The 144,179-nt window shown below is 35.1% G+C and overlaps 1 pseudogene; it reads right to left on the reverse strand.

Annotated features, from left to right (window-relative positions):
* Positions 1-102,967: 102,967 nt before the first annotated feature.
* On the reverse strand, positions 102,968-105,792 carry LOC117023193 (histone deacetylase complex subunit SAP18-like; annotated as a pseudogene).
* Between the last annotated feature and the right edge of the window lie 38,387 nt (positions 105,793-144,179).

Consider the following 144,179-nt stretch of genomic DNA (forward strand, 5'->3'; position numbering starts at 1 on the left):
TGATGTGTCTTGGTGTGGGCCTCTTTGGGTTCATCTTGTGTGGGACTCTGCCCTTCCTGGGCTTGTATGTCTGCTTCTTTCACCAGGTTAGGAAAATTTTCAGTCATCAGTTCTTCAAATAGTTCTTAAATTCTTCTCTTTCTCACTTCTCCTTCTGGTACCCCTATGATACAAATGTTGGTATGCTCGATGTTGTCCCAGAGGCCCCTTAAATTGTCCTCATATTCTTGTATCTTTTTTGTTTTTCCTTTTTGCGTTCTGATTGAGCGTTTTATGTTACCTTATCGTCCAAATCCTTGATTCAACCCTCTGCTTCATCTAAACAACTGTTGGTTCCCTCCAATGTATTCTTCACTTCAGTTATTGTATTCTTCATTTTTGACCGGTTCTTTTTAATGTTTTCTGTTTCCATTTTTATGTTTCCTATCTCTTTGTTGAAGTTCTCACTCAGGTCTCTGAGCATCGTTATAATAAGTGTTTTGACCTCTGCATCTGGTAGTTTGCTTGTCTCCATTTTGTTTAGCTTTTTTTTTTTTTTTTTTTTTTTTCTGTTCTTCATTTGGGACATGTTTCTTTGTCTCCTCATTTTGGCTGCCTCCTGTGTCTGTTTCTATGTGTTAGATAGAGTTGCTATGTCTCCTGGTCTTGGTAGAATGGCCTTATGTAGTAGGTGTCCTGTGAGGCCCAGTGGCACAATCTCTCTGGGCACCTGAGCTGGGTGCTCCAGGTATTTCCCTTATATGGATTATGTGTGCCCTCCTATTGTAGTTGAGCCTTGATTGCTCTTGGCAAGTCAATGGGAGGGATTGACCCTGGGGCTCAATGGTTGTGAGGATTGGCCATGACTACAGTGGATGAGCTGTTGTACAGGGGCTGACATTCTGGTGCCTATCAAGTCTGCCCTTTGGGTGTGTTATTTGTGGAGGTAGTTGGGTGGTGCTGTTGTGTGATCTGAAGCCGACCACTGGGTATGTTTGTTTTGGAGCCTCTTGGGAGGGGTTCTGGTGCATTCCCAGGTCAGTTGCTGCCTGTGCCTTGCCCAGCGCCACCTGGAATGAGCTAAAAAGTTATCTGCAGATGGTTATCAGTTGTGCTGGGCTTGGAAGTGCCTGCAAGAGGCTAAATTGCAAACTGAGCCTGGCTGCTGCTAGTGCAAGGCTTGGGGATGCTTAGCAAGAAGTACAGGGCACACTGAGGTCAGATGCTGCTTGTTGTCTTGTGAACTTTTGAGAGATTTTAGGAAAGTTTGCAGCATGATCCAACACAGGCTGTTCATATGGAAAAACTACTGGAAGCAGCTTGGGTGGGCCCACAAGTTGCCTGGGGTAGGGTCATGAATCATAAGGATGGGACGAACAGTGTTAGCCAGGTTGATGGAGACTCAGATATGGCGCCCTCCTGTGTGTGCAGGCTGGGTTGGGGGAGGGCTCAACTAAGGAACAGCACTTGTGTACAGAAGAAATCTGCTCCTCCAATCCTTGCTCTGAAGTCAGAAAATTCAGTTTCTCCCTGTATGTATCTTTCGAGCTCTCACACTAGTGCTAGAGCTCAGAGTGAGTGAGTCCGTCAGTGAGCAAGTCATGCATAGGCCCTTTAAGAGAAACTCCTAGGACTCCAGTAGCCCTCCATCTTACACAGCCACTATTTCCACTGGTTTTCATAGCCAAAAGTTATGGAAACTTCTCTTCCTGGCACTGTAACCCTGGGCTGGGGAGACTGGTGAGGGGCTCGGACTTCCTTGGAGGACACCTCCGCCATCGAGATAGCCCTCCTAATTTTTATCTGCCACACGTGGCTGTGGGAGCAGCTCTTTCCACATCTCTGCCCTTTCTGCCAGCCTCAAGGTGGCTTATTCTGTATGTCCTTAGTTACAGGACATTTGTTCAGCTGGACTTCAGGTGATTTTTCACTAATGGTTGTTCTGTAGTTTAGCTGTAAATTTGAGGTGGTCATGGGAGGAGGTGAGCACAGCATTTAAATACTCTGCCATCTTGACTGGAAGCTCTCATCCATTCAGTAGTTTATGTCAGGTATATAGAAAGCAATGTTAATGTTCCATTGTATCTCAACCTTAATTCTTAACAATTGGCCAATTGTCCATAATTCATACCTATATTTCCTTTCTCTTCTTATGACTTTACTCCATTTCATTTGTTTCTGCTTAAGTTAAGCTGAGATTTATCTCTCACCTGAACTTTTACAATAGCCACCTAACTAGTCTTCCTTCATATGCTTCAGTGAGAATGATATCCTCAAAACACAAATCTGGCCATACTACGACTCTGCTTAAACTTCATGAGTTTCAGTCTTTGCAGTTCCTTATATCCCTAGCAACTAATGTAGTGTCAGACACAAAATCAGTGCTCAATAAATAATTTCAATTAATACATAAATGAATCATAAAGTTAGGGGGGGAATATTTTGATGGAAGAGTTTCCTAATATCATAAAATTTTAACCCAACTGAGAGAGACTTTGCTGACCATCCCAGTGGATTTTGATCACACAGAGGCTTCCAGAACTTAGGTAGCTGACAAAATAACATTAATGGATCATAATGAGTCATAAGAATATATACTTATTTTATAAATATCTGAATTTGTAGATATGTCTGCAAGGAAAATATTTTCTATGTAAATATTTATGTAAATTTTCATCCAAAGTCCACCTAGGGAAATAGATTAAAATTATGTCACAAAGAATGTTATTGGTACTGCATTAAAATCTTAACAAAACAAGAAAGAAGTTTTCCTATTTGTAGTGTAGTAGTCATTTAAAGTTTGCCCATTTATTATATAGCACCCCTTTGAATTCCAAAGAGCACCCAGACTTACCTCAGTGAACTACCCTTCTGCTACTTTCAGCCTTTCCTGATTAGATGGTTGTTGACTCCTTTCCAGTTTCTGGAATTAGGCAATGTATTCTGTTGGCCAGAGTAATTGTTTCAGGAAGGGGCGCCTGACACATTGTAATCAGATAGCTACTGGGACTGTAGAACTTGAATTCAGAGGATATTAAGCTGAAACCATTGCATCCATTTTGGCATAATGAAGGAATTCCTATCAAAAATGGAGCCAATACAAAGAACTCAGAGCTAAGTGTTTAAGAGCGATTAGGTCCTAATGATATTATTTGACCCTCAGGATAGAGGCAAGCTTGAACCAGGACTGTTTTGTATGTGAGCTGAAAAGGCCTTCTTGAATAAACTTCTTTGGGTTGGTTTTCTGCCACTGGTAAATAAGCGAGCCCAAACAGACACTTAGAGTATCACATAGCTTCCATATTCCCTGGGTGGCTGGGATGTAACAGTTCATCCCAGGCAACTGGCTTTAGCCTTGAAATGTGATAGAGTGTCTTCTGGCCTGTTACAGGGTTTCTTAATGAGTCAGATAGGCTAAAGAAGTATATGTAGGCTGTCACCACAGACGTGAAACTAGCTTCTGCACTACAGACTATGCAGTAGCACTTATCTAGTTTCGCTGATAATGGACTGCACCTGTTACTAAGAAACATCTCATGGCCAAAGAGACTTCCAAGGTGAGCACCTGCCCAAGATAAAAAAGTGACAGAAAAATCCAAACTGACAGTGCATAATTCTGCTTCACAGAAACTGTCAACTTTATGATGACCTTTATTGAGTAAACACTCAAACTTGGGCCTCTGTGCACATTCAACAACCGTGTAAGAAACAGATGAGTCTTAGAGCAAAGAATTTTAACATTTTATGATGTATATTAGACAAAAATTCAATCCCCTTTTTATTCTCCAATTGATTCTTCTTTTTATTATTTCACCTGTTGAATACTTTCTTTGCTCCTGTAGAGGAAGAGGAACCAGCTGGGGGCAGTCCATACCATGACATGAGGAGCAGAGGAAGGTAAGAAATGGTCAGACAGCTGCTGAGCTAATCCTAGCCAGCTGCCTTTAACACTCAAAATGGTGAAAAGATCAAGCCAGCAGTTATGTCACCATATCTGCCTATAAGTAGTTCTTTATGTGTGAAATGGTGTCTAAAGAGGGCCCATTGATCCGTGGAATTTGGAACCTGCCTGGCTGAGGAAGAAACCTTAGGCTGGTGAAAGAGCAGAAGCCAGAAGCTTGGCTGTTTGTTAACTGCTCCATGCTTTCTTAGAGAAGCTCCTGCCAATCCATCCTCCAAACCGCTATGTGCACGAGCTTTGGAAACTGTATATCTGATTATGTCACTTCTCTACTCAAAATATTGGGAATAAATGAAATGATAGACATTCTTGCTCTCCTTGTGAGTCATAGCCTCAAAAGATAAATGATAATCAAAAATAACGAGCCAAGGCCAAATGAGAAATACAAGATACATGTGCTATAAAATCAGTAAAGTGAGTGCTTCAGTTGGGGAATTTTTCATGAAAGAGATTAGATCTAAACTGCTACTTATGGGAAAGGTAGGGATTAAATACTTGAGGAGAGAGAAAAGGCTTTCTGGTTAAATCCTTGTATAAACAAAGCTCAGGGGAAAACAACTAAAATGTTTGTCAAATGGTGAAGGTAAAGAAAAGAATTTGTGAAACAATACCTCTTATCCAAATCTATAAAATATCTTTTGGAAAGAATTTACATAACTGTTTTTCTGTTATAATTCAATGCCATGGCAGTCATTTCTTGTAAATAAATTACCTGAGGGGAAAATATATGTTTTAATTCACACTTGGACATTTTTAGAAATTAAAAATATATAGAGGTAGCTTATCGTTTTTGATGATCTGTAAAACTTAGCAGACCCAGAGGAATTCCAATTATTCTATTAAATTACTCTATAATTGAACTAACATCTCCACTCTCAGTAAAAAAGGTTCTAATGTCCAAAGCAGTGTGTGAGCTATCGCTGAGTGTCTTAATGGCTTCTATGTTTGCCTACATACTCTCATACTCGTCTCCAACTAATTACTTTGTAAAGCACTTTGGGATAATTTGGTTGTGAATAGGATTGTATAAAGCAAACACATTTCTTTTCCCAAACATTGGCTCATGTTGGGAGCTAAAGAACTGTAAGTATTTTTTCTTTTTTGCCTTAGCAGTAGATGTTTTATGTTAGTCGTGAATGTATTTTCAGGTCTTTTTCTTTTTTTTTTAAGATGATGTGTTTTCAGGTACAGGGCACAAAGACCTTTCTAAGGAAAACAGACAATTTGGGAGAACAAAATATATTAAATAAATGACAAAATTTCCACCTTACATAATCAGTGGACTTATTCCTGCTGACATTGCCATGGCACAAAATAATTATTTTGTGGTAAAGTGTTTCATTAATGAGTATGAAATTTTATAAATATTCCTCACAACATGATTGTCCTTCTACTATCATTACATTTATATGCAGCAGACTTTTAAGGAAAGGAAAAGTCTTCCATCACAAAATAAATATCAATACATTTTCTGGAAATTATTTAAAAATTAATAACTACTGAACTATGTTTCATCGTGTGTTTTCTTCAAAAATCAGTAGAATTATTCCAGATTTATGCCCATCTCTTCATTGATACATCCTCTTTTCCAAGTCCTGGAAGTGGGATTTAGAATGTATGCCTAGAATTCGCTGTTGTACACAGACACAAGGAAATATTTGTGTCCCCACAACTGTCTGGCATCTATGGAACCCGCTCTGGTTCCAAGTCAGTTGTGGTCTGCTCCAATCTTTTCTGCATGACTCTTACCTCCTAGAAACTCGATATGATCCTTTCACCTAGTATTCAGTACTATGACTCTCCTTCAATTTACTGTGGAGAAATGATGATTCATAATTTGCAAGAAATATGTGGAGTGATTCTTTGTCCACCTCTGAAAGTAATCCTAGAGTTTGGGGATGTATTTAACACTCTTAAAATTTTCAGATGTTCTTAAATGCATCAAAATTTATTGATAAAGACTTGGTAATATTATCTTCCAACAAACAAACCCAGGCTTCAAGTACTAAAGAAACAAGAACAGAATGTAAATTATGCTCTTTAAATGAAATGGCCATTAATTATACTCAGTGATCAAAATGCATATACACATACATGTCTTCCTCATCTGGATGACAGATTTGAGAATCCCCATGCCCTGTGAGTACATTTGGAGATGGAATTAACATTTTTGTCCCTTTGATAAACTGCTAACTGCCTTAAATGAGGTTTAATGATCCTTAGTGAGTTATTAGTGGATTGTTCCATGGTGTAATGGTTATATTAGTGAAATCTCATAACAGCATAGTAACTGTATCCAAAGAAATCTGGAAATTGATGCATCTCTGAGAAAGGAAGTGATTTCTTTATTCTTCCCAATGTGTCTCATTATGTTCTTTTCCTTTTTAAATGTCCCTACCATTATTAAGAGAATATGAGAGTATTATTTGAATTTCAAATGGACCACTCCATGTGAATTGTTTCAGGATATGTGCTTATGTTATTCTGGAGAATAATTATATGGCATCCTCAAGTGTCTTGTGTACTTGATGTTAAAACCCCTTAAGATTAAAAATTTTAAATGCAGTTTCATTTTATGAGGTTTTACATTTGTGGAGGTAAGGGAATTTTCCATGATGTTTCTCCTGCAGTGATCTGTTTTTGGGTACATCACAAATATACGATAACAAATATTGAGGGTCATTTATTGACTTCAGATTGCATGCAAACCAACTGCTGATACCAGCTGCTGAGCTGTGTACATGGTTTAGGAAGAAGGTGTCATCATGATCCAGTCAAGTTGCATGTCACCATGAACTGCAGTCAAGGGGCTTCAATTATAATATCTATAGTTATCTTTCAATATCTTGATTTGGAAACGTGAAATTTCAAGGGATATATTTATTGCTACACATTTGGCTATTGATAAATAACAAAACATACTATAAGATAGCGAGTAGAATCAAAATCAATGAATTAAAAGAGAAAGTCCAAGGATTCTCTCCTTCATTCATTATCTAATAGCCTAGAGACTGAACTGCAGTGCTGAGAGGCAAGTTGGGATTTTAACTCAGTATGCCAATATGGCAAATGTCCAGACCGTGATCACAAAACAGCTGTTTTCCTCCATAACTGGGTGAATTATAGTACATAGTGGAGCCAAGAAAACTCTTAGCATTTGTGCAGTAGGTTCTTCTGCCAGTCAGGGAGCAAGAATCAACAAGCATTGGCTTTGGAAGAATTGGCATGTACTTAACTATTTGTCCATGACACAAGTCTTTCCTATGAGAAGTTTTGTTAAGTGGTCCCTTAAGGATTTCAGATGGTGATGAGGAAGACAGCATCATAAGTGAAAACAGGGGTGGTGTTTTCACAAAATGCCTTTGTAAAGCACCACTTTTTTTTTTTTTTTGAGTTCTTATTTATGGGATCTAAATTCAGTTCTGAAAGATAACATCATCAATCCCTGAGCTATTTTATGTACATTAGTATAATCAAATTTGAAAACTAGGAAACCATTAGCGGACATCATCATCAAAGTCAGAAAATCTGGTGACCACATGTTGCTATACATCATCTCTGAGAAGGAGACTTAATGATCTGCATAAAATGTTATGAAGATGCAGAGATCATGCCGATCAAAATCCAGAAACTTAAAAAAAAAAAATCACAAGTCAAATTAAATGAGTTTTGCTTACTATTAGCAGGAAATTTCAAAGTGTGATAAAAATGGAGACACTTAAATGTGAATAAAATATCATTCTGTTTTTAGAAAAATAATGTGAAAGAATGCTAAGACTGTGACCTCAAAATGGGAAGTAATCAAAGGTGAGCACAGTGCCTTTCCTTTTGACAAAGTCTAGACAGACAGCTACTGGAGTGGGGCCAGTGTGTTGCAGTTAACACCCCCAGTCACAGTAACCAGTCTTACTTGCCTTCACTTTCCTACGTACACGTTTCTTTCTCATAACTCTTTTCAATTTATGATGTTGAGATAAAATCCCAAGACAAATACTCCAATGAAGTAAAATCGGCATAATGAACGTTTTTCTTAATAAACTTTGGCTCCTAAACTTGTAATTCTCTGGGCCATTTGTGAAACGTTTCAAAAAATGGTTATGTTGCTTCCCACCCTCTGGGCATTCTAATTCAGAAATTTGAGGGTAGGGTGAGATTTCTTTATTTTAAAAAGGTTCACAGAATTTTGAAAATTATGACATTAAATGATCCCTGCATTGCAAAGATCACACATTTTCCTTTGAGAACTCAATCTCCTTAAGAGTAAGGATTGGTTTTGTGTGCCAAAGGTTCGACCTCTGTAAGAACATGTTGCAACTCCATTGAAGCCAAGCTACACACAGCCAAAACAACTGCAAACAGCCTGTGCTCATTTTATCCCACATTTACCTTTAACCCAAATACTCTTCAAAACCAGTCTTGACTACTCCACTGCATTCTTGCTCTGTTCATCCAACAACAACCTATTGTCTTTAGTCTCTTTGTTCGGTAAACGAGTAATTTGCCTTTCCTGGCTGGTCACTCTGTTTTCCTCTTGTAGTCATAGTACATTTTATCTTTGCTGTTTAGATAATCCTTGGAGCAGTGTCTAGGTAACAGACTCCTTTGTTTAATTTTCTCGGCTGCTTATTAGAACCGAGGCCAAACCTTTTAATCTATTATTCATTACAACACCTAGAACAAATATAAGTGTAGTGACTTAAATAGTGTTCCCCAAAATTTCATGTCCATCTGGAATCTCAGACTGTGACCTTATTTGTAAATAAGATCTCTGAAGATATAATTAATAAAGGACCTCAATATGAAATTATCCTAGATTTAGGGCAGGCTCTAAATCTAATGAGTGGTCTGCTAACAAAAGAGGACAGGACAGACATGGAGGAGAAGACCAGGTGAAGACAACTGCAGAGATTGGGGTGTTATGTCTATAAGCTTACTATACTTTACTTTTCAAACAGTAAGTTGAGAACCATTAGCATGTATTTTTAATGGGTTTTGAGCAGTATTTTAAAATACAATAGAATCAAACATTATATAATTCAGCATAATAGGAAATATCAGTGTGTCACACATTTTTGAGGAAAATATGTGAAATTTTTGTCTGTTATGGTGTGTGTGTACTGTGTTGCAATGTAAAATTTACGTCTTACTTTGGGCTATGATAAAACAAAAATATTTGAAAGCCACTTACCCAGAGACATCTTACTCATGTTTAATGGAGCCGGAAGGGTGTCTTGAATATTGGAATATATAAAATAGATAATTTTTTTCTGTCATAACATTGCAAATTTACTCTGTCTTTATAAATATCAGGAATACATATTGGAAAGGAAAGAGTAAAACTTTTTTTATTTGAGGATGAAATAATCTTGTACATAGGAATAAAGAATCTTTATGAAACTACCAGAAGTAATGAGTTTACAAGATTGCAGGATACAAGGTCAATATACAGAGGTAGATTGTATTTTTATATCCTAGCAACATACAGTTGAGATTTGAATTTTTTTTTAATATCATTTAAAATAACATCCAAAAGCATGAAATGCTGAGGGATAAATCTAGCAAAATATATCAAGACCTATTCATGGAGACCTAAAAACACTGCTAAGAGAAAATTTAAAAGACCTAAATAAATGAAGTGATATATCATGTTCATGAATATATGTTAAGAAATATGTTAAGATGTCCTTATTCCACAATTGATCTATAAATCAATGCAGTCCCCTTCAAAATTCCAGCAGACTTCTTGACAGATATTGACAAGGTGATAGTCTAAAATATATTGAGAGATGCAACAAATTTATAATAGTCAAAATAATTTAGAAAAAGAACAAATTTGAAGGACTCACACTAACTGATTTCATACAGTAACCAGTTCCTCTCAATAATCAAAAGAATGTGGTGTTTGGAGTGAGAGCTTTTACTTTAAATGAGTGTTGAATTTGTCAAATGCTTTTCTATATATATAGTATATTGACATTTTTATGCATTTATCATATATTCTTTTTATGTGAATTGCATTGATTTTTAGAATGTCAAATAAACCTTGTGTTCATAAGGTGTACCCCACATGGATTTAATATACTGTCCTTTTGATAAAATGCCAGATTTAATTGTTAAATTTTTCATAAGGATTTTCACACCTAAGTTAATGAGGGATATTGTTTTGTAGTTTTTCTTTATTATTTTTGTCTGTATTGTTATGAGGGTAAGGTAGTACTCATAAAATTGGTTGAGAAATATTCCCTCCTGTTTTATACAAGTTTTTGTGTAAGATTGGTGTTACCTGCTTCCTTAAATGTTAGAGCCATGTTGATCCAGAGTCTTCTTTGTGGGAAGATTTTAATTATGAATTTAGTTTCTTTAAAAAGTATAGGCAACTATATATGTATTGGTCTGTTTCTAGAATGAATATTCTGTTCAATTTTTCAGTTTTTCCATCTTTCCACTAATACAATAGGTCTTGCTATGGTGCTGTAAATTTTCAGTAGCAATCTTCTTCAGGAATACCTTGTGTACTTGACTATTTGTATTTCCTGTGAATTTTAAAGCCATTTTTTTTTATTTTGCAAAATAAAACTAATGGTATTTTTTTAATTAAGTATTCATTTAATATATACATGATTTTGCATAGATTTTTATTTTAACAGTATTAAGTGTTCAAATTCATAAAAATAGCATACCTCTCCATTTATTCAGGTATTGTTGAGTTTCTCTTAGTAACATTTTCTGTTTTCCAGTGTTGAGGTCTGTTACATCATGTATTTATTTCTAGGTATTTAATATTTTTCAGGATATTATTTTTAAATTTATTTTTTGATTTTTTTTTTTTTATTGCTGGTATACAGTAATGAAAATGGTTTTTGTGTGTTGAACTTGTATTTTCTTATTTTGCAAAATTTATTTTAAAAACTTTTATCCAAAGATTTCTCGGACAGTTTTACTTACTTCTTCCTAGTTTTTATATATTTTTTTCATTTGCCTTAATTGAGCTGGTTAGTACTCCCGGAACAATTTTGAATATAAATGATGAGAGCAGGCGTCTTTTTTTCTCATTCCCAATCTCAGAGGGAATGCTGTCAAAATTTCTCCATTAAGTGTGATATTTGATTATTGCTCAAATAATCTTGCCTATTTACATGTATATAATTTTTATTTTGTTCTAAATGGTACCTATAAAATAACATTGGAAACTGCAGATATCTTCCAAGAGAAAGGCTTACTCCTTTTTTGTCTTTGACAAACAGAAGCATGTCCTGGTCACCTCATTCTGTTCGAGGATTAAGCTGAGAGGGAGTTGTAATACAGTTTGGGTAAGACTGACTCTATATCTGGGTTGCTCCTGTATTTTTGTGTATTTTGATTTTGGAGCTTGGAGGTTCTTTGTCTGCTCAGCTCTAAACAGTAAGTTCAGTCCTGACCATCAGAGTTTTTTAGTTAGCTTTTTATCCTCCCTCTCCATAGGGCTTCATCTTTTGATCAGTATTTTAAAATGAAGACTGACTGTGTGCTTGAGATTCCTGAAGTTGTGAATTGTATCCCTCCATCCTCTGTGAATGCCAAAATGACCGCTGCGTTCCCTTTCCCCAACAATGGCCTCTGATAGTACCAAGCTTGGATTCTTAGCTTCAAATTGCACTGAGGGTTGGAACACACTATAATATGCAAAGAAGGGGCACAGACTCGGGATCAATCAAGCATGCCTTCTAGAGCTTTGACCTCTTGCCTGCTTTGTTTTAGGCCCCTTTCCTCTCACAGTTGTTTCCTCAGGACTCAATTATTGAAGGATATTTCATTCTGCCTTTCAAAAGCTGTCAATAGAGTACTTACCGTGAATGGAGATGGCAGGACTGGAAGTTGCTCTTGATGAGTCAGTGAGTGAGGATGAGTGAATGTGAAGACCTAGGATATTCCTGTACACTGTGGACTTTATAAACACTATCCCACAAGCCCTCACCCTGCTTCCTTATGACAGGGTCAAATATAGAACACTGTAGCTATTAATAATGCTCCATGAACAGGGATGTGGGCTGGATTGATTGGAAATATCGAGGAGAAACTGGCTGAGTAAGGCACATATCAGCATAACACTGACTGCCAGGAGCGAGTGAAAGGTGTCCTAAGGATCAGCAGGAATCAGACATCAAGATGGAGAGATAAAGGAACACAGGGGATTGCCATGGCAATGTGGTTTCAGCTATTGCATGTTGAAGCAGTGGTCAGATTAAGGAACTTTGTGGTATTCATTTTTTAAAAGAGGGTGCTTAACATTTTTAAAAAGAAGGTGGAAGTTCAGGACTCAGTATTTTGACTTTAAAATTTTGTTTTTGTTTCCATTGACCTTATTTGGCACAAAAGACTTTCTCTAGCATTGAACTGATGAAATAAATAAAATGTACCTATGCTTTACATAGTTACAACCAGAAAATATTTCCAAAGTATGGGGACAAGCTGGCTCCACACTGTCACAGAAAGGTTTTACTAAAGTGACAGTGGTACTTAATACCTCTTAACATAGCTTCTGAGGACCTGTGTCTTTGTACAGGGTCATAGCACTTCAACAGAGAATTTGTACCAAAGTATTTTGAAGATCATTAAGCTAGATCTGGGAGAGCTGTAGCACCTTCTGAATATGTAGCACTGGTGGGGACAGGCGCCTCTGTGCTGAAACAGGTCAGTGGCTGACTGATTGGGATATAATCTGCACACTCAAAATTGAGGTGCTGTGAGAGACAGGGAATCTACTGCCAAGCCTCACAGATATTGCTCCCATCAGAGAAAAAAATTTCTCCTGAACCATATATCTGTCCATTTCTTACAGGAAATTCAACTCCATTATAATCTTATGGGAACACCTTAGTATATGTGGTCTGAAATTGACTGAAACTTTATGTGGCACATGAGTGTAACAAAGGTCAGAGTGGACATGGATGAAATAGAGCCTAAAAAGACAATAGAAAACATCAATAAAAAGTAAGCTGATTTTTGAAAAAGACGGACAATCTTTCATCTAGATTAACTGACAAAAAAATGAGAGCAGGCTCAAATGAATAAAACTAAAAATAAAAAAAGAGACATTAAAACTGAAACCGTAGAAATACAAAGGATCATAAGAAATTACTGTAAACAATTATATGATAACTATTTGGATAGCCTAGAAGAAGTGGTTAAGTCCTAAAGCACACAGTCTACCAAGATTGAATCATAAAGAAATAGAAAACCTGAACAGACCAATTACTAATAAGGAGATGGAATCAGTAATCAAAAACATCTCAACAAAGGAAAGTCCGGGAACAGATTGTTTCACTGGTGAATTCCACGATACATTTTAAGAACTAATACCAATCCTTCTCAACCTCCTCCAAAAAGATTTGAAGAGGGAAGACTTCCAAACTTATTTTATGAGGCCAGCATTACCCTGATACCAAAGCCAGACAAGGACATCACAAGAAAAGAAAATTACAGGCCAGTATCTCTGATGAACATAGATTCAAATATCCTCAACAAAATATTAGCAAACTAGAATTTAAAATTAGAATTTAAAAATATGCTTAAAGGATCACACTGCATGATGAAGTGGGATTTATTCCAGGGATGCAAGGATGGTTCAACATACACAAATCAATCAATGTGATACACCATATTAATAAAAGGAAGAATAAAATTAATATTATCATTTCAATAGACCCAGAAAAAGCATTTGAAAAAATTCAACATCCTTTCATGGTAAAACTCTCAACAAACTAGATATAAAGAGAATGAACCTCAACATAATAAAGACCATATATGACAAGTCCACAGCATCATACCACATGGTGAAAAGCTGAAAGCTTTTTGTCTAAGATCAGGAATAATGTTCACACTCGCCACTTTTATTTGTGGCTGGAAGTCCTGGCCAGTGCAATTAGGAAAAAAAAAAAAAAGGGAAAGTCATCCAAATCAGATAGGAAGAACTATAATTGTTTCTATTTGCATCTGACATGATATTATATATAGAAAACACTGAAAACTCCACCAAAAAACTATTAGAACTAATAAATGAATTCAGTAAAGTTGTAGAATACAAAATCATTATACAGAAATCTGTTGCATTCCTATATACTGACCACACAGTATGAGACTGATAAATTAAGAAACAATCCCGTTTACAATATCATCAAAAATAATAAAATACTTAGGAATAAATTTAACCAATGAGATTAAAGATCTGTATGCTGAAAACTGTAAGACATTGGTGAAATAAATTGAAGATGCAAATAAATGGAATGATATCCTGTGCCTATGCATTGGAATAATTAATATTTTTAAATGTCCACAGTACTAGCACTCTACAGATCAGTGATATTTTTGTCAAATTTTCAATGGCATTTTTCAAGGAAATGAAAAAAAACATAACTAAAATTTCTATGGAACCACAGAAGACCACGAGTACCCAAAGCAATCTTGAGAGAGAAGAAAAATTTTGAGGAATCACAATACTTCATTTCAAACTATGTTGCAAAGCTATAGTAATGAAAACAATATGATATTGACATTAAAACAGACAGATAGATCAATGGAGTAGAATAGAGAGTCCAGAAAAAAACCCACCTATATATGCCCAATTAATACAGGACAGTGGAGCCAAGAATATACAGTGGGGAAAGGACAGTCTCTTCACTAAAGATTTTTGGGAAACCTGTATATCCAAATGCAAAGAATGAAACTTGACCTTTATATTATACTAAACCCCAAAAATCAGCTCAAAATGGATTAAAGATTTGAATATAAAACCTGAAACTTTAGAACTCCTAGAAGAAAATATGGAGGTAAGATCCTGACATCAGTCTTGGCAGTGTTTTTGTTTTGTTTTGTTTTGGTTGTTTTTTTTTTTTTTTTTTTTTTTTTTTTTTGCAAAGGCAGCAAAAGCAAAAATAGGCCACCTACAGAAAGGGAGAAAATATTTGCAAATAATGTATCTGATAGAAGTTAATATCTAAAATATATGAAAGTCCTATAACTCCATAGCAAAAAACCAAACATTCTAATTTTAACATGGACAGAGGAACTGAATAGACATTTTTCCAAAGAGGGCATCCATATGTCCAATGGGTACATGAAAAGGTATTCGATGTCAGTGATCATCAGGGAAATGAGGGATAAGTACATTGCTTGGGCCATTTTTGAAAAATACAATATCCCACACAACCAGAGTCCTTTCTCTGACTGTAAAAAAGTACATTTCTGCCAAGTGAAAAATACATTTACCTGCTCTCCCAAGGTCCTTAGGGTTCTCAACCCATTATAGCCTCAAACTTAGGCTCAAGATCTAAGATCTCATTATCTAAATCAAGTGTAGGTGAAGATAAGCCACCTCAGGTGTGGTGTCTTGATTACAGCTTTTAAGTTAGTTCCTTTCTATCTGAAGATGTGGGAACTAAAGAGACAAGTTATCTATTTTATACATACCCAAATACAATGGTGGGGCAAACTTACAATGGTAAAGCAAGCATAACCATTATATACCTTCTCATTAAAAATGGGATAACTCTTGGCTTTGAGCTCTGAGCTCTTGGTTTGGGCCTCTGAGTTTTCCTTCCTTTTCAATAGCAATAGCCTAGTTTCCTCAGCCTACTGTCTATTCATAGAAATTGAGGGACCAAAACTTCATTTTGTAGTATCTGTGCAATTCAGATTAAATTGGTGTTTTCCTCTCATACAATTATCTTTAAAATTGGGTGGTTTTCCCATGAATGCTATTGGGATTCAATTAGATGAAAACTCTACCCACAGCTCTCATTGAGATAAGCCCTTCCTTTAAGTTTGCTGTGGGACCACAACATCTTCAAGATTCTTATATCTTATATCAAGCAACCCCTATTTTTTACTTGTAAACAACTTTATTTGGAGTTTATTTTTCATATTGCATTACTGAGTTTTCCTTCCATACAGAGCATGTGAAAGGAGGCATTCCATCCAAGTTTCAGGTTACAAAATAAAGTAAGGAATTGTGATTAACAATTTATATACTATCAAATTATAAACTTGTACAAATTGCAGAAAACCTGTTTCCCTGCAAATGCATATTTTAAATTACCAAAACGATACATTCTTAAAAAAAAAACAACAACTTTTTATTATGGATAGTCATATAATTCATAAGCCATAAGATTAGAGAGAATAGTATAACAAACTCACATGTACCCATCACATAACTTCAACGATTGATAATGCTTGGGCATAACAAACAGTTGAATGTGTCATGTAGCTGAAAGGTAAAGAAATTCCAGTCAAATTGAGTAGATATAATCTTGTTTTCAAAAAAAATCCACATAATACAAAGTATGTGAAATACAAACAAAACAGAATGCCCGTATTTCCAGTCATTTGTTAATAATCCCTTTAGTAAGGATGCTGTATCATTTGGCGCCTACAAAGACACGGTGGCATAATTTAATGAATGACAGATAAAAATTCGAGTTAAATCCTCTCTGGGTATAGTTCTGACAAATAGTTACTTAGAGAACTCTGATCTTTTCAGATTAATGCCCTTTAGCTGCCGTTCTGTTTTAGATCATCATAATTTGCTTGCTCCTTAATATATGTCAATTACAAATTTTACAAGTTTACATGATAGTTTTTATGGTCACAGAAGAAAATAAAAACATATATAAATAGCAAAATAAATGACTTCAACTGCATTATGGGGTGAGTGTATTCTATTGGTGATAGATTACAAATATAAGAAACAAAAACGTTTATTGTTTCCTCATTAGGTTCAAGGACACCACCTTCTCCCGACTCCTCCATTCCCACCTTATAAAAGAGGCAATCTGTGAGGCATGCTTTTACCATCTTTAGAAGAACTTTTATATGACCGAGTAGTTCTCTGAGACACTGTCTTATGTCTTTCTGTGATCATAACCAAGAATCTTATCTTCTCTTACTGGATTGATTTTCGCTTGGAAACTCCTTCTTAATTTGAGAATCTTGGAGAGGCTGAAAATGAGAAGCAGTTTTACTTTCAAGTCCAATGAGTCTTTGCCCCTTAAATTCACTTATCATCTTCCTCTCACCTTTTGCTGTAGGCAGTGGGAAGGAGTTCAAAAGTATCTCTAACACTACCTTCCCTGGATCATTCAGTTCATTGGGTACGTGTTTCCCATTATCACTTTGCTTCAGGAAAGAGTACTGGTACAATTTTCTCAACTACATAAAAGACCTCATTCTCTCCAGTTTCCGTAATCCTCGCTTTCCTGTAAGCCCTTCCCTACAAGCTTCTTGAAGGCCACTGGGTTTCAACGAGCACTCTCTTCACAGTTGTCCCAACTCACCACCCACTTCTAAAGCCACATGTTCTGAACTTCGTTTTAGTGACATTCTGCTTCTAAGTAGCAGAAATTGTTTCAGCATTTGTTCTACTCATGCATCTACAATTTGGTCAGGATTCAGCAGGGCTGGGCTGAGATAGCTTACCGTATCTCTCACTCAGAGAGAGCTGGGCAGTTTCAAGGCTAGAGTCAGAAGGCTTGCTCATTTGCATGTCTGGTGGTTGATGGCTTTTGGCTGGCACTGTAGCTAGGATAGAATATCCTCATGTGTCCTAGGCTCTTTCATAATATGGTGAATGTGTCTCAATGATAAGCATCTCAAAATGAGGAGACAGAATCAGGCATAAGTTTTATTACCAGTTATGACTGGGTCTTGAAAAGCACATATCATCACTTCTGTTATATTCTATAAATTGAGGCCCCCACGAAGTCCAAGAAATTCAAGTTCACTCCATGTATGATGAGAAAATGGCACATTTATGAAAAAAATACATGGGCCTGGAAATATTGCTGTAGCAATATTGTGTTTGGGAAAATACAATTTGCCACGTACCCGGTATGCCCATTAGTTATCATAGCTCCCTTCCCTATAAAGACAACCACTTTACTAATTTTTTTTGCACTCCTATTTCTTTCTTCTTAGTTTACCAAATATATGTGCTATCTAGAAATGTATTATTTACTTGTTTGAAGTTTTAAATTTTTATATATGTTAAATTATGCTTGATGCATTTTGACACTTGCTTTAGTAATTCAATATTTTTCTTTTGAGAACATTCCAAGTTGATCGTGTAGTTGTAATTTATCCATTTTTACAGCTCTAAGGTGCTCATTTATACCAATAACACAACTTACTGTATTATTAATAAATATTTAGGTAATTTCCAATTTTTTGTTCTTATGAATGACACGCTATGCATATTCTTGTACATATCACCTAGGTACATATGTAAGCATTTTTCTAGCATATAAATCTATGAGTGAAATTTTTGGGTCATACATACATGCCTAAATTTACTAGCTAATCACAACTTATTTTCCTTAGAGTTGGTGTCAATTTATATAACCACCAATAGTATAAGAGTTTTTTCTTTAGATGCATACTTGCCAACAAATGATATTATCATACTCTTAATTTTTGCTAATCTTGTAGATTTGAGTAGTATCTCACAGTAGTTGTATTTTCTTTAATGATGATTTTTTAGTGTCTTTCTATATTTTTTCTTACAGTCTACGTATGCCTGTTTTTTACATGTGTTTCTTATGTATTGTTGATCTTTTTGTAATTGATATATAGTGATTTAAAATATATATTTTGTATATTAATTTTTGGTCAGAGTAAGTGTGACAAATATATTTTGGTTATTGAGCTATCTTTTCTTTACTATGTTCTTGAGAGATGTAATTACATAATTCCAGTTCCAAGTTAGTCTAATTGATCACTCTTTTTTATAGTTTCTGCTTGTTGTGCCTTTTAAAAAATATATATTTCCCTGTCCCAAACAGGGAAATATTGTTACATGTATCTGCTCAAAGTTTTAAAATCTTACTCCTTACATTTACTGATTTACCTGATGGGAACTGATATTTTTAAAAGATGATGTTAGGAAAGTATGGTAGTTAATTTTATGTGTCAACTTGACTAAGCTAAGGGATGCCCAGATAGCTGGTAAAGCATCATTTCTATATGTATGTGTGAAGGTGTTTCTGGAAGCATTTGATTCAGTAGATGAGTAAAGAGATACACCCTCACCAATGTGGGCAGGCATTGCACAGTCTGTTGAGGCTCCAGGTGGAACAAAAAGTCAAAGGAAGGGCAACTTTGCTCTCTCTTTCTGAGCTGGAACATCCGGCTTTTCCAGCCATAGGACATTGGAGATCTTGGTTTTAGGACCTTTGAATTCAGACTGAATTATACCATCGGCTTTTCTGGTCCTCCAGCTTACAGATGGCAACTGTGTGAGCCAATTCCTACAATAAATTCCTTCTTATATACATCTATCTACATCCCATTGGTTCTATTTCTCTGGAAACCATGACTAATGCAGAGAGCATCCATATTTAGTTTTTTTTTAGTTTTTTTTTTGTTTTTTTTCCTCACCCAAGTGTTCTTGAAAAGAATCCATAGAACAGTTTTAGGTACAGTATTTTTCTATACATCCGTTAGATTAAACATGTTAATTTGTATCATTCTAATCATTTATAAATTTACAGGCTACTTGACTGATTAACCTACAAGTATTAATTGCTAAAATAGGTAAAAATGTCTCCCTCTAAAGGTTGATTTCTCATTTTATACTTTTAGTTTGGTTACTTTTTGCTTTATATATTTTGAGTTAGATTATTAGATACAACATTGAATTTGTTATGTATTGTCACCCCAATAAACTTTAAAAAACAATTTTGTTATACCTTTCAAGTTAATTTAGCCTTTCATCTAACTTGTACATACTATGTACTTTTCTCTATGTATAATGTCTTTTTTCTTATCCTAGCTCACGACTATAAATATCACCTCTTTGCAGATGACTCCCTCATCTGTATTCTAAATTCTGACCTCTGCCCAGAGATATGTTGCTGCAGAATTCCAACAACTTGGTAAAAGTTTTTACCAGTTCATTCCATTAGAATTTCAAATAGTCTTTCCCAAAATTAAATAATCATGTTCCTTCTTAAACCTGATCCTCTACTTTGTCTGTTTCTTTTAAGAGTGGCATTTTGTGCAAGATACCCATGCTTACAATATGACTTTTCCACTCTCCCTTGTCTTATATTTGTGTATGCAGTTTAGTTGTGAAGTATTGTTGATTCTACCTCTACAATATAATTGTAATCAGTCAGTACACACTACAACAGCAGTTGCAGGTCCTCAATACTCCCTCTTTGATCATGACAAATCAACCTGATTTCCCCACTTCCAGTATCAACTACATCCTATGTTTTTTGTATATTAGCTTGCAGATCAAACTTTCTGAACAAATAGTCATATTGTATAATGTCTTATTTTTAAAATGATTTAATAACATAATAATTAAAAATACGACTTTGGAACCTGATGATCTTTTTGTACTGGATGTCTTCTGTTTTGTACCCTATCCAAATCCACTTTCATTTTCACCTTGTTTTAGCCTGAAGCAAGAAGCTAAAGTGTCATGAACTACGTTCATATCCCTTTTGCTCTTTAGCTTCTTGTAGATTGTTTACTCACCTTGACATGTCCTTGCAGTTTTGGGCTGGCTGTTTACTGACAAAAGCAATAGCTCCCATCAATATGGTCTTCTGCATGCAGTGCTCTCCTTCAGATTACGCGAAGTTTCTTTCCTGTACTCCTACAGCTTTAAGAGTAGGATTGCACTCCTTCCCCTCCCTGTACTATCCCTGGGGCATTATTCTGTCCCTAGTAATTTTCCTACATGATATCTTAATAGATAATCCCTTCATCAAACTTTCCTGTATTATGCTAACTTTATTGCACCATCTTTTCCTGACTGGAAAATTGTTTTCAAGGCCTCCCTTGTCACTTACAACTGGATAAACTTGGAGAACTTATTTACTGTTGCCAAATCTTATTTTGGTCATCTGAACCGTAGACTAATAATAGCTAGAAATTTAGTTCTGGCATATATAATGATTAACGAATAATACATTACTATTCATAAAATTAATTTGAAACACCTTAGCTTTGAATTAAATGTATGTCAGAGGGAGAGGAAAGGCAAAAAATACTTGCCTTTTCTGTATAAGAGGGAGACAATTCTGGGATACATTCTACACAGATATCCAAAGCTTTTCCAGTGCAATGGAGCCACCGTTGTCCATGATAGAAACAAACTCTGTGAAGGACCCTTGAACTGGCTTTTCCTCCTTGCTTGTTTCACTATTCTGTCCTCCCACTCCTCTCTATATTAGATCACTTCCCCAAACAAATACTTTAGGTCAGAGCCTTTACTTTGGACTCTTTTCTCAAGGGACTCCCAAGCTAACACACAATTACTGAGATTAATTTTGGGGTATTGAGTCAAAAGATTGTTTGGCTGTAGGATAAGATCAAGCTCTAGTCCCTAGCACATCATGTCTGAGAATTGCCGAAGCTAATATTTTAAACTTTTCTGCAAAAAGCATTTCTTGTCCCTTAAGCTTTATCACCAACATTTTATCAACATTTATCACCACCTTTGGCGACCAGGGGAAAATAAAAACTGTATTATGTCCATATGTAGCAGTATTGACTGGTAAAGGTAAGATAGTAAAGATAGAAAACTTGGTGGGTAACTACATTAAGTAAATTATAGAATATTTTGGTATTGGATGTTAATATCAATTTTGTTGATATCAATACAGTTGTTTCATTTGGAGATATGTCATTTGTGGTGATATCAAACCAGTTTTATATGATTGCATTTATTATGTGGTATACATTTTCCATTACTGTATGAATTTTTATGTACACAAAAAAGCAGAGTACTATAAATCATAGCAAAAAAATCCATAGTAAAATTACTCTTCTTAGAATCTGTACCTCATTTTTGCTAGTTTTCACTGGATTACACTCCTATATCCATTCAATGTAATTTGACAAATATTTATGAAGTGACAGTGCAGTGTAACTGCATGCTCATACTTCAACAATTCTTTATCCCTGTACTCAATTGCTCCTTTTTAAAGACTGAGCATATAATTTAAAACAAAACAAAACAAAACAAAAAAAGACAATGTAGGAAAAGCATAAAGCTCTCATAGGCCAAGACACTGTTTTCTTAATGCCTGATGATACAATAAGAGAATATCTTTGCAATACTATGAAAAAAAATATTTTAACGTGTCAGGTAAGCTTCAAGACTTACATATTTCCCTTTCCAAACCTAATGGTATGAAACATTCTGGGATCCTCCAGTGTGAAAAATATTCCATTCTGCACAGATTAATTTCTCACAAAACTATTAATGTACCTCCATAAGCAACTAGACGGGCATTCAGAAGCTATGTTAATGTACTCATTTGTAGCCTTTTCTAGTGTATCTTTTTCACTGCTTGATTGCTGATTCAATAGCAAATCAGAGTGAAAGAAATAAGCAGTATTTCCTGTTCGTCTTCAGAAGGGTGATTAGTTCTGGAGAAGGAGAGATGAAAATATGATGACTGAGGAAAGAGTACTAATTTGGTTTTAAAAATCTGAATTAAATATGTTAAAAGTTAATGTTTAAGCATTTAGCTTTGGGCATATAGGGGTAAACATCAGGATATAAGCTTATTATGTGAGAAATGGATCCCAAAACAGAAACTGAAAACAAGATAGAAGCTTATTTTCATTACACTGCATGATAGTGTAAAGGTAGACAGTTCTGCTTCACAATCTCAAGAGGGAATCTGGCTTCCTTGCATTTTAAGCTCTACCATTCAGATGGGTGTTTGCCTGAATCTCATGGTTAAAGCGGGCACACCAGCAGCACTTCCATTTCTAATCTATGAGTTGGGAACTATAGAGGCAGTGGGAAGCAGGCGATTTTCTTTTAAGGAAATGATGTGGAGATTGTACATATAACTTCTACTCATATTCCATTTGCAAAGACTGAGTTCTTCTCCATATGCAGTACAAGGAGACTATGACATAAAATCTTTAACTGGGTAGCCGTGTGCACTGCTCAAGCTCTGAGAACAGGAGTTGGTTTCTATTACAAAAAGGAAGGAGGTCAGAATAAAATCTAGGGGGAAATTAGTTACAGCCGCACTGCATGTCTATTACGTTATGTGTTCTTATGTTATACATTTCTCTCTGTTTTCCCTATGTTTGAAATTGAACACTTAAAAACAAAATAAAATAATTTGTTAATCACTTAGAGAGCTGCATGAATTTAGTAAGAACAAATTTTGTCATCTAATATACTTGGGAACAGAACTGTGTGTGGGTAAATATCTTTTGGCTATGCCAAAGCTGACTAGACCTCTTCTTATCCAGTGGAGTTTCCTTCATGTCGTTGAGCTTGTCAATAGTTCTGTGCTTCCTTGGGGAACTTGGGAAGGACTCGGAAATGTGTGCCTTCACCTGGTAATAAGCTATATCACCTTCTTATTCAGTTAATTATCTCTAAGTTTCTTTACACTTCCCCTAAAAATGTATATCCTTAAATTATGTCTTCTGGTTTCTTTCCATTATCACATATGTCCCTCTGGATAACCTGAGTCACTCACAGGAAAAGAACTAACAAAATCAATGTAAGACATTTTAAAAGGCCAAGTTTTCTTTGAAAAGACAAGTAAATGTCTGTGAAAGTTTTATGGGAAATAGTAATGTAGTAAATTCCAATTATTCATTTTACCTTGTTCAGTTTAATAGAGTCCAGGGCTGACAATCAGAAGAAATGTGTCCTATCAAAATCAATTTGATCTCTGGAAAATTATTTTAACACCTCTTTGACTCAGTCAAATCATGGTAAGATAGAGATAATTAATAATTGTTGAAATTTTTAATAGAAATCAAGACATTATATGATAGAATTTTTAAAACAGTTTCAGATTGTTCAGAATAACTTAACAGATGTTTTGTGGTTTTGCTTTCTCATTTCACGATGACAAATGTGTAAATAAAACTCCCCCGAATGATGGGATTATTCTATAATTTCATATATTGTTGTAAAAAACAACGTATCTCAAATAATGTATATAAACTAGTCCAGTAAAAGAAAGTTAAGAATAACAGATAATCTTGGACTTTCTCACCTCACAAGCAACACACACACATGCACACATACGCACACACACCGAGCTTGTGACACTTCAAAACTCTGATTGAAATTCAGATTATAATAGTAAACAGTACAGAACAAACCAATGAAATCCATTTAGAGCACAGAAAAACAAACAAAACACCAGTCTCCAGCATTGTCAGAACTGTACTGCTGAGTTAAGAAGTCAAGCAAGAAAATCAATTTTCTCTAACATATGAATTAAATGAATAAAAACTCAATATGAAGATAGAGTAGAAATAATCCAGCACCTAAACCAACTTTAAAATGCCCACATAAAGGGAGGGAGGAACTGTGTTCATCTGCATGTTATTACTTATTAATTCAAGATATTTATTAAGCAACTACTAATGACGAGAAATAGTATTGGGCATTTACAGTACAGAGCTGCCTCTAATATGCAGCTCCTATTTTACTAGAAGTGTAAACATATGAATAAATACAGTGTGACAGAGGTTTTGATGAAGGATAAGGTGCATAGGAAACAATTTTTAGAGGCACCTAATCCAGATTAGGAGGCCTGGGGAAGGATTCTTGAAAGAGGTGACATTTGTGTTAAGCTGTGAAAACTAAGAATGCATTAGTCAGGTGAAGTGGTGTAAGAGCAAAATAACAAGTGCACAGGTCGGAAGTGAGGACCTGGGCTGTCTGTAACACAAAACTGAAATAATTCAATAGAGTTAAAGCCTAGGTTGGAAGCCTAGCGACAAATGAGGTTAAAGGTGCCCATAGATCGTGATGTGTGCCATTCTGAATATTGTGAAGTTGAACTGGAGTCAGGCATTTAAGGATCTTTAGATAAAGCAGTGGTCACCATCTTGGAACAATTGATACTCGTATGAGTATTTTTCAGGTATTGCATGCAAATCTTATTTAGAATAAGAAGAATAGTAAGTAGAGGAGTTGAAAGCTGTATTTTGATACTCTCTACATTTTGATTATATGTGTAGGTATGAAGTTGGAATTCAAGGTCTATGGGTACTGCTAACACAAACTGTGAGGTGATGGAAAATATTACACAATACTTTGAATTGTTCATCCTTTTTTCTAAGCCATCACTGCCAGAAAAATTTGTAATTCCACATGTAAAATTTTGTGAAATCATAACTGCTCTCTTTCAATCTAGAGAAGCAGTAAGATTAATATGATGATTTGATTAGCTAAAAGTCATAAATATACATCTCAGAACTTAAGGGCAACTTGTTTACTGAGATAGATGTAGAATATTGATAACCTTCCAACTGGGTGGATGTTATTAGGTATACAAATATAACCTACTCCTTCTGTCTATTAGGTAGAAGGTCTACTGGTGCCTGTTTGGGGCAAGTGATCTATAATGATAAGGATTTGCAACTGTTGCTTTGGAATCATGAATAAAAATTCCTGACCACTGCATTTGTGACAAGATCTTTGTAGTTAGAGCTAATTACTGAAATTGCATGGACACCTCTAATAATAGAAATTAGGATATATTTAATGCCATTTTTTTAAAGAGCTAAATGACAACAACAGCAAAAGGCAGAAACAAAAGAGTCTGTAAATTCACCTCAGTCTACTGAATTCCTTACAAGACTATATTTTTCTCTCACATCAACACGTTTCCATGTGTCCTTCATGTGTCTGGCCCACTTGTCTTCACCTCCTCTTTCCACACCTGCTTAATTACTCCAGGAAGCTTTGTTTTATCCTCCAAGACACAGTTGGATGCTTTTTTCTTTGTCTCTATCTTCTTATAGGACCTATGTCTCCTCCTTCTTTAGACCATGAGCTTCTAAACAAGTTTGTCTAATGTGAAAGAAAGAATAACTAGAACATGCATGTGCTTAAAAATATTTGTAGACTTGAATTTTATTAAGACATACATCCCTTTATAACCAAGAATTGCCAGCAGTGCTTCTCCTTTCCATGTTATTTGTCAAAGACAAACCACAACTTGTCAATGTCTAAAACACATGATGAGAGACTCAGATCCTATACACTCTAACTACTGTTTCAGTCGTTTTAAGGCATATTTTGTGCTTTGGGAGAAACATGCCAGATGAAATAAATCATAGTTAACCAGAATATTTTAAAAAATGATTTTAATCATTGAAATTTCTAGTTCTTTCACCTGCAAATAACACACACTCCATTTTTGTTTAAAGCACTCTTACAAATATTTTGAAATTGTATCTGCCAACCTTTCTGATCCTGCCGATACAGGATAGAAATCCATAGTGAAACATTTTTTGTCTCTTCATTATCTGGTAGACTTCATGGTCTGTACCTCAGAGACTGGGCTAAATAGCACTGAACCTAAAACACACTGAGTCCTTCCTTTTAGGGAGGGCATTATGGATTCTGTTGCCATTTGTTGGCTTCTTTTAACTTTAGCTGTCACTATTCTCTACATAATTTTGAGTATTAATCTACTGTTTGTAAGCATATTTGTTGCTGCGCTATATAGATTTGCTACGTAAAATAATAGACACATGGCTTGTCTGTCTTTTTAGAAAGAATGTCAAGAAAGTGCAATCGTCAAACTCTAGAATTGCTGATGAAAATCACTTAAAATAAATTGATGGTTTGCTTTCGCAGCTCTCTCAATAGTAAGAGGTGAATCTCCAGTAAATTTAAGAATTGTCTTTTCTTGGTCAGAAGAGGGGTATGTCTAGGAAGGTCTCTTGTGGGATAAAAGAGATTATGCTTCCTCTTGAGGAAGGACCATTTTGGAATCAGCTACCATCCCTTCTCCAGAACTTCTGCCCAGACTGTGCTGACATAGAGAACAGGACATCTGCATAGCTGCTGTGTGAGATTTTCTGGTCCCTCCCACCACCATCATCCTGTAATACTACTGACTCGTGTTTGCAAGCATTTTGGAACAAGTTGGGTACTTTCCGTGGAAATGTAGTTTATTTACAGTCATTGGCATTGGTGTTGTGACATCTCATACTATTTTAAACCCTTGTATGAATATTTGGCCTTACTTTTCATTTCAACCAGTAGGATCCAGATCTTCCTATTGTACTATTACTTTACCATCCCTGCTTACTTAACTTAAAAATGGGTGACAGTAAGTGAAGAAAGTAAGCATTTAGGTCAAATCAAACCAGAGCATCCTGCAATCTTAAAGTCGTATAAAATTACCAATAAGGCTTATGAGGACAAATTATTTATTAATTTTTTTGCACTCAAAGACTGATAGTTTTAAAATGCTCCTAAATAGCGACATCATCCGTGAGTCCCCACCCTTTTGAAAAGATTGTCCTAGTTACTGTAATATGTTGGAACTGGGGGAGTTGATACACAGACAGAATATCCTCTCCTATAGTACTTCTTACATGCACATGTGCTAAATGATGCAGTACCTTATGTCAAAGGATAATAATACAAATTTAGAGCTGAGCAGAGATATAATTTAAATAAGCAATCAAATTTAGTATTTTTTAGGGAAAAGAGAATCATGTGTCTGCCGGAAAACTAGTTCATCATGAAAAATGTGGGCCTTTTTACTTTACTCACATAAACAAATTTTATCATTCATAATAAAATATGCAGAAAATATATGATGAGAGCTGGTCCATTTTGAAAGAGCAATAAATAACCTAACATTGTGCAATAAAAAAATGAGGATAGTTCATCAGGAAGAGGTACTTTTAATGACATATTGTGGGGGAAAGAAAAACAAGCTTGTTTTCTACAGCTACTCCACATGCTACAGACTAATTTATTATTACCTTATTATTTCCCTCTAGAATTTGAAATAGTGTGGTTTAAAAAGATTTTATACTTACTGGGAGTACTAAATTTTTAAATTTTCTGTGCTTTGCATTTTCAATTCTTTATATACTAAGAGGAATAAAATGTTCCAAGCTCTCTTCTTATTTTTATTTCTGTTCAGAGATGCTGCAGGAGCTGTTGCAAAGAGGATTATCCGAACGTGCTGAATTTAAAGCATGTATATGGATAAAGAGATATATGATTCAAGAGAAAAGAACAATACCTCTTGCATGAATGTGTTTTTATCACTATAACTGATTCCATGCAATTATTATTATGCAGATGAGTTGGAATCAACTAAATATTGTGAGCTTCTAGCATAACATAATTAAATAAACACATCGCCCTTTGTGTTTCCAGGAAAGTGGATGTAGAACGGCAGCCTTTGGCAGTTCTCCAGGGCTGGTAGACATCTGTGGCAGGGTCTTTTTGTTCTCTGATGAATGAAAACTACATTTGACAAATGGTCTCATACTCTGAAGTGTGAGGGAGGAAAAGATGATAAGGGTCAGTGCGCATTAGTTCAGATTAGTTTTTTGTTAAGCATTGATATGTTATTCCATATTTTCTGAAATATCCAACTTTGTAATGAAGCACAAGTTTACAATCATCACACCACATCTTGGGATATGGCAAGAACACAGTGCGAGGGTGTGTCCAGTTCAAAATCATTTACTCGTGTCTGAAAATGCAACAATTGGGACAAAGTGTGAAATCAGATTTAAAAAAAAAAAAGAAGATGAAGGCAGGACTGTATTGGAAGTATGAGGAAGGCTGTAATGTGGGGAAAAGTTTATAGGGAGAGAGCAGATTGATTTCCAGAGAGAGAGACCAACAATATGACCAAAAAGTGTGTCAGTGTTCAGACAAGAGGAAAAAGAATATTCTATGTAATGAATGACCAAATATACACATGCACACAAGGTTATTTCTCAGTGCTTTATGTGAGGACACCTAAAATGCAACATAAATCCAATAAGTGTAACCCTGAGTACATGGGAATGGTGAATCCTCCACCTATTTTTCAGTCTTCTCGCAATTGTGGCCACTTGTCCATTATTTAGAACAGAGTTTCTGGACCTTGGTGATAAGCATGATTTGGACCAAATAATTTGTTGTGGGGGCTGCCCTGTGCATTGTAGGATGTTTAGTAGCATCCATGGTGTCTACACACTAGCACACCCAGTAGCACACCCCCTAGTTAGACAACAAACTACATCTGCAGACATTGCTAAATGTTCCTGGAAGACAACTGTACTTTCAGATGTGAGTCTTTATCTTTGAATTTATTAAGTTGGTGCAAAAGTAATTGCGGTTTTTGCAATTTTTAACCTTTCAAACAGCAATTACGTTTACACCAACTTAATAATTGCTTTTGCAGTCTTTCTTAGAATTGACAATTAGTCCTCTTTACATTTATGTAGCACTATTCTAAATTTTTTCTCCCTAAACTTATTTTAGTGGGTGATTGCTTATTGTATTTTTATAATGCTATAATTATTATATATACATAAAGTTTTGAGCACCCTGGCTGAAGATATTTTGTAATTTTATTATTTTATTGCTCAAACATTTGCAAATAACATATTCATAAAGTCTAAAATATGTAAACATGATACAGATTCTAATGCCATTCAGAAAACCACTAGCTAGATCTCAAATATTACACCTTTCCTAGGACAGAAAGGCTGAAGGGATTGTATATCAGCTTTATTGGTTTTAGCATCAAATCATGCTCCCTCATAGTCTTGAGCCTTCATTCAACTTCACAAGAATCAGACTCCCACTTGTGCTTCAATTTTTTTTTTTTTAAGTGGGCTTCTACAGAATCCCTTATGCCTATGTCTCTATATTGTCAGTCTGAAAATTGTTCCACCATACTGATTACTCCCTTACTCTTATCAGGTGTTCTTCTTTCTTTTCAGGAATATATAAATAGTAGCTTTTTTTCTTAGTCCATGTACTCCAATATAATAGTCACCATTTAAATATTCATAATAAATTCAGCCAATAGTTTGGCTTATTTACCTAGGATCCAAAGTAGGACATGTATTTTGTTTCATAGAAATAACTTTGAGCGGAGTTTTATGCTTTCTCTGATAACAAATACGGACAGCTTTGTTGTCAAGGATCCAGTGAAGAATGAGAACATTTACATTTAGCCTGGCCAAGGCAAAGTCACGAGGAACTCAAGCAAAATTTACATTAGGGTGTAAATACTCCCTTTAGAACCAGAAAGAAAGTTATTGAGCTAACTTATTCAGATTAATGTATGGGAAGTAGTTTGTCATATAGTTTCCTTGTGGTAACTCTAGTACTTTTTGTTAGAAGGACTAGTGGGGAACCATACATGTGTTTTCATCATGAGACCTTAACTTTATCATCTGCAGTTATTCGATCTGCCCACTGAATGTACGTCTTCTGAAAGAACACCTGTTGGTCAAAGTGGATTTTTAGAGCATTTGTTGCCTAATTTGAATGAGAACAGGTACAAGAAAAGGTTTGTTACACATGTTTATCGGATTTATAGCTGTTAGTGTAAAATAGTCAATAGGCTTCAAAACAGCCATTGTTATCATCCTATTTCCCATGCTTGTTCTATTCCTGCTTCCCTCTCTACTTTGCCTTCCACTGATGACCAACCTTTGTACTTAATTGAGAAATCAGATATAATAAAACATATGCTGTCTTTACCTTCTCATCATAAAACTCTCAACTCACCGGTACCTATAAGCAATCACCTATACTGTCAGATTTTCCCTTTGTTACTTTGGATGAAGTATTGCTCTTCCAATCAGATTTGTCGGGTGTGCCCCCAAATCCACCTTCTCAAAAAGTGACCTCGGTAATTACCCACCTGTTGCCGATTCCTTTAGGGAAGTAAAGACAGCCTGAACTAAGATTATCTGTGGGATCACAAAGAGGACATACATGACAGATGTGGTGGAGGAACATCAATAGGAATTACTAATTGATCTCATTTGGAAAATAAAAGAGAACGATACATTGAAGATTATAGCACATATTTTCTAAACAAATACAGAGATGCTTTTGATTGGACCTGAGGAAATAAGAGGAGAAACATTAATCTTAGGATCTTTGATTGATTCACATACTCAAAAATTGTTCCTGACTTTCCCAAGTGGGGTCTGGAGAAGCAGTTGTGGTGTTCTATATTCTTAGACGGTTTCTAATACATTCAGAAATTCTCCAATGATGTTACTTCTGGAAGGATCTATTTACCATTTCTATCTTGGCAGAACCTTTTTCATATTCTAGTTAAAACTGTGCTCTGTGCATAACAGTGATACATATATTCACCTTGATAATGGAGCCTCAGTGTTTTTCTCTTTATGATGATGGTGGTTCTATCTCTTGTACTATATTATCATCATAACTGTAGGGGCCTTGGAAGGAGAACTATAAAAAAATCTAAGATAAACACATATGGGTGTAATTAAATTTCAATTGCTCCACTGATTATTAATTCTTTCACTATACAGTTTGATAATATTTTGTTCCCTCCTCATAGGAGTTTATTATATGAAAATAATAGAGGTTTTTTTTTTCTATTTCCCTAGAGCTTTTTTTGTCTGGACAGATTTCATTTATCAATCCATAACATTTATTTAAGAAATTCAAAATGTTATAATTGATTTAATTTACTGGGTTCTTCTCTGAAATTGATAGATAGCCATGGTCTCCATTTTGATTTGAAGCACGTAAGCGGCATTTAAATTGGTTGGTTTCCACCAGTTGTCAGTATCTATTGATTTAACAATCTTTAAGATACAGCATTGCTTCTACACACACAAACACATGTACACCATGGTTATACTTTTTTATAAACTAAGATTGTCACAAAATGATAGAATTTACAAGATAAGTCCCATGAGATCACTTCTTCATAAATATAATGATTTGTGTTTATACACTTATTTTTGTGTCAGCTGTGCATCATGGGCTTGGAAGAGTTCAGTGAAAAGACACCAAGGAAAGGTATCAATGGAGGCAAGCCAATAACTAATATTGTTATGTAAGTTGTGTAAAAATAAATCTTAAAAATTAAGTACCCACTTCTAATTGACTTGTCTTTATGATTGAATGAGCATATATCAATTTCCTGGGGCAGTATTGGTTTCAAATTGTATATGCATTTTTTCCATGAGCACACGTATCAAATTATTGGTTGAAAGTTTGATTTATTCTATCTCAAATGAACTCAAACTCAAATCTCAAAGTTTCTGCATCAAATGTGTTCTGAATCTATATTCTAAAACAATTAGAGGTAATTAAACAATTTAATAAAGTTGCCAAGATGTGTTAAATGCACTGTTTCTTACATTTCCTTATGCTACTAGGTGTGATCAAACAATGGGTGGATGTTTAAATTAAAAAAATAAAAAATTATTGTAGTAAAAAACACATTGCCATTAATACCCCTCAAAATACTCCCCCAAGCTTCAAACACTTATCCCATCATTCTTGCCACTTTCTGAAGCAGTCCTGGAAGTCCTCTTTCATGAGTGTCTTTAGTTGTGCTGTTATGGCTGCCTCAATGTCTTGAATCATTTTGACTTTGGGGAAAAGCCAGAAGTCACACGGTGCCAAATCTGGTGAATAAGGTAGATGAGGACACACCGTAATGTTTTTATTTGACAGAAATTGCCGTATACCAGAAACAATGTGTGACACGGAGCCTTGTCATGATAGAGGATGATTTACCACACACTTTAAAACATACCTACTCTCAACCTAGCTCACACCGTACTAACTGCACTGAACAAGCTGAAACTTGTCACACACTGTCACTAAGTTTCAACGTGCCGCTCCGCATAATGAAGATCCCTGCATTTCCTTTGGATGGCCCTCGGCAGCAGCATTCACCGTATTTTGTGATCACAACGGAAAGACTCCGTGTCACACATTCCTTCTGGTATGGCAAAAAAATTATTACAATAAAAGACACATTGACATGAATCCCCCCTAAAACACTCCCCCTCACTTCAAATACATTTGCCCCATTGTTCTTGCCACTTTCTGAAGCAGTTCTAGAAATCCTCTTTCGTGAGTGTCTTTACTTCATTCTCCATGTGACAGCGCTCTGTGTCACACATTGCTTCTGGTATGACAGTTTCTGTCAAATAAAAACATTACGGTGTGTCCTCATCCACCTTATTCACTGGATCTGGCACCATGCGACTTTTGGATCTTCCCCAAACTCAAAATGACCATGAAAGGTAAACATTTTGAATTGATTTCAGGATATTGAGGCAGCCACAACAGCCCGACTAAAGACATGAAAGAGGGCTTCCAGAACTGCTTCAGAAAATGGCAAGAATGATGGGATAAGTGTTTGAAGTGTGGGGTGGTATTTTGAGGGGGATTAATGGCAATGTGTCTTTTACTGTAATACATTTTTTTATTTAAACATTCACAGTATGTTTTGTTGATCACACCTTGTATAGCATCCACATGTGCTGTTCTCTATCTAAAACCTGGATGTTATCTTTGTAAAAATCATAGAGAAAAGTGAAATGACTTGAGATTATCAAAATGATTAAAGGACTGACGTTAGCTCTTAGGCTTGTCTAGAGTAGAGATTCTCACATCATGGCTAACTAGTTCTTATACTGCGTCTTAATTCTTCCACTAAACTTTTCATTTGTCTCTTACCTGTCTGTATGTTTAGGAGATATATATATATATATATATATATATATATATATATATATATATATATATTCACACTTTTTAAAATTCATTTTAATTTCTCTACTTTGAAATTTTCACAATAACAAAGCAATCACCTGCATCTTTGTAAACTTATATTTTGTCTTAAATTTTGGCTTTTGGTTTGACATAGAAAATTCCTGGAATAAGTCTCTAAAGCATGAATCCCTTGGAAGTTTTGTTAAATGCATTGAATGATAATAATGGTTTCAAATTACACCACAACCTAAAATTTTCCAGTACCAGAGTCTACAGATTTAGTTATAACCACATAAGAGTCTGATGTAATAATATGTTGAAACAATCACATTCTTTATAATTCTATTTATTAAAATAGATTAAATTTAATTTTTCTATTTTCTAACTACTAAGAGGCCTCATGACTGTGGTTCTTTCTTTTTTAATTAAAGTTGTTCGGGGTGACAATTGTTAGTAAAGTTACATATATTTCTGGTGTACAATTCTGTAATACATTATCTATATGTCACATTGTGTGTTCACCACCAAGAGTCAATTCTCTTTCGATCACCATCTATTAGACCCAGTTTACCCTCTTCTAGAGTCCCTCTCCCCCTTTACCCTCTGGTAGCCCCTAAACTATTGTCTGTGTCAAGGAGTTTTTGTTCCTTCATTTGTTTGTCTTGTTCTTTTGTTGTTTTCAGTTATATATACCACATGTCAGTGTGGTTCTTAGTACTGATAGTTATACAGAGTATTTTCTTGCATCCCCGACCCCGTATAGAAAGTATCAAGAAAAGAAATCCTATTCATTTCCATTCTCTCAGTAATCCTCTTAAAACAGCATGAATTGTCCTTACAGTTTTCCAAGCAAGGATTTTCAGGTACATGTATTGGTTTCAGCAAAGGAACAAAAGAGGCGTTACCATGAAGCAGTGATCTGGCAATTAAAAGATAGTATAGATTTTGTTTCTGTCTTTATCACTTGTTCATTTTATCACACGGGCATTACCATTCTCTATGAGCCTGAGCTTTTCTACCCCAAAATTATTTTGTTTAGTACATTTGTATCCAGGGGATCCTCAGGAAATATTAAAAAATGATCAGTGGAAATGGCAAGCCTTCTTTCCTATTGACTTCAGAATATGCTGTGTCATTGAACAAACAAAAGGCCTTGAAATTATAGATGAGGCTCTTTTTTCTTTTTCCTAGAAGTATTCAGTGCATTATTCTCTGTTTATTTATGAGTTGGACATAGAGGAAAATATACTCAGAGACAGTGGACATCTATATCTTCCCTGATGTGCTGTTTAAAGTAGACTTCATTTTCTTCTGCTATGTTTTCTACTGTTCTTACAGGTTTATGAAAAATAGCAAGTACAAAGTAAAATATATTGTAACTTTTCCTGTTATATAAGGTTATTCTAAAGCTGTCTTTCTCTAATAATATTCTTTGAACTTTTGTGTATCTTTTATTTCATTTCTCTCCAGATGTTGCATATATGTTATGAGTAGTTTTATTTATTTACTTATTTATTTTTGCCATTGCTCTTATGGCGTAAAACATCATATTCTAAATGGCTTGCAAAGAAAAATGCATCTTCTCTAAACAAGAACTAAGCTCGCATTTGATGAATATGATTGGCTTTTCCAGAAAAAATAAAATCATTTTACAGGTAAGTAGCTAGGCAAGCCATTAAACTTAGCACTTCTCTGAAATTCAACTCACATTTTAAAGTAAATCTATTGACTTCAAAATGTGAAAAGATTTAAATCTCTATTAAGATCATCAGCTATAGATTTTTTAAAAAAATAACTGTTATTTTGCTGTTTTATGTGAAGCAGTTCTTTCAGGGTTACTTTATACTCTCTAGTTATCAAGATCATGTGTTTCATTTTTTAAATTTATTTCAATTCTTGCTTTTTAAAAGGAATTTATTATTTTCACAATAGTAGGGGAGACCCATTCTTTACCAAAATGCAACTGTCTGATATTTATTGATATAAACATTTATTTCTAATCTTGTTTCTTAGTACCTACAAAAAATAATTATTATCACTCTATGCATCTGTCTTTTCATTTTTGTTTGTGTTTAATTGTGCTAAATTTTGACTTTGGCATATAGTATGTGTTCTCGTTTTTAGATCCATTTTGATGTTTCCTTATTGACTGCTTATACTTATAAACAGAAATGGCACTTTGCAAGAATATTCAGCAGATAGTGAAAAGATCTGAAAATCTTCCTTGAAAAGTCAATAGTTGGAACTCAAAAATAGTTATATCCTGCATATAACAAGCATTTTTCCTATTTCCACTATACCTGAGACTAGATTTCATTGTATATGCATAGGACAAAGTATATTGTATGCATTAAAGCAACTTTATGACAACAGGGATCTTTGTGGGCCTGAAAAATCAATAAAATATTTATAAGAAAAAATAGCTACTGAGAACATGCAGTCCCTGGTTATTATGCCAAGTTATAGATGATGGCTTCAGCCATCTTCAAGTTTCAAAATACAATTTATTACTATAAAATCTTCCTCATCAAAAAACTGAGCTCTTTCCAAATTTATACAGGTTATTGCCCTGCAAGGAGGTAATGCCCATCTCCACTCAGAGCTTAAACAGTTAATGTTCAGCACTTGGGACCAATTTGGCCCACATGAAAGAGCCCCTGGAGTGGTAATGGCTCTTTGCTGGTGATCTGTATATCACTGCACTAACGTTCTAGAGTGCTTGGAGTGCTTCAAATGTGAATTTATTGTGTTATTGATCTTAATGCACCCAGTTGAATATTTAGATGAATCACTTTTCTGTCAAACAAATTTGTCTTTTGAATATAAAACACTTAAAAGTAATGCTGATAAATAGGCAATGGGTAGAACTGTGTTCTGCTTGATCAGAGCTTTTATTTTTTTCCACTTATCCTGAAACCACCAAGATTTGAATAATTCTTCAAATCCATGTTGGACTGGTACAGATATAGTTAGATATGAAATATATAGACAAGATGGACAAATTGACCTTGATTTAAATGGCCGGGTTTACATGATTGTCATGTCAGGTCATGCAGTCAGGCACAGCCTAACTTTAAGGAGCACTGGTCTCTTCTAGGCTTTGCGAAGGATACCCCTGTGTCTGGATAGCGCACAACTGGTTCAACAGTACACAGAGGCAGTGGGACAGATAAATAAGGAGCAAGTAAGGAGTTTGATTAAATAGTCATTCTAAAATTGTTTGTCAAATGAGAATATCAGACCCTTGCCAGCTTTGAATTGCCTTCTTTTTTTAATGCCGTGTGTCCCCGAAAATGAGACCTAACCGGACCATCATCTCTACTGCATCTTTTGGAGCAAAAATTTGTCTTTTGAATATAAGACCGGGTCTTATATTATATTATACCCAGTATTATATTATTTATATTATATTATATTGTATTATATTATATTATATAGACCTGGTTTTTTGTTAAAATAAAACCGGGTCTTATATTAATTTTTGCTCCAAAAGACGCATTAGAGCTGACGGTCCAGCTAGGTCTTATTTTCGGGGAAATACGATGGTGTCTGATCTTGGACTACAAGAGCCAGAATTGACCTAAGAGTTCCTCTAATTCAAACTCCTTACTATATAGGAGTAAACTAAATCTCCTACTCATCAAGTAGCTGGACTAAGCCATAGAGCTTGTTCATGGTTGTCAAAGCTAGATCTAAAACCCAAGTCTATAGACTTCCTTTCCAGTGATATGTCCTCAAAACTCTACGCTAACTCTCATTAGTTTATTAATGAGTTGACAGCCACCTCTCACCTGAAGATTATAAGAGACATCGCAGGGAAGTGACCTTACAATGGTAGAGTCATGGTTTTAGTCTCTCTTCAAGTCCATCCTGCTATAGGGATTCCACAGTTTTGATCTTGGCTTGTTAACCTCATTAGCATTGCTCCTCAACACCTGTGCCTGTGGTTAGTTGGGGACCTATGGTGTGTGACTTCTTTGTTCCAGAGCCCACCACCAGTACTCATTTTTCTCATGACCTACTAGAATATGAAGAGCCAGAAATAATTAATCTGGAATGAGGTATAGATGTTGAACAAATTATAATGATTTTGTATACATATATATTTTATAATATTTCATGCAACAGAGGTTTTGGGTAATAGGTGAAGGAATGGCAAATGGAGTTGATTTCTTTCTTTTTCTTGTTTTCCTAGTGAGGTTGATGGGGTTTTGTTTGCTTTCCGAATGAGATGCTGATATACATGTCTTAGGGAAACACTTACTCTGTGCCCTCTGTGCATGGTTTCAGACTTGCAGACCTGAATCAGAGTCCAGAGCAGATGTCTGCAACTGGGCAAATCTTTTTGCCATTGCTCTTCCTTGGAATGATAATCCACATGCTGGGATTTCAAATGAGTTTAATACACATTTTTTTGATTAATGGAAAATGGCAGAGTGTAGGAGACTGAAACAGTCCGTGCTTTGCTTGATTAATTAATAAGGGACTCTCTCTTCCCAGCTTCGACTCATTATGTTAATGAAGTGTCATCAATTAAGGCTTTCCCTTGATTATTGAATCTGTCAGGTAGCACTCAGTGAAAATGCTGCATTCCTTTGCTGTCTGGGTGGAATTGCCATTATCCCTTTTTATGAACTGCTCCTTCCATTAGCTGCTGTTTGTTCTGTTTTCTCATTATTGTGTCTTTTTCTTGACCTTAAGAGGGGTGACTATGGAAAGCTTAGAATAAACTGGAAAATGTTATTTCTGAGAATATAGGTCAAGAAAATGTGTTACCAGAAAGACACATGCCATTCTTCATTCAGAACACATTTGTAATTATAAGTGATATAGTAAAAAATGAATCAAAACAAGAATATGTTGAACTTTCTGAAGTAGATCCTTGCCGTTGTCATTAGATTAGATAAGCAGATAAGAAAAAGATTAGATAAGAAATAATCATTAACTATTTCTCACCCTACTATTCAAATTATGTTCTAAGAGAGTTTTTCCTCAGGGAAATACCATGAGAACAAAGAGTTCATATTTAAATGTTTTATTCTCTTCAGATAAAGCTCTAATTTGTTTATAAATATTTCTTGGATTTGGATCTACTTAAAGGTGGCAAAAATGTAGAAAGAATAGAATATAATCAAGTACAGCTACTAGGTTAGGTTTAGGAAACAAACATTTTTTGTGTGTGTTTTAGTAATTCTGCTCCTCAGCACTGAAGATGAGACTCTTGGTTTGGATCAGTTTTTGTCTACTCATATTGCCTAATCCACTCATTAGAGAACACCTTACTTTAAGATTCGGTGGTACCCATTAATGAGGGCTATTCAGCCATTTATAAAGGTTGTGAGTAAAAGACCTGAGTGAGGTACTCTTTTAACACCCATCTCATTCCCATTTTGGTAAATCTGGTGAATTTGATAGTGATAATGAATTTGTTTAATTTCCTCACTTCACCTAAAGTAAAAAATAGTTTTATGGTACATCTCTGGCCTTAGAAAAAACCTTTTAGTTTTTTAACTAGAGGTATTTAACTAGCATTCAATCCATCAATGTCTAGTTTTCTAACTGTACAATGAGGAGGTCATATTTATTCATAGCCACTTTTCTGGAAAATTTGGATATAAAGTAAGTGGAGAAGAAAATGGGATACTCTACTACTTCCTTTTAGGGAACACAATTATATTCTGGTGCTGTAAGTTTTAAAATTAGAGGAAGACATCTGATAGAACTCGTTGCTGAGTATATTGATGTTTAGTTACCTGTATCAGTTATACTAAAATTTATTTCTCTTTTCAGAGAATACTCTTCTTCTAGGAATAATGTTCCAATTCAGTGGAACACTAGACATGTTGTGTCTTCAGGTCACATCTATAACTCTTTATCAGTGTCCCAAACCTGTAATAGCACTGAAGGAAGACTGGATCCGTAAAGAGAGCTAAGTATGCTGCTGAGCGAAGGCAGTACCGACTTCCTCAACATGGAACACTTGTATTATGTTCTCAGAAGGGTCTTGGTGAGAAAAATATCTAAATCTAAGGATGGATAAGTTGGGCTTTGCTAATCACCAGATTTTAGGCCTGACTTTGGAGTAATGCTACTCCTTTAGGATTTAAGCAGCAGATTCTCCGCATGTGACCCTGCACAGGAGCAATACAGTCAGCCCTCATAGCCCGTATTCTATTTCATAGTCATACTTGTATTTGCAACATATGGTGTGGAGAAATGGTAAAATAACCTTGTAAAACAGAAAGTAGTGAAAGATCAAATTACCCAGGTAAAGACAAATTGGTTTAAGTCGTACAAACTGTGATGCATGCATTCACCGTCATCATTTTAATCTTCTATTTGTTTTGTTTTGTTTTGATATCAAAGTGATTATAACTAGGTAGGATGAGATCAGCTGAAATATTTCTTTTAGAATCAAATTACTCTCCATCAGTTTCTTCTTTTCAACAATAAAACTTTCATTGTAGAAAACAAGTTATTTTCAATTTTTCAACGAAGTGTACATGCTCTTGAAGTCATTAAATTTGAAGTTATAGGACTTATATTTATAACACTGCAGTGTTGGCTGAGTGAGAGAAATAGATGAGTATCATAGGTTTGAGGATATGAGATATGATTCTGTCATTCATAACTGAAGTCATGCTGGGTGTATGACATAATCTCGTTGTGTCTTACCTAGTTTCAAATACAGAATAAATGTGTGTAAGAAGGAATGCTATTTTTATACAATTGATTAATTTTAATTATTTCCAGCAAAATAACTTCAGGGTCTGAACATATATGAAATGTGCATATCAACAGATATATAAAAGGTAATTTTCAGATGGATAATGTTAATGTGTTTAGTTAGTAACCAACAGTTAAACAAAAGGAAATAGTATATAATCAGTTTAACGGACATGTATTGCAAGCCAACACTTTGTCCTGTTTGATGTCAGCAGGTCACTTATTCCTCTAATAAACTTCCTACTTAAGCATGATGTGAGACACAGCATAGAGAAGTAGTTAAATACACAGATCCTGGAGCCAACCAGCCGGGGTATGAATCCTACCTAGCCCTCTTACTTACTGGCTTTTCAAACATGAGCAATCTATTTAACCTTTCCATGCTTCATTTTCCTCTTCCATAATAAAAGTAACACCTGACCCATTCAGTTGTTGTGATGATTAAATAAATTAAGAGATATAAGGCTCCTAGAAGCATGTTAGCGATGTTTAAATGTTATAAAAATGTTTGCTATTATAATATAGGGTGATATATTATATTGGCAATTTTTACTGAATGTTAGGATCAAATAGAGAGTTGTTCATATTCTATCTCCATGGATACCTTTATTATTTTTTATTTTTGTGTTTGGATCTTGGGTAAGTAATGGGATTTTTGAGCCTCAATTTTCTTATCTGTAAAACAGGCATAATGATAGGATATACCTTATGTTTTATAAAGATTACATAAGTTAATTTCTGATATATAATAAATGCATAGTAAATATAATCATCTTTAGTTTTTATTTACAAATGGAACACCATTGCCACGCTAATATAATTTATTGTTCTTGACCAACTTTAGGATATAATAAAATTCCCTTGTTACAGATGTATAGGCAATATATTTCAGATTCAGTATTAAAAATTAATTGTTGAACATCTGTTTTGCAGTCCAGTGTTCTTCCTTGCCACAACAAAATCCTGAATTATACCAGAAAAATAAATATGACAGCCTTAATAGAAATTAATTATGTACAAACAGGAAATCCATCCTGTTAAAAGATATTGGTTTTCTTATGAAGGAAAGTAATATTGCCTTTTGACTGACATAATTATACCTAAATCACAGACTGATCAAAAATTAGGACTTTACTGAAACTTGAAAGTTTACTCCATTATCTGCCTGATTTTTAATCACCATCCTCAAAACATGTATAAGCAGAGGGACAATGACTAGGGAAATACATATATTCATCCAAGGAACTGATAGAAGAAGTCTTTCCTCTCAATTTATGAAACGCGAATTGTGAAAATGACTGTAAATTCAATAGTTATTGTTGCTCTCTCCTTCGAACATATTTTACTTTTAGTTTTCCCTTGCATAGTTTTATATTCTCATGTACACTTGGTTCCTCATGAGTTGTACAACCACTTTTGAGAAATTCAGAAGTGAGGTAGAGACCACCACCTGTCCACCTGCCTTTTTTTTTTCTCCTGAGGGCAAAACTAAGATGATATCCTTAACTTCCCCTGAAGATTGGTGTGACCATGTCATCACACATTCTCTGGTGGAATGTGAGAGAAGGTGATGTGTATGTTTCTGGGTCCATCCTATAAAAATCACCCCAGAGCAGTCCTTTATATTTTCTTTCCCCCTTCCTTCATCCCTAAATAGGAACTCCTGGAATGCCCCTGCCCTACCCCCATGCTTGGCCATTGACCTGGAATGTTCCTAGACAGTTGTATGACAATGATTCTGTCTTAAACCATTACTTGTTCAGTTCCATTCTTTATAGCCCAGCTCACCCTAAGTAGTAGGAAAATGATATTGAAATGGATTGCTACTGTAAAAAAAAATATGTTATAACATAAATTGTTGTTCTAACAACAACAAAAACAAAAACAATGGAAGTCATGTAGTAGATGGTGAGAAAAATATATACAGCAAGTGGCAAAGTGGAGATTTGGGTATGTAATGACAAAACACTTTGCACTCTACCTGCAGTTCTCTGTGAGTTAGAACAAATGCGTACTAGATCTGTAGCTCTAGGGGAAGTAATGAGAAAAAGGCATAATGTTAATAAATGTGTGACTGTGACTGTTATTTGCTGCACTGAGTCATGAATTATGAGAAAGAGCTGAGCTCAGGCAAGAATTAGCTGGTTTTAAACAGAGATTGGAGGGAATAGAGAAAGCCAGGTTTAAAGAACCACAGGATTGGAAACCTAAATGCTCTGAATCCTGAACAGTGAGAGATACAACTGAAAAAGGCTCTGAGGACCAAAGGCATATTAAGATAGTATATTTAGACCGTTTCAACTTGTGCAAAAATCGACTTGAGAGGGGTTGTCGTCTCATTCACTCCTGTTGTTTTAAGTAGCCTTAAAGGGATATCAGAGAGGGAGGAGAGGGGGAGAGGGATCAAAGAGGGAGAGGGAGAAAGGAATATATGGGGAGGAAGAGGAAGAACAAATAGAGCAAACTTAATAGAACTGACAAAAACCCTGCTAGGAAAAAACTTTGGCAGCATTTACAGGAACACGGAAATGACTGCAACATGGAACCTATCAGAAACATATACATTTTTAATTGAATTGTATTTCCTCAGACACCACAAGCTTATAAAATTATTAACAATTGAGGAATTTCAATGATATGGATATAGGGATTCTAGCATTATTCTTGTAACTTTTCTGTAAGCCTGATATTGTATTAAAATAAACAGTTAAAAAGAAACCCTCATCTCCCACCAATGAGAGAGAGAGAGAGACAGAGAGACAGAGAATGAGAATATGTGATCATCAAACAACCAATGGATGCTAGGAATTTCACCAACCGGAAAATAGCTATTCAAACTGAACTTTCTAAATAAGGTATCCTCCACCCCACCCACTTCAGATGCAGCCATTGAAGACAATCAAAAGGGAGAGACTTCTCAGCCATAGAAAAAGAAGACAATCTCGTCATTTGCAACAACACGAATGAACCTAGAGTATATTATGCTAAGTGAAAGAAGTCAGCCAGAAAAGACAAATATTGTACAATTTCACTTATATGTGGACTCTAAAAAAGCAACAAATGAACAAATAAAACAAAACAACTCTGATACAGAGAACAAACTGATGATTGCCAGAGAGGAGGGGGTTAGGTGGATGGATGAAAAGGGTGAAGGAGAATAAGAGGTATAAACCTCCGATTATAAATAAATAAATAATGAAGTCAATCACAAGAATGTAATGTACAGCATAGGGAAAACAATCAACAATAGCGTAATAACTATGTATGGTGACATATGGTTGCTAGACTTACTGTAGTGATCACTTCATAAGGAATATGAATGTTCAATCATTATTATTGTCCACCTGAAATTAATGTTTTGTGTAAACTATACTTTAATAATAACAAAAGTATATGCAGTACAAATAAACCTCATAAAATAAGCAGTCTCCCTACCCGCCAAAAGGAGAGACTTATCAAAGGCCAGAGCCACACAATCCACCAAAGAAGGGGATACCTCCCCCCATCACCCGCCCAGAGCAGACTCTGGGTATAATCAGAAACTTTCTCCAGATCCCTGGGAAGGGGCTTTTTTTAATAGTGCCTACCTTGCACTATTTTGTCCTGCCATGAGTTAGGGACTGTATCGTGTTTCTCATTTTTCCTTTTCTTAAATAGGAGTTTTCATACAAACATCCTTCCCTTTGTCTGAATGTTGAGTGTGGAGAGACAGTATCCATAACTTTTCTTTCATTTATAGGTTATTAGTACACGAAGAACCAAATTCAAATCTGGCAGACTGAGTAGACTTCTGCAACTGGAGGGTCATTAGATTGCCCCACTTGGGAAGGAGTATGTTCTTTATGGGAAAAGTGGTATACTGGACACAGGTGGAGGGACTAGCGTGTGGTGCCTATTTGCAGTCCTCTAAAAATGCATTCTTTTTCCTGGGTTATAGTTTCCAACTTCACTTTCACAAAGATATGTGCATGTGACTATTCTCTTCTGTGAAACATGAACCTCCACCCCTCACACCCTCCCAGTCTCCTAAAGGTATTCGTCCGTGCTCATTTCCGATTCTGACTGACTCGGGATATTCTCCCCAGGGCAACCTTGGAAACTGCATACTGAAGTTAGAGAAGTTGCCCTCAGTTTTGATTTTCAAATGATTTGGGGAAGGAGACACACCCCATATTCTATAAACTTGGAAATTCCATGGACTACAGGAGCAAGAAATAACTTTTCATTGTGCTGATTTCTTACATACCTGGGTCTAATTTTCTCAGCCTATCCTGCACTAAGTAATACAAAGAATACAATCTATAAAATCTAATTGGAAGTGTAAATATCTTAGAAATATAGTAATCTAAATTTATCAAAACTGGTTTAGAAATTAATTTTAAAACCTCAGATTACCTCCAAAATGTTTAAAAGTTATATGGTAAATGCCTTTAAAAATGCTAAGTTGTCTATATCTCCTAACACTCACTCTTAACACTTAAATCTTGAGCTTGTCTTCATCCTAATTTTGAAAAAAGAAAGTAAAAGCTGAAAATTATCCCCAAATTTATTTTGACTATATCTAGAAGGAGCAGAAACTATTAGTACTACTTGTCACCTTGTTACTACTGTATTCAAGGCTACTGTTAGGAAGAAGTCTATTACCAATGCCATTTGAAAATAAAAAATTTTCACTGTTCAATCTTCATTTCCTGGAAGCAGAATTTTGTTACTGTGACTTAGAATATATATTAGCAAAAATATTTTTTCTTTTTTTTGCAAACCAAAAGGAAAAAAAAAAATTTAGTACAGAGTTTAGCATTCATAATTGTTCCAGCTAGAAACACTTTATCTTATTAACCTCATTGTAGAAAATCAATAACGTGGAGAAGAGGTGTGCCCAACTATTCAATACTATTCCAATATAGAAATATAAAAAAATATATTTAAAATTACTAGTTTTATGTCAGCAGAATATACCTTTTTAATTGAAATTTCTGATACGTTCAAATTGTCTTTGTTTTCATGGAAACTCTTTTTAGATTTCTCATTGTATTTTTAGGTGATCGAAACTGGAGTCTCAGTTGCCAGTTTGGGTTTTTTTGAACTCATTTTATTTTTCTTCATACATCCAGGAAATTGAAAAGTAAAATAGGAAACATAATGTTCTGATAAAAAAACAACAGGGCTTCTTGTGCTGAGGTAAGTGCAAGCAGTAACTCTGCTTTGCAGTTATTACAGAATCAGTAAGTATAGAACTAGAAAACAAATGTATCTCGCTGGAGGTTTAATCAACTAGCAATCTCGGGTAGTGTCCTTCTGTGAAATAGTGTCATTTTTATGAAGAATTATTTAACTTACATTTTGTTTTTGAATCAGTGCTTGTGAGAGCAGTGCCATTATTTAATAGTTATATTCTGCTAATTTCTATATAGATCGTGTTCTAAAAGGTACATCCAAGAATTAGAGGACAAAAATGGAGAGTCAGATTTCCCTCAAATAAAGTATTTATTAAATTTTAGAACTAGAGCTATTACTCTTTTAAACAATAAAAATGTGATATATTTTATGTAATAAAATGCATGTCCTAGAGGTTTACTTGTCCTTTTTAAAAATAATAACACTAATACATGTTCATCCTAAGAGAGTAAAAAGAAGAAAATGAATTTTACCCATAATTCTAGCAAGGAATAATCACTTTTCTGTCTAACTTCTTTCGATCGATTGATCGATCTATCTATCCTTTTATACTTTCAAAGCTTATGTGTGTATGCATGTGATATGTGTGTTTCTTTGTTTTTCTTTATTTTTATCAAATTGGATTATGCAATTTGTGCAATTTTATTTTCTCCTTTATTCACTTCACATAACTGGGATAATTCTTTTGCATATCATTAAATATTCTTATAAAATAGAATTTTAGATAGCTTCATGGAATCCCTTACATAGATATGCTATGTATTCATCAATTTACCACTAATCAAACTTTCGCTATTTCCAGTTTTGTTTCTTACTAGTATCTTTTCTATAAACATCTTTTTCCACACTTCTGTGACTCAGTATTTACTATTTTATTATTATAGACTCTTAAATATGAAATTCCTTAGTCACAAAGGAGTTGCTTCTTTTAAGCCTCTTGTTATTTCAGCCTCTTGTTATTCTGCCAAAATTATTTCAGACTAGATGTAGTAATTTAATTTCAACTTACAGTGCCTAAGAGAACCTGTTCATGGTTCACTAACCAACATTAAGTATTATTCTCATTATTAAAATATTTGATGATTGATCAATTAAACTGTACTTATTGCTATTTAATTAGAATTTTAAGTCAGAGATTATGTTCATTAATATGTTTATCTGTCATTTATATTTCTTCTTTACAATTTACATTAATGATATAAACCAGAATGATGTTTAGAAATAGAAATCATACTAGACATTTTATCCCTTTGTTTAGTAACTTTTTATAGTTTTAGCATTCATAAATTTGATGAAAATCATTTTGAATCCAGTTTAATTTCCTGCTACTGCCACTTCTTGGAACAAATAGTTCTTTAAGTTTATTAGTCAGTATAAATAAGGGCTTCCTGATCTCTATTCTAAGATAACTTTTTCCAATTTCAGTGTTTTACCTCTTATCACCTATATCAGAGTTAGGCAAATAAATACATTGGTAATTTATCTATTCATTTCTACATAGATTTTGATCCTATTTATTTTATACTTCACCTTTTCAAATTAAAAGATTATAACCATGTGAAGGTATTATATCATTGTACATAATGTTCTAAAAGCATGTTGTTTTATATTGATTCAGGACAATGTATTTTGGTTTGTTTCTGCTACTGTAATTAAAATGTAAAATAGTTCATTAAATATTTTGGACATTCCAGCATGACAAAAATAGCCTGGGGATGGAAGAAGGATGGTAAGCAACAAAAAGAGTAATAGCAACAAAATCTATTACTATCTCTCTTTTTTCAGCGTTACAGAATTTGAATTTTGTATTTTTATAATCTTTTTTTTAACTTGCTTACTCTAGATTTTGGCTTCTACTTTTCTACTTATTTTCACTTAACTGTGCGATCTTATAATTTATTTCACCAGGATCTTCACTTACCAAAAAATTTTGATGTTATCCAGCAGCTTTAAGATGTCAAATCTTAGAGAATTTGTGGGTTGAAAAGATTATGATACACCCTGATCTCCATATGCAATCCAAAGTGAAAGCAATAGAAAAATGTTAAATAGCTCTGCCAAAGCTCAAATTTCTTCTGATTTTTTCACAATCATTCCGTAATTTTGATCTTACACAATGTATTTGAAAGACTTTTGAAAGAATTTTTGTAAAAAAAAAAATAAAATAAGTGTAATTGGATTACATTGACCGCTTTTCCTGTGATTATTCCTTCCCTCTAATAACTATAATAAATTACTCCAACACAGTTTATGCAGATCAGGCCAAGGACTAAATAGGTTGCTTTTTGTCCGATCCCATAAATACTTCTAAAACTCATCTGTGTCTGGTTGTCGTCTTTCCCTGGGCACATTCCCAACCCCTGTTGGAGTTAGGTACCAACAAGTGATTCATTATGTTCAAGACATTTTGGGGTTCATGTTTTGCTTGCATCTTGACGTTACCTCTAATTTTGAATTATTGGTAAATTTTGATACTGGGTAAGATCTCTGATATTTAGTCTCGCTTCACTGTCCTTTCCATTGTGTCATCTCAGGTAAAAACCGGACAGTTGAACTCCATGGTGTAAGAGTATTGGTATGTTCAGCTTTAGTGGAAAAACCCCAAACAATTTTCCAAATTGATTTCATCAGCGCACAGTCCTACCAGCAGTCCAAAACAGTTCCACTTTCTCTACATTCGCAACATTGCTTGGTTTGGTCAGTTAAAAAAAGTCAGCCATTTTAGTGAATTTCCAGTGGTGTGGCATTTTGGTTATATTTACATTGTTGTAAGCTTGTCTGTGTGTTGGATACCCTCTTTTGGCACAGAGGTTGTCAAAACAAAAAGGTGAAAGAAATGTGGACCCTTCATCTTGACAGGGAGTAAAAATTAACCAACATTGTACTATTTCTGACATCTGAATTTGTCATTTCTTGAGACAATACATCTCTTATTGCTTAAGACATTTGAATTAGAATTTCTGTACCTTGCAACTGATATCATTCTAATTGGTACAGCAAGTGTTAAAGAGTTGTTTTAGCTTTATATTTATCTTCAGTGTCTAGCCTAGAATCTAACATCAAAAGGTGTTCAATAAATGCATTTAAATTAACTAATAAATGAAATATTTTCACTACTGAACCTAAGCAATCACTCTGTTTTATTAATAGATATATGAAAGAGGACTTTTTATGTTTTTGTTCCTAGGAACACTAAATAATCCATAGGGGAAAGAATAGGGTGACTTACTGTATTTACTGTCTCTAAGATTAAATACTTTTCTAGTATAAAGGTGATTGAAAAATCATCTCTACATGATCCCCAATACAGGTGAAGCCCCAATGTAAAAACTTGATAAAGATATTGTAAATTTAAGATTATACAAAGAAATAGAGGGCAGCAACCAAAGCAAATTCTATTTGGTAATAGAAAAACCAAATACCAAATTCTATTTGGTAATAGAAGCAACCAAAAATCTTCTATTACAAAAATACTAACTAATATCCAATTTTACTAAAAATGTTCTTCTATTTCTTGTGACATGCTTAAAATTATATTTTAAACCTCCTGACATTCAGTATATAAAAATATCAGTGAAAGAAAACTGAGAATTTTGATAACCCAATAAAAAGTACTAATTATTTGTGATCTTAGTTCTGCTGTTTTAAGTGAGCATTGAACATTTGCCACTCTCTGATCTTAAGAAAAAAAGCCAAAAGGTATATAAACCAATTACCATACGATGTTATTATTTTTGTGTTTTAAAGTGTATAATCAGGCACCACTTATCTAGCAGTTAAATTGCTGATCATCTTGACCATTCAGAGAATTACTTCCAACATGAAATTTGTGAAAAGTCTTTCTAGCAGGACAGGACCATATAATGTAGTTAAGGAATATTAAGGAAAGCTGTGTAGAATGCCATCTTCATGGTGTGTTAATTGGTGTTATAGCATAAGACTAGTTTATTTTATGTTATTTAATAAATATGTTGAGTATCTACTATATTCTATGAAGAAGTACGGGAATGATTGGTTAAAAACAATGAAATTGATATGTTTATTAAGACATATATGCTGTTGTGCATTGTGAATCACCAAGAAAAGGGGTAAGATATGCAACTAAGGGCGATATACATGTGGTTGTGCCGTTTTTCATTGCACAGAATTGGCCAACTAAGTTTGGAAATGGGTACTGAAATCCAGTTGTGCTCTACTCAGCAATCCAGAACAGTTCTCTTTTGTTCTTTTTCTAATTAGTTCAAAGTTGCCGGCTTTGCCTGCCTATAGTGTTGACATTTTTTCTAGTTAGTTAATTTAGAATATTTTTTCCAGTTTTATTAAAATGTAATTGACATATAACCTTGTATTAATTTAAAGTGTACACGATTTTATATATGTATATAGAGCAAAATCATTACCATAATAAGTTTAGTTAACATCCATTACCTCACATAGTTACAAATTGTTTTTCTTGTGATGAAATCTTTTAAGATCTACTCTCTTCACAACTTGCAAATACACAATACAGTTTTGTTAACTGTAGTATGCATGCTTATATTACTTCCTCAGAACTTATTTATTTTATACAGGTGCACCAGTTTTTAATCCTCACCAACACTTACCTCTTGTCTTTTTTATGATAGCCATTTTAACAGGTGTGAGGTGATATCGTGTGGTGTTGATTGACATTTCCCTCATGATTAGTGATGTTGAACACCCTTTCATGTACCTGCTGGCCATTTGTATGTCTTCTTTGGAAAACATCTATTAAGTTCCTCTGCCCAATTTTGAATCTGGTTGTTTCTTTGCTATCGAATTGTATGAGTTCTATATAAATTGTGGATATTAACCCCTAATCTGATACATGGGTTGCAGATATCTTCTCCCATTCCATATGTTGCTTTTTCATTTTTTGCTAGTTTTCTTTGTTGTCCAGAAGTATTTTAGTTTGATGTAGTCCCACTTGTTTATTTTAGCTTTTGTTGTCCATAGTGTTTTATTTTTAAATGAATGTTTGTTAAATATGATTTTCATCTGTCAATGGATACTTAGGTTGTTTTCATATTTTGGCTATTGTGAATAATGCTGCAATGAACATGGGGGTGCAAATATCTCTTTGAGATAGTGATTTAATTTCCTTTGGATATATACCCAGGACTAAGATTGCTAGATCATCTAGCAGTATATTTTTTAACTTAATGAGAAACCTCCGTACTGTTTCTACAGTGGCTGTACCAGTTTATGTTCCCACCAATATGTACCAGGACTCCATTTTCTCTACATCCTCGCCAACTCTTGTTATCTCTTGTCTTTTTATAATAGCAAAATAACAGATGTGAAGTGATATTTTCTTTTGGTTTGATTTGCATTTCCCTGATGGCCTCCATAAAAATGAAGGGAAAACGTTATATATTATTGCATGCTTTTTGCCAGACTTACAGCTATAGACAATATAAACAAAAGACATTGCATCTACCCTTGAGGAGTTACATTCTATGTGTCTGTTGTCTTAGAATAAAACTTAAGGTTGTTGAGCATTAATATATAAAACAAATTATAGATATTTTGAATGAAGGAATAAATCCTAAAAATATTAAGTGAATGGATTTCACCTGAAGAGAAGTTGCATTTTCTTTTTCTTTCTTTGTCTGAATCATGTAGAAATTCACCCAGCATTTGCAGAGTTAGAAAGTGTAATGGACATAGAACCAATCCATGATGAGGTGCTTTCACCCACGGGAGTGTAATCATTCTCTCTTCTCTCATTGAATTATACTATATAACTATAGAGTGGAGTGAATAGAAGAGAGAGATATTATTCGTAGTAAAGAAGAAAAGATGTGTGGAAAATTTCTTTTTCTGAAGCATTGTCAGATTTATGATTACACTGATTATCTTGTCTTCAGCTGCAACGTTTTCTTCTGTGGGTGTGAATTTCCATCATTTTATTATAGCCCAATCATCATCTTATTGAGAAACTGATATAATGTGCCTGTATGTTTCTTAAAGTTATCTTGAAGACTGAATAGTCTTGTAATCACAAAATTATCTGGTGTTATTTAAGTCTGTATATTGTTGTCGATTTTCATGGTGGTTGCAATTTAACTTATTGATCCTTCTGAATTGGTTTACATAGTAAGAGGTTACATATACTTATTATTTAAATAAGCAATTTTCATTTTTCTCTTGTTTTCTATAAAACATGTTTTTGATGAGGACACATCTTTATTAGCGCTCCCTTTTCATTCCTTTCATTTTCAAACTGCCATTTTTTTTTCATTTTTCATTTTAAAATGTATGAATAATTAAAGTTGGACTTTTAATTTTCTGTGCTGGGCATGATTCCATTGTTTTATGAATACTCATAATGGCAAATATGGGCAAAAAATCCCTAGAGTTTAAAAATTAAAGTCAGACAAATCCTGTCCATCTTGTGCTTTAATCAAATATCGAGCTCTGGCAATTTGCTCCCTCCATGTAGCAGCCTGCTGTTGTCAGGTGTGTTATAAATTTGTTCTCTCCCTTTTCAACTTTAATAACTCTGTGTTTCGACAGATAACCAACCTGTGTGTCTATGTTTTCAGCAACTGATGTATTCTTCATGGGAGCCACTCAAAGATGACAGTGTTGGGTCACATGATAATAATTTCTACCTAACATGTAAAGTCAAACCATTTGATTCTATATAAAACTATTAAAAATACTCCAAATGAAATAGTATTCCGTTTGAACTCACCAAAATGTTTTAAATACTACTGTTGAATATGAAAATTGATTTTCACTCTTTGTACTTATTAATAACAGATGAAGTAAATTTAAATGCAGTTGAAAGGTCACAACATTATCTGCTGTGATATCTATACATGAAAATTAATGTGTGCCTCCAATGTGGCAACGAAATACTGAATACCATTGGATACTCAGGGGAAACTAATAATCTGATCTGAATTTGAAACAATTGTAAAGATATGGAACATTCTCAGAGGTAGTAAGCAGATGGTTTGAGTGATAAATCATATATAAAATACAACCTTTAACAATCATTTACTGCCATCTTAGCATCAAAATTCTTTAATTATATACAATGGTCTGAAATAATTACTAGGCTTGATTTTGTTCCTTTCTAATAGACTTTCTTTTCTAATAGATTTTTTTTCACTCTTGATATTTTACATTCTATTAGTTTTAACAAATGTATAATAAAACATATCTACCATTATAGTATCATACAGAATAGTTTCTCTGCCCTAAAAATCCTGTGTGCTCTGCCTGTTCATCCCCTCTTCCCTCCTAACCCCTGGAAACCACTGATTTTTACTGTCTCTGTAGTTTTGCCTTTTTCCAAGTGTCATACACTTAGATTCATTCAATATGTAGCTTTGTCAGATTTGCTTCTTTCACTCAGTAATATGCAATTAATATTCCTTCATGTCTTTTCATGGCTTGAAAACTCATTTCTTGTTATCATTGAATGATACCCATTGTCGGGATGTACCACAAATTATATATCCATTCACTTACTGAAGGACATCTTGGTTTGTCCAAGTTTTGGCAGTTATTAATAAAGCTGCTATAAACATTCTTATGTTAGCTTTTGTGTGAACATAAATTTTTAACTCCGTTAGGTAAATGTCACGGAGCACAATTGTTGAATTGCTTTGCAAGAGTATGTTGAGTTTGTTTTGTTTTGTTTTGTTTTTAAATTAAAGTTTATTGGGGTGACGGTGGTTAGTAAAGTTACATAGGTTTCAGGTGTTGTACAATTCTGTAATACTTGCATTCCAACCAGCAATGAATGAGAGTTTCTGTTGCTCCACACCTTTGCCAGCATTTTGTGTTGTCAGTGTTCTGAATTTTACCCATTCTAATAAGTGTACAGTGGCATGTCACTGTTTTAATTTGCATTTACCTAATGCCGTATGATGTGGAGAACCTTTTCATATACTTATTTGCCATCTCTGTTCTTCTTTGAAGAGATGTCTGTTAAGGTCTGTGTCTCATTTTTTTAATTGAGTATTTTGTTTTATTATTACTGTTAAGTTTTAAGAGTTCATGTGTATTTTGGATAACAGGCCTTTGCCAGCTGTGTTTTCTCTCAGTGTATGGCTTATGTTCTCGTTCTCTTACAGTGCCTTTTGCAAAATAGAAAAGTTTAATTTTAATGATCAACCTCAATTTTAAATGGAAGCATAAGAAAGCTTCAAATTAACAATTCAATACAATTTCATATACTTTTGCTTTATTTCTATGTGTCATTTGAGAATTTTATTGGAAGGAGTGAACCCTCCATTACTTTAATACTATTTTTAATCCTTCCTTAAAATTAATTGTATCTTTTTTAAAATTTTGGTAAAAGGAAAAAGGCATAAAATTAACTGATACCACATATTTATCTTTTAAAAATAAATTGTATTGGTATAGTTTGCATATAATAAGATGCACCCATTTTAACTGTACAGTTCAATCAATGTTAATGTATATGTATATGCCTGTGTAATCACTACTTCAATCAATATTTAGATAAATTCCACCATCCCAGAAAACTTCATCTTGTCCCCAAACTCTATCTCTCACCCCCTTTCCACACTTCCTTTTGCCCTAAAAAAATGGTTTATCTGATTTCTATCACTGTAGATTAGTTTTACCTATTCTAAATACTACATACATAAATGAAATCATAACATTGTGACTTGTGTTAATATTTTGGAGATTCATCTGTGTTTTTTCATACACTAAATGTTTGTTCCTTTTACTTTTTGAATAGTATAAATAGTATAAATATACTGCCATTTGGTTTTCCATGCTTTGCTTCCGTTTCATATAGTTTCTTTTATTTTTCCCTCAACTTCCTCATTTCTCCTTGGTATTTTAAAGTGAGTATCTTAAACTTGATTTCTAAACTTTCCGAAATTTCAAAAATTTGTATCCAATTTCTCATGCCAAAATATTTTAATTTCTTTTTGACTTTTCTTGCTCTTTCACTCTTCTGATAAATTACCAAGTGTATAGATGAAATCCCTTTAGTCTGTCCTCAATATCTGCTTTATTTCTCCATATCCGCTGCCAATTCTAACTTGAACTACCAGCATTTCTTGCCTAAGATTTTGTAACTTTTGCATAACCAGTCTCCTCAAATATAGTGTTGGGTCTCTAATCAATGCTTTCTCCACCTCATGGTGTATGTTTTTAAACATAAAATCCTTCCCTGCATACATTTCAATTACGTCTTTAGATACATGACTCTTGATTACATCGGTGGCATAGTGAACTCTCATCCTTCTTCACTAAGCTTTATCTCCAACACCTTCCTTCAGTACCCTCCTGCTTCAGGGCTTTTGAAAAAGTTCCCTGCCCTGTTCCTATGCATAATTCCTACCCACATTTCAAATTTCAGCCAACAATTATTTCATCAGGGAGAATTTTCTGGGTTTACTGGTTAGACAGAGGAACCTCTTTTATTAATGGTCACATAGCATTCTACATCGTGCTATTTTTACATTCTCCTTTCACCATTATTCAATTATTAATGCATTTACTTAATGTCAGTACATTTATACAAATGTCTTTATCTCTGAGGGAAGACGCCATGTTCATTTTATTCATTTTTGTATTTATAGCACTTATTAAGTACTGGAATATTTTAGGATCTTAACAACTGTTTGTTGAATGAACTGTGATGGAAATAAGTATTTTTTTTCAATTGGATTTATCAGTGAACTGGATTGAGAGATCATGGGGAAAGAGAAAGAAAGTAAGACCTGAGGAAATATGGGGAGAAATACAGAGAAAATGGAATTTGTGGAGGTGGAGAAGAAAATGTTTTTCTGTCTTTAAATAAATAGCCACACTCATTTGTTACTACAGTTAGAGGAAGAGATGCTCCAAAGCAATTATGTCAAAGCACCCCAAAAATCCTTGTCCTAGTAAAAGTAAAATAATACTTTTTATATATTTAAAGAACAATGATATAGGCTTTCATAATTAGAAAAAATATGAAATAATAATCCATTTCCTAAATAAAACAGACTTTATCCTATTTTGAACAGTAAAATTAAAGAGAACAAACATATGGGCTATTTTTTAACTGTATTTCTGATAAAGATCTAAGGTTTTACACTGGTGCTTATTGACTATATTATCTAGGACACTTATTTAAACTTCTCCCCGCCTCAGTTTCCAGATTTGTTTAAGATAGTATTTATTTAATAGATTACTATGAGGATTAGATGAAGTAATATATATCATCATTAAGCCCACACCATTGAGATTTTTGCACGTGTGCTTGGAAATTCAAGGCTATTAATATTGCTATTGTATCATTGTAGATGTTCTTATTATGTCATCATAACTGCCATTTTCAGAAGAACATTTGGCTAAGGGAAAGGAAATTGTGTCCTTTCTCAATAATGGAAAGGTGAGTCTTTGGGCAAATGCATTAATTTCAAATTCAATGTTATTAAAAAAAAAGGGGGGGGATAAATGGTATTCGCCTTGTCAACAGATAAGGTCCTTGTGAGACCCAAATGGGTAAATGAATGTGAAGACAATTTGAATATTGTAAATTACTATTGTCAAGATTAGGTCAGATTACAGAACTGTACACTTGAAACCTATGTAACTTTGCTAACCATCGTCACCCCAATAAACTTTAATTAAAATAAAATAAAAAGATTAGGTCATAACTTGGAAACACTAATTTGAAGCAAACTTCTAATGAGAACAAGTTTATACATTTGATCCCTTTGTGCAAATTTTTGTTCAATGGTCTGGAAGGGTGTTACTGGGGACTAGCCAGTGTTCATACGTTTTCTCTAGATTATAGAGCAAAGGTGATCATTTAAAAATGCATGGTTTGATCAGCCAAATATACAATAATTTTGAACAAAAACAATATTCTAATTAAAGGTCTGAAAGTATTTAGTCTCCTTGGCTTTAATGTACTAATTTGATCATTTACATTATTTTAGGTGAATTTTCTTGTGTTACCCTCTCTATTCATTCTGTAAGGGGATCTTTAGTGTTTGCTGTTCACATTTGGTCCATAATCACTGCCTGGTCACCTTTCTGATGGATACCTTTGAAAATGTGTCAACAGCTGTTGTGTTTTACATTTCAATATACTGCTCGATATAGTATAACATTGAGGCTCCTTGTATCTAGAGTTTTCTTCTCCCAGAAAAGAAAAAAAAACAAAAAAAAACAAAAAAAACAACTCTGGTTTAGTTAAGACCCTTGCAGAATTTAGTCAGTTTCACACAGAATCTCTTTACTTATTCAGGAAAAACAATACAATGTGGTAGATGAACATGGACCTTGAAGTCGTTGAAACCTAGATTTGAGTACTAGCTCTGTCACTTAATGGTTTTGTGACCTTGAGTAAATCATTTATGCTTTTTAAGTTTCTGATGCTTTTTCTGTAGTATCAGAATAACAATAGGCACCTTACACATGGATATTGTGGAAATAAATGAGGTAACATGAGACACTCAAACATTAGTGCTGCACAGGAACTAAGACTACTCACAGAATGAGAGAATTGGATTTCATTTTATCTTTTATCCTAGTTAAACGCATGCAGAAGGGAATGGTGGACCTAATTTCACACCCCACCCACCATTTGCTTATAGAGCAGTGAAATGCAAGCACAGTGGGGACTGACTGTTTCGTTCTGGGGATAAGGGAATGATATATCACTTCCCAGGGCACAGCTGAATCACAGTGCAGGGAGAGAGAAGAGGTGTTAACTGTGGTGCACACCAGTTACCTGAATGTAAGCCAGACAATTGGGCTGCTTGATCTATGTAAATTAATTTTCATATGGACACTGCAAGTAGGCAAGTGGGGTCTTAGAGTTTGAGTGCAATTTAAAAGATATTGTCAACTGACTGCTTGCTTCTAAATGGGAAGGGTCTAATCATTTCTAGAGCAGTACCCTATTGTTGTGACAAGACCTGCCTGCTCGTTGTAGTTATACAGACGTTAAGAATGTACCTGCCTACTGTGAAGGGAGAAGTGAAAAGAAACCCATTCTGCAAATTTGTGTAGGTCAGGGTCAGGGCTATAGACACTTTTGGAGGATATATTTAAAAAAAAAACAACAACAACAACAACTTCATATGTGGTGATGAGTTTACCTCCTGCCCCAGAAGACTTCTGGGCATAAGTGTATCAATATGCACACTGTTTATTTATGAAGCATTAATATGTGCCAGGGGCTGTGCTAAATATATCCCATGAATTTTATGATTTATAAAACTTATGAGGCATTATTATATAATTTTTACAGAAGTATAAAGTGGAGCTTAGTTCAGTTCAATAATTTACCCAAAATTAACATAGTGAAAAATTACTGGAGGCAAAATTTGACTCCAAGACTCCAAGACTCCTTATATGAGATTCCTTTCTCTTGTGCAAAGCTGGAAAGGAAGGACTCAAACGTCTGTGAAAGGGAATTCACCGTAAGGAAGAATAAAAGTGGACTGGGGTCAACATCAGGACTTAGCTGTTTCTGGACACATCTTAAATGACAATTTAAATAAATTAGGAAATATTGACATAATAGAATAACGTACCAACTTTTTATGTATTGATATGGATCAATACATAAACTATGTTTTTCAACAACAGAAAAATGTACAAGATATAGTTTCCTGTTAAAATTGCTCCAAAGCAGAGAACATTTCTAGAAGTTCATACATGAATCTGATGTGGAGCAATACTGGGTAGGGGACACTGACTTTTCTCAGATTATTTTTTATTTTAAAATAGTTTAGCTTCAAATAGTTTAGCCACGAAAACTGTATCTGAAGATTGAGAGCACTTTAAACCTTATCTCAAAGTGCTCTACATTTTTTTCAAAAAATTTGTGTTTAATGTCTGAAAGAAGATTAGAAATTCAGGTAGAAGCAGTATTGATTTATGCATACTGCTCTCTCCTTAGTATTCGAGATAATCTCCCGGTTTATTTTATCTTTGTCAGCAGAAAGTATGATTAGCATTTAGTCAAGGTATTATTTTTCACCTAGAAATTGAAAATGTGAATCTTTAAAAAAGGAAAGGACAGAGTATGCTCTTATTCTACTCAAATAATTCACACTTTCAAGCTGGTGAAGAAGCCAGATTGATAACTGAGCTGGTCCATCAAAATAATTACGCTTTAATCTCCTATTCAAAGCCTTCGGTGGAGGGGTCACAAGGAATCAAGAAAACTTTTTCTTTTTAATCAGTCTTGGATGGTTAGTGAGTGAGTTTGTTTGTGGAAAGATCATTGCCGAAGTACAGCGATGCAGGATCAGAGTAAAAATAGGGGGGACAGATTAAGGAGTTTAATTTACTTGCCATGTTCTAACTATATTTATTAAAACACTAAGAATTTCAGCAAAACTTTATCATTTGTTAATATTACCTTGGTCTCAATGGGGGGTTATATTGAGAAAGCAATCGTCTAGACATAAAGGTCACTGCCAAACTCTATTATACATACATATGTATACTTTCTTATGAAATAACCCCCTGGGTACTTAAAATGAAATCTATGTCTTTGTTGGAATGTGCATCTTCCCCCTCCCGCAAGAAGCTTTCTACCTCTGGTTTATTATTGCAATTTTGTTCAAATAGAAAGACAGGTTCCAAATACTGCTATTTTAATCAGCATGCCTTATCCATCAGGAATAGGATAAAGGGGGCCGAATATTATTGCTCAATGAATGTTTTCTTTGTATAATGCCACACTTAGGATTCTCCTTCTGATTTTATCATGAAATTAATTGAATTAAGGAATTAGAAGGAGAAACTGTATCAAATGCAGAAAATTTGTGTCAAATAAAAAGAAAAAAAATATCTTTACCCAAAATGTAATTGAAGCTTTTATAAAGAGATCAATGATTTTAGCTTACTGGGTCTTATCACTTTTGCCTCTTTTAGTAGTCAGAGCTGTCTTTTTCAGAATCAATAGGTAAGGTTTTGTTTCCAAGCATGACAGAAAGTTGGTTTCCATAGGGTTGATACTCATATATGCAAAATAAATACCAAAAAAATATAGGCAGTTTTCCTGGAATTTCTCATGACAGTGGGATATTATTTAATAGTACATTATGATGGAGACCATTTTTGCTGTGAGAAAAATGGTATTATATTTAGGTAGGGTTTTCTGAGAGTTTAAAGAACAAAAAATATACTGAAAAAGTTGGACAAAGACATATGCTATGCTTCCAAATAGTAGCTTGTCTTACCAGCCTGTTCTTGAGAGTTATGTTCTGTGGGATAGGATCCATAACGTTTTTCCTATATTGAGATTTTCATTCATGTATAAAGTCTTTTAGTGGATTAACTACTGCTTGTTAGATCTTTCATAATTCCCCAACTACCTACATGGACTACTTTATGGACTGCAAAAAAGCATGCAACATAAACTGACAAAAATAAGACTAAGATATGGATGTATGAGGAATGTTGCTTAAACTCTCTTTTTACTTTATTTACAAGATTCATAAGTAACTGTCATTTGGGGACTAACAGATCCAGAATTCAACTTTACATAGACAAAAAATGGTTTATTTTCATGTATGATGAATATAGTGGAAAGATTATATAAATTACTCAACTCACATCATTAAATAAGATCAATTTAGTATATACCATCTATCATCTTAACTCATTGTCATTCTTTTTTTTAATTAAAGTTTATTGGGGTTAATAAAGTTACATAGATTTCCAGCGTACAATTTTGTAATACGTCATCTATATATCACATTGTGTGTTCACCATCCAGTTATACATACATTTATAAACTGTTACCACTACATTACTCATTTTTATGAAACAATAGATATACACACTTAAAAATTCAATCATGGCTGATGGGGTAAATATAGAATTCTCCCGATAATACCTTCTCAGGGATAACCATTTTTCCTTTTTAATTTCTTGATTACCTCAGTATCTCTAAATATTATAGTTATATTACTGTTTCTCTTTCTAAATCAAATATAAACATCTGTTGACTCATTATTATACTATTTCCTCAGTAGTTTTCCAACTTTCCAATTCTGTCATTGATTATGTTTAATAATTTAAGTAACATATTTTTTAATTTTCCTGTTAATGTCTAGTTTTTATTTACAAAATTTAAATTTATGTACGGTAAAATTCACTTTATTTTTAGGTATACAGTTCTATGATTTTTGACAAATGCATGGAGTTGTGTTCTGTAATTTTGACAGTGATCGAAACATGGGGAAATTCCATCCCTCAGAATATTCCCCAGTGCTGCCCCTTTGTAATCCATCCCTTGCCCCGTCCTCAAAACCTGGTATCTACCATCTGCTCTCACTCTCTATAGTTCTGCTTTCTCCACTATGTCATACAAATGGAATCATGAAGCACATAACCTTTTGAACCTGGCTTCTTTCCCTTATAATGCATTTGAAATACATACATATTGTTGGTTGTATCAATGATTTGTTTCTTCTTATTGCTGAGTAATACTACATTGTATGCATTCACCACAGTCTATTTATCCTTTCATTAGCTGGAGGGCATTTCCGTTGTTTCCAATTTTGGGAGCATATGAATAAAACTGTTATAATCATCCATGTACAGGATTTTGATGAGCATAAATTTTATTTCTCTTGGGTAAATGCATAGGAGGGAGATTGTTGAGTCACACAATAAGTATATATTTAATTGTATAAGAAAATTCCAAACTTTTGATTACATAATTTTTGCATTGCTACCAGCAAAGTATGAAACGTATGGTTTCTCTGCATACTTGCCAACATATGTGGCTTAATCAAGTTGTTGTTTACCAGTCTAATACATGTGCAGTTTTATGTCTTTATGGTTTTAATTCACATTACCGTCAATGACTAATGATATTGAACATCTTTTGAAATACTTATTTGCCACTGTCTATGTTCTTTGATGAAGTGTTTTGTTTTGTTTTTCCAAATATTTTCCTCATTTTCCTTTCAGTTTTCTTATTTTTGACTTCTGAGAATTTTTTATATTCTATGAATCCAAATTTCTTGTAAGACATCACCTTTGCAAATATTTTCCCCAAGTCTGTCATTTGTCTTTGAATTCTTTTAACAGTGTTATTCAAAGAAAAATTATTTTTATTGATATCATTGCTAAGAACATTTTGCCTACTTTAAGTCACCAAAATGATCTCCTGTTTTCCTTTGAAGTTTTAGAGTTTTACATTTAGGTTTATGATCTGTTTTGAGTTAATTATCACCTAAGATGAGAGGTCTGGTCAAAGCTTTATTTTATTTTTTGAAGTGGATATGAAAATGTTTCAATAGCTTTCCTTAAAAGGCTTTTTTTTCCCCCATTGATTTGCCTTTGTGTGTTCGACAAAAATCAATGATCATAATTTTGTTTCTCTATTTGGATATTCTGTTCTGTCCAATTGACTTATGTGTCTAGCCTTTCATTGATACCACACTTTTTATTACTGCAGCTTTATATAAGATAGCATGAGTCTTCCAACTTTGCTGTTCTTTTCAAAACTGTTTTTATTTTAATTTCTTTTCCTTTTTATGTACAGCTTAGAATCGTTTTTGTCAGTAATTACAGTAATCCTGTTGTGGTATTACTATAGATTATATTAAATTCATTGATCAATTTGAAAAAAAGATAATATCTTAAGAATATTGAATTTTCTAATCCATGAACATGGTGTAGCTCTTTTATTTAGATCTTCTTTGCTTTCTTTATTGATGTTTTATAGTTTTCAATATACTGATCCTGTACATATTTTGTTAAATTTATACCTAACTATATTATTTTTGGTGCTATTTTAAATGGTATTTTAAAAAAACTTGACTACTACTATTTGTACATAGAAACACAATTGATTTCTGTGTATTTACTTTGTATGTAGTAATATTGCTATACTTGCTTATTATTTCTAAAAACTTCTATTGTATAATTTGAAGGATTTATGGCATAGCCAGATGAGAGTCTAATCCTGACTCCACCACACTCAGAGTAAAGGGAAAGCACAATGTTTATGCTACAGAATTTTATTGTATTCTGGCCTTGGCTTGCTGTTTTTCCCATTTATGTTTTCTTTTTTGAATGATAATCTAGAGGGGAGAAACTTCTTTATGATCACTCTTGTTAACGGATCCTCCCTTTCATCTTGATGACTTGTTATACTAAGCAGAGTTCTTGGTTAAAAACCAAGGAAACTGACTCCTGTTAACTTAAGCTTGAGTTGAAATAATGGGCAATTATACCTCACCTAATTAACTGAATGACCAGTAACTCATAGTCTGAAGCTATGCAAGAAACAAAAGGAACCAAACAGCTGAAAACACAGCCAATGTCACTAGAATCATTGGTTGGAGAGCTACCGGTCCAGCCACCGTTGGACAACATGTATCACTAATGATATTACTGCTACTGACATTGGACACCATATCACGACCAGGGGAATGACTTGGAGAGTTGTTGTTTTGTTACTACATTCCCCCAAGAGTAACACTAACACATTTCCCAAATGAAATAGAAGGTTTCGATGCTGCAAGAGAAAAAAAAAAAAAAAGATGGACAAAAGTACACCAAATCTTTTCTATGTATCGTCTGTTATTCTTCCAAATTTAGACTGATTTCTTTGTAAGCTGCACTGTTATCCCCCTAGAATTCTTTGTAGTATATTTATGGATTATGCCTGATCTGTCATTGATATTATAATATACACATTCTTTGGTTACTTTTAATATTTGGCTGAGATACACCTTTAAATATTTCTTATAGTATACATGGCAGATTCTGGTTTCCTCTAGTTTGCTGTAGGTCGGTTTCCAAAAATTGTTTCTCTTTTGCTTGAAAGGGCTAACTCTCAGCATTTCCTTTAACATCATGAGGATTGGGAGCAAAAAGAAAAGCCAACTTTCACTCTCGTTTCAAAAATAAATAACATTTAATTAAAATAAAAAGTGGAAAAATTCTGGCATGTTAGAATCTCAAGTCCTCCCTAATAGATTGTTCAATTTCTTTAGAGGGAAGTTCTTTAGTTTCAGCCTGAGATTAATCAGTATTTGTCAATGCAGGGCTGGCATATGCACAGTGGGAGAGGCCTAGTCTTGCAATTGCACAGAAAGACTTTAAATTATTAAAATTACTCTCCCATTCAGATTCCCAAACCACTGTCACTGGGATTGTATCCTGGTTGAATCTCTTGATTTCCACCGAAGAGCCTTGTTCCCTTATCTGTTGTTGTCTTCACTTGCTCCTTTTGGTGGACTGTGTCTTTCTTCACTCTGTTTAATCTGTGATTAAGATCCTATCTACTGGTTTTCTTATTCACAATGCTTGTACATGTTTGTTTTATTTAAAAAAAAAAGAAAATAAATATATATATATATCAGCTTTTTCAGTGGACTTTTCAGAAGGAGGAGGAAAAAACATATGTGCCAAGTTCACTATCTTAAACCAGAAACACACAGAGCAATTCTGCTATGGAATTATAACCAATTCCTTAATAAGGAATTGGTGAAAATTGTCGGGCAAGTTTGGCAAATAAATCATCTCTGGTGACTGGACTTTCCTCTACGTTTATGTTATATTAATTTTCTTTTTTTTGTCTCCATTTTTCAGACTTCCCATTTATGAACATTCATTTCTCCTATCAGGATTCCTTTTACTAATTGCATAAACATTTAATAATTTTTCTAGTTATCATTTCTTAATGCTCTCATTTCAAATAACAAATTTTCTTGTTAATTATCTCAAAATATCCCCATGTATATGGAATGGAACAGTGACAGTCAAACTTCTTGGGGCAGACAATTAACTTGAGACAGAGAGATAAAGTTGGAGCTTGCATTATTAATCATTATTGCAAATAGTTTTTCTTTAAATTGTTTTAATGTTGTTGTTTTTTAATTAAAGTTTATTGGGGTGACAATTGTTGGTAAAGTTACATAGATTTCAGGTGTACAATTCTGTAATACATCATCTATATCTCACATTATGTGTTCACCACCCAGAGTCAGTTCTCCTTCTATCACCATGTACTTGACCCCATTTACCCTCCTCTAGAACTTCCCTTCCCCCTTACCCTCCGGTAACCACTAAACTATTGTCTATGTCTATGAGTTTTTGTTTCTTTATTTGTTTGTCTTGTTCTTTTGTTGTTTTCAGTTTTATATAAGATCTCAGTGAAATCATATGGTTCTCTACTTTCTCTGTCTGACTTATTTCACTTAGCATCATAATCTGAAGATCCATCCATGTTGTTGCAGATGGTACTATTTCATCTTTTCTTATGGCAGAATAGTATTCCATTCTGTATATATACCACATCTTCTTTATCCATTCATCTATCAAAGGACATTTCGGTTGTTTCCACATCTTGGCCACTGTAAATAAAGCTGCAATGAACATTGGAGCACATGTGTCTTTATGGATAAATCTTTTCAGATTTTTTGCATAGATACCCAGGAGAGGAATTGCTGTGTCATATGGTAATTCTATTAATTTTTTGAGGAACCTCCACACTGCCTTCCATAGCAGCTGCACCAGTCTGCATTCCCACAAACAGTGTATAAGGGTTCCTTTTTCTCCACAGCCTCTCCAACACTTGTTACTATTTGTCTTGTTGATGATAGCCATTCTGACTGGGGTGAGGTGATATCTCATTGTGGTTTTCATTTGCATTTCTCTGATGATTAGTGGTGATGAGCATTTTTTCATATGTCTATTGGCCATTTGTATGTTGTATTTGGAGAAATGTCTCTTCAGGTCCTCTGCCCATTTTTAAATTGGATTGTTTGTTTTTTTGTTGTTGAATTGGATGAGTTCTTTATATATTTTGGATATTAGCCCCTTATCAGAGGCATTGTCTGCAAAAATCTTCTCCCATTCGGATGGTTGCCTCTTTATTTTGTCAATGGTTTCTTTTGCTGTACAGAAGCTTTTTAGTTTGATACAGTCCCATTCATTTATGTTATTTTAGCTTTTACTTCCCTTGCCTTTGGAGTCATCATAAAATGCTCTTTGAGCCTAAGGTCCATAAGTTTAGTACCTATGTTTTCTTATATGCAGTTTATTGTTTCATGTCTTATGTTTGGGTCCTTGATCCATTTTGAATTAATTTTGGTACATGGTGACAGATAGCAGTCCAGTTTCATTCTTATGCACGTGGTTTTCCAATTCTGCCAGCACCATTTATTGAAGAGGCTGCCTTTTCTCCATTGTATGTTTTTTGCTTCTTTGTCAAAAATTATCTGTCCATATTATGTGGGTTTATTTCTGGGTTCTCAATTCTATTCCATTGGTCGATGTGTCTGTTTTTTCTGCCAATACCATACTGTTTTGATTATTGTTGCTCTGTAGTACAAGCTGAAGTCAGGGAGTGTGATACCTCCAGCATTGTCCTTTTTTCTTAGGATTGCTTTGGCTATTTGGGGTCTTTTGTGGTTCCATACAAATCTGATGATTTTTTGTTCTATTTCTTTAAAAAAAAGCCATTGGAATTTTGAAGGGGATTGCACATTTTAATGTTTTAAAAGTTAATTTTTCTGCCACATTGCCTGCCTTAATAATCAGATAATAGTTTAAGGACAGGGATGACACACTTCAATCTGTAGACTCCTATATTTCCAGAACTGAAAAGAACAAGACTGAAGCTCTCACACAGCCTCAATGTTTCATATATGCAAATAATAAATAATAAATAAATAAATAAAACAAAGAGGATAAATGATAAGTTTGATGTGGTTAAGCTCAATAAGTAGAAAAACTATAACTAAGTCTCCAGTTTTCTCATTCTCATACTCATTGTTTTCCTGAAGTTTATATTTGCATCGTCCTTTAGAATACCAACACCACCAAAACAAACAAACAAACAAACAAACAAAAATCCCATGCCCTTTTAGCCTCACCTGACCAATGCTGTATTCTGTATTGATGTACAATGCCTGATTTACTGACTGTCTCAGGGCAGGCAACTAATTTCAGGCCCATATCATATGCATTTTGGCCAGTAGTATATAAAATGCTAATTTATGTTTACATAAAATATTCCTGGTCTAGCTAGTGGTTTTCTGAATGGCATTAGAATCTGTGTCACGTTTACATGTTTTAAACTTTATGAATATGTTATTTGCAAATATTTGAGCAATAAAGTAATAAAACTACAAAACGTCTTCAGCCAGGATGCACAAAGCTTTATATATATATACATATATATATATATATATATATATGTATATATATATATGTATATATATATATACACACACACATATATCCATATATGTGTGTGTATATATATATATATATATATATATATATATATAAAATAATTACAGCAGTATAAAAATATAATAAGCACTCACTACCAAAATACATTTAGGAAGAAAAAGTTCAGAATAGTGTTACATAAATGTAAAGAGGATTAATTGTAAATTCTAAAAAAGACTGCAAATATGATTAAATTCGAAGGTAAACATAAATCAAGCTGAACACATTTGTTTTTGGGAAAGGAATTATATAAATAGTTGGCAGTAAAATGAAACTGCTTGTAAGTCATCTCAAACTAATGATATACCTTGGATGATTTTCCTGGTTTTATAACTTTAAAGCTGTGACCCAGTGCCTTGTATGTGCTTTCTCATAAAGTTATAATCTAATTATGAAGTGACCACATATTAAAGAGCTTCTGTGAATCTGCTGCTGCCTACAAATGTTACCTCTGATGTTGAAACCTCTTCTGATGAAAATTGCATGCACTATCAATAGAAAAAGATTAAATACTATGGTGCAGTGAAGTGAAACAGAGATTGGTTTTTCTCCCTGTGAAGGTTTTGATTGGATTATTGTGAACTGAATATTTGTGCCAAAAGAACATTTCTTTCTTTCTTTAAATATACATTATAATAATTGAATAGATGTGGTTATTCCTGGAAGTTAAGGTGTATTTTGAAACCATTAGAAAAAATTATATATTGTATATTTCCTTCTACTCTAAATGCCCCTTTCCCTCAATCCCAACTGCGTTGTTACTTTATGAAAATACTGTGCAGTACTCCATGGGGAAAGAAACAGATTTCTCAACTCCAGAAACTTATTAGAGAGTTTTCTGATACTCCATTTCTATGTGGGCACATTGGTGTGTGTGTGTGTGTGTGTGTGTGTGTGTGTGTGTGTGTGTGTGTGTGTGTGTGTTTGTGGTGGTTGAGTAATTGGTAAAGGAAGAGGGAAATCTAAGATCTGGTTAACTTATCAAGCCCATTATTATAATTCACAGCCCATAGGAAAGCTGTTTTTTGGTTCTGCATTATGTTTGTCCCATTCATTCTTCTACTTTCTAGCATCCCTTTCCAGAATTCCACACTTTAGTATTCCACTCAGGCCACTTTTTATAGTTTTCCTCTAGGAAATATCTGTCCATACTATAAAATTACACCTTCATCCCATATTTTCCTTTTTATCTCTACAATTCTTATTCCTTAAGTGTACATATCAGTGAGTTTTTAAGAGTTAAAATTCTGACGACCAATTTACACTGCACTGTGAATGTGAAAAATGACTACGTTCTCGTGTTTAGAAATAGCAATCTAATAAAAGTCTACTTACACATTCAAATAAATATATTAGATGATAAAATTTCAGACAAGATGTGTATGGTAGGTGAATTATGGCTCACAGGAAGATTCCACACCTAAATCCCAGAATGTGACTATGTTATTTCACATGTCAAAAGGAACTTTGTAAATGTAATTAAACTTACTAATTAGCTGAACTTTAAACAGGAAGATTACCCTGGTTTATCCAGCAGCAGGGGCCCAGTATAATCACAGGATCCTTTAAAAGCAGAAGCCAAAGCAGAAAGGGAAATTAGGGAAATTCAAAGCACAAGAAGGACTCACTGCTCCTTTGTTTGTTTGAACTTGAAGGGAGCATTGTGTCAAGAAATCAAGGACCTCAGTTCTACAACCAAAAGAAACTAAATTTGTCAACAACCGGTGGTCGTGCAAGCGATTGACATCTTCCCAGCAAGCCCCAGATGAGGTCACAGCCCTGGTAGAAACCCTAATACCTTATCAACACTATTGCATCATCCATCCATTTAAAAATGCTGCTTATTAAAATATTAACCACTTAAAAAATAAGTCAAATGAAGCTCCTGCCCTAAATATAATACTTTCTAGGGGAATGGAAAAGATAAAGTACATGTTAAATTCTATGGAAAGGTAGAAAGATATTTTTTTTTTTCATAAAAGGTATGAATAAATCGCTCTGAGACTTCAGAAAAGAAAATTGTTACTGTAAGTTGGGATACGTTGGAAGGTTTCTTGGAGTAATTGGCATCTAGACGGAGTTGACTCAAATTTCACCATTTTATTTTGATAAGCAATTAAAACTGTTAATTTTTACATCATTTGCTTATCCAAGATCAGCTTTATCCTCGACAGCTGTTTAGTAGCTATATTTATTTTTATTTGTTGCGTATATTGGGCTTCTACTTCTGTCCTAAAATAAGATTCTAAAGTCATTGTTCTTAGTAATGAGTACACATGTTTGAAATAATATAGATAGTAGTAAAGTTTTGGAGGAAAGTGGTGAGGTATATATAGATATATAATATTTTTACCATTGAGTTGGGAAAACAAGACATTTTAATATATTAGAATTCCATATATTTTACACTAAAAATGTTTATGTCAAAAAAGGGGCATCATTAAATAACATTATCAAAAAAGAAAACTGGTTCATGTTATATGAACTGAAAAAGAAAATTGGTTCATTTTATATCCCTAAGATTTTTATGGATGAATCTTCTCTCAAAGGGAGATAGTACAATACAAATTATTACTCAGTAACTGAGATTGAACTGGGTACCGTAATACTGGATTGAAAACATGCACAAAAGACACATTAACAAATTTGTGATTTCTATTCCCCGCCTTTTTTATACAGAGTAAATTTGCACAGCACTTCAGGTCTAACAACAGTCCAATCCAGGTGACTCTCCTGGATGCCCCCATATGTTCTTAACACCCATTTTACCTTCCGAGCAAGATAGGTGTAGATACTTTTGTTTATCTTTTCTTAATTTGTCCCTGTCATGTTTTCATGTGCCTAATTTCATATTTGTGTCTTTTGTTTTTCAATATTATCCTGGCCAGAATGTTTATACAATTCTGTCATGTATAATGAAACACCTAAATGTTGAGCATTTATTTATGCCAGCTCATGATAGCTAATCTATTTATTTTCTAGCATCCTCATGTACACTTTCAGAACTCTGTCACTTTTATATTTAGCTGGAAAGACTTATGAACAAAATCTGAAGAAGACTGATTTTTACAGACCAGAGAGTTCTCATACTACCCATCTTCCTGGCTGCAATTTTTCAAATTTTATGCCTCGTCTGCTAAAATCTATCTCAACACAAACCCCGACTGTGCAGCTGTGTAAATCATGTGTTCCTCTGAGCAGGTGTGCCAAGGATGACTGTGGAGATACCCCTAAGTCATCCTCCCACTAGAAGAGATACTGATAGCGTTAATTTTCAGATGTTGACAGGCTGGCTGGCTTAGGAACCAGATAGTTCAAGATTGCTCCAGAATGTTTTCTTTTGAAGCATGATGTGTTAACAGTATGTTAAGCTTTGGGAACAGTATGAGCACCTTCTCTGTGCTAATAAATACTGGGATGCATTGTCTTTTGCAGACTTCAGGAAACTGAACACATAGGCTGCTTTATCCTGCTAAGATTTTCTTGTTTTCCTTCTGCTGATGCTGAAAATAATAATCCAAATATAGTTTTTGTCTAATAAGCATCAGCTACTCAACATAAGGCAAGGAAGATATTTGTTTGTTTGATTGGTTGATTGATTGGTTGATTGATTGATTTAATGTGGAGCTGCCTTGAAGGCATCAGTCATTATGAAGTTGCATGATTTTTTTTATTTTTTTATTGTTTATTTAGCTTTACAACCTGACACTTGAAAGATAGCTGCCTTGGGTGTACTTATGATTGCCACATTGCAGCAAAGTTCCACTGTCTTACTGCCTCAAGTTGAGAGGACATCACTGGGTTTTATTGTAAAAGGGTGATATATGCTAGTATACTTTTTCAATTAAGATCTATTATGAAAAGTGGTGTTAGAAGAATATTTTAAATCACTGTCACAGATCAGTACATATTAGTCTATCGGTTTGATGTTTAGATATATGTTTGATACATATTTGACTTCCAAAAGAGTTGAGAAGTAATAATGTTTTGTTTTGTTTTTATCCTGGATGTTCCTAGACTGATAATAGCACCCTAAGTCATATCTCTTTTGTAATGTTATTTACTGTGGAGTGCTCAGAAGTTAAAGAGAAATAATGTTTTTCACCAGCAGCTAATCATCTGTTCAAAAATAACTAATTGACACCAACAAATAGTGAAGTGTTCAGCCAGTTAAATAGGGGAAGAAATTTAAAACATTTTGTATTGGTACTGCAAGCTAGAAAATAGATTAGTAAATTAAAAAATTCAATTGCTTGGATTCTGATTTTACTCAGAAAGTCATTGAATTGCAGTGTGACTTTTAACAGCTTTTAAGCAGGAATAATACCTTCTGCTTTCAATTCATATCAGAGACCAATTGTGTGAACTGATGAAAAATTTTCTACCAAGACATTTGGTATATATAAAATCTACTGGATGGATACAAGATAATGCTGTTGTTTGTTGTGAGGTTTGTTTGTGTTTTTTGTTTTTTTTTTCCTTTTTTAATTTCATTGTATTAACTTTCTGTTAAATCCTTTTTTTTTTTTTTTTTTTTTCATAAGTTAGCTACTTGTTGTCTCTTTGACTCCATGGTAACCTAGATTTTTCTCCTATATTTGTTTCTCTTTTTCTCCTACCATCTCTTGTTGAAACAATCCTCACTCTGTAGGCATCAAAGTGTTGCATCTGGAGGCTTAGAAAAACATTTGCCTGCAGTTCTAATACAATGAAAAACACATGGAATTTTAATCATGTCCAAGAATATAGTCTGCAGAAACATACAATTAAACTTGTATTATTAGAAGCTGTGGTGATGTGTGAAGGTATAATCTCTCTTAAGTTTTATTTTGAGAAATAATTCTAGTGTAATAGCTAAGTCTTGTACTTTCTGCTTCATATTTATCAACTTATGTCTTATTTTGCCTGTTTATACTCTTGATGATAATTCATGTTGACAGATAATGACTTTTCCTATTTTAATGTGTTATTCCTATTGTTCATATGCCTAAAAATGGAAATTACAGATCGCTTCCAGATCGGTAACTTAGATTTTGTACATCACAATTATAGTAAGTATGTTAAACAATTTATTGGGGTTTTTTTGTTTGTTTTTTAATTAAAGTTTATTGGGGTGACAATGGTTAGTAACGTCACATAGGTTTCAAGTGTGCAATTTATTGTTTTTTTATATCTGTGTATTTGTCCACTAGTTTTGAGAACTGGCTAGGAGAGTTTACAATTTATTATGTATGTTCTTCTAGTAAACAACTAAGGTAAATCTCATCGGTTCTTTCAAAAATATTTATTATGTGGCTTTTGTGTATAAAAAGTAATATTTGTACTTCTTATAAGGATTTATGGTTTAGTAACCAGATGTCTTGACTGTGGTCCTTTCATTCAAAAGGAGATTGCTTGTCAGGCAGAATATTAAGAAATGTTATTGGTTATGTGGTTTACCACTTAAGCTTATCTCAGAAAGAAATTGTTTATAATTTTCATAAGCCAAGTTTCTCCAGTCTTCTCCTAATTCAGTCTCATCTAACCATAACACTATAGCCACTTGTTTGTAAGGGATGCAGTTATTTTGGAAGTGCTGATGCTGGTGGTGTTTGTTTGGGTGGTGGTGGTGGTGGTGGAGGGTAAGGTTAACAGGAGATACTGAAAAATAACATTGGCTTTCTTGTGAGAGGTTCCTGTGTGTCATTCTATTAATTGAAATGGATGACAAGCATATGGCTTGCTAAACCATGTGATATATTAAAAGGATCATTATCTATATTTTATATAAACATTAAAGGTGATATAATTATATCATCCTTTTGCATTTATTTATCTGACTTAAAAAGCTTATGCTTGTTTGCCTAACATATATTTAATTAGACAAGAATGAAAGAGGCAAATAATTGATACATTCAAAGTTATGCAATGCTAAAGTGCTTATTCTGGAACAAAGCAGCTTATTTGAGTTTTCTGCCTCAATTGATGTACATTATACGTATATACGTAAATATATATATATATATATATATATATATATATATATATATATATATATTTAACACGGACATGGCATAATTAAATATCATGCTTCCTTATCAAAATAAGGATGACAACGACAATGATGGTTTCATAGCACTTAATAGTGCTAAAATTTGGAAGGTACCTTAGAGCTCAGCAATCCCAACCTATCAGCCACTGCTAAACTGTCTCTTTCCACATTTCAGATAGTTTTTTCTTGGCCCCTTTTATAAATAGGAAGCTCTCAATCTGCACAGAAAAAAAATATATTTAAAATACATAGTGTAACAAAATCCATGCCCTTGTATCTTCCCATCATTTTTTAAACATTCTTCCCTTTGGGAAAAATTTACATTTATCATGTATACACAAAAGTGATTAAGCCTAAAAGAACTTAAATTGTTAGGTTAATAATATGTCTGTCTTGTATAGTTTTTATCTTGCGTTAAACACAAAATAAACCATGATTCTGCAGTGATACCACTTTCTTTCTTTTTCAGTTCTCTTTTATATAAGTAACCATAGCATACATCTATATACTAAGTACCAAGGTTATCTTTTACTATGTTCTTCTCTATCTTGGATTGTCTATATTTCATGTTTGTTTTGCTCTTTTCTGTGTAAAGTTCATTTGGAGAAGATGCAAGTAACTTTGTCTTGTTCTTATACTGAAAAAGGCTAAGATATGCCTCTTTTTTTCCTAAGGTTTTACTGGGGAAGGGGAACAGGACTTTATTGGGGAACAGTGTGTACTTCCAGGATTGTTTTCCAACTTGTTGTCCTTTCAATCTGAGTTGTGGAGGGTGCTGTTCAACTTCAAGTTGTTGTCCTTTCAGTCTTAGTTGTGGAGGGTGCAGCTCAGCTCCAGGTCCAGTTGCCGTTGCTAGTTGCAGAGGGCACACAGCCCACCATCCCTTGCAGGACTCGAGAAATTGAACTGGCAACCTTGCGGTTGAGAGGATGGGCTCCAACCAACTGAACCATCTGGAGCTCAGTGGCAGCTCAGCTCAAGGTGCCGTGTTCAATCTTAGTTGCAGGGGGTGGAGCCCACCATTCCTTGCGGGACTCGAAGAGTTGAACCGGCAACCTTGTGGTTGAGAGCCCACTGGCCCATGTGGGAATCGAACTGGCAGCCTTCGGAGTTAGGAGCACGGAGCTCCAACCGCCTGAGCCACCCGGCTGTCCTTAAGATACGCCTTTTGTTGTCCCACCTTTTCAAATACTTGTTGAATAGTTCTGTTAACATAAAAACTCATTCCAGCTTCTGATTTTGTGCCTTGGATGACATAATATAACTTCTGAAATTTTAGATTCCCCTGAAGATGAGCCTGTACCTGGCACCAGGTGTGTAGAGCTACTTTTATTCCTCTTTTCTATCTCTTGTGACATGCATGTATTTTTGAAATTTATTTAAAACTTATTCTTACCTCCAACTGAATATGCCCCAAGCTAACTCTTTACAAAATTATCTTACAATAATTTTAATTCCTTTGTGTAATCACTTTTTTAAAAAAAAATATTAAGTTTGAGTCTTCTGCTTTACCTTTTAAAACTAGACTTTGTTTTTTTAGAGCAGTTTTATATGCACATCAAAACTGAGTGGAAACTATTGAGTATAAATGTATTCCCTGTCCCTATCCTTGATTCCCCCATCCCCATTCCCCACCAGCATAGTACATTTGTTAAAACTGATGAATGACGTTGATATATCATCCAAAGTCCATAGTTTACATTAGGATTCACTATCGGGGTTGTGCATTCTATGGGGTATTAACAAATGTATAATGAAACGTCTCCACCAGAATAGTTTCTCTGCCGTAAAAATTCTATGTGCTCTGTTTATTCATCCCTCTCTCGCTTCTAACCCCTAGAAACCACTAATCCTTTTACTATGTCCAGAGTTTTGCCTTTCCAGAATGTTATATATTTGGAATCCTACAGTACGTAGCCTTTTCAAATTGCCTTCTTTCAAATTGCCTTTTAGTAGTATGCATTTGAGATTCCTCATTTTACATCTTGATAACTCATTTATTTTTAGCACTGAATATTATTCCTTTGTGCATTAACCTACTGAAGGACATTTTGGTTGCCTCTAATTTTGGGCGATTGTGAATAAAGCTATTATAAACAACTGTGTGCAGATTATTGTGTGGGCATCAGCTTTCAGATCATTTGAGTAAATACCAAGGAGTGCAATTCTATTTCCAGTTGTTCATCATTCAGTCTAAGAAGGCTATATATTTCTAAGAACTTGGCTATTTTCTAGGTTATTGAATTTGGTGGCATTTAGTCCTTCATTATATTCTTGTATGAAAATTCCCTCAGCTTCTGTATATCTGGAAAGGTCTTTATTCTTCCTTCATATCTAAAAGATGGCTTTGCTGGATATATTATTCTTGGCTGGTAATTTCTCTCTTTCAATGGTTTCAATATTTGATTCTACTCTATTTTAGCTTGTAGAGTTTCTGCTGAAAAATATGATGAAAATCTGATGGATTTTCCTTTGTTAGGTTATTGTCTTCTTTTTCCTGGCTGCCTTGAGAATTCTTTCTTTGTCATTAATGTTTGACAATCTTAATACAATATACCTTTTAGAAGACCTGTTAGGATTTAGATAATTAGGTGTTCTGATTGCTTCTTGGATTCAAGTATCCAGTTCTTTCCATAGATTTAGGGAGTTCTTGTAGACTATTTGTTTGAATAGGCTTTCTGCACCCTTTCCCTCTCTTTTCCTTCTGGTATGCTCATTATTCTTATGTCACTCTTTCTGATGGAGTCAGATAGTTTTTATAGGGTTCTTTCATTTCTTTTCATTCTCAAGTCTCTCTCTTCTTCTATCTGCATCGTTTCCAGACTTTTGTCTTCGATATCACTAATTCTTTCTTCCGTCTGGTCAGCTCTATTTCATAAGCTTGCTGTTTCATTCTTCTCAATATCTTTTATTGAGTTCTTCTGCTCCAGAATTTCTGTTTGGTTCTTTTTTTAAAAATTTCAATCTCTTTGGTAACATATTTATTTTGTTCATTGATTTTATTTCTGAGTTCATTAAACTGCCTACCTGTGTTTTCTTGCATCTTGTTGAGTTTTTTCAGAACTGCAATCTTGAATTCTCCATCATTCTCCATCACGTATTTCTATGTCTTTCATTTTATTTTCTGGAGGTTTTTCATTTTCTTTCTGAGGTGCCTTGTCATCTTGGTTATTCGTAGTAATTGTGGCTTATTTCTCTTCCTAGGACTCTACGGATGTGAATTCTGCAGCAGGTTGATACCAAGAGGTCTTTCTTTTGTTTTCCAGTAGGTAACACTGAAGTGTTTTAGTTTCTCTTGCCCTGTTCCAGTTTCTCAAGGTAGAAGATTGCCTGGGGAGGTAGTTATCTCCATTGTGACTAGGTCACCTCAGCCTCAGGGTAACAGCTCTGTGAGAGAGTGTGGTAGGCGATAGGATTCTGAGCCCCTGAAATCCCAGGGTAGCCTCTGTAGCCTGATGGAAAGCATATACTTCAGTAGACCTGGGTGCTCCCTCTAGGATCAGTGACAAAAGGTGGGGACAGCGTGAGCTGGGATAAGCTGCTGGTGTGTTTGTGTCTTTGTTCTCCTCCAAGGAATGGCAACTGCCAGACTGCCTCGCCCTTATATCTCCTCCCTTGTCACAGTAATTAGCCACCATGTGTGTCTGCTGCTCAGGAACTGTCTCTCCATTTCTCAGCGCTGTAGTTATTCTGCTCTTTAATTCGACAGTGCTACAGTTTCTTCTGGGGCCTGCTGCCAGTGCTTGGGAGGGTGGGGGAAGGTGGCCTGGTTCTGTGGCTTTGTGTTGTCCCTGGCAATGAGGGCTGTTACACCACAGTTGTAGCACTTCTATGTTCAGTCTTTGCCCTGCAGTCTCTGACCCACTCTCTGGGTTCAGCCATATTATATGCTGAGCACTCAGACAGGATTGTTCAGGGTCACAGAGAGTGTACCTGCAGAGTGCAGTGAGCCCCAGACTGTGTCTGTGGGGCCCCTTCCAGTCTCTGTACTTCTCCCTTCCCTCCTCCTGTTTGTCTCTATTCGCCCTCCTTCAGATGTTTGATGCGCAGATATCTCAGACGCGTTTGTGTGTTGCACAGGGTATCCTTTGTTGAACTATAGCTGTTCAACCTGTAACTTCAAGGGGAGAAATCAAGGGGAATCCCTCACACCACCATATTTCTGACATCATCTATAAGTGTATTTTTTGCAAATGTTTTCTCCCAGCCTGTGGCCTGTCTTCTCATTCTCTTCATAGTGTCTCTCTCAGAGCAGAAGTTGTTTTTTGTTTATCTGTTTGTTTTAATTAAGTCCAACTAATCAGTTATTGATTTTATTGATCATGTTTTAGATGTTATATCTAAAATTTCGTCTCCAATCCCAAGGTCACTTGTATTTTCTCCTACCCTACCTTCTAGGGGTTTTATAGTTTTGCATCTTACATTAAAATTTTTGTTGTGAAAGCTATAAAGTCTGTGTCTAGATTAATTTTTTACCTGTGGATATCTACTTGTTCCAGCACCACTTGTTGAAAAGACTGTATTTTCCCCATTATATTGCTTTTACTTCTTTGTTAAAGATAAGTGTTTCACTTTCAATTATTTCTTTGTATTTGTTCTTTATATCCAAAATATTACTGTGTCCTACATATTTTTCTTACAATTTAAACTTAAGTTCATTATTGCATAAATAGCAATTAGCCAAATAGAAACTATCCTGCTCTTTAGCTCTCTCTCATTCTAAACTCACTGATTAGTTTAGGTTCAATACAACAGCTAATGAAAGGAGAACTTCATGGAGAGGCCAACCATGCCTAAAAGGAGAAGAGTCTGATTTTTTAAAGAAGATTGAAATGTTGGTTAATATCTTAAGTAGCACTTAATATTGCTGAATTGACGCTGTATGCTGTAACCTGAAATGACTGCTGAATGGTTTTCATTCAGAATTGAACTGAAAAATGATGAGGGTTGCTTAATTTTCGTACAGTGGTGGGGGAAGACTCTTCCACTACATGCATTTTAAAGTGGCAGTGGGAAACCAAACACATTTGTATTTTGATATCATCCAATGTGAAATGCTTGTTCAACATTGTACAAGTAAACTAAATGTGGTCATTTCAGTTCAAGTTTAAAAAGTCAAATAAGCTATCAGGAACAGAAAATGACTGAAATTCGATGCATTTCCAAGATTGTTAAAAATAGCAGTAGTGAAAAATGTGGGAAAAAGATTGATCTAGGAGTCAATGGACAGGTTCTAGAACCAGTTCCTCTCATTTAAAGGTATCTGTCTCTTATTTATGTTTTTTTTTCCTTCAACCATAAAATGAGGAATGAATAAAAAGTTATTTTTTTATTCTTCTTCAACTCTAAAATTCTAAGCTGCTAGTACAAGAAAAGTCAAACACAGTTCTGGGTTCATCTGGTTAAAGTTGGTGTCTTTAGAGAATAAATTAAACACGTGTTTACTTAAAATTAAATGCATACTAGTATAAATATACATAAGAAATTTAAACCTTAAACAGACTATAAAAACTGAAATCCCACTGTTAATTTTTTCTTTTAAAGAAATCAGTAGTAAACACACATACAAGAAAGAGATTGCAATGATTTGAATAGTCCTCAAATTTTGTTATTTTATATTCTGCATTTATTTTTGAAATCTAACTCATATACTTTAGAAGTAATAGAGGAATTGTAATCCCAAGTCCATCCCAACCTCAGTAAAGGAAAGAGTAAACTGAGGTTCAGAGAACTTAAATGATTTGCTTAGCATCACACAGCTAATTTATGGCAAAACTGGAAGAGCAAGCTAGATTTCCTGATCCTCAACCCAGTGACCTTTCCACAGTAAGCTTGAAGTCTTTTGCGACTAGTATTACTGCAATAATCCATTGATAAGACATTTAATGTATTATTTGACAAAAATAAGTTGTGACACCCATTAATTTATTTTATCCTTTCAACATCCCTGCAAGGTTATTATTATTCTCATTTTTATATGTGCACTAGCACAGATTAAGTAATATGCTCAAGGTCATATAACTAATAAGGAATGAATGAAGAGTGAGGTTAGAACATCGCTTCTGCCTGATTCCATATCCCAACCTCTTTCGAGGCATTATATTAGCTTATTCAAAATTCCATTGAGCAGTAGTATTATAACTCTTCTGGAGAGCACATTAGTTATGTCTTTGACATTAAGTCTTTATCAGGGCTTAGTAATTACCATCATCCAAATTTATGATCATACTTTTGTTCTGCTCCACATGAGGCTTTCCTTAAAGTGAGGCTCACATTAGGTTCTGTTCAATAATACATGTTTGGGGTGCATGTATAAGTGATCAACTAACCTTTGTATGGTTGAATACTTTAGAAGTGATTCACTCATTTCATACTCTAAACAGGCTTTTATTGTATTTCTGTGTATGCACACATATATGTGAATTGTACTGATCATGTTCTTCTTACCCGTATCAAAATTGCCTTAAATTCTGATCCAAGACCCAATGTATAACTTTCCCAGGAATCTTAGCATCGACTTTCAAAATAAAAAACTGGTCACTGGAGGTTTCTCAGTGCCTATCTACTGCATTTCTGAATTAACAACAAATGCAGATTTCTTTTTGACGGTTCTTTTATAGCTGCATGCAGCTGGAGAAAAAACAACTGCTAAGGGAACTCAATTTTCTTTATCATCAATTTGACATTGGTTAACAGATGGCTTCTGGATACTATGGTACCCTTCTTAATTTGTCTTTATATTATTGCAAACACCCTTGGTTAATTGCCAGATTATTACATTTAATTCTTTGTAAACAATGTCCCTCTTTGTTTTGGAACATATCCTGTGAGATAAGTTATAAAAGACAGATATTTGAGTGCTGAAATACTACCATGCCTTTGAAACATAAAGTGGAACACGTAAAGGCAGGCAAATGTGTTAAAATACCCTGTCTTAAAATCCAGTAGGCTTTCTCTGTAGCATGCCATTTCTCCAGAATACAGTGGACTCTCAACAGTGAATGTTATATAAAAGACAGAAGAAAAAAGGTCTATCAAAAAAAATGGAAATAAACACAGAGACACTTAAAAGTAAAACATCTTTCCAATTGAACATTAACCTAAAGTTAACTGCAACTGAAGTCTATTTTTTCTTTTTTTTAAAATTTAAGTAAGTAGAATTTAAGTATTACACTTGGGAGAGTGAAATATTTTCTTCTGTTTCAAAGAGTGTGTAAAAATAAGCTTACAATTGATTGAATCTTTTGGTATCTCTTAAAATGCAAATATGAACCCTTTCTGTGAGTGCTTTGGCAATCCAAAGAAATGAGAAAAATTTAAAAATATATGCTCATAAAGTTTGAGAGAGCTGATTCAATCAGATAGTATTGCATACCATATTACATATACACACTTACTTGTACATAAATAAAAGGAAGAATGTAATGCAAGATAAGAGAGTTCATTGATCATTGTAAAATCACTGTGTCAACTCTGACAGTGGTGTATTGACTTTCCAAACACATTAATTAAAACAATTATTAATTTTAGTTTTTACTTTTAGTTCTTTTTCATTTATTAATTGTTAAATGGTAAAGCTGTCTCAAAATAATGCAAAATTATACTTGTACTTTTACTTACAATTATACTTTTAACAAAATAAATTATTCCCTTCTTTAAGCAATGTTAACTAGATTTAAAAGATAAACTCAGTGGAATCAGAAAGCCCTTAAAATAGTACTTTACCATTATGATAGAATAATATCTGAACTGATATTGGTAGTAATGAATATTCTATTGAAATTTATGCTGCCATCTATGGGAAATGAAAATTCTTAGTAATTAATCTAAACTGTAGAAATCACTGTTGCCAATTATGAAAGAAAATTGAAACTTCTGTGTGAATTTTATTACTATTTAACTGTCAAAATAAAGATCCTTTTGGAGAAAGCTGTAAGTTCATCAACTGTTCCTTAGAAATCAAAACTTGATAGATGCCCATGGAAATGTAGCCACATAACCCACAAGGCTCATTTCTAAAAATATCTTCAGTGTTAAAATTTTGTATTTGCAATAAAGTAAAAATAAACTGGATTAACTCTATATTTTACAAAACCATATGTAAGTTGATTTAATAATGTTTCTGTCTATTTTCTTCACATTTCTTTCTCTTCACTTCTGCCCTTTTAAAATGTACTTTTTCAAACTGGAGAGCAAATGAGACAATTTTATAGCTTTTAGTTGGCCAATATAGTAATATTAATATACTAAGTGCATATGTGCTTTTAGTTGTTATGTCTCCTTCATGACTCACCTCTTTTTTCTTGGAAAATGTTTCTTTTTTCATTAGTTTTTAATTTTTAATTTCTCTTGTCTTAACATTGTTTTAAGATGAAAAACATTTTTGTCTTAAAATTTATTCAATCTGATATTAATATAACTACTCCAGCTATTTGTTTGTTATTGTTTGCATGTTACATATTATTTCCATTCTTTTATATTCAGTCTCTTTGTGTCTTTATATATAAATTATGTCTCTTATACACAGCACAAATTTGAATTTTTTAAAAAATTCATTCTGCCAATTCCTTCCTTTTGATTGGAATGCGTAATCCATTTTATGTTTAATGTAGTTACAGATAATGTCAGGTTTAGATCTGCCATATTGCTATTTAATTTCTACATGTCTTATTTCTTCTTTGGTCTTCTATTCCTCCATTACTGCCTTCTTTTTTGCTAAATATATATTCTTTCTAGTATACTACATTAATCTCCTTGTTTATTTTACTGTATTTTTGAGATATCTTTCAAAATTGTTGCTCTGGGGATTGCAGAGTAACATCTTAACTTTAAAAAAAAATTAGTTTAATGTCAACCTAATTTTAACAATATATAAAACCTTTGTGTCCAGAAGCTAGATATAGAATTCTTGGTTGACAGCATCTTTTAGCACTTTGAATATATCTCCCCCTGCCTTCTGACCTCCACTATTGTTGATGCAAAGGCAGCTCTTAATTTTATTGAAGATCTCTTGTATATGATGCCTTTATTTTCCTTTTGCTGACTTCAAGATCTCTCTTTGACCTTTTCGAATTTCATTAGGATGTATTTAGGTATGAATATCTTTGAGTTTAACCAATTTGGAGTTAATTGAGTTTCTCAGATATGTAGATTAATATTCTTCATCAAATTTGGAAAGTTTTCAGCCAATATTTGTTCCAATGCTCTTTCTACTACTCTTTTGTCTCTTGCTTGACTACCATTATGCATAGTCTAATATATTTGAAGTTGTCTAGTAGTTCTCTGAGACTTGGTAGTTTTATGCATTCATTTTTCTTACTATTCTAATAAATAATTGAGAAATGTCAATTGACCTGTCTTTAAGCTTGTTGACTCTCTTCTGTCAGCTGAAATCTGATTTTTAGTATTGCTAGTGAATTTTCATTTCAGTAATTTTACTTTTCAACTAAAGAAAGTAGATTTGGTAATTTAAAAATTATTTTTGTCTCTTGATTGATATTCTATATGCAGTGAGATATTGTTCTCATAGTTTCCACTAATTCTTCAGAGACATGGCTCCTTTCTTCCTTTTTTTTTTTTTTTTGAAATGTTTATAATAGCAGATTTAAAAATGTATCTAGTAAGTCCAGCATCCAGTTTTCCAAAAAGATGTTTTTTATTGGCCCCATTGTTTTTCTTTCTTTCTTGTGTATTGGTCATACTTTTTGTATTTTGCTTGTGTCATAATTTTTTGTAGAAATCTGAACATTTTAAATACTATAATCTGGATACTCTGGAAAAGAGATTCCTATTCATCACCAGGTTTTGTTGTTGTTGCTGTTTGTTTGTGTAATGATTTTCTTTGGCTCATTCTGTAAAGTGTATATTCTTTGTCATGTTGGCCACTGAAGTCTGCTTCAATTAACTTAGTGGTCAGCTAATAATTGGACACATATTTAATTAAATGCCTTGAATAAGCACGTCTCTCAACCTTTATAGAGTGTCTCTATGTGTGATGGGGTGTGACTTCAACTCTCCAGGAGTTTACAATTATGCCTTACCCTTCATTTCCAGCTTGTGTAGATCTTGAAGGTCAACTAGAGGTGAGAGATTAGGGAACTCTCAGGTATTCAGGAGCATACACACAAACCCAGGAATATTTTGGAGCCTATCAAAGCCCCATATGGGCATCTCATAATACATATTTTCCTTTTAAGTTTTTTGGCTACCCTCACTCATGATTTTTGGCAATTATCCTTGACTTCAGCAGCTTCAAGATTAAACAGTTGATGCTAATTGCTTTTGACAAACATCCTGGGATAGGGCTGTACCACTGAGCAAGCTCTGAGTTAGGTCAAATAATGAAAAGCCCTGCAAGGGAGCCTTTTTCCAGAGAGCTTCCTGACAGTTCTCTGGGGATGGGACTTATATGGCAGTTCCAAATCTGTTCTTCCCCTTTAGTGGCTATTAGGCTGATGATTTTTAAGACTACCACAGAGCTGGCAAGAGGAAAATATAATAGGGAAAGTTAAAATACCATAAAAATTACTGTCTTACTGAGATTCAGCCATTTTTCTTATGTTTCTTGGATTTTGACAGCTTTTTATTAATTTCCAGAATTCTGAAAAAAATTGATTTTGACAAATTTTTCCTGTGTTCTGATTGCTTTTTACAAAGGAGCAGTTGTTCAGAGGTCCTTAATCTACCATTTTAGAACTTCATGTCTCTCCCTAACCTAATTCTGAAGGAAAGAATTATAAATCTCTCCCTACATGTAGGAATTTGAGATTATCATTCCAGTTGTATGGATAGGAAAGAACTTGGTTGATGATTCAGAGTAAGCCTTATTCCCAGGGTTGGGCAGCAAAACAAACCTATTCATGCACTGGGCTAGTTCAGGAATACTATCATTGCTCTGTGATTTCACAGCTCCACAAATTAAAGAGTACTGCATAAGAACTGCACTGACTATTCAAAGTTTATAAATGATAGCTTTTCTGGTAAGATTTTTAAGCCCACCATTTTAGTGCTACGAAAATTTATACATTGCTTAGAGATCCATAAAGACACTGTTTCCAGGTATTAAAATTATTACTACATTCAGTTGAAATGATCCAGTTAATTTACAAGTTCATCAATAGTAATAGTTGGACTCATTTTACTATTTGAAATATTATGAACATTTAAATATAAATACAGAAAATGACATGCTAAGGAAATTAAATATAAATTAAGAACTATTAAATAGAAATTAAGAAAAATATTTTGGCATCCTCCAAAAAATTTGGTTATTAAAAATATCCTACCTTACATGTAAATTATTATGTTCTGCAATTGAAAGAGACAGAAAACTTTATGGCATTTTGTATTGACATTATGTCTTTTCTACTAAAGTAAGTAGATAATATGGTATCAGAGTTAACATTGCATAGCAAACATATTTCATTTCCCATGCTCATGGGTATAAAAAAGTAGAATTGAGTACATGAAGTGGATGTCATTTAAAGAAAAGCAAAATGGCTCAAAAATTGATGAATTTTATGATTAAGGATCAAGAATGTCTTAGTCAGCTCAGGCTGCTATAACAAAATAACATAGATTGGGGGACTTAAATAATACCCATTTGTTTCTCACAATTCTGGAGACTGGGCAGTCCAAGATCAAACTGTTGACAGATTCAGTTCCTCGTGACTGTCCTCTTCCTTGTTTGCAGATGACTGTCTTCTTGCTATATCCTCACAAGACAGAGAAAAGGGGAGCTCTGGTCTCTTCCGCTTATCAGGACTCTAATTCCATAATAGGGCCCTACCTTCATGACCTGATCTCAACCTAATAACCTCTCCATATACCACCCTAAGGCCCTAAGCCTTCAACATATGAAATTGGGGGGACATATACATTTAGTCCATAACAATGCACAAGGTAAATGAACATTTAGTTTTATAACTGAATGCGGAGGATAATTCTTGAGCCTGAACATTTTACAAGACATTGAGGGAAACAAAAGATAATCAGACAAGCAAATTGACGACATTGGTTTGGTACTTGAGTTTAGTTTCTAGTTGGAAAGGTAGAGCAATTACAAAACACAGTATCGTACACATATCACGATATCAATATTGTGATCCTTATGTGATGGATATACTGGAGCCCATATTGGAAGTTTACCAGTGACATATTGAAGGAATCCTTTCTAACTGCTCTCTACTCTCACACACACACCAGGTCTTAAAAACCAATTCTCAGTTTACAGAACATGTTATCCAAATTGAATTAACAAGTACTTTCCGAATATCAAGACAAAAGAGTCTTTGTAGTCTTGTTTGCAGTCTTAGTTTTTAAATAATTTTAATAACTTCACAAAACTACTTAATTTGACTTTTTATTACTACATCATCCTCATGTTCTCTGGGTACTATCATAAAATACAAAACCATATTGTGTATTAATAAAATATATTCTCCCTGTGTTATTTAACATATGCTTTATTGTTGATCTCTCATGGTATCTCCACGTATTTATGTTTATGAAACTTTAACATAAAGGGAGTTTCTATAAGAACGCTTGGAATATAGACTCTCAGCAAAATTCCTCTTTCATTAACTCCGTTTTGAGGTAATAGAAAACATAATATTTTAAGTAAAGCAGTTTAAAACCTCACATTTTGTTCATTTTAGGATTTGCTTTGATGTGATACCTTTACATTTGTTTTTTTATGTAAATGAATACAATCCAGGGATTGATAATACACCTCTGGGTTTTCTTGGTGTAAATTCATAGAATATTTAAGATATTTAAGACTACACTTGCTGTTCAACTAATTACTGGGCTCGTCTAATGAAACCATGAAATATACTTTGAAACTAAAATATACAAGTGTCTCCAAACTCTGTCTTTCAATACTGAGAAAATCCGAGACATGCGGTGAGAACTTCCATTTCACATGACTGCTTTGAAGTGAGCACTACCAGCTGCTATTAAATAGGATCTGTATAGCAAGAGTACTTTAAAGAACTTTGGTGGGGGGAAGTTATGGAATTCGATACTACTACTTGTTAACGGCTGTGGGTGATGAGTGTGAAACTTAATTTGTGTTACTCAATGTGAGGTGAAAAGAGCACAAATTAATTTGACATGCAGATTTTGTACTTTAGTAATAATGCTAAACATATTCTGGGCCTCCACAAAAACAGCCTATTTATTTCAGAGGTCAGTGGACCAAACTCTGCCTTGCCTGTGGCAACACTGCTCATCTTCTTTAAGGCTGAATTGGGGAAACTCTGTAATCTAGTCCTTTGGTCTCCTTACTAATAAACTGATGAAGCAAAAACTGACTTTTCTCCCCAGAGCCATAATGGCTAAATATGTCATACCATAGTGTGGAGAGGGGGAAGCAACACACTGAATTTTGAGATAAACTTTACAAAAAGTAATTGCACCTTAGCTACTAGTAGTCCTCAAATTAAACAACACCTCGAGCCATTTCTCACTGCTTTCTGAGTCCTTAATGAGAGCAAAGATATCCTTGACTTCTACAGTTCTGTTATTTGCAGATATGACAAGCATGTGATAAAACCGTTGCTTTTCCATCATGAACAGACTGTTACATTAGTAATTATGTGTGTGTATGTGTGTTTCTGTTAAGAAAACTTTATTGTGAATTGTCTTTAGAGAGCTCCAGTGTTTTGAAATCTATCCTACTTTACAAAATGTTGCAGATATTTTATTGATGTCTCTGGCCCAGTTTTCCTTTTCAGAAAAATATAGGGAGCTACAAATAAATTGGGGAGAAAAACAGACCTAACATAATACCTAACATAATACCTGCTCAATTAACAACTATTTACCATAATATCTCTTGAATATTTTTACTGTTTTCAGCACAATCTTTTGTTCCAGTATGATGACTTTTCAGTTAAAGGCACACTAAATTAGTATGCTGTAGAAAGTGATAGTTTGACATTTTAATTTCAGGCAAAGACACACTCAATAATTTACTTGACAAAACAGCTCCAGGAAAAATTATAGAAAAAAATTCAATTTTGTCCCAATGTTTGGATGAACCCAAAATGTTTTTCTTTTGTATGTGTATGCCAAGTAAAAGAAATGAAGAAATAGCATATTCTTTTTTAAATTCTTGCATCTCTTGTGTACATGAGAAATTGCCACATATTTCAACGTACTCTGATGATTGAGTAGCTTTAGTATTTTTCTCTAAATGAATTAAGTAGAGTTTGAGTGCAGGGTGACCATAAGCCTCAGAAAAGGTGAAAGCTTTGTGATGAAGGTGGTGCACCATCTTGGTAAAAGAATGCACCATCAAAAAAAAAAAAAAAAAGATTGCTTCTTGTGTCTTTTCTACCATACTACGGAGTCTTTTCCTTCTTGAAAATAATAAACCTCTATTACATTAATTTTGTGTAAAAACTGTATTCTTATGCAAATTTCTTTCCTTATATAAACATATTTTGTTGTCAATTGACATATTTGTGTGTGTAGATTTGTTTATGTACATAATTTTCACTTAGTGGTGGAATTTCTAGCAATGGATTAATAAGTCTTTTAAGCAAGGAATGGTTTCCAGTGGTCATGGTGGATAATTTTTTATTCCTTTTTATCCAGAATCATACTTTGATTTACAGTCTCAAACACTCCCCCTCCCGTCCCCCCCTCCCTTTATGAAGAATTTGCTAATGTACTTGCATGCTTGCTTTTTTCACATGGAATTATTTAGACATCTTTTTGATTGGCCAAACAGAAGGCAGAATACAATTTTAACGTGTTTTAGATGATGCTTTAAGTCTTTTTTTTTTATTTAGTCAGAGTAGTTTATATGAAGCTAAAGAGGAAGTTTAAAATGAAAATTTGCATTCAGCCATCAAAGTTTCATGCTCATACTTTCTTCTCTTAAGACTAGAACTTGGTGTTTGAATAAGGCAGCCCTTACAGAAGGTGGTTTCAGGAATTAGGACATCATTTTTTTGCATATAACACCCATAAGCATGTTGGAAAAGCCAATGTCAATATGCCATGTTCCATATGGACGAGATACATCAGAGTTTAAAGACACAGAGTCATGTTTGTACTCACCAGTGCTGTAGTACAAAATTTATCTTTATATACAACACACAATTAGTTGGTCCTATCAGTATCATTGCCATGGTGTTTTGCTCCTTGATGAAAATACTAAGAGATAAATTACAATGCTCAATTGTTTGACTTTTAGAGCTAGCACGTTCTTAAACTTACTTGGGATCTTTAATGTCTTGGTAAAATAATATCATTGCATAAAAGGGGATATAGATTACATCACAGTAATTTGAAGATCATTTAAAAATACCTAACATATAATGAGCATTCCTGTATATCAGACACAAGGCTTATGTGCATTATTATCTAATTCTACACTACAAAATGTTATGACAGCGTTATACTTTTAAATGAATGAGAAAATTAAGGCTCACAATGATTAAGTTCATGTACAATGTCCTACTGCTAATGCATTGTGGAGCCAGCACCAAATCCATTGTTTGAAATTTATCCCAGAAGTTTAGCTGTAAACTAATACACCATACTGTCTTTTAAGAAGGAGATACTGCATCCAACTCTGCCATCAGTGTTTCTCATGTAATTCTTTCAGGTGAAGACTTCTTATTTTTGTAAACCCTTTCATCCACTTAATCACTCACACCAAAGTTTAAACACCTATGAAATCTTAATTCCAGCAATTATTCAGATATTCCAAAATAATTATCAAACACTCTTTCTGTGCCAGTAACCACTCCAGGTGGTGGGGATATATCAATAAATGAGAAAAACAAGATGCTAGTCCTCAAGTAGAAAGAAAATACCAAGTATTAATAGGTGCTAAAAACAACACAGTGTGAGATAGGGAAAAACTCTGTGTGAAAGAGAAATTAATTTCTAATCAGACTCTGTTGTTCTTTCTCACCTCTTTATTTCCATCACTTTGATAGCATCAGGATTTTCATTTCCTAGATGTTTTCATTTTCATATAGTCTAGCCCTATACCCTCTCTCCAGTTTCACTTATTTTCTTATCTAGTAGAGTTTCTATAATTCAATATGTCACCCACTTTCTGGCTAACTTTTTTTTTATTAGTTTCAGATGTTCAAAATAATGTTTTAGACATTTATACCCCTCACAAAATGATAACCCCTTTCCCCCAATCTACTACCCTTCTGACATCATATATAGCTGTTACAGTTCCACTGACTCTATTCCTTATGCTGTACTCCACATCCTGTGACCATATATATATATTAAATTATAGTTGGCAATCATTGTTATTCAAGTTCAGCTTCAGATGTACACTGCAGTGGTCAGGCACGTAAAGATTTTATAGGATATCTGATGCACACTTGTCTTATTAGGGAGACCACTTCTGGCTAACTTTTTTATCCCCCTATTATTTTTCTTTCTTTTTTCTTTGCCTTGCTCACTCCCAAGCTTGGGCTAGGGCTAAAACTAGCAACTACTTCTAGAAAAGAATTATACCATGATGATTGAGCTATTAAAATATATTATTTCTGTCTTTAGTTAGGCCTTTCACATTCCTCAGCTGTCTTTGTATTTGTCTCTGACCAGCTCTTTGTTCCATGTTCCCACATAGCTATTGAACAACATTATGGGTTTCCCCTGCTACCCAAAAGTAGAGTGTTCCTATGAAACATATCTTAAGCCGAAGTAGCAGAAAGCGAAGAATATTTGCCACTTTCCAAAAGTTCTCATTACACTACTTTGCGAAGTGGTCTCACAAAGTTTCAGAAAGTGGGGAATATCTCTATTGCTTTTTTCATAATCCCAACCCCTGTTCCTCAAAGTAACTCATCATTTTCCTACTCCACTCCCCCCAAAAATATAGATATAATATATAAACTTTCTCAATGATGTTCTCTAAGTTCAGTGACATTTTAAATTTTTCATTTCCTTTTTTCTGCCTGCTTTGCAAATTTTAGAGGGAGCATTATCCTTCCTTTTATTTACTTCTACTGTATATCCATTACCTTCTTTCTCTTCACAGGCCTTTCCCCAGCCATTATCCAACTTTTTCTTCTAAGCAAGTACATATGTCTGTGCCACTCTCTCAAAGTAATATGGATAATGAAATTCTCAACATTTTGGTTTTTTGCTTTCAAATTAAATGTAATTGGGAGGAGTGTTTGTTCAGTGACCTTAATAGCTGAGGCTATGGAGTGCTGTAAGCCAGATGCTTCTGTGGTCACTGCAGGGTGGAGTCTGCTAGTCTGACCAGAAATTTGTGTCTGCTGGACAGAGCCCACCTCCCCTGGGCAATACTGGAGGAAAACAGAGGAATAACCCTTGCTTTTTGGCTGAAACTTTTGTCACCCACCTCTTCTTCAGATAGTATACGCTTTCATAGTTTGAAACCTCACTAAACTAACTTGGGTATTCCTAAATGCCCAGGCTTGTATATTTATAATTACCTAATGTACCTTTATGAATATGTATAAGTCTGCATAAAATTATTATGTTGTTATTTAGGTCTTCCCCCCCACCCCATTTTTATGGCTATATAGTGCTAGAGCACCTGTGTTCTCAAATATTTATTTACTAAATTTCCTGAATATGGACATTTAGGACATTCCCCTCTTTTTGTGTAATGAAAAAACATTTGGGCCGGCCCGGTGGCTCAGGAGTAAGTTAGAGCTCCATGCTCCTAACTCCGAAGGCTGCCAGTTCGATTCCTACATGGGCCAGTGGGCTCTCAATCACAAGGATGCCAATTCAATTCCTCGAGTCCCGCAAGGGATGGTGGGCAGCGCCCCCGCAACTAAAATTGAACACGGCACCTTGAGCTGAGCTGCCGCTGAGCTCCCGGATGGCTCAGTTGGTTGGAGTGCGTCCTCTCAACCACAAAGTTGCTGGTTCGACTCCCGCAAGGGATGGTGGGCAGCGCCCCCAGCAACTAGAAATGGCAACTGGACCTGGAGCTGAGCTGCGCCCTCCACAACTAAGACTGAAAGGACAACAACTTGAAGCTGAACGGCACCCTCCACAACTAAGATTGAAAGGACAACAACTTGACTTGGAAAAAAGGCCTGGAAGTACTCATTATTCCCCAATAAAGTCCTGTTCCCCTTCCCCAATAAAATCTTTAAAAAAAAAAAAAACATTCAATTATAAAGATTCCTTTTCATGAACACTTCTGTTAAATATCTGCTTCCACTTTAGATTTTCGTTTGTTTATAGATAATCTGTCTTTTCCCTTTCAGCTACTTTCAAAATTTGGCATTGCCTTTGATTTCTGTAATTATATTATTGTCTGTTTAAGTATCTATCCTGCCTGTATTTGTCTCTCAAATCTAAGATTCATGTTTTTCTTCAATTTTAGAAAATTCTTGTGTATTATTTCTAAAAAATAATTATTTTATCTGTCTTAGTTTCTCCAAGATCTCTCTTTAGATCTGCTCATTCTGTTTTCCATATTTCTTAAATCTCTATTTAGTTTACATCTTCATATTAGATTCTAGAAAATTTCTTCAGATTTATCTTTTACTTATTTCTACTTTTTAGTTATTTCTAATCTGCTATTTGACTCAGTTATCCTTTAAAAAAATTTTAAAGCAATGTTTTGTTATGTCTAGAATTATTATTATTATTAATATCATTATTATTACTATTTTGCTTCTCCTGAAAGTTCTAAAACTGATGATTCTCTATCTTCTTATATTCCTTCTCTAAATCATGAGATTTCTTGATTTGGGGGAAATTACCTTTATTTTTAAAAGCTCTGATATAGTTATGATTATTTTCTCCCTTACACCCTTTCTGCATCATAGCAGTAGATGGAATTTCTGGAACTATTCTTTGTGAATCTCAATTTTATTTTAGTTATGCTAATTATTTTGGGGTTTTCATCTCATTTTTCCAGAAACTGCCATTTAAATTTTCCATGTTACTAATCTTTTTCAGTGTTCCTAAGGTATTTATGTGCAAATGATTTTATGTTTTTAGTTCTAAAATCAACAATCTCTTTTTTATAACTACAGTATCATGGATTTAATACTCTCTTTAAGATGTATTATTCACAGTTTAATTACATTTCTGTTATTGTTCTAATAACTGTTTTCTCTGTTAGCTCCTCTGATTATTGAATTTGGTGCTCCCCTAATAATAAATATTTCTAAAACTTTGGTTCTGTGTTCACCTTTATTTTTGAGTTTTCCACTAGCAATTCTCAGATGATCTATTAGTTCCTCAAATCCTGTCTCAGTGGGTCATGGGTCAGATGTGCTATCAGACACCAGAATTTTGACTTCTCAGTATGAGACCTCATCACTTTTTCAGTCTTGCCAGATATGGAGCAAAGGGAACCAAACACTATTGATAGGGATGTAAATTGGTGCAGCCAATACAAAAAAAAGACAGTACAGAGGTTCTTCAAAAAATTAAAAAATAGAACTACCATATGACCCAGCAATTCCACTTTTGTGTATATATTCAAAGGAAATAAAATCAGGATTCTGAATATATATATATGTATATATATATATATATATATATATATATATATATATGCATTTCTATGACCATAAGAGCATTATTCACAATAGCCAAGATATGGAAACAATGTAAATTTCCATCAACGGCTAGGCAGAAGAAAATATGGTGTATACATGCAAGGAAATGTTATTCAGCCTTTAAAAAAAGAAGGAAATCTTGTCATTTGCTACAACATGGCAAGGACATGGAGGACATTATGCTAAGAGAAATAAGCCAGACACAAAGAGACAAACACTGCGTGATCTCACTTGTATGTGGAATCTAAAATTGTCAAACACATAGAAGCAGAGAGTAGAATGGTGATTTCCAGGGTTTTGAGAAAGAGAGGAATGGGGAGGTAATGGACGAAGCATACAAAGTGACACAACTCTCTTGAATCACTTAATTTTTCTCAGAGGTCTTTCTCATTTTCTCCATGTTAATAAACAATTTTAAAAATCCCAGAATTTTAGTCTTCATTTGGTTATCATTGTTTTTCATGCTCAACTACCACCCATGGTGATTTGTTCAATATACATGAATTATCACCTAAACCTAGATCTTACTATCTACTACACCTCCAACTCAGATGTATTCTAGATTATTATCTATTGATACTGATAATTTATGTTAAATATACGATCACACGAGAACTTTATAATTTCTAAACTTTTCTTATTTTAGATGATGCGATTGTGAGAATTCCTATATAAATATTAATAACAAAAATAAGTAACAGAAACAAAATGATATAAACATGTTGTTATAACAGCTAATGTTTGAAGAGTTCATGAGATCTGAGTTTTATCTAGGGACAGAAACTGACTTACTGTATAGCATAGATAATCACTAAATAATTTTGTTCTTCAATTTCCATAATGGAAACTACTTTTATAATATTTGAGATATAAACCATCCACAGAAAGCCATGGTTATCAATAACAAATATTATTCTTTTTTATTTTATTTTTTTGGAGAATATTGGGGAACAGTGTGTTTCTCCAAGGCCCATCAGCTCCAAGTCGTTGTCCTTCAATCTGGTTGTGGAGGGTGCAGCTCAGCTCCAAGTCCAGTTGCTGTTTTCAATCTTTGGTTGCAGAGGTAGCAGCCCACCATCCCTTGTGGGAATCTAACCAGCAACCGTGTTGTTCAGAGCTCATGCTCTAACTAACTGAGCCATTTGGCTGCCTCCAACAAATATTATTCCAAATAGCAAAGGTCATTTAATATCTGTCCAACTACTTGAACGTTACCTGAAGGAAACGTGGAAACACTGGTGTAACATAGGTGGTGCTTTGCCAAGCATGTTTGTGTATTGCAAATCATGCCTCCTTGATGGTACCGTTCTCTCATCCAAAATGCCATCTAATGGCAAAATGTCATAACAAAAGGCCATGTTGTCCTGTGTACAATTGCGCAACGAAGTAGAACACTCGGGGTGGGGTTTTCAGGAACAGAACATTTGTGTTCTTATATGCGAGACACTCATTTCTGAGTCTTCGTGGTTTTCTCTTCTCTCTCATCATATGCTGTTTGTAATTTCTTTGGGCATTGAGCCATTCTGGTGTGGTATGTAATTTGTTTTATTCAGTGGTTTCCTATCATGCATAAATGAAATGCCTTTTTATCACTCATTTAAATTATTGTTTTCCTCTGGTGATGGATTTTTGCAGTTTCTGTATGTACTTTATTACTTGTGACTAAGGCATGTTTTCCTATCAGGAACCCAGCAGAGGTTTGCGTTTTGTATTACTTCATCATCATTCTGCACTACACTCTGAGCAATATCTCTATGCAAAGAAAGAGGCAAGGAGTCTATGGGTTCAGTAGTTTCAGTGAAAACTCCTGCTTTCCCTCATAGCCTCAGACTGCATTGCAAATGATTTCAGAATTTTACAACCTATATTAACATAGTTAATTTATTTCCTGTGTCCTATATTTCATATGGTTATGTTTTTGCCTTGAACCAAAAGGGGAAAGCGATAAAATGACATGAGCAGTTTTCTTCTCATCCTTTCTTTCCAAACTCAAACAATGATATAAAATTTTTATGGAATGTCACATTTATTCCTGAAGATTTAAGCGAGTGAATAAATCCTTGCCAGACTTTTGGAAGTTTCTCTAAATCGAATAAGGCTCTCACATCAGTCACCAAAAAAAAGACAGAAAACCCCACAAAAATGTTGAAATATGTTCTTAGAATCTGTTTCCTTCTAAATTTTCTGCTTAGTTAATTCCAATAGACCCACATTTCTTCATTCATTTGTAAAGTTAAATAATTGGGACACAGTTTCAGGTGACTTTAAATCCTATCTCCCTTCTTCAAATAGAAACACTTTGAAGTTGTCATGCAAGATAAGAAGCTGTCCTCTTGGTTAAGATCCTCAGAGCAGGAAAGTCCACTTTTTTCCTTAGTAACTATTCTACATCTCTCACCTCTTACAGTCAATAATTTCTAAGGCCTAACTAAAATCCTGATAATAATTTATATCTATTTCATTTGTTCATTGAAAAGCAAATATAGTAATTCTTTTCAGCAAGTCACAAAGCAAGTCTCTGTAAAGCATGGGTATTTGAGTTAGATGCTGATCTTGCTGTTATAAAATGTTTTAGCTTTCTAAACGAGACAAGCTAAATAATTAAACAACTATGAAAAGTAATTAATGACAGAAATATTCCCATAGTCATATTATTTGTTCAGAGAAATGTTCAGTTTCTTTGAGTTGCAGGGACAAGGACAGACTCTTTAGAAAAGCTGAGCTGAAGATGTGTCAATGCTTGAAGAAGAGTTGTATAAAATCCAGGGCACTGGGACATATTTAAGATTTTAGATGCCAGAAGAAAGTTTGAAGTTTATTCTGGTAGGAGCAGAGCAAAAGCTTGCTTGAATCTAAGCTGTCTTCTGGCTTTTGGTCCACCTACAGACACATCTCTAAGCGTCAGTTTCTCATTTATAAGATAATGATAATAATATACAGAATTCAACATATTTGTGAGGATGAAGTGCAATAATATACAAAGTGTTTGCCATAGTTCTTGACACACAAAGTGTTCAATAAAATAAAAGAAAGCTGATATCAATAATGATAACAATTATAATAATATTTTATGGTGGCAATAGGAAACCATTAAGAAATTTTGAGCAGTGGAGTGTCATTATAACAATGTTTCAAAAGAATTAATCCAAGAATAGCATGCAAATGTAAGTAAACAATCAATATATTTGAAGTAAGGAGATTAGCTTTATGAAAAATAAACAGTCTAGATATGCTTTAAAGTCTTAATTTAGGATAGTAACAGTAATGAAGAATGGATGTGGGGAAGAATATAGAGACAATATTAAGTCAAGGAGAAAAGTTTTTTGTTCTAAGTTTAGTGAAGTTTTATATAACAAATTAGTCTTTAATTCAATTTTTTTTTAAAACAATTCTTTTTGCTTACTGCTTATTTTTTACAAAATAATTGGTCACTCCTTTAATTCTACCCAGGTTTCTCTTGTGCTATGCATTAGAGTAATTAAAATCTTCATCTCAGTTAATTTCCATAAGGTGTTTCAAAGGTTGGCAGGTGGCAAATAATAATCCTATCAACTGAATAATTGAGTTTCATGAAATTTAATTTAGGATAATATTACACTAGTAAATCAATCATAATAAATTTTCATTTTACTTTCCTTCCATTCTTTTAAGAAACAATCATTTCCAGCATGTGAATCGCAGGAGGAATTTGTTCTGGACTATTCCTCTACAACAAAGTGGGTAAACTTTATTGGATTTTGGTAAATGTATTTCATAGCAGTTGAGAATTTGTACTCAGGAAACAAAAGGACCTGTGTTCAATTCAGAGACTATCATTTACTGCATGTGTGACCTTTAGCAAATTACCTTTTCATCTAAGTCTTAGCTAATTTCTCTGTGAGTTAGAGGTAATGGAATACTCTACTCACAAGGTGACTGTGAAGCTAAAATAAAATACACATTTATTGCATTCCCTGGTATACAATGTGTACATAATATTATTATAATTGCTAATATCATTATATTAAGCTTCAAGTGATGGTAATCTCTACTTGCTGTACCTGAGTTGTTCATGGTACCATTTTGCTCCATTTACGTCCATTTTTGACCACCTACTTGCAAAGGAATGAGAAATAAACTAGTTTTATGTTACCAAGTTTTTGTGTAAAACGCTTATATTTAAGGGCATATGTTATGTGTTGTCAAGATCCAAGATCTGTTGAAGAATTGCTCAGATACCCAGAGTTCATGATTCAAATTTCATATTGGTGGCTAGGGAAGGAGTTAACTCGCAAATAATCTTGGATACGACAGGAAAGAAATTAACTTTTAAGACACGAACTCAGCTAATTTTGTATTCAACTCTTAGTCTGTTTCCTGAGGGAAAAATATGAAATCATTGTCGTTGCTTGGAAATCTGTTGCTTTTCTTCCTCCTCCGACTGCTTAAGTCTTATTATTAGTGTGGTTTCTAGTTAATCTCCTCCCAAGAAATCTTGCTCCCAATGTTGTATGCAAATAATTAAAGAGATTAAGGTAGGAGGGCCCCTCAAACAGATCTGTATCTAAACAGTATCAGGCAGATGTCAGAAACTGTATAATTTCCTTTGGTGGTCTGCTGTTGTGCTTGTCTCCTTATCTTCTCAAAGTTATAGGGTATCTATGCTTGATCTCGCTTGCTGTGCACTTAAAGCTGATTTAATCTTGTGCTTTCCACTCTAGAGATGAAAAACACCTGGTTATCATCTCCACCTTCCTAATCCTTTACACATTTGAAGACTATTAATAAATTAACAGTAAATTTTCTCTCCTGCAATCTAAATCATTTCAGTTCCTTCAATCTTATCATTACTCAAAAGATCAATTTGCCAATTCTTAATCATGTCGGTGCTTTGTGCATATCTTCTTGTTAACTTCTCCAAACTCACTTAAAATCAGGAACTTTAAAAAGACAGAAAACTGAAAGAAACAAAGGAGCTAGAGAAACAAATGAAGAAACAAAAACTCATAGACACGGACAACAGTTTAGTGGTTACCAGAAGGTAAGAGGGGAGAGGGAGGTAGGAGAGGATAAAGGGGATCAAATATATGGTGATGGAAGGAGAACTGACTCTGGGTGGTGAACACACAATGTGATATAGATGATGTCTTTCAGAATTGTACACTTAAAACCTATGTGATTTTACTAACCAATGTCACCCCAACAAATTTGAAAAGACATTGTCACGTGGGGTGTCCATTTATATGAGACTGCGGCATCTTTCTAGGTCATTCTTCTTCTTCCTTCTATGACTGCCTCTCTTTTTTCTATATTATTGCTGCCAAAGTCAGTTTTATGAAGCATTGGTTCTCTGCCAAATTGCCTTGTTCAGAAACTTATAATAGTCCATTACTACTTATCACATTGAATCATTTGTATTTATTTATTTATTTTTTTGAAGCTTTTGGACCTATCATAAGCAGCTACTGCATGTTGCTTTATTTCTTTTTTCCCTTTATTTCTTCTTCTCTGATGCATATGTATGCTACTGTGGCCTGTTGAAAACAAATAAACAAAACATTATTTCCCAGGTCATTGCACATGGAGGTGACCATGTGACATGATTTGGGATAATGAGAGGTGAGTTTACCTGAAGCTTTCAGGAAAGGTAGGTTTCTCTTTACCTTTCATCTGTGCATGCAGTGCAGAAGCTAGGTTGTAACTAGCAGGTTTAAGATGGTAAGACTGGCAGAACAGAAAGCGAAAAGGATCCAGGATCCAGGGTGTCTTAGAGCTTCCATTGTATCCCTGAGCTATCTCCTTGTTTCTTCAAGGAAGCTGTCCAGATTCTTTGTTTTGTGGGAAAAATAATCTGTTCTTTGGGTAAGCCATTGCAGGAAAGTCCCTGTTACATGCAACCGAACATGATAACAAATTAGTGTTCCACTAATTCAGCCTTATGTCCTACCAGCTACCGGAACTCCTCTTTCAGCTCGTCCTCTGTGTTTGGGTTATATACTTTCACCCCTTGCAGCCTACATTGATGAAGTTTTTTGTTTTGTTTTGTTTTGTTTTGTTTTGTTTTGTTTTGTTTTTTTCTATTGACATTAGCCTTTTCATACTGTAGACATTCTTCAAGTCGACTCAAGTTTCACCTTCTCCAAGAAGCCTCCTCTAACAAACCAACCAATTTTTCAATTTCTACAGCACTAACGCTTTTTTTACTACAGTACACTAAGCTGTTATTTGTTTTGTAATTTTATTTACTTGTGTTAAATTTACACTCTAACTAGACTGTATATTCTTTAAGGGCTGGGACTATTCTTAAAGTTATAAATAAGTTTCTGAAAGGCAAAGGCAAGTTTTTCATCCAACTCTATTCACCATTGTACATCACAAGTTCTGAAAAATGGACTTTGGATATATGTACATTGCAATGAAGAGACCTATGAGATTTTATTTTAATTGACTCAGTGATTAATGATTAATGATATTTGTTCTAAATTAATCTCTTTAATCAAGAAATTTATCATTTAGCTGTATTCTTTATTGGGGATGTGCTCACTCCAAAATGTTTAGCAGATAATTAAAACAAAACCAAGTCTGTGTGCTCAATTTCCTCCTATCTACACTACTGTAATGATATAGGACTTTTGTGAGGGAATATTTATGAGCTTGAGATAAAATTAACCTCTGTCTCTGGTTATTGCCCAAAGTCCAGAAAACATAATGCAAAAATAATGTGATGTGTTTGTTTACATTTCAATCCTCAATTATAGTTGAATAAAGGGATACTTTGAGTACAAACCTTTGGAGAATGAAATAGCTGCAACTTAAAAATGTTTCTGACAATCTTAAGTCTTTCTAATAAAGAATTTTGTATATTATTTTAAAACTCTAATCATTCTCTCTCCTAGGTCTGGGTGAATAGATTGTATTAGTATTAAAATCACAGCAGTCATTCTACATAAAAATCACCAGGAGAAAAATGAAGATATGAGTAGAATAGAAATTTTTCACACTCTATAAAGTTTTTCCTCTTGTTGAGCTTTAAAGATTTTCTAGTGTTTGCCCATATTAGCACTATTTCTAAACTATCTGACAGTTGTTAGACTGTCTACAATAAATAAGTAGAATTGATGATAAAGAATATGCCTACACTAGCCATCGAAATGAAGTAGTTTTCAGAAAGTGGAATTGCTTCAATTCTAAGTTAACATTCATAGTCTTTGTATAGGCACTTACTGTTTTTGTGCTGGTATTATGAAAGTTTGGAATGTGTTCTTCCCAGTCAGTCCTCTTAATTTTTTGAAGCACACTCCTGCTCTTGTTGGAAGAGAGGTAGCTGGAGTCCATGGCAGTGCTAACATAAGCTTGCATCAGACTACATGGGCCTTACTTGGTTTTCTGTCTAATAACCTGTGAATGCTAACTCACATATCCCTTCCCTACACCCACTGTCTTCTCTGCCTCGTCTTTCATATTTGTGCTGGGTTGAGCACAAATAGTTTGTATTGGACGAAGTTTGTATTGTTGTATTATTAACTTCACATTTAAACTTGTATCTTTCCGGGAATTTAAAAAGTAAAAAAGAAAAGAAAAGAAAGTCTTTCTGGTTCTATAGGTAGGTAGTGCAACAGGAAATTATGAGAACATTTCTCTGGCACAATATGCCAATGGCAGATGGAGGTAAAGATGAGGGAACTGTTGATCCTTCCCTCCTAGAGCCTATTTGTGGTACTTCCATGGCTCCGTGGCTTCATGGTCTCCATGGAGATCAGTAGACAGAACCTTCCAGATGAGCCTTATCAATTTGTATAGCAGCTCTGAATAGTTGAGCTTTCTTATTAAGTGCCTTTGCTTTGGAATACTGAAATAAATCATTCATCTATTCACCTATTCATCTATTACTTTAAGATGTACCCCTTTTAAAGCAATCTACTCCTTCATATAATTAAAATAGAAAAGCTTGTATTGATAGAGTATGAGGTTAGGATATAAAATGTTCTTTAGGTTAATTAAATTTACTAAATTTAAAATACTCAAAAGTCCATATGATTTTACTCTACCTCGGCCATTGGTGATCAGTAAGTAAGAGGTCATTACGAATCTCACAGCAAGTGATTCTCACAGATCCTTACAGAATTAAGGAGATTTGGGATATTAAGAAGTCCTGGCCATAGAACTCAGATTCAGATGCAGTGGTCTCATTCAGAGAACAAGCACTCCATCCCAGCATGACTTGGTATTTGGTGGGTTAGCAAGACAGAGACTCAGATACAAGAACTTTAGGCACTAGAAGGGGAATTTTTTCAGTTGTGTGCCCAGAGCATAAATTTAGGCTCAGATTAGCAGCAAGGAAATTGCTGTTTTGAAATAGAGCTCAGTAAATTCATTCATATATAAACATGCCTCGTTTGTGAGTATATATTTGGCATCAAGGTGATGAGAGATTTGATAGCTAAAACTAGGTGTGTATATGTGTGTGTTTATGTCCATGCATGGAAATATTGCACATGCTTAGGCGTTTGAGTGCTTCTACTTCTCACTAAATAGGTGACTTGGATAATCAAGGTATATTTTACAAAGATATATACATTTTACCTGTGACCTCTACTTGATAGCATTATATTTGGAAATAATCTTAATTTTCTAAAAATACAAACTAATTGTGTGAAAAATAAGGTTTTCTGTTGTTTCTAAGTGTATATAAATCGTTGTTATATCTCTAAAAGGTGGTTCTTAGGGTCAGATTCTGCCAGCCGAACAGCCACAGAGACAGTACGTATTAAATTCAGCTGTGATCTTAGAGCTGGACGGGTCTTTAATGCTTTTCTTTTGCACTCTTTGTTGGTGACCAATGTTGAGGGAAACTGATTGCTTTTTTCTTTTATCAGTTTCTATTTGTATGGCAAACTTTGCTTTCTTATCTTTTCTAATTTACTAGCCAAGTTTAGCTTACTTGCTGATGATTGCACAATTTTCTTACTTCCTACATTGCTATCTGTGATACAAGGATAATGATGAAGATCTGAGGGTACTTTCTGTAATTTAAAAACAAAAACAAATCTTTAGTTGCCCTGTTAATGTAGGGCTTTGCAACTCATCAAATTTTCTCCTACTTCTTCTATATCCATGAAGTCTATACAATGCCATCTGCATTGGTTTCAGTTTCTAAAATTGTATGAGGTGTGATCAAAAACTATGGTGAATGCTGCTGCCCAGTGCCATCCAATGGAAAAGCAGGGATTTTCAGTATGGGAAGGGGAGAGCTGACCGTTAGTAACAGTGTGTGACAAGTTTCAACATGTTTGGTGCTGTCAGTTGGGTGTGAGCTACAGTTGAGAGAAGGTGTGTTTGAAAGAGTGCCATAAATCATCCTCCCTCATGACTACTCTCTGTGTCACATGCTTCTGGTACAGTAGTTTCAGTCAAATAAAAACATTACAGTCTGTCCTCATCCACCTTAGTCACCAATCTGGCACTGCAAAACTTCTGGCTCTTCCCCAAAGTCAAAATGATTCAGGACATTGAGGCAGCCATGACAGCACAACTGAAGACACTCATGAAAGAGGACTCCCAGAACTGCTTCAGAAATGGCAAGAACAATGGGATAAGTGTATTGGAAGCGAGGGGGAACATTTTCAGGGGGATTAATGACAATATGTCTTTCAATGTAATAATCTTTCTTTTATATTTAAACATTGACCATATTGTCTGTTCACATCTCGTGTATAAGTCTCATTCATCATTAAATTGTGAACATATCAAGGGTAAAAATTAATGTTTTTTGATGTGAGAGGCACAAGTAAGATTATATCCACATATATGGTACTTTAAGACCTAGACCTAACCCTCTGAAAAGGAAGTACATGGGAGGGTTACAAAAAGGTTCTGAGATACCAAAAGTCAAATAAACTGTTGTTAATTTCCTTGTTCACTGCTGTTTGATAAACACACTGTCTGTTGAAGAACTATGAGCCCTAAATCATCTCGATAGGACAAATCTAACTTTCTTGTTTTCTATGTCCATACATAGAACAGAGACCTGTGGACTGAGGTTTACATACCTGCCTGCTGACTTTAGACAATATGAACTTGTCTTACTAAAAACTAATTACAAACAATGATGGTTATCATTTTGGCTAACAAATTAGCCAAATTGATAAGAAAAGTTTAATGGCTTTAGTTTTGAAAAGGGGGGATAAATAGGGACTCCAATATAGTTTTCATAGCAGTATATCAGGACAATATTTTAATAGGCATTGTTATTTATAGAAATTTCACCAAACTTTATGACCTGACAATCCTAAGAAACTTCTCTACAAAAATAATAGCATGAAAAATAAAAATATAGAGAAATATGCATGTTGCAACATTTGTTGCAGTCTTGTTTTTAATAAAAATTAAAACCTGCCTAAATATATGTGTATATATGCAAATATATGAATTTATTTACAAATATATAAGAAATATAAATTTTGCTAGAGAGAAATATAAAATAATGTGTATCAGGAAAACTTAGAAGTGGCTCCTTTGGTGGAAAAACACCAAAAAAACTTCACTTATTTTATATACAATGGGTAATTTTCACTTTTAGAGGCATTTTAGTGGGGTACATTTTCAAATAATAATAATAATAATAATAATAACAATAATAATACCATTTTTGTACTCCTTAAAAATGGAGGTAAGATAACTCTTTAGTATTTGTATAGCTAAAAGCAATTACATATATAAAATACACGATATATATTTGGCTTTCAAATTTACAAACTGCGTTGTTATCAAGTTGTTCTGTATTATTATTATTAGGACAATCTTATCAATTTTTTTTTTTTTTTAAGAGTCACTAAAATTTAATATGGCCTCATGCGGCCTGAAGGAGGAGGTGCCCGGTTCGGGTGGGGGGGGGGGTGGGGGGGGTGATGGCTATGTCCAGGTAGTCTCCTATCTGGAACTTCTGCGACTGCAGGGTCATGGAGTCATCAGTCCCCTTCCTCCCAGACATGGTGCTGCCAATCTCCTTTACTCGATAGCCAGGTCTTTTAATATCCGTGAAAACAATTGCAAAATTGAAGTGTGTGCCTTTCTTTCTAGCTTCTCGGTAGACTTCTTTCACTAAACTAGTTGGTTCTTTCAAGGTTGCATCCATCCAGCAGCTCGCTGGACGGCACGTTCCCTCGGGAGAACTCGTCCAAGCGGTGATGGCGGCCGTTGTTGCTGGTGAAGACGCGCAGCAGCAGCGGGCACGTCTTCTCCCGGTCCATCGGCTTCTCCGGCTCCTTCTTAATTTCCTCCTCTCAATTTGATGTTCAAACAATTCACAATTATTCTCAAATACTCACAGTGCATATATTTTTTTTAATTCTTAAGATGATTATTAGAATCTTCCCTTATTTTTCTCAAAATTTCAGGTATTTATAAAATCTATGATTCTGAGAGTGTGTGTGCTGAGCCTACACTGGATAATAGTCATGTATCTGTTTCAACCCTTTGAGTGCCTGATTCCTACTGGCAACCTTAAATATACTTCTAAGAGTGTCTGTTAACTATTACAAGTGCAGTTGACTTTAGATATATCCGAGTTGTAAGAATTGCCTAGAGAAATTGCAAGGCTCTGTTTTACTTGAACTTCATCTCTCACAGAACTCCACGTGCTCACCATATACATATTGCATTTATTCTATTCTGTCAATTATTCATGTAGTCATTCATCTTGGCATTCATATCTTTATTCCTTTACCAGTTAAAGATAAAGTATAATGGCAAAACTAGGAAGATGGTGATAACAGTATCAAAGTATAATTCAAAGATGAGGAAATCAAAGTAAAGAGTAATTTAGAGACTAAACTCAAGATACATTGTTTATACATATACAAAAGTCAAATATTCTCAATTATATATATATATATGTATATACAATTTACATATATATATATGCAAATTAGTAAGAGCAGTGTCAATGAGTTTATTGCCTATGTTTTCTTCTTGAACTTTTATGGTTTCAGGTCCTACATTTAAGCCTTTCATCCATTTTGAGTTTATTCTTGTATATGGTATAAGAAGTCTGTCAAATTAATTTTTTTGAATGTATCTGTCCAGTTTTCCCAATACCATTTATTGAATAGGCTGTCTTTACCCCATTGCATATTCTTGCTTCTTTTGTCATAGATTAATTAACCATATAGGCATTGGTTTATTTCAGGACTCTCTATTCTATTCCATTTATCTGTGTATCTAGGTATTTATCCAAAGAAATCCAAAACTAATTCAAAAAGATATATGCATCCCTATGTTCATTGCAGCATTATTTACAATAGCCAAGATGTGGAAGCAACCTAATGTCCATCAATTGACTATTGGATAAAGAAGTGGTGATACATATATCATATAATGGGATATTAATTGACCATAAAAAAGAGTGAAATCACCATATGCAACAACATGGATGGGCCTACAGTTAGATAAATCCATATGATTTAACTAGTATGTGGAATCTAAAGAACAAAATGAATGAACAAACAGAACAGAAACAGACTCATAGGTACAGGGAACAAACTGATGGTTGCCACATGGGAAAGCATTTGGAGGGTGGATGAAACAAGTGAAGGGGTTAAGAAACACAAGTTGGCGGTTACAAAAGAGTCATAGGGATATAAAGTACAGCATAGGGACTATAGTCAGTAATATTGTAATAATTATGCATAGTGCCAGGGGGGTACTAGACTTCTCAGGGAGTTCACTTTTTTGTTATGTAAATGTATAACCACCATGCTGTACACCTGAAACTAATATAATATTGAATGTCAACTGTAATTGAAAAATAAAAAAATAGTAATAAAAAAATAAGACCATAGAGCCAATTGAATGAGATTTCTCTATTTGCACTCCTAGTCATCATCTAGCTTCCGGTTTAGAAGATCAGAGAGCTGACCATTTCCTTAGATAGCTCATGTCATCTTTGGAATGGACATACTGCACTCCGTACTTAGAACTACAATTTAAGTTGCACATAGGGAAACTGAAATGAGTGTAGGGAAGCTTAACCACATTTGCCGGGAATATGAGTAAGAGCAGAAGACACAGGAATGATTGAGACAACATGAATATGTTTTTCATAGATACCATTTAGGAAAAATAAAAAGTATAAAGATTTTATATAAACCTCAAATCAGTTAATTGCCTGTCTCAAATATTTGTTTTACATTAAAGTTTCAAAAATGAAAAAAGAAAAACTGTTAGGAGGTGACTGACTGTGAGAACTTCTCTTGTTTCTAAGCCTTTTTTTCTTTAAAATAATAGGCTTAAGGGAATCTCTCTTGCTATAATTAGAGAAAAAAATGACTTCTGTCTAGATTAGACTCAAGAAAACAGATTTAAAGGTAATCCTCCAAAGTTTCACAAATATTTTATTTGGGGGACATCTCTTACATAGCATGGAATTTTTATTTCTTTCCAATGGATCTTGAGATGAAAGGGAAATTGATACTGACTAATGCAGGAAGAGTACCTTAGGCATATATTTCATGTGATAATTGCTTTTCTTTTGCATTTAGGAACTACACACAAACACAAGAGAAATGTAGCTGTTTTTATTACCCTGAGGAAAAGCAATCACTATACTTGTCAGGTCTGTGATCATTTCTTCCATTCTGGGAAATCTTTGAAAAATAAAATCATGTTGGTGGCTATCTTGCAGTGTACTCAATTAAAGTAAAGCTGTTAGATTTTTCCCTAAGAAATGTTAGCTATTGCCATTACCTAGTATCTGACCAGGTCACATGGAAAATAAACGTGTTCACACTATAGTATCTGCATTTGTCAAAGACTGAGCTAAAAAGAAAGACTGATGAGTATCTCATGGCTATTCATTCTAGTTTCACTTGGGTCAAATTATATTCATCCTGCACACTCTTTGACTACAAACGATTCTCTTTTGCTGCTTCATTTGCCTCTAAAATTTAGCACAATACAGAATTTTATAATTTAAAAGTGTAGATCAAATGTAACTCATTTTTGCATAGTCTGGATGGAAATATGAAGAAATCTGCTTGATCAAATAATGGGAAATGGATACAATTAGAAATTTGCTGCTCTGCTGAGACTATAACTAAACTTCTGATTTTAATTACTGTAAAGGAGAGAGTGGTAAAAGGGGAGAATGAATGAGTGAGATGATAATTGGGTTTCTCAGATAGTTCTATTTGGAAAATGTCACATTTGAGAGATTTTGCTGCCTTTCTTTTCAGGACAGAAGGTTAGATTCAAGAAAGCTTCTGTGGATGTAAAAGGGGCAAATTGCCTTATCAGTCATCCACTCCATCTTCAACTACTCTAATAATTCTCATTCCAGTACTCAATCTAAGGCACAGACCCAAGGCCAATATCTAATCCTAAAATAAATGAGGAGTAGCATATATAGTTTAGACCAAAGAACTTAGGAAAAATTAAAACAAAAACAATTTTTCTAACCCAATCTGTTTTCAGAATGATTTTTTCATGATACTTTCTTATCTAAATCCTCTGTTTACAGTGGTTGCCTTTTGTGCTTGAGTTATCTCCAATTTAGCCATTTGTACCATATGATGTTTCCAGTTATTTCAAAGATCTATGAAAATTGTCAAAGTTATCCAAGGAACATTTGTTACAGACTATATAACTTTATCTGCCCTGCGTCTAAATTTTTATTGAAGGGTGGTGACATCACCTGAAAATGATTTCAACTCTAGTACATTTTTTTGTATATTTCTACTAAAAGTGCCAGCTTGATTCCTAGAGAGATGCAACTATGATTAATTCTATGAATATGCATTGAGTGTTTGTTATTATATTACTAAAAATTCATCTCCCAAGAAGGAACTTTCTATCACTATTTTATCCACTCATATTTCCAAAATACTCCCAGATCAAGGAATATCCAACATAATTAGTTTTACAATTATTCCAACTACATTTTGTTTTTACAATATTTTATGTTATTCTATATTTTTTACAATATTTTAGTTATCACAGGTTTTAATTTACATGAGAGACACAAAGAAGTTTGCACAAATTATATTCTTGTCATATCTGATTTTATTAGATTCATTGAGCAGAAGAAGCAGCAGTAATCAAAGCAGAGCAAGGATGAAAACAAGGAAAAGTTCTACATTATTTTCATCTTCCCTCTCAAATGAGTAAGTCTATTTGTATTACTTTCGACTTGTTACTTAAGATTTTTTTTAAAGCTTCACATATGAATGCATTTTACATGGAGCTACTTCTTTCATTGTGACTGAAAAAATAATTTCAAGGTTATAACAGCATATATAGACTCTTCTGGAAGGAACAAGTTTAGTAAAGGAGTTTCCTAATAAAAAAGGCATACATATAAATTATTTAACAAGACATAGAACTTGTTTAGCTCACAAGACTTTTCATTGGAAATATTGGGTTTAATCAATACAAGTATTTGTGGAAAGAAGGTGAGGCTCTGGACTCCAAGTGAGAAATGGAACCGTTGCTTAGCAAGGTCAACTTTTTGGCAACAATAGCTAAAATTAATAGTATGGGTAAACAGCTAAAATGTCCAGTTGTGAACTATACATTCTAAAACTTTGGATTCAGAAGATTAACTACAAATTATGGTGACTTTAGGCTTTGCTTATTATTACTGTTTTCATATATGTGTATGTACATGCTGAAAAAATATATATATATATTCAACATATATATTATATATATATAATATATATTTTTCAATATACATATTGTATTTTCAAAATTATATATAATATATAGTTTTTTATATATATAATTTTGAAAACACAAAATTAGAGAATTATAGAAAGTTAAAGCTGGAATTGTATTATGAGCTATCATAGCCAATGAGTTTATTCTAGAGGCAAATACACTGATAATACACCTATGTTTACTTTAATTCTGCAAATGTCACATCTGATATCAAACACTTCAAATATATGTTTATTTGTCCATTAAATGTATACATAATTCTGTTTCAAACTTACATTGCACATACCTTTGTACCAATGTAGTTTATTTATTTGTTTTATCCTGAAGTCAATTATTTCCATTGTCCTTGTTAAATAGGGACATGACTACATATGGGGGAAGAGATGGACAGTGTGGATAACTTGCCTACAAAACAGGTACATGCTAGTTCAAGATTACACACTGAGACTATCACTCTTCAGATAATATTTTATCAGAATATCATATAGACTTTGCCTTATTGCATAGTTACAAAGGACAAAGCTGAAATTTGTTTAGATAGCTGTCTATGCACACTGCCAGCTTGAAGTAGGGTCATTTGGGATAACTGATTATATGGAGGCAGTCAAAACCGGAGAGAATGCCCTGTAGTTTTACGTAGAATTATTTTGTGTGTTGAACTGAGGAAAAGAAGTTGGTAAGCAAAAGTGCCAAAAATTATTTGGACTATATTTTTGTTACCTTCCAAACTGGTTTTTTTCTTCCCAGACTATATCTTGAAAGAATTTAAATCTGTGTTTCATAACTGTATTGCTTATACCAAGTAAAAAGATCATGCTAGATAACATAAAGTGTATATAGTAGGTGAAAAGTGTTATGATTTGGGAGTCTCCCTTTCATTCTAATATCGTATCATGGAGCTTCCCTCGTAGGTTTTTTTACAGTGAATGCAGTTACTCTTTGTTAAGAACCATGGAAAACTGAGCTGCTAATACTACAGATACTTGCCGACCCGCCTCTGATACCTCTAAAGTATTGGCAATCTGCCTGGGTTTTTATAATCTGGATAAAAAGAATCTCCCTCTTTAGCAAGATTGCTGCTCCTTCCCAGATATACACTGTCTAGTACTGTGAGTATTTCTCTTACCTGTTCCATTTTTTCATGTCCCATTTTACATAGATTTTTAGCTTATGCCCTTTGAAAATTATATTGGCATACAAATACTCAACTCTATGAATGAAGGTGGAAATCTCACCAGCTTAGTCGGGTCTTTCTTTTTTTGTTTTTCTCTAGTAGAAACACATGAATGTCCCTGAGCACAAGAGATTAGGCAGATTTATTTTTCATAATATTGTAGAGTCCTAGAGTTCAAGATGAAAAAAATAATAATAATAAGTGAGTGCCACTGGTGATTAGAATGAGAATATAGAAATTGACCTAGTCTGTAATCAATGAAAAGCAGAATATCAGTTTAACTACGTTTTATTCCAGTAGACCGGGAAATATATGCCTTAATTAAAAGAATAAGAACAACTATCTGCAGCATATTTTTTAAAGTTTAGACTAGATTTTTGTGTTACTTTCCTGTTTTCATATGCTTCTGTATATGTGGAGAACAAATAACACAGAACTATAAACATAAATGAAAGAGTTCAGTGATTCTGGAATGTCAGAGTATTTCTGTCTCTAATCTTTTCTACTAATGATAACTAACTTCATTTCATTTTAATAAAGTCACGTGGTAAATTAATATAAAAACTGCATAATAAAACATTTATTATTCCAACATCACACATCTAAGTCCTTTTTAATCCACGTAAAAGCAGACTTTTCTGTTTTTACTTTTAAGAAGTTTAATTCATGGAAATCTCTATATTACATTTTAAAACCTGCAGTTCTTGATGGTGAAAGACTTGTAGCCCTTTTATTATTAGAGCTGTGCCAGAATGTCCATAAATAATTCCTACTCTCACACAAACCAGAGTGCTAGGAAATGTGCAGACACTGCAGATTTTTTACTGTTTTCTCCGCTTGCATTCATATTACAATAAATGAGAATAGATTTTTAATATCCATTTCTATTACATGCATTAACTGAAGCTGTGGGGTGAAATGAAAAATTTCCTACGATTTGAGACACTGGGGAGGTCTGTATGCTTATGTGTGGGCAGAACATTCAGTATTTCTACTTTTTTTTTGTTTGTCTTTTAGAGTAGCTTAAAATGTTTAAGTGTTCCTAAAAGTTACAAAGCCTTCAAGCACCATTTCGTTAGTTTAATTGTAGCTCTTTCCGTTAATATTTTTGGAAGGATGAACCAGTTTCAATTAAAATACGTGAACTGAGAGAAAAGTTAAGCCAAACTGGCATGTACATGAACAGCTGAGAGTGTGCACTTCTTGGTATTCTTTTCTTTCCAATAGATAATTAATGTGAAAATTCACTGTCAAACTGAATTATATAAAAAGGTGTCTTTCTATCCACAATTAAAATTAAACTAAATCTGACATTTAGAACAATCTAATTTTTCATGACTATTGTTTTGCCAACGTCTAAATTGATTTCTTTATAATGGAGGAGTTTAATGATAATTTTCCTTAGCATATACTTTTTGGTGGAATATACACCTGTATATTCCCAATATTTGGCAATGCACATTATAGATACTTGCCAAAAAGAATTAGAAAATAACAAAGTTGGAATGTGCTTTCTGAAGACTTAAATTAATGGAATTCTGCTAGAGACATAAAAGTTGTTTTCCTGCTGTTCACATCTGTTGCATCCTGCAAAAAAAAAAAAAAAAAAGAAAGAAAATGTTATGTGAAGAGCTGATGCTTGTATCGCTGACTCTTCCTGATTTGTGCTGATGACAGCTGAAGTTGTAATCTTGGCATCTTCCAAAGCACTTTGTCATCAGCAAGGTGGGAACACATCCCCGAATTAAATCAAAATTCAGTATGAAAATCTGATTTGTTTGACAGAAATTCACTTTCCAGTCTAATCTGTAGAGATGCAACTGTTATAGAAGTTATCCAAGCACTATTTAAAAATATTTCCTGCTGCAGACGGCTGGTTGGCTCAGTGGTTAGAGCTCGGTGCTGATAATACTAAGGTCGTCAGTTCAATTCCCACATGGACCAGAGAGAAGCAACAGCTTGAACTTGGAGCTGTGCCACAGGTGGACGGCCTGTTGCCTCAGTGGTTAGAGCGAGGTGCTCATAACACCAAGGTTGCGGGTTTGAGTCCCACATGGGCCGGTGAGCTGCGCCCCCACAATTATATTGAAAAAAAAAAAAGGAAGAACGACTTGCCATCCTGGAAAAACACACTGTTCCCCAATATTCCCCACAAAAATTTATATATATAACCTGCAAAAAATACCTGCAAAAAAGACAAAAGAAGACAAAAGAAATCATAAATTTTATTTGAAAATTAAGGCCGGTGAAAGTGAGAAAAAATCCTGGTCAGAGCCACAAATTCATGATAAAGAAACATATTCAAATGTTCTACAAACCTTGAGTTTACAACCAATTCTAACTCACACTAATTTTTTCTTACCTTATCTCTTTTCCTTCTTTTTACTCACTTTACAAAAACCTTTGTTAATCTTCTACCTCCTTAAGAATAAAAGTAGTATTAGTTTCCGAAATGAGCTAAAATTATTTATATATATGTACATATATATGTGTATATATGTATATATATGTACATATATATGTATATATATCAATTAATACTTTATCTGATGACTTATTGCTATCACCACTTTACAGGTAAGGAAACTGAGACTTAAAGAGATTAAATTAATTAAGTATTCCACTAATTGATGTAGAGCTGGGATACAGATTATAAATCTCTCTTAAGATAGAACCTTCAAGCATATACCTTAGGAATGGAAAGGACTAGATATAGAGAAAAGACAAGATTAAGTTTTGATAGGGTATTTGGGCCTTGTAACAAGGATGTGAGGGGAAAAAAAAAAAAACAGATCATAATGACTCTCAAAAAAAAAAAAAGAATGACTCTCATCTCTAGGGATTTCTGTAACAGGATGAAGAACATAGAAAGAGGAGAAGTTTGGGTAAAATGATGAATTGGTAATGAGGATTCTGTGAGCCAATTTCTCACCTGGTCACCTGGAAATCACAAGAAATACTTGACGGTGAGGTACAGGCAAGAGGGTAAATAAAATGTATATGACTTTTGGATCTGTGGAATTGGTGAGATCATTTAGCAAAAAATAAATAATAAATTTTAAAAAGAAAAAGTTAAAGATAAGGGGCTAAGTAAAATAGAAAAAGGGCCAGCAAAGATACTGAGTATAAATAACTATAGTGGCAGGAAAAGAATCAGTGTCCTGGAAATTATAAGTGAGAATTTAAAATAAAAGGGAATGGTTACTAGTGTTAAATGCCACCGAGAAGTCAAGTAAAGTAAAGGTTAGGGTTGAAAGTGGCGATATGATTTAAATATTACCAATTCATTAGATAATTATTGGGTGAGTTAGAAAGATATTCTTAAGATAGAAGAAGAAATAAATGAACACTAATTGAGCAATTAAAAATAGTGAGACTAGACTTTAGCGAATCTGGACATACAAAACTGAATGTAAGGATGATAAAATTGAATGGCGATCTTTCTTAATGTATCATCCATGTAGCCTCCTTCGGAGAAAAACAAGAAATCTTGAACCCCAGAAAATATGTGCAGCAAATTATTCATTTAAGCTACTTGAAATTTAGGTGCAATGTTTTTATTCCTCCTTGAGCTTATTATCAATTAGTAGCTTTGGAAGGAAGCTTATCTTGATACAAAACAAATTTAAAAGGTAACAAAGTTCCTAGATTGGACACAAAAATAATTCAGGATGGAATCCAGGAAGAATGCTATGCTTAAAAAAGTTAATGATGATCTTCAGCAGCATAAAATATGAAAAATTGTGAGAAAAGATAGAAACACTAGAGTCAAGAGTAGTATACCTCACAAATTATGAGACATTTTTAAAATTCAAAAGAACTAGCCCTTCAATTTCTAATGAAACAATAATGAGATTTTGCAGTCATGAGAAGGTTGAATCACGTTGTTAACCTCAGGAAGAAAAGATAACTAGTGTTGGTTGCAAAGGAATATGGAAGGACAGTGGTACATTGGTTTTCGAACATCTCCGTTGATGAACATTTCAGTTTACAAACGTGGTAAATTTTATGCTTCTCTGGTATCATTAGATAGTAAAATTCATGCTAAATTTGCAGTTTTAGGGGTTGATTTTAAAGGTCTGGAGTGGATTAACCCATTTTACATTACTTTCTATGGGGAAACTGTGCCTTGGTTTTCAAACATTTCAGAGCTTGAACGGTCTTCCGAAATGGATTATGTTCGAAAACCGAAAACCTAGGTACCACTGTAGATGAAAGTGGGATAATGGATGGAAGCATGTGCCTGGCAAACAAAGGCCATCTTCAAGCCATCAGTTTTCTTCCACTTCTTTGTTTATTTATTAGTTTTTACTTTTATCAGTTATACTTGCCCATAGTGAAGTGTGTCACATAGTTCTACAGGTTTATTTTGAAAAATAACATCCCACGGCAATTCTTTCCCAGCAGCAGTTGCTTCTATTTCTTTTAGCAATGATAATAGCTTTTATTGTTAGTGTTTTTTGTTCTTTGGTTTTTGTTATTGTTGTTTAGTTTTGGAGCGTATGGAAAATACGTGCTTAGCCCTTTCCTCTTTCCCATTTTCTCTACTCTTTTATTTCTCTTCTGGAGTTAATTTGGCCTTCTTGTTCGCTTAGTTTTCATATGTGCATGTCTCTAATTCAACCCAAACTTTTATCTGTTGTCTACTCCCTATATCATCTCTCAAGACAATTTGGTGCATCAGAAATCCTATGGATTTAATCTTTATGAAAAAGCCTCTCTTAGAATCACCTCATTTATTATAATCTGAATGTCCCCATACGTGACTACAACTACCATCCTTGGAGGTCTCCTCCAAATCATCCTTAGGCCTCTTTCATCACTGTCCTATGTCTGTCCTTTATTCGTGCATCCATTATGTCAGCTATTCATAATTGTTGACTGTGTATGTAGTTAGTTAGGCCCTGTTCCAGATGCTGTCTATGTACCGGAGTGAGGGGGTGGGAGAGAGGGAGAGAAACAAATTCATTGTTTTCGTTGGCCTTATATTATAGTCAAAAGAGAATTCCCATCAACGGTATTCTCCACTTCTACATGGATGCCTGATATCAAGTACAAAAAGATAAATAAATGAAGGAGACTCATACTCATGGTATTTTGTGGCAAAATCAGTGTTTCATTATAATCATAATTTAGCATGAACTGTGTAAAAACAGTTAGAGAAATCCAACAAAACTTCTTCACTTTCCATCTTACTAATGTGTTCTGAACAGTCTAAATAGTGTTTACAAAACACTCAAGGTGAAACTCTTTCAGAAACTTTGGGAGCCTCTTCATGAGATTCTGCTCCAAAACACATTAATGAACTTTTGTAATTTATGTGAACTTAGAGGACCATGGGGAACATGAATTTATTTAAATAGTTTTATTTAAATATATTTACTGAAGTCAAAAAGATCTTACAAGTAAGATAAATAGAAAAGCAAAGGTGCCATTAACACTGTTTTACCTTCATGTAACCTTGAGATTTCAAAAACAAAACCCCAAAAGCTAGACATAAATTTGGATTGAAGAGATTACTAAAATAACTTACATATTTACTTTTTCCTAAATAAATATTCTGAAGTGCAATATTAGCAATTGACTCTTGTTTCCCATGTAGTTTTCTGACTCTTTCTGAGAAAAGGCATTTACAGGTAATTTTTTGTACATATTAAAATACTGTTATTCTCCAGACACACTTAATTGTTAAAAATGGGTCATTATAGAATTTTAGGTAGTAAATACTTTGTTTTGGAAATTATTTCCAGTGTTGTAGAGGAATAATGCCATTTTGATTCTTGATCTTTTGCAGTAACTTTTTTTTTTTTTTTAACCTAGAGTCTGTTAGGAGCTTCTCTCTGTACCCAGTTTTCAGAAATTCCAGAATGATGTGCCTTAATGAGGGTCTGTCTTGCTTGAGCAGAACAATTGGTGGGCACCTTTAATCTGGACCTTGTACCCCAGAGTTCTGGGAAATTATCTTTATGAATGTTTTAATGTATTCCATTATATATTTTTCTTTCTTTTTCTCCTAACTAGAAGCCCAGTTATTTGAATGTTATTTGGGTCTCTTGGGACAGCTCTCTAACGTTTACTCTTTCTCTCCTACAATTAATCTCCTTTGTCTCTTTGCAATAATATCTGGCAGCTATCTTTATAGCATTTTCTTCCAATACTTACCATTGAGGTTTTAGCACTGATACCAAAATGTTAATGTCCGAAACATCCTTTTAAATTTGCTGAATGTTTTTTTGCCAAGGAAACTTTTTCTTGTTTCACAGTTCCTGTATTTTCTCTTATCTTTCTAGTAGATTTTATTGTTTTCTTCCCTCCAAATGTAGTGATTTTACTCAAATGTTTTCTTTCTGTTTTGGTTATTTTGGTCAGCATCTTTCACATTAGTGGCTTTTCAAATCTTCCTAGATTTGTTTGTTGTTTGCTCATATTTAAGACTGTGACACTATAAAGCTTGTGAAAGAACTGAGCATGAGAGTGGAAAATACAGGTATGAGCTTTACTATGGGTGATTTAATTGGATATTTTTTTGAGGATGTGCTCTCATAGGCTTTCTTTACTTTTCCTTTCTCTCCTTTTCTCCCTCCCTCTTTCTTTTTCTTTATCTCTTCTCTTAGGATACTAAGATTCCTGATAGAAGACTGACTCTTCAAATATTTCTTTTTTTTCTTGGAGAGTAAAGACCTGGCTCCAGTGTTTTGGTAATCCAAGGAACCAGGGAAGGAAGGGTGCTAAGTATATGTCAGCACCCTTTATATGCATGCTCATATTTTTCTTCAGCATGAAGTATGGTGCCTAGTTTGCCTATAATGAGACTTTATTATGACTTACTCCTTTTAATTTTTCGTTCACAGAATAACTGTTCCTTTGTTTTGTGAAATGGGGGGAAGAGAAATCACCTTGTTGAGCAAAACAGAGAAAGGGATTTGGTTACTAGAGTGATTCTTGGGTAGGTTTTTAGTTAGGCCTCCTGAGTATAGTCTTCCTGTCCTTCATTCCATGTCTAGAGTTGCCTAGTCATTTGGGATTCTATGGGAAAAAGTTAAGTCGGTTATGAATTGTCCTTTTATTGATTTATGATCAGATTGCTTGGTTATATTAAGTATTTACAATCACTCATGCGCTTCCCAGCTTCCATAATTGTGATGCTATTGTTTGTGTTTGTTTTTCTCTTTCTTTTCACGTTTGTGGGTTAATGACTTAAAGTTTCACATTATTGTTGCGTTGGTGAAGTTCATTAGATAACAAAATAAATGTGTGTATTCAATCAACTATGTTGGGAAGATTATACTAACTAACTCCATTATAATGTCTGACACATTTGCTAAATTAACTAATACTTGAAGAATAAATGAATAAAGAAAACTTCACTGTCTTTGTAGTGATATTGATGAGCAAATTAGTAAATATAATAGTAAATAGAAGCATTTGGGAACATATGTGGAATATTCGCTACTTGCAATTGAAGGTTAGAATTTGAAAGAACACATATTTATGAGCAGTGAACAGATGGCTGTGCATATGAAGTTAAAAATAGGATTTTAAATTTCTCACTGTTGAAGACATTGGATTTTACAGTATTCAGATTGTGTAGTTAGCAAAACATTTTTATCTGATCAAAACAGTTTAAACTGAGATATCAGAGAAGGGAATTCTCAAACAAAACACAAACCAGATTTTATAAAGAAGGATGGACGTGTGTCATATAAATAATCATTGTAGAGAGGCTGTATAGGAAGTACATGTAGAGATATAAAGCTATCGATATATAGAGCTTCAGTAACTGTTTACCAAAACTATACAAATAAAGTGAAGATCTGATATTTTAATAAGAGTAGGTAGATATTTTCTCATGGTTATACCAGAAATTCAATAGACTAAGACTCATAATTGTACTAAGGCTGTTGCTTTTTTAAATTAACTTTATTGGGGTGATATTGGTTAGTAAAATTATAGGGGTTTCAAGTGCACAATTCTATCATACATCATCTGTATATTGCATTGTGTGTTCACCACCCAGAGTCAGTTCTCCTTCCATCACCAAGGGTTGTTGCTTTTAAGAAACAATTATATTCAAAAAAGTTGGATGTAAGGAAGTACATAGATGCAATCCACAAATCCAGGGAGGGACAATAGTACTTACCAAATATCCCATTTATATTCAAATTAGTGCAATTAGGCAGACTAAATGCCTGGTTCTGAGAAATAGATTGTGGACGGAAGTGATATGTAACATTTCTGAGAAAGAGCATTGAAGATATGCACACAGTGAATTGTGACATTCCAGGTAGTAGAGATGTTCGCAACCTTGGACCTTGAATGACTACATGGAACAGAGGATTCCTCACTACCAAGCCTATTTGAGCATATATCATGAGCAAGAAATAATTGTTGTTGTTTTTGAACAATGTATACATTATGGTTAAATAATTATGTGCAGCATAACCACCTAATCAAGATAAAACATTAGTGAACTTAGTGATGATTATTATAGTAATGGAAATCACAGTTTAGCCAAATTTTAGCCAGGAAGGAAAACATACATATGAAATAAGACAATCTTATCCACACTTTGATTGGAAATTTTTTTCAATTAAGATAGAATAATTGATACTTTATGATTTGCCTGGTTTAAAAGTCAAGAGTTTGGAGATCTGGTCTGCATTATTAATTAACAATTGGTAATGCATCGCTAGAGCATGGAACTGTATTATTGACACAAAGTGATCACTATTACAAAATAATAGGAATTAGGATGCACAATCAGATATGTGAACTTCAGGAAATACATTGGGCACTTCACAGAAATAATAGGCATCACACCATGGATTAAAATAATGAAAAGAGATAACTGAAGATAGGTAAAAGTTTGTTTAAAAAAAATGTTAAAAGATCTAAGAAATATTAAAAGAAAAACCAAACAGCCAAAAACATTACCATAACCATACAGATTACTATTCTGTCAGTTCAGATTTTAAAAGAAGATGTAGGAAACACACAAGCTAATAAAGAACACTGACTTACACCTGTAAAGATATTGACAATGGGATTAGGCTTAGAAGTGAGCCAACTGTACCAGAAACAGAGAACTTATTTATTTATTTATTTTTTAATTGGGGAATATTGGGGAACAGTGTGTTTCTCCAGGGCCCATCAGTTCTAAGTCATTCTCCTTCAATCTAGTTGTGCAGGGCGCAACTCACTGGCCCATGTGGGAATTGAACCAGCAAGCCTGTTGTTCAGACCTCGAGCTCTAACCAACTGAGCCATTGGCCGCCCCAGAGAACGTTTTTTAAAATGATTTAATCATTAAAAAAGAAAGGCCCATTTGATACAATGTTTATGGAACTCAGAGTTATGGAACTCAGGCTTATTTTGCTACATCAAAGAAGATGGTCTGGAAGTTGAGAAACATTGAACATCTTGCTTTAATGAGAAAAAATAAATGAGACAGTTAAGGGTATATGAAGAAAGTAACTATAAAGTTTAATTTCATCATACATGAGATGTGATCAAAACACAGGATGAATGTTTAAATAATAATAAAAAATCACTGCAGTAAAAGAGACATTGCCATTAGTTCCCCTCAAAATACTCCCCCTCCTTTCAAACACATTTATCCCATCATTCTTGCCACTTTCTGAAGCAGTTCTGGAAGTCCTCTTTCGTGAGTGTCTTTAGTTGTACTCGTGGTTCCTCGATGTCCTGAATCATTTTGATTTTAGGGAAGAGCCAGAAGTCATACAGTGCCAGATCCAGTGAATAAGGTGGATGAAGACACACTATAATGTTCTTATTTGACAAAAATTCCCATATCAGAAGTGATGTGTGACACGGAGCGTTGTCATGATGGAGAATGAAACCGTTTGCCCATATCTCAGGCCGTTTTCTATTTGCATCATTTCTTAAATGCTTGTAAAGACGCTCACAAAAGAGTACTTCCCAAACTGCTTCAGAAAGTGGCAAGAATGGTGAGATACGTGTGTTCGAAACGAGGGGGAGTATTTTGAGGGGGATTAATGACAATGTGCCTTTTACTGTAATTATTTATTTTTATTTAAACATTCATCATATTTGTTGATCATACCTCATAACTAGGCCTAACTAATTGAATAGTTTAAGAAATATAATAGCTGTATCTCTCTCTCTCTCCCTTTCTCACATCACAGAACAGTTTTTGGAAATATTAGAGAAATCATGGACGATGGGACTAGAACTAGAAAATTAAGATGGGCTATAATTGCAATTTGCAAAAAAATATGGCTTCTGAGAATTATAAAGTATGCATAATGAGCATCTCCAGAAAATAACTTAGAAAATGGACTATTAAACACAAGACATTGCGATAATCAGAAAGGGTTTTTAGGGCTACTAACTCAATAAGAGCAAGTCTTGCCAAACTAATTTTACTTATTTATTTGGGTTATATTTGAGTTTTAGAACAATTTAAATATATTCTCATAATATATATAGTGGCACTTTAAAAAAAGAAAACATTGATGAGTAGATAGGGTCATATGGATTCTAACCATTATGCCAAATGCTAGTGAGAGTAATGGATAGATGTTTATTATCTCATTGTTCTCCAGTTGGTCCCTTCAAAAATTGTATAATGATTTTGATGAAGCATAAAAAAGCATGCTTACTGAATTTGATAATGACACAGCTCAGAAATCATGCTAATACTCTGAAATACTGAATCCTTTATTTGAATAAATTTGGAATAACTGGAGTAAATCCAAGGAGAAATCCAAGTTTTATCAGATGACCCAAACTCAAATTTACAAAATAGAAGCGTAGTGAGCATAGTAAGGGGATTTTATTTCCGCTCTACATGATCTGAAGCAGCTGTCATTCATCCACCAAATATTTGTTAACTACCTACTATGTGGCAGGGGCTTTGTCCCCTGAGGATCTGTCAAATAATAAAAAGGAGGTCTTAGCCTAGAGGGAGAAACCTATAAAAGTTTAAAATATTTCTGGGTCTGTGGTTCAGAAGGGAGGTTATATTTTTCCATTTCATTCTACGAGATAAGAACCAGGGACCAAAGGCACAAGAAGCTTTTGATATAAAGGAATATTTTCTATTCACTGAAACTGCTCATCAACAGAGTGGGATGCCTGACAAGGATTGGGCTCCACCTCTTTCTGCTCAAACAGGCGAGATTCTTGTATCATGTGTTTGTCAAGCTGGTATGGAAAATACTGTTTGAATTTTCTCAAAAGACAATCACTATTATCCTTTCCAAGACTCTAAGTTATATTATTCTTAGCATGCATGTACTGAAATATGTAGCATGGGTGCTTTCATTTCTTTATAAATATTGGCTCATGTCCTGCAGAAAATTGGAGAGACAGGAATGGTGGCTATAGTAAATTTAAGTAACTTGGGTTTTTAATTTTTGTTTTTAACAAAAACAAAAAAATAAACACAGGAGTTTTGTGACAAATAAAGCAAGAAGTGTATAGACTGTTAAAATTAACATATTTTCATACAACATCGAGGTGTTACTGTCACATTTTCTTTTTACTGCGAGGTGTGCATTTAAAGAAAGGCATAAATTAGTCTAAGCTCAAGATTCAGAGTTTTCAATTTTTATATATTCTCACAAAAATACTGTATCTCTCAATGGGAGTCTGTCAGGACATGAACAGTTGCTTGTTTCCGTTAAGAGAGAAATCTGCCACAGGAAGGTAGTTAGATGTATGAATTTGATTCCCTGCAGGATGAGAAAGATGCTGTCATTAGTATTAAAAACCATCAACACCCAGCATTTTATTGAGGCTGTGGTTGGAAACGCTAAGTGATACTGACACACAAATATTTTCAGGGTCATTTGCAGAAATAGTGTACAGTCAGAGCTAGACACTTTCAGATTTGCTGAACAGAAAAGGCATTTGAAAACCAAAATAGTTGAGTTTGCAGAAGTACAGTCCTATTGCAACATTGCTGCTAGTCAGTTAAAGAAGTAATGCTAACTTGACCCCATTCCCTATACACAAGCACTACAGGAGGGACAGGAAGTATTTTAGCTGTTTACTCTTCTAAGAGTTTAGTCAGTTGATTCCATAGCAATTCTGGCTTAATCTGTTAGAAAAACATTGCTACGTTAGTGCTAATTTCTCAGAGTGACCTCTATAAGAATAGGGTGAAAAGAGCAACATTGAAAAAGAGAGCATGGAAAATCTGAGCAATAATTCCACTTAATTAGACAAGTTTATATTTGAAACAGAAAATCCAATGGGAATACGCAATTCACTCTACAACAGTTTGTATTATTTTTAAGTTCATACATTTTAATTGTATTATAGCTCCTTTACAAAACATGCCAATAATGATTTAATTAATTTAATCCTAGATTTTTTTACAGGTAAGAATCTTAGATCAGTGTTTTGGATGCTTTGACTGAATATGTCAACCTAAAAACTCAAGAACCCAGTTCAAGAGGCAAAGCATTTATTTGGGAAACACAGATTCAGAAACAAACCTAAATAGTGTCCCGATTACAAGGTGAAAGCAAGAGGTTTTTATGAGAAAAAGGAAAGGAATAATTACATGATGAAAAGAAGAAAAAATTTCTATTGATGCTTATAAGCTAAACTAAGCTGTACATGATTGGTTACTGATTCTATCTGCAGTAGAATGTCCTATAATTATCAGTCCTTGTGGTCAGGATTCCACTTTTCTGCTGACTTTACAAATGATTGTAAAACAGTTGTGGTTTAGCCCAGTCTAAAGTTTGGCCCTGTCAAAAGGTTTAGGAACAACACAAGCAATGTAGTTCCTCTGGAATGGCTGCTCCAGCTCCATTTTTATAATGGCTCCATTTATGTCATTTTTCACTATTAATATCTTACCTTTATATTTCTCTTTATAGTTTTCCAGCCCCCAAAACTATAAAGGGGAGCATAATTTGCTACTCCAAAATATGTCTCTTTGGCATAAGGATTATTTTGAGCTGGTTATTTTTAAAACACAGCAGACTTGGAAGAAGCTCTGAAAACCAAGTAGAAGTTACCCATTTGTAAGAGACATTTACAGTTATATGAGAAATCTTCATTTGTAAGGGTGTTTTTGTATCAGTACCAGGAAGAGGCGGATGACTAAATCTCTCTAGTAACCCTTACAATGGGAAAGGCACTTAAATCTGTATGACCACCACACCCTATACTTTGCTTTGCCTGAAAACCTCCCAGAACTGGCTCCCCAACCCCCACATCTTATATCTTTAGTTGAAACTAATGTTTAAGATAATGGTTTGGGCCCTTTCAGGGAATTGCTCTGTTCTTCTGGGTCTCTCCCATGATACAGGAGGTATCCATGTTATTAAACTTCTGTTTGTTTTTCTCCTGTAAATCTTTTATCACAGAGGATCTCAGTGAAGAACCTACAAGGATAGAGGGAAAATGATTTTTCTTTCCCTGCAACTGTCTTTATCTCTCCTTGCTGTGCCTCATTCATGAAAAGAATAGGAAACCTAAAAGGAGAACATTTTTGAAATTGCTAACTGCCAATGCCACTCAATGGCCTGTATTATTCAAAAGTACAGAATAACTTAACTCCTTTCCTTGTGTTCATTCCTTTGGAGATAATACCAAGTATTTGACAAGTGATTTAATAAGGCTTCAAAGTTTGAAGCTGAGGATTCATCACTATGAATAGGCACAAATACTGTTTATTGTGACAATCACAAACTTTCAAGCATATATATATATATATATATATATATATATATATATATATATATAGAGAGAGAGAGAGAGAGAGAGAGAGAGAGAGAGAGATCCAAATAACTCAGCAGTAAGTTCATCAGTTTAGCTTCTCAATCTCCTTTTCTTTTTAAGCCAAGCCCATAGAACCACTGTTGCTATAACTCAAGCAGAAGGTAAGAAAGTGGGAGAAGCTAAATTAAATATATATAGTACGGATGTTTTTCATTTCTATCTTCTGTTGTCTGTTTTTTTCTTAATTACTAGTATGCATAGGAATCTCCTGTGGGTTTTGTTAAAATCCAGATTCTGATTCAGTAAATCTAGGCTGGGGGCCAGAGATTTTTATTCCAATTAACTCCCTGGTTATGTTGATATTGCTGGGCACAAATCACACTTTTGATAACAAGAGTCTGTAATCTTAATTTATTTCTTTATTTTTCTCTTGATGTCATCCAATCATTATTGTTTGAGTTGTTCTCATTTGAGTCTTCTCAGAATCAGGCAGTTTATGCTGGTGATTTTTACATTAGATAGAATTACTTATTTTTTGCACACAAAGACGTACTCTTTAATTTTTTGAAGTGCTAATTGTGTATTAATGGGGAGGGGTGAAGAGTATGAAGCAAGATAAAAATTATTGTGGGTGAAGCCTATAGATGGATATAGCATGAGATTTGGAGGAAGTTCCAGAGAAGAGTACAGGAGGAGGCGACACTGCTGAGTTTTAGCTCTCTTTCTCTGTATTTTGGGTACCAGATCAACATAAATAACTCTGGTTTCCACTCATTGAGCATCTTTTCTATTCTAGGTTCTAGGTTAACACTTATCTAAGAATATTCACTTTTTAAAAATATTTTGATTACCTTAAAAGTTCATTATCTCTGTTACAGATAGGGAATACTCATTAGCCCCCTTTTAAAAATGGGAGTGAATGTGAATGTAAGAAGTAAATAAACACTTTTCAACTCAATTTCTGAGGCCAACGTTACCCTAGTTACAAAAGCAGATAAGAGAGTCCAAAAAAGAAAGAAAATTACAGACCAGTATCTTTTATAAACCTAGATGTAAAAATCAACAAAATATTAGCAAACTGAATGTAGAAATATAGAGAAAAAAATATGCACATAATCAGGTGAAATTTATTGTAGGTGTGCAATCATGTGAAATTGAAACCGGAGGCCAAACGAGTCCGGGAACTCATGCTGCCTGTGCCACTCAGCCAATAGAGCGACACAGGAGTTGGGTCCTAGAATAAGCGTTTATTATAAGAGCACTGGTGGTCTGAGAAGGCAGCGGGTTAACTCTTCCAAATACTGCCTTAACATTCTTAGACTGCCTGGGGTATTTAAAGGAAAATCTGGGCATTGCGCCAGAGGCTACGTGATGGTTCTGGGGGTCTACATGGAGCCTTCCCTCTGGTGGCTCCACTTCTTTGTCATCAACCCAGGAGCAGTGATGACAGTAACCTGAAAAGAATGCTGGGCCATAGAGATTGTGATCGGTAAACAAGGTGTAATGTGATCCATAAGGATGGGACATTGGGATCAGTAAGGATGAGGTATTGTGATCAGTAATCAAGCATGAGTTTCAGGGTAATAATCTAAAGCAGGAAACTGGGATCAGGGACATTCTAACCTCAGGAACTGGGACAGGGGACATTGTAAGCTCCAACGACGGGAGGCCGTTGATCAATTGTTAAGCTCTAGGGCAGGGAGAGGCAAGGTCAGGGACATTCAAGGCCTCTTTTGTGGGGGGTCCCAACCGGGTCCTGTTTCAAAATCAACACCTGAAAATCAATCAGTGTAATCTATCGTATCAATAGGATGAGGAAGAAAATCATGTGATCATATCAATTGATGCAGAAAAAGTATTTGACAAAAAGCAATAGCATTAATGATTTAAAAAAAATTATCAGCAAACTAGGAAAAGAGGGAAACTTCTCAAACTTTATAAGTACACCTATAAACAAGATCTACTGCTGATATCATGCTAATGGTAAAAGAAAGACTGATGGCTTTCCCTGTAAGATTGTGAAGAATGCAAGGATGTCCACACTTACTGCTCTTATTCAGCATGGTAGTAAAAGTTCTAGCCTGTGCAATAAGACAAAGAAAAGGGGGGTGGGGAGAGGAAATAAAATGACACAGATTGGAGAGGAAGAAATACAACTGTCCCTAATTCCAGATGGCATGATTGTCTAGGTAGAAAAATCTAGAGTCTCCTTCCCCCCTCCACAAAAACAAGTAAATAAAAGAAGTGAGCTCCACAAGATTGCTGAATACAAGGTCAACATGAAAAATAGACTGCATTTCTGAATACTAATAAGGAACACATTTAAACTGCATCAAAAATGCAGCAGTTACCGGAGAGCAAGCCCTTCTTGGTGTGGAGTCCAGGTTCTTGGCATCTCGAGCAAAGAATTGAATGAGACACAGAAATACAGTGGTGAAAAAGCAATTTATTATTATTAGATAAGAGTGGGCCTAAGCAACAACATGATTCAAAAGGTGATGAACGATGAGGACTTAGAGAGTTTTTATTTCCTTCTCTTCTATAATAGGCTACTCCTCTCTAGGTGTGGGGCCATTTGATTGGCACCTGTGATTGACAAGAGGCTATTACCTGATCTTTTTAGACTGCGCATGTTCCTTCCCAGAATTCAGTCTGTTATAATGATATTAATGAACTTCTAAGCATATGTCTGATAGTATAATGATGGTATAACGAGCCTAAGGTGAGGTGAAGGTTGTTGTAGTCTTTACTGCGCTGGTGTAGTAGACTAAACTAGACCAGTTTAGTCTAGTTGGGTATTTCTCATCCATTTGTTTCCTCAAAGGGGTAGATAATTATAGTGAAAAGAGAAAGTGTTGGGTGGAGAGAGGAGATCTTTGGGGTGGTCGCATTCTGTGGGTTGTGTTGGACATGTAGAAATGCAGAGACCCAATGCTTATCTCTAACTGCCTGCCTTGTTTTCTCCTTGAGAGATATGATCCCCATAAAATGTCTCTGGGAAGTTGAGGGACAGGAGTTCTTTTCTTCCGTATTTGCTTCCTGCTGGGTAGGGGCATAGAACTGTCTCTACCTACTGGGGAATTATGGGGACAGAGTCCCAGAGAGCAGTTTCCAGGCTCTCGTCCTCACATGGGAGGTGCTCACTTGGGTAGTAAATGGCCATCAACTATGATTGGATGTCCATCAGCTGTGGCTTGTTGGCCGTCAGCTGTAACCAGTGAGCCATTGGCCACTAATATAACTGCTGTGGCTACGCTAGCAGCAAATGGGGGCTAGCAAGAAGATGGGGGCTGGCGAGCGCAGATTGCAGTTAGCACAACAGAGTGCAGTTAGCAAGTGGTTGGTTGGTTGGCAGAGAAGTGAATGACGGACTGCGGATCGTGTGGCTACTACTGAGTGTGTCTCGCCCAGCTGCCAGAGAGAATATAGTGGTCTGACTCCCCTATCTATGGCTCTGTGGGTGTTCCTTTTTGGCCTCACCATGTCCTGCGTTTTTATGTGGGGAGTGGGACTGGAGGTCCCGCAGGTCGCCCTGCACGACAGGAATTCACAGAACTCTTGCCCTATCTGATCTTAGATGAGAGAAAGGGATCTTGAGGTCCACCTGGAAGACCATGTAGGCTTTGGTCGGGACTGGTAATCTTGCTGGGGTATCATCTGTATCCCCAAGGCTCCTGAATGAGGAAAAATACATTTTAATTAACGAGTTTAAAAGTGTTGGCCCGAAAAGCAGGCCTCAAAGCTATTGATGCAGGGTGGCTACATGATGGAAAGTCCATCAGTTTAATGGAGCTTATGGCCATTCAACCGGTTATTCAGGTGGCTTTAATTGTCTAGGAGCTGGGCCCGGGATGGGTTGGAAAGAACATTAGGCTTCAATGATTATAATCCACAAGTATAAATCACAAGATTCAGGGTAATTATCTAAAGCAGGGGGTAAAAACACTTCTTATGATTTAGGCTAAAAACAATCTGTTGTCTAAGATTAAGAAATTGATTTACAAAATAATTAAGAAGCAGAGGGGTAGGAGCTAAGAAACTGGGAAAAAGGAAACTTAAGGAAAAGGAAACTTAAAATCCCTATAGGAAAGAAAACTTAAAAGTTTTTCAGTGGGGGGTGAGTGGCCACTTGCTTGGCCTGTGTGTTAGCACTATTTACAAGTGTTCCAAAACAAATTGAAATGCTTAGTTATATATCTAACAAAATATGTACAAAATCTGTATGCTGTAATTTAGACAATGGCGATGAAAGAAATAACAGGAGACCTTAGTAAATGGAGAGATATATCATGCTCATAGTTTGGAGGACTCAACATAAGAAATATAAATTTAGTGTTATTGCTATCAAATTCCCAGCAAGGCTTTTGTAAACATAGATACGCATATTCTAAAATGCATAAGTAAAAGGAAAAGCCCTAGAATACCCAAAGCAATTTTGTAAAAGAAGAATAAATTGTGTAGAATCACTCTTTCTAGTGTTAAGATTTACTATATAGTTATAGTAGTTATAATATATAGTATTGTGACATAGACATTGTAAAACCATTATAGAGAAAGTTGCATAGATGAATGGAACAGAATAGAATAACCAGAAATAGATCCACACACATATACTCAATTGATTTTTGACAAAGTTACAAAAGCAATTCAATGAGGAAGGAATTGTATTGGAGCTCTTTTTTATATAAAGGCATTAAAAAGGAAAAAAAAAAACAAACAAACCTCTACCTTAGTCTCATACCTTAATAAAACATTAACTTAAAATGGATAACAGATTTAAACTTAAAATGTAAAAGGAAATCTTTAGGACTTAGAACGAAATGAAGAGTTCTCAAGCTTGACATCAAAAATGCATTAATAAAAGGAAAAAAATAATAACTTTGTCCTTATCAAATATAGAAATATGTGTTCTGCTAATGAACTTGTTAAGAGGATGAAAAGAAAAAAAATACAGATTGGGAGAAAATATTTGCAAATTACATATCCAACATAGAACTTTTATCTATAATATATGAAGAACTCTCATAAATCAACATTTAAAAAATAAATAATCCAATTAGAAAATAGGTATACGCACGGAAAACTTTTCCCTTCTTCCCTTCTAGATTCTGTGGCTGGTCTAATAATTAAATTGACATAAGTTAGGTTAACAGAAGAAAAACAAATTTAATTATGTATGAATGGGAGCCCCCAAAACATGAAGAGTTAAAGGGCAGTCACATAATTGAGGCTTATGTCACATCCCCAACTAAGGAAAAGGATAGGGGTCTGGTGCTAAAAGGGGAGGAAGGCTTTTCACAGGAAGGCAAGTAGAAGTTTGGAAAACAAAGGTTGTCCTGTTATGCAGATACGTTTTTTAAGTACAAAGTATCTCTGCTAATAGCTCTCTTCCTGATACCCCTTTCCAATGTAAATTTAAGTGAAATTAAGGGAGTGGTAAAGAGCTTTTCCTAAATATGCTAGGTTTTGATTGCCTTTAGCTCAAAATAATTCTTATGCCAAAGTAGCATATTTTGGGGAGACTTGTTCTGAACACCTTCATAGGAAAAAGACATAAACATTTCCTTGAAGACGATTTACAGACATCAAATAAGCATATGAAAACATTGTTTGGCATTATTAGCCACCAGGGAAATGCAATTAAATGAAATGACAAACACTAACTAAACACTATCCAAACACTAAAATTAAAAAATAAAATAATGATAACATCAAATGCAGGTGATAATGTAGAGAAACTGAACAATGTGAGCATATAAAATGATACAGCTACTCTGGAAAATAGTTTGGCAGTTTCTTTTAAAACTAAAAACGACACTACATAGGAGCCAGCATTGGTATTGGGGGAATATATCCCAGATAAGTGTATTGCAGAAAAACGGCAAGATCCGAGAAACTCAAGTGGCATGCAGAAATCAGGGAGAACATAGCTTTATTACACCGGTGGGATCAGAGGGATCCTTCCCAAAAGACTGAGCCCCTAGCAAGGTTTTGAGTAGGTTTTTATGGGTTGGGGACGTTTTTGAGTCGGGGAAGGGGTAGGTGTCATCTGGTGATTGGCTCAAGGTGTGGCTTGGAGGGGGTTATGCAGAAGTGGGCTGTGGCTTAGGCTGGGGACTTCTCTCTCCGCTGGGGCCACCATTTTAGCTCAGTTCCACATGGCAGGGAACCATTTTAAGGTCAGTTTCCCCATCATGTCCCCCCTGTTGATGATCGTAAGTGGTAACAACTTAGAGATCATCATATTAGCTAAGAGAACGATAACCCCGTAGGGCAAAGATCCGGACTATAGCCTGATGGGTGATGGAGGTCTCTATGAAACATAAGTACGAGAAGGTTGGGTGGCCAGCAAATTTTTCCCGGCAGCTTGAGGGACAGGAAAGGGAGGTCGTGACTCCTTCCTGGGGAAGAGATAGTCAAATCATGGTTGCTGCCTAAGACAGGTTAGGGAGAGGAGGCAAGCAGCCTAGAACAGAAAGTAGAACCCTAACAGTCCTTTTCCAGTGGTGACCAGCTCAGTAGGAGGATGCAATGAGACCAACAAAGTGTAGAAATAATAGGAGTCCAATAACAGCGAAGATGGAGGCCGGGCAGACGACGGCGAGGCTCATCCGGGCTGAGGGTCAGACGGAGTGGACAGGCTGGGCGGTCCAGGCATCAGACTCTGGCTGGGCTCCTTTAACCCGGGTGTGATGGATCCACGGGACAATGCCTGAAACTTTAAGAGTGGTGGGAGTAACAAGTACGACAGTGTGAGGGCCTGTCCACCGGGGTTGGAGGGGCTCACACTTTCAATCTTTGACCCAGACTTGGTCTCCCAGGGTAAAGGGGTATCAGGGGCCCCGAGAGAAATGGGGGCCCTTTCCAGAATATAAGCACGTACATCTGTGAGGACCTTGCCTAGCACGGCCATCTGGTTTTGGAGGCTGGAGAACCCCAGCTGGCGAATGTTGCCAGGGAGACAAGTTAGCAGGGGAGGGGGTCTCCCGAACATAATTTTGAAGGTAGAGAATCCAGATTTGCCAGGGGTGCAGAGCGCCTAAAAGACGGCTAGCGGTAGGAGGTCCACCCACCCTAGGGATGTCTCCTGGTGGAGTTTAGCCAATGTCTCCTTGAGGGTACGGTTCATGCATTTAACTTTCCCTGAGCTTTGTGGTCGATAAGGTGTATGGAGCCTCCAGTTGATGCCCATAGCTCTGGCTACCGTCTGGAGAAGCTCTGCTATGCAGGCTGGCCCATTGTCACTGTGTATGGAAAGTAGAATCCTGTAATGGGGAATAATTTCCCTGAGGAGGACCTTAGCTACTTTGCAGCTTTTTCAGTCTGAGTGGGGAAAAGCTTCGACCCACCCGGAGTAGGTACAGACCAAGATCAGTAAATACTTAATGCCGCAGCATCTTGTCACGTCGATGAAGTCGACTTCGAGGTCCTTAAAAGGTGCGGCACCACTTCTCTAAATCCGGGGGATGGGGCTAGGGCTGGACTTTGAATTGTTCTTTGTACAAGTAAGGCAGTTCCTTGAGGACCTAGCAGGGCTGGGATGAAGAGTCTTCCATCAGGCAGTTGCCACCACCCTTGTGACAATCTGGTGGCCCCTTCTGACTTTGCCCATCTGAGTTCTTCTTTTGTGTACCGCGGGAGGGACGTGGTGGTAGTGTCAGTGACCAAGAGTAGCTCACTAAGGCTTCCCATCACCACTGATATGGCCGTGGTGTCGGCGAGCCTGTTCCCGACTGCTGAGGGCTCGTTGCCCCTCTGGTGGCCCCGACAATGGATAACCACAACCTGCTGGGGAAGCCAAATGGCTTGTAGGAGCTTAAGGATTTCTTGTTTATTTTTAATAGTTTTTCCCTCCGCAGTCAGAAGGCCTCTTTCCTTGTATATAGCCCCATGGATATGGACGGTAGCAAAGGCATACCGAGAGTCAGTGTAGATGTTGACTTTTCGGCCCTCAGATAGATTAAGGGCTCTTATTAGTGCCCACAATTCTGCCCGTTGGGCTGACCACCCCGACGGGAGTGCTCCTGCCTCGAGTACCTCATCTGTGGTGGTTATTGTGTACCCCGCATTACGTTTTCTGTCCCTCAGGAAGCTGCTGCCGTCAGTATACAGAGTAAGGTCCGGGTTAGGGTGTGTGCTGTCCTGGAGGTCGGGTCTGGTGGTGTAGACCTCGTTGATAACTTCTGTACAGTCATGTTCTGGATCCCTGTCCTCAGTTGGCAAGAAAGTGGCTGGGTTCAGGGCGCACAGTTTCTAACGGAATCCGAGGGTTTTCCAGGAGTAGCCCCTGATACTGAGTCAGCCATGCATTTTACAGCCATCGGGGTTCTTGACTGTTCATTAAAGTGGTGACCAAGTGGGGTACTTTAACTATGAGTCTTTGGCCTAAGGTGTCTCTGCAGAGCTGGGCTTTCTTCCAGGAGACTCTGTACCCTATCTCAGCTAAGTGGGACAGGAGTGCCCGTGTCGCGGTTTGGCACTCGGTCTTGGTGGCACACGCTAGGAGCAGATGATCTATATATTGCAATAGAGTGCAGCGGTATTCTTCTTGAGGGAAGGTGGCTAAATCTGAGGCTAGCACTTCCCCAAAGAGGGTTGGGGAGTTTTTGAAGCCCTGTGGGAACCGAGTCCATGTCAGCTGGAGCTGCCGGCCGGTATCAGTGATTGGCTCTGGGGTGCCAACCGAATGCAGAAAAATGCATCTTTCAGGTCCAGACAGGTGAACCATCCGTACTCCGGGGGCAGCGGACTGAGAGTATACAGATTTGGGACTACGGGGTGTAGGGGTGTAAGGAGACTGTGGCTTGGTTTACCGCTCTTAAATCTTGTACTGGCCGGTATTCTCCATTAGGCTTCCTTACCGGCAGAAGGGGCGTATTCCCTGGTGACTGGCACTCTACGAGTATCCCTGCTGCACTGAGATGGGCGAGGTGTTTTTGAATCCCTGCCTGAGCTTCCCTGGAGATGGGGTATTGGCGTAGCCGTTGGGGTTGAGCTCCGGGTCTGAGTTCCACCAAAGCTGGGGCCTTATGCTTTGCTAGCCCAGGTGGGTTATCTTCAGCCCAAACCTCTGGGAAATCGGCCCTGTATGCTTCCGGGTTCTGCTCTACACTGCCGGTCCCGTAAAGCCTCCATTCTTTTTCCCTCAGGGTTTTGATAGATAGAATAAATCCTTCCGCTGGAGGCTGCAGACACATGGAGGCTTGGCCTGATGGTTCAAAGGAGATTTGGGCCCCTAATTTGGTAAGGAGGTCACGCCCCAGGAGGGGAATTGGACAGTCCAGTAAGTAGAGGAACTCATGTGACAGTGTGTCCTCCCAATTTACAAGTCCGAGCCTGGCAGAGCGGTCGGCCCTTAGCTTGATCCCCACTGGCTCCCATTATGGTGACTCTGTGGTCCCCGAGCGGTGCCACCGGCATGGTGACTACCGAGTGTTCTGCTCCAGTATCTACCATGAAAGTCACTGTTTGGCCCCCTACATCTAGGTCAACCATGGGCTCGTGGGGGCTGAGTTCAAACGAGCCCGGTCCTCTTTAGTCCGACTCAATTCCCACTAATCCTATGAAGTTGGGCTCCCGGGCTGATGGGGTTGGGACCACAGGGAAGCTGAGGCTGGAAGCAGAGTGTCTGGAAGCGGTGGGGCCGCGCCAGCCTTTGGCCGTGTTGCATAAGGAGGTGGTGGCGGCTCTTTGTCTGGGTCCCCCTGGTAAATAGCCTTAGCCATGTCTTTCTGGGAACAGCCTCATGGGTCCCGTGCAACATAGATCCTGGACTGTCCCTTACTATTGGAGCAGAACCGTACCCAAAGAGGAAGGGTTCGGGCTATTTCCAACCACGAGTCAACTTAAGGAACTTGTCTGGATGTCCTGGGGTCCCGGTGACAACTACGTAGACTCGGCAAATCATGGGGAGGTCAAGAGTACCTTCTGGGGGCCACCCCATGTCAAAACCTGGCCACTCCAGCTCACATAAAGCGTGGAAATGTCCGGGGGTCATTTTGACCCCGCAGTCGCCTCCGAAACCTTTCCTGAAATTCTTTAACATGAAGTCTAGAACCGTGGGCTTCCCGTGTTTCCCTCCCATGATGTTCGGTGTCTCTTGAACAAGGGAAGGGTTTTAATCAGGCGCCCGCCTGGCAGTTTCCTTCGCGGGAACTTAGGGTGTGTCTTGGCTAAGGTGTGCCCGTATAAACCCCTGGCCAGGTCGCACCACAAGAGTGCGAATTACCGTATGCCTTACAACACTAACACGGAAACGTAGGTTGGGGCTCACGCGGTTTCCGTAGTCAACAGGCCGTGGATCCACACAGAATCCCATTCGGGACGAAGCACACACACACTCATTCGGGGAGGAAAGACGCCTTCCCCCGGAATGGCCCTAACTGGAGTCCGAAGTGGGACTCAGTGGGAGATGATCAGGCTCCCTTCTGTCACGTGGGACAGGATTGACTTAGACAGTGGCCCCGGGACTTACCTGGTCCGATGGGAGGATCCGTCTGGTTGTCCTGGTCCCTCTCAGCGGGTCCAGCTGGGGAGGCGCGGGCTGCGGTCACCTGGGGAAGGTCCAGTTCGGGGGTCCGCCAAAATTGGTGGGGCGCGCCTATACCCTTCTCAGTTTCCCTGTTGCTCCGCGGCCCGCCTCTCGCCCCACACAGGTGGCGCAAGGGGCCAGCACGGCTGGGTTTCCGGTCAGGGAACCAAATGTTGCAGAAAAACGGTAAGGACCGAGAAATTCAAGCGGCACGCAGAGATCAGGGAGAACACAGCTTTATTATGCCGGCGGGCTCAGGGGGATCCTTCCCAAAAGACTGAGCCCCTAGCAAGATTTTGAGCAGGTTTTTATGGGTTGGGGACTTCCTTGAGTCAGGGAAAGGGTAGGTGTCATCTGGTGATTGGCTCTAGGTGTGGCTTGGAGGGGGTTATGCAGAAGTGGGCTGTGGCTTAGGCTGGGGACTTCTCTCTCTGCTGGGGCCACCATTTTAGCTCAGTTCCGCGTGGCAGGGAACCATTTTAAGATCAGTTTCCCCATCAAGTGAAAAGTTATGTCACACAGAAACTTGAACACAAATGTTCATAGCAGCTTCATTTTTAATAGGCTCAAACTGTAAATTACCCAAATGTCTTTCAGTGGGTGAATGGTTAAACAATCTGTGAAATGCTCATACCATGGAATGAATACTACTCAGCTGTTAAAAGGAACAAGCAGTAACTAAGATGAGCCTCAAAGAAATTTTGCTGAGTGACCAAAAAAAAAAAAAAAAAATCAAACCTCAAATCCACCTTTACATATAAGATATATGTGTATGTATATATTATACAGAGGTTTATAAAAATCCATATGATTCCATTTATGTAATATTCTTGAAATAATGAAATAACTGCAGAGGTTCAGAATGAGTCTCCCCAGAATGTGTCATCCTAGCATATGTGTTATTTTGAGCTGAAGACTGTTGGGGCCAAAATGGCTCAGGAAGAACGTTTTACTTCCCCCTTAACTGCCTAAAAGAATTTAGATAAAGGGCCTGGTCTAGGAAGAGCACTATATCTACAAAGAATATGGGCTAGGTTGGAAGGTGGAACTTCTCAGGGCTTAGGACCAAAGTCTTCTCTGTGTCCCCTCCCCTATCCTCTCTGCATGGCATAGCAAACCTCTTTTTAACAAACATTTGTTTTTCCATCTCCATGTGAATTGCCTTCCTCCCATTTGAAGTCCCAGATTCTTACCCCTTCTCCTTAGTTCATAATGTCATATTAAACTCCAATTGCCTGACTGCTTATGGACCTCATTTTTCTTATGGAGCCCCCGTACATTTAAAATTAAACTTGATTGTCTCTGGTTAATCTGTCTCATGTCAATTTAATTCTTACACCAGCCAAAAGAATGTAGAAGGATAAATTTTTCTTCCCAGACAAAAAAGAGATGGAGAAAAGATTAGTGGTAGGCAGGGATTAGGGATGGAGTGAAAGGTGGTGGGTGTGGTTACAAAGGGTAACACAGGAGCCTTGCAGTGATGGCACAATTCTGCATCTTGATTGTGGGGCTAGTTACATGAAGATATGAGACTGGTTAGTTAGCATGTCGATAAGTGGACCGGAAGGTCCCTGGTGGAATAAGCAAAAGGCAGCCATATCCTGATACTCCAGGTTCTGGAATATCTCCTTCCCTCCAGGACAAAGATATGAGAAAGCACCTAGAGGTTAATAAATTATCTCAAATCCCTTTTGGCCCAACAAAGGAGCGGATCTGATAGATAGGAATGGACTATTTCGTTAATCCCTTCAGGATGGGCAAACAGGACAAACCTGATAGACAAATTCCATTAGAAGTCTCCAGCCCCCTTCCCCAAGCAGGCAGGGGAAAGTATAAAAGTAAGAACTTTTGCTGCAGTCACAGGGCACCCCCATTCAGGACCCCCTCCCACTCGGGAGCTCTGACCCTTTGCTTTCAATAAATTATCCTCTTTTTAAAACTCTGCCTCTCCTGGGTCCGTGTTTCCATTCTTCGGTCTCACGAGATACAATCCTGGCACTCATTCATTCAAAAGTCCCCAATATAATTTGGGGACTCATAGAGAAATATTTCTACATCAGTTACATGTCATAAAATTACACAGAAACTCACACACACACACACACACACACACTCACACACACACACACACACTCATACAAATAAGTGCATAACTGGTGAAATATAAAGTGAATTGTACTACTGATGATTGTCTGTTTTTGATATTGTGCTATTGTTATACAAGATGTCAACAGTCGGAGAGGCTGGATGCATGATGAACTGAACTAAACCTCCCTTTACATTTTTCTGCAACTTTCTGTGAATCTATAATTGTTTCAAAATAAATATTTTAAAAATTGTCAGCAGTTCATTTAAAATCCTACAAAGATTAAAGAGTACGCTGCCATCTTTCCAGCCTCTCCAGAACTAAAGTGAGCTGTTACCCCCTGCTCCATACTATGCTTTCCTAACTTCTAGCAAGTGACATTCTGATGTGGGATAGGAGGACAATGCCAGGTTATAAAAGTTAATATAAGGTGTAAGATTTCTAAAACTTTAGATATATCCTGATCTACTATTTGGGAAAACCTATCTTATGTAAAAAGTTAGATTTATAACCTCAGTAAGGCACCAATTCCTCTTTTCTCTCCTGACTCACTTTTCTATTTTAAGTCTGATTGTGTTGAAATAGAATTCTATAGGAAAACCTCCAATGCAACTATTCCCATATCTTCTTTCTTATGGGTTACACTGTACTGTCCTGAAAGGTTTTTGAGAAACAACACTATTTTCCTGATTCTAATTACAATTTTAAGCCATCATTATTGTAAAGACTTTTCTCTGGCTTAGTGTCAGTTATTTTTCCATTGGAAAATGTTTCAAGTTGGTTTTTCCTCCCTAAGTGAATTTTTTCCAAATTACTAGTTCTGTTTTTTGTTTTGTTTTCCGTCCTTCTCTCTGTTTTAAGCATCCAGAATCATATCTGCCTAACTAATTCTTGAGATTTCATGGGGATTTGGAGAGTAGGAGGCATTTGGCGTAGAGATCATTATTACTTTTTGATCCGCCTTCGGTAAGCATTCTGACAATTCCTCCCACACCTACTAAAAGTTTTCTCCTTGGGCTAATTGACTGTAATGGAAGATAAGTAAGGCATTTAAACATTCACATCTTCTCAATATACATGATTTATGTTTCCCTCTTAGAAAACAGGATTTGAACAGCAGTCTCCCAGTTTTGTTTTGTTTTTCTCTGTCACATTAGAAACTGGATTTGCAGGATGGATTGGAAGATAGATTCCTTGAGTTGTTTCCTTGAGTTCTTTCAGGGCCTGAAACTGCTGATGTTTAAGAAATAGGGATATAAGGAGGGCTGGTTTTCTCATGTGACTAATATGTATTTTAACTTTATTTGAAAAATACGACACTTTTATTTGAAAATAGGGTGTTAGCAGCACAAATCTTTTATTTCTTTTCTGTGAAAATTTACTTGTGGATTAAGTTTGGTAGATTAGGAATCCATAGGCATGGCATCTAATCTCTGAAACAGCTTTTGGTCTCCTTAACACAACAATTTTAGGGTTACAAATTCTACCCTTTAATTTTCCTGGAGAAATATATAAATAAATATAAGGTGATTTAATAAGACTTCTTTCAGCCTTACTTTGGAATAGCTAGTCATTATTGAAAACTGAAATAGAATCTCTTGAGTAGAATATGTTCTACTTGCATTGTTTTACAATAGTTCTCTCTGTCTGATGGTGATTGTTACAAGACGGCCCAAGAAATGAATGAGTGGGTCCCCAAGAGAAATACATTCTATGCACATAGTTATCTGAGCCAGTTGTTTGAAAACAAACATTTTATGAAACATAAATAATTCAGTTAATTCCAAGAAGCAGTCTTATCCTGTAAACTCCCTCGAAGCTGTTCCTTCTCTCACGTTACACTGTTTTGTTCAAACATCTATCATTTCTCACAATAACCTTCAACATGCCCTTCCTAATTCCCCAAAATGTAGGTTGTAGTCTTCATTATCCCCAGAGTTAACTTTCTCAAACTCGAATCTTATGATGATGCCACCTTTTAAAAAAATCTCATTATGTTTCATCATTGCTGACAGAGCCATAGATTGCATCTTTACTTTGGATTGCTCAAAGATTACTTGGCGACATGTGAACTGTATATGAAACCAGACTATAAACAATTTCACCTATTCCAAGAATGGCAATTTTACTTAAGGGTTGGGTAAACTTTTTAAATTAAAGAAATGCTGAAGGATACCATGAAGTGCAATATGAATTTTACAATAAAATGTGAAACCTCAAAGAAATGCCATGCTTGCCAAATCCTTTGATTCCTTACTGCTTGCATTCTTATGAGCTATCTCTCATGGATGATTAGTACCATTTCCAAACAGCCCATGCCTTTCATGCATCTCTGAATTCTCTCATGCTATCCTCTCTGCACACAATAGCATTTCTCAGTGTCTCTAATTGTGAATTGCTATTCATCTTTCAAGTTTACAAACTTATCCAAACTTCTTAAGTATATTACTCCTTCCTCTCTGTATCTAAAAAATATTTCACATAAATATTTTGAGTATATTTTATAATGTATCATGCTTAGTTATGTATTTGCTACTTTTATTAGTTATGAAAGTCTCGATGTAATAGGATATGTCTTACTCATTTTTGCTTCCTGCAGTGGTTTATAATGTGACCACAAATCAAATACTTTGACACTATTTCCTGCGAAGAGTGAGTTTAGGTCCCTGCTCCTTGAGTGTGGGCTATATATTATGACTCCTTTCTAACAAATAGGATGTAGTTAAAATGTAGCATAACTTCTAAGGCTAGGTCATAATAAATACAAATTTTAGTACCTGGCAGTGGTTCATCATGCTACCATAGCTGAGATGTGAACTCTTTAGAACCAGAAAAAGGATAAAACTGGTAGGGTTTTGAAAATAAAAGTAGTAAAGATCTTTACAGCTTTGAAGAATCTCTATGTAGAAGAATGATGACATGTTAAGAGGCAGTGCCTGACGGCTGAAAATAAAGTTATCAATACCTGACTGGAACCTAGAGGAAAGGTTGATGTTGAAGTAAAGAGTTAAACAACAGCCTGCAAAAAGGTGGAAAGTAGAAAATGTACCTAATGAATTGGGAGATCTGGCTCTGGAGCTTTCCAGACCAAGTGTTGAAAGTGTTACCTGATTTCTTCTTGATGCTTATGGTAAAATGTGAGAAGAAACAAATTAAAGTAAGTACTGGAGCAAGTATTTGATTGCTTTGAAAATTCTCAACCACTTCAGACAGCAAACACTGCCAAGAAAGCATGCTCTATAGATAAAATCAGGTTGGGACTGTGAAATCTTTATTAAGACATTTGTTAAAGCTCTAAGGTGACGCATCAGGGTAACGTTCAGTCATAAAACAACCACAAAAAAGTCCTCTAAAGATTTTAAGGGTATGCCTTACTGATCCTCAAAAACAAATAATAGAGGCACCAAGAAGCTTAAGGAAATTGCCCATTAGCAAAAACTGAAAGTAGAAAAGGGCATGTATCAGAGAGATTTGTCAGTGTCAGTATGAAAACATTAAGGTCAACAGGAGACCGAAACAGTTTTAAAGAATTATATTGGTGGAAACCGTGCTAGCTTGAACATAAAGAGACAGTCTAAACTGGCAGTAATTTTGTCAATATAATTTTGCTTCTCAGAGCACATTCATGCATTGGATAAACTACCAAGCATGTGGTATCGTCATTCCAGCAACTATATGAAGTCCACATTTTGAGGAACTGATATCTCCTACCAATAATCAGTGACAAACTGAAATTTCTGTCTAATAGCTATGTGCCTGAGCTGGCTTGGTAGGCCAGATAAGTCTTAAAGTGACTTGAAGCTCCAGCTAATATCTTGACTCTAACCTCATGAGAGATCCCAAACCAGAACCACCCAGCAAATTGTTCTTGTATTTTCTGACACTCAGAAACACTGATATAATAAATATTTGTTGTTGTACGCCACTAATTTTTTACTAATTCCTTTGTCATCTACTATGTTGTTTGGTGTATATTTGTCACTTATAAATATTTGCTAGAACAGAAAAGATGAAGGCAGAGTGGGTGGAATACAGCATAGAAAAAATGTGAAGAGAAATCATATTTTAACTACTTTAAAATTTGCTCATTGAAAAGTTTGATCATAATCTTATGTTACAAGTTATTTGGCTTTAAATGTAAAAATGTTTGAATTTACATCTACAAATTAAGACACACATGGTAGACACTGACATTTTTTAACTTTTTGTGCAAAACAAATAAGCATTCTATTATGATCTTCATGAAAATTTGTCCTCTAATCTTAGAAAAAATTCTGGGAGTTCAGTATTATGCCCAATTTATGTATGAAGAAGCAGCCTTAAAGATATGGAATACTTTGTCCACAGTCAAAAATCCAGTAAGTGGCAGAGGCAGAATATGACCCCAGTTTTTCGAACGTTTTTGCTATACTATGGAACATATATTATTAAAGATGCTTAAATATAATAATTCAGCCTAGTGGTTAGAAAATAGCCACATTTTCTTTTTTTACCTCTGTATTACTAATTCAAGTTGTTTGCTAAGAAGTTAAAATTGTTTGTTAGTAGAATATTTGGTGACATCCTGGAGTCACTTATGTTCAACTTTATTTGTACATCAGATTTGCCTGAGATGACTGCTTAAAAAAATACAAATGTTGGGGGGTCCTCAATATAAGTAAACCTATGAATCTGCATTTTGATAATCTCCATAGACAAGAGCGTAGGGAAAAAGTGTTCTAGATATTAAATGTAGACATTTCTAACTTCTCTCTAAACTCATGTTGACTTTTCAACATTACTCTGTCCTTTCTTTCTTACAAAAACATGTATTGACTATTTCTGGAATGTTTAACACTTTAATAGCAAATTCTGCATATGATGAAGTAATTAGATGATAATTGAATAGAATTCTGAGATTCTTTATTGAAAATAATACTGATTGATGTCTGTGATGATGATCCTGGAAGTAAAGGGTTGATTTGGTTGTAATCCACATATGAAACAACCTGAGAATAATTCATTTTAGCTAGGACACAGAGAACATCAGAACAAGTAAGCTGTCTCTCACCATGGGTGTATTGGATCGCTTATGAATACTATAAAATATGAAATATATGTATTCAAATTGAAAAATAAAAGGTCATGCTAAACCAGTGAAGTCATAGAAGCAAATCACCATGTGGCAGTTAGGTGACTTGTTGAACAAAACAGGTCACTCGTGTTGAAGAAATATGAGGTAAGAAAGCTGAGATAAACAAGAGCCTTTCGAGCCAAGTTAGTTAGTTCCAAAGATTAATCCCAGTACTACATATAGTTCACAAAAGGCACACTGAAGCAAGAGGGAACACATAGGATCCTGTTGAAATGTTCTAGAAAAAAAGACTGGAACCTGCATTTGAAAGTTTTAGGAAATAATAAGACCTATGAATCTGACCAATACTGGGAAAAACAACTACAGAAAACCTAGGTAAATAAAATAAAGAAACAAAGATAAGTAAATTCCTTAGGTAGATTACAGAATGACACTATTCCAAACAATCTTTGGGATGCTGGGATGAGAAATTGTTTTGGCAGTAATGTTAGTATAATTCAGTAAACTACTATAATAATTACGAAAATCTTAAATAAAAGCTTAGTTTTACAGATCTAAAGTGTAATGTGAGCATTCCTGGTCTGGTGTCTCTCCAGAGCAGTTTTACTCTACGTGTCGAGGCAGGGATCCCAATTTAAGGACACATGTTAATGATGAGTTTAAAATGGTGTCCTATCACGGGCTTATAGAGTGCCAGCCACCTTAGCACTTCATTTTAAAAATAAATTATAATGGGTAAGACTTTAAATGATAAGGAAGTACACATGCAGGGTACTTCAGTGTACACTTTTCCAAATTATGAAGCTTTAGTCCATTCCTTGCAGCTGCATGAGTGGATAAAAAGAAGTACCATGAAAATCTGCATAGGAAAGTTTAGGGTCAGGCCCCCATACAGCATAAATCACTTCTATTTCTATTTCACTGGACAATCAGAAGATCAAAAAATAAGAAATCAATCAGAAGATTCCAATTATATAACTACATGCAGAGGAGCTGGGAAATGTAGTGTGCTCTGGAAGAAGAGGAAACAAGACATTGGTGAACACGAGCATTCTCTGTTAGAGATATCAAACAGAAAGGTGTAGAGGAGAGAAGTCTCTAGTTCAGACACTGTGAGAAAATTGGCCACGTTAAAGCATCTTCTTTGTCTTAGATTATCTGGCAAATATTTGTATGTACGAGACTCCTTATAAAGATGTTAAGGACCAAAGTCAAGATAGAAAATCACTCATTTAAATGACCATATATATTTAATAAATGATTTTTCTAGTTCAGTCATTTGGTTTCCCATCCATTTCTTACCTTGTCTTGATAATATTTACTAACTTAAATGTAAAGTTTCTTTCAAATTGACTGCTTGCTTCTTCCTGTAGAGTTTCTCCTACATTCAGCCCATCAGTATATGCCACAAAAATTATATTCAATAAATTAGTTTCTTCTATATGCCTGTATACTTTAAGAATCTCTAAGCAAATGCTAAGTTTATTTGTAACATTTATAACTTTATGATTTAAGTATCAGCCTCAGGAATATTGTTCACATTTGCTCATTCACTCAAAAGCATAATCATTTTATTTTCTGGAACTTTCTCAGTTGTGGGTTTTGTGTGTGTGTGTGTGTGTGTGTGTGTGTGAGAGTGTGTGTGTGTGTGTTGTGTGTGTGTGAACTTTAAAAATATATTTTATAAGTTCACAAAGTTATTTTAGGTCACCCAAGTAACTGCTGACTATGTGATTCTGGCTAGTGGGATTGTGAAAGCATGTTGATGATATCAAAACAAGAAAAATAATCCATTCTATTCCTAGAACCCTGAGAATGTTAGTTTGTCCTTCTCCTGACACTCCCTGACTATTCTGACTCCATGGTTTGCACTTGAGCTATTCTCACTGTGGAGAGAGCCCTGGATTCCCTTTAGTCTAATAAAGTCCAATTAAGGACTGCTAGTTTCTGAGCTGCATGCCCTAAGGACACATGTTAATGATGAGTTTAAAATGGTGTCCTATCACAGGCTTATAGAGTGCCAGCCACCTTAGCACTTCATTTTAAAAATAAATGATAATTGGTAAGACTTTAAAAGATAAGGAAGTACAGATGCAGAGTACTTCAGGGACATCATCAAGGTTACTCAGACAAGTCATACTTAGAACTTCTTAGAGTCTGAGTATATTAAATAATTGAATAACAGAGCTAAGATCCATTTCAGCATGGCTCACATTTTTCATACATATATATGTATATATGTATATGTATATATGTATATGTATACATATATATTTATATGTATATGCTTTTTTGGAAGAGGATGCTTCCAGTTTTGCCTTTATTTTTAAAGATCTGTCCAGATTTTTATGGAATGGAACTCACTAGAATATTGACAGAAATTCCATTCTATGCTATGGGAGAGTACAACAAAATCTGGGGTGTAGTGCTATGATTTGCAGCTATCGTAAAGATTGTTCTTTGTGAATCTTTCGAATTGCAAGATTATCCAGGAGAAAGAGTGAAACTATGTGGTCACCATCACCCTATTCTTGGAAATGAAATTTGCAGCTTGTACATTTGATACCCCACCCCCTGCCTCTGTGGGGCCTCTTTCATGTGTGTAATGATACATGAATGGGCCACAAAATCAGAACAGCTAACCTCTACTATGTTTTAGGCTACTAAATTCTCCATTAGCACAATTCTTATTTAAGCATAGAAAGAAAATGCCCCAGAAAAATGTCCTGATAATTGTATTTTTCCTTACACAGTCTGAACCTAGGTATAATTTATATAGGTGCCACAGCATTATATATAAAAACATCTAAATACCGCAGGCAGATATTTATAGATTTAAAGCGTTGAAGGATAGAAAAAACGTCTTAAAATGTTATCTAACAAAAGTAATATCATCTGTATATAGATTTCATTGAAAATAGGGAAAGTCAGCTGGATTCCTATCTTTTGAATAAGAGAACATCCTGAATAACACAATACATTTAAGTAAAAATTACCAAAAAGGATACTGTTATTTTTATGTGAAATAACAGAAGGAATGTATGTCAGATGATACAGTAATTGGAACGTGTGCTCTGCCAAGAAATGAACCAAGGGACAGTGCAAAAACATCATAGAGAGAAATGAAACAGCACACCAGAGTTTAGAAACAGACATAACTCTTACACACACACACACACACACACACACACACACAAAACAACAACAACAAACAAACGAACAACAAACTCCAAAATGAATTCATATAATAGCATACATGCTTAAGTGTATAGGAAAGTTCTCTAACTCATATCTGTGCTCAGGTTAGCCTTGTGGAGTATGGTCAGATAGGGATAGTTCTGATGGCTTTGGATTCCAAGAAAACTTGAGGATCTCCAGTAGATGTTCTTCACTTTGGGGCCATAGGTCACAGGTATATGCTTCCCAGAAATATATCTTAACAATTTGGCTGAGGAAAAGATAGTTTGGTAGGTTTCCTCTTTGTTCATAAAATATTTAGACCATTTCTAAAATTGCTTTAAAAATTTGAATTTCATTCCATCTGCATATGTTTATGACCATTGTCTCCTCAATCTCCAAATTATCCCAACGATGGAGCCAGAAGGAAATTACTTTGTAATCCAAGTCATATGGTGAGTAGCTGAGCTTAGTCAAGAAGCATCACCATGAAAGTACCCGCTGGTTATCTCTGAAGTATGTTATTCTTTCATAATATTTTC

The sequence above is a fragment of the Rhinolophus ferrumequinum genome, chromosome 6, assembly GCF_004115265.2.
Source record: "Rhinolophus ferrumequinum isolate MPI-CBG mRhiFer1 chromosome 6, mRhiFer1_v1.p, whole genome shotgun sequence".
In the NCBI taxonomy this organism is placed as follows: Eukaryota; Metazoa; Chordata; class Mammalia; order Chiroptera; family Rhinolophidae; genus Rhinolophus; species Rhinolophus ferrumequinum.